At 46.7% G+C, this 143,108-nt stretch overlaps 4 protein-coding genes and 3 long non-coding RNA genes across 14 annotated transcripts in view; 5 read left to right on the plus strand and 2 right to left on the minus strand.

The window, feature by feature from the left end:
* Positions 1 to 25,692: 25,692 nt before the first annotated feature.
* On the plus strand, positions 25,693 to 48,084 carry ADRB3 (adrenoceptor beta 3). Its single transcript, XM_081171702.1, has 3 exons — positions 25,693 to 27,650; positions 39,421 to 39,487; positions 43,662 to 48,084. Exons 1-2 carry the CDS (start codon positions 26,020 to 26,022, stop codon positions 39,458 to 39,460), a joined length of 1,671 nt encoding a protein of 556 aa, XP_081027828.1. The 5' UTR covers positions 25,693 to 26,019; the 3' UTR covers positions 39,461 to 39,487; positions 43,662 to 48,084.
* Positions 48,085 to 50,746: 2,662 nt separating this feature from the next.
* LOC308574248 lies at positions 50,747 to 59,540 on the plus strand. The gene is made up of 2 exons (XR_014002381.1): positions 50,747 to 51,955; positions 59,383 to 59,540. It is a non-coding gene; the product is annotated as an uncharacterized lncRNA (long non-coding RNA).
* Positions 59,541 to 61,903: 2,363 nt separating this feature from the next.
* GOT1L1 (glutamic-oxaloacetic transaminase 1 like 1) lies at positions 61,904 to 74,280 on the plus strand. Of its 2 annotated transcripts, none has more exons than XM_081171751.1 (9): positions 61,904 to 62,119; positions 64,401 to 64,582; positions 64,854 to 64,980; positions 66,009 to 66,121; positions 67,272 to 67,364; positions 68,829 to 68,979; positions 70,820 to 70,985; positions 72,082 to 72,224; positions 74,035 to 74,280. In XM_081171751.1, the coding sequence occupies exons 1-9, from the start codon at positions 62,008 to 62,010 to the stop codon at positions 74,238 to 74,240; spliced, it is 1,293 nt and encodes a 430-aa protein (XP_081027877.1). In that variant the 5' UTR covers positions 61,904 to 62,007; the 3' UTR covers positions 74,241 to 74,280. The 2 variants fall into 2 exon arrangements, with proteins under 2 accessions (XP_081027877.1, XP_081027878.1); XM_081171752.1 differs by having other exon boundaries at positions 62,077 to 62,207.
* A 9,459-nt stretch (positions 74,281 to 83,739) lies between these two features.
* LOC308574286 lies at positions 83,740 to 91,985 on the minus strand. Of its 2 annotated transcripts, none has more exons than XR_014002442.1 (3): positions 91,666 to 91,985; positions 91,005 to 91,139; positions 83,740 to 84,206 (listed from the first exon to the last, which is right to left on the minus strand). It is a non-coding gene; the product is annotated as an uncharacterized lncRNA (long non-coding RNA). The 2 variants fall into 2 exon arrangements; XR_014002443.1 differs by lacking the exon at positions 83,740 to 84,206 and adding an exon at positions 85,071 to 85,347.
* A 20,205-nt stretch (positions 91,986 to 112,190) lies between these two features.
* LOC308574201 (prolactin-releasing peptide receptor-like) lies at positions 112,191 to 124,849 on the plus strand. Its single transcript, XM_081171814.1, has 3 exons — positions 112,191 to 112,301; positions 116,641 to 117,530; positions 123,414 to 124,849. The coding sequence occupies exons 2-3, from the start codon at positions 117,112 to 117,114 to the stop codon at positions 124,045 to 124,047; spliced, it is 1,053 nt and encodes a 350-aa protein (XP_081027940.1). The 5' UTR covers positions 112,191 to 112,301; positions 116,641 to 117,111; the 3' UTR covers positions 124,048 to 124,849.
* Positions 117,213 to 142,029, minus strand: LOC308574292. Its single transcript, XR_014002450.1, has 3 exons — positions 141,948 to 142,029; positions 140,010 to 140,492; positions 117,213 to 117,316 (listed from the first exon to the last, which is right to left on the minus strand). It is a non-coding gene; the product is annotated as an uncharacterized lncRNA (long non-coding RNA).
* LOC308574128 (rab11 family-interacting protein 1-like) overlaps positions 141,916 to 143,108 on the plus strand; it is a 190,536-nt gene continuing 189,343 nt past the window's right edge. For 2 of the 6 annotated variants that reach the window (XM_081171605.1, XM_081171608.1), the window contains exon 1: positions 141,916 to 142,430. In XM_081171605.1, the coding sequence (XP_081027731.1) occupies positions 142,015 to 142,430 (416 nt within the window). In that variant the 5' untranslated portion in view covers positions 141,916 to 142,014. Of the gene's footprint in view, positions 142,431 to 142,635; positions 142,663 to 143,108 lie in introns of those variants that run through there. The other 4 variants (XM_081171603.1, XM_081171604.1, XM_081171610.1 and 1 more) reach the window with 3 other exon arrangements.

Below are 143,108 nucleotides of genomic sequence, written 5' to 3' on the forward strand. Positions count from 1 at the left end.
TCCCTCATCCAGGTAAGCCACACCTGGGCCCTATCTTCAGGGCTGGGGTGGCAGCAGCAGCAGCTCCTTCTCCTTAGGGCTGCCCTTGGGCCAGCCGAGAGGGATCGGGAGGGCACAGCCGCCAGCCAGCAGATGCTCCACTCCCGAGTCGGGCCATGCACCTCCCAAAAGAACTGCTGCCCACCATTTAATACCCTGCAGGTGCTGAAGCTTATCTTGACTGCTTGATAAGCTAGCAATTGTGTCTGGGACCTTCTGCATGCAAAGCAGGCATGCACCTGCTCTCACTGAGCTACTGTCTTTTTCAAAGAACAGAGCTGCTGCAACTACCTCTTCTGCAAAGCCCACCTCCGTCCCATCTCAGTCTACTTCTTGCATCCCATTGCCTTCCAAATGTGACATCTCCAGTAATAGCTGATGATGACAGGATGATGCAGCAGGTGATTGTGGAAAAGCCTGGATTTTTAGTTTTATTTGATTATTTAATTTCCATATCTCTTCATAGATTTTAAAATATCTCTAAGCGGTATGCAACTCCCCCCCCCCCCCGAAGCAACAACAGACAACTTAAACGAAAAATTTTCAGAAATGCACAGTTACATATAGAAATGTTACATTAATGCAATTTAAATAATACATATCAATCAATATCCATTTGTTTTCCTTCTGATACATGCTCCCTCTGAGTTCTCACTCTGGGCCCAAACAAACTCTCAGCTCACCCACGAAAGTTTCACAATGTTCCCGGAAACAGCAGACATCACCCTAGTCTCTCACTCCAGACTTCCTTTTTCATGGGCAGGCCCAAGGCAGATGGCGCTTCCTCAGGCTGCCTGCTGCTGTGCCCCATTCAGCTGCATGCTCCACACTCAGTTCCAGGTTTGTTGCATTTCCAAGCAGGTCCAGAGGATGGGAAAGGGGCAGAGCCACCCACCCACCCACTGCTCTTTTTTTACCCTCTGTCCTCTCCTCCTGCTCCAGCTGCCCAAGGTGTTGGGAGCCCATGTTCCAACACGCCAGGGACTCCTCAGATCACACAGCAAGGCCCCTCAGAATAGCATTCAGTTTCTCTTTATGACGTCAGCCTGATGAGACACTTCTGATCTGTGCCAAACTTACATTCCTCTCTGTTTGCCAGCCACAACAGCACCCAGTTTGCCTGCTTGCCAGCCCGTTTGGCACACAGATAAATGGTGCCCCAGTAAACAACCTCATCCTGCTCTCAGGAAGCTCCCACCCACTCGGCCAGCCTCCACCTGCGCTGCCAAGAAGCTAAAGGAAGTGAAGCATCCTTACCAGAGATGCGAGTTGCCAGCAGATGTCACTGGGTCTCAGCCTGGCAAAGAATTATCTGCTCCAAGGTTGAATTGTAGCAGGAGTTGTAAACCGCCCCCACCAGGCAATCTGCTGTGCAACAAGTGGAGAATACAGTGATACCTTGGGTTAAGAACTTAATTCGTTCTGGAGGTCCGTTCTTAACCTGAAACTGTTCTTAACCTGAGGTACCACTTTAGCTAATGGGGCCTCCCGCTGCCGCTGCGCTGCTGCAGTGTGATTTCTGTTCTCATCCTGAAGCAAAGTTCTTAAACCAAGGTGCTATTTCTGGGTTAGCGGAGTCCATAACCTGAAGCGTACGTAACCTGAAGCATCTATAACCCGAGGCACCACTATATCTGACTGCTGCATCTCAAGGTAATGGGGGAACGGTATCCATTGAACAGCTGCATGTCGGACTACTTAAATACATCTAGCTTAGAAACTCAAAACTCTTTAAGGATACAGATGGAATCATCTCCATCATTTTTAAAAATTGGAGAGGGCTGTTACAGAACATCTGCTTTGCATGCAAATGCTCCCAAATTCAGTCCTTTACATATCCAGGGAAAGCCCAGGAATGTTCCCTGCCTGAAACCATGGAGAACCAGACAAAACTTGCCTACATGAGCCAAGGAACCAGCTACACATATTGCAGCTTCCATCCTATAATCCTAGTAGTATCCCACCTTTTCTCCAACACGTTCAGAGTGGCACACGTGGTTTGACTCCACCGCTGTCATCCTCATAAAAAACTCCTTAAGGGAGTCTCACAGAGTGTCATTGGACCATGATCAACCAACCAACTCCATGACTGAGTGGGGATTTGAACACAGTACAGTGGTACCTCAGGTTAAGTACTTAATTCATTCTGGAGGTCCGTTCTTAACCTGAAACTGTTCTTAACCTGAAGCACCACTTTAGCTAATGGGGCCTCCCGCTGCTGCCACGCTGCCAGAGCACGATTTCTGTTCTCATCCTGAAGCAAAGTTCTTAACCTGAGGTAATATTTCTGGGTTAGCGGAGTCTGTAACCTGAAGCGTATGTACCGTATTTTTCGCCCCATAAGACGCACCGGCCCATAAGACGCACCTAGATTTTTGGGGGGGAAATAAAGGAAAAAAAATTTATTTCCCCCCCAGGTGCGCTGCGCTACACCAGGAGCTTGGGGCGTGCGGAGCTCAGCGCGCCCCAAGCTTCTGCGTGCCGGCAAGGTCTCCGCTAGCGTGGGAGAGCCGGGCACCTCTCCCAGGGCTAGCGGACCCCTGCGCTAATCCAGAAGCTTGGGGCAAGCTGAGGTCAGCGCGCCCCAAGCTTCTGCGTGCCGGCAAGCAGTCCGCTAGCCCTGGGAGAGCCGCGGGGCTCTCCCAGGGCTAGCGGATCGCTGCGCTACACCAGGAGCTTGGGGCGTGCTGAGCTCAGCGCGCCCCAAGCTTCTGCGTGCGCGCAAGCAGTCCGCTAGCCTTGGGAGAGCCGCGGGGCTCTGCCAGGGCTAGCGGATCACTGCGCTACACCAGGAGCTTGGAGCCTGCTGAGCTCAGCGCGCCCCAAGCTTCTAGGTGCGCGCAAGCAGTCCGCTAGCCTTGGGAGAGCCGCAGGGCTCTCCCAGGGCTAGCGGATCGCTGCGCTATACCAGGAGCTTGGGGCGTGCTGAGCTCAGCGCGCCCCAAGCTTCTAGGTGCGCGCAAGCAGTCCGCTGCCGCCCCAAGCCTCGCGCACCCGGTGGGACCTCCTGCCGGGTGTGCGAGGCTTGCAGACACTCGCCCGAAGCAGGGGGAGCCCTCCCGAGGGCTCCCCGTGCTTCGGGCGACAGGCTGCCGCCCCAAGCCTCGCGCACCCGGTGGGACCTCCTGCCGGGCGCGCGAGGCTTGCAGGCATTCGCCTCATAAGACGCACCCCGATTTCCCCTTCATTTTTGGAGGGGAAAAAGTGCGTCGTATGGGGCGAAAAATACGGTAACCTGAAGCGTATGTAACCCGAGGTACCATTGTACTAATATCTAGCCATTACATGGCTGCTCTGAATCCACCTAAACATCTCCCTGAATGTTGGTGTTCCTGATAATCTGCAAATATACCATTCTTCCAGATCCTTCTTTTGGAAAATTGCACAGTGTATATATGCTGCTTTTTCCCTTCCAATTTTAATGTGTGTATCTAGCTATGTCTCCAGTTGATAACCTGGAATGCATCAAGAAGCAGGGGTGTAGTTAGGACAGGGGTCAGCAAACTTTTTCAGCAGGGGGCCGGTCCACTGTCCCTCAGACTGTGGGGGGGGGCAGCGGACTATATTGGGGGAGAAATGAACAAATTCCTATGCCCCACAAAAAACTCAGAGATGCATTTTAAATAAAAGGACACATTCTACTCATGTAAAAACACGCTGATTCCTGGACCATCCGTGGGCTGGATTGTGAAGGCGATTGGGTCGCATCCGGCCCCCGGGCCTTAGGTTGCCTACCCCTGAGTTAGGAGATAGCCCTAGGTCTTTTGCACTGAGACTTCCTGAATCTCCTGCTCCCCCCCTTCTTTTTAAGTTTAAAAAGAAAAACAACAACACATTTACTTAAAGGGTGGTTTTTTCCTCTGAAAATCACTTCAATATGCAATTATATATCTATAAATTAGCATATGGAAATTTTATGCACACTTGTGTCCTGCGCATGTGACCTGAGTCCTTAATGATCTAGCAGCAAGTCATAGAATACTGGATAGCGCTTTATGAAGCCCACTGATTGGAGAACTGCAGCAGATTAGTGAGGAAATTGCAAATGGTGTTCAAGTTGACTAACAGCAACACAAATAACAATAACACATATTATAATACTTTTATAAAAGTCCAAATGGAAATAAAATGCAAAGTAATAGAGAAACATAAAACAAATGCAAGTTAACCAATTAAAAACCCCCAGTTAAAATCCACTGCATCCTGTTTTCTAAGTCAGCTCATGGACCAGAGGCCTGTCTGAATTAAAAAAAAAGGATCATAAGAGCCCTGCTAGATCAGGCCAAGAACCCATCTAGTCTAATATCCTGTTCTCACAGTGACAAACCAAGTGCCTTGGAGAATTCCATGAGCAAGGCCTAAATGCAACAGCACTCTTCCCCACTTGTGAGTCCCAGCAACTAGTATTCAGCATCATGCCACCTCCAACAGTGGAAAATGTATTTGTCCGCTGTCAGAAGGTCAACAAAGACAGGACTAGAAGGGCCTTCCTTGAGAAGGAATTCCAGAGCCTAGGAGCAGCCACCAAGAAGGCCCTCTCTGACGTTCCTGCCAAATAATAGAACGGAGCTGGGGAAATCAATTCGTTCCATATGCCACCATTCTACTGCAGACCAGCTGAGGTATAATCCTAAGGCTGGTTGAGATGATGCCACTCCACTCCAGGCTTTTGAAAAATGTCTGTTTATTCCCCATCCTTTCCTCCATGCAAGAGAACAAGCACAAATTGACACACACACACACACACACACACACACACACACACGTTCTTAGAGTTAATCTCCATATGTGCAAGAACAACAAAATCATGAGGCATGTGGACAGGTTAAAAATAGACTCCTGGCATGGGAGGGCAATGGCCAATGGACAAGGAGTTTCACAACTGCTGGCCAAGCAGGAAGAGATATCATAGATGTATTTCCCCCCCATTTCATAAACAAAGCTTTGAGCCCAGGATAAACAGTTGAAGCCCTGTTGTTCTCTCTTTCCTAACATGGGGGCTTTAATGATGAGAAGAAGCAGAAAACACCCCTCCCCTTCCCATTCTATAGCATGGAAGCATTTATTGCTTTTTTTCTCTGTCTCTAGCATCCAGAACATTCTGTGACGGAGGAATGTCACTTGCAGGAACAATTGCTCTGCCCCTGTTTGACTTAGTTCCAGCTGGAATGACCAGGCCAGTCTGAAAGACAATTGACAGGGTTGAAGGGGTTTCTGCTGAAATTCCAATTTAGGCCTGAGGCACGCTTGGACTGGCCCAATTATTAGGTAGGGTAGGGTGGCTTCATACACATCACCAAAAAGAGGAAATATATCACCAGAAGACAAAAGATGAGAATGACATATAACATTTGCATGCACTGATGACTATGAAGATTTGCACATTTGGAAAGAATTAGTATAATTTAAACAGAAATAGACTTATTAGAAATAATTTAAATAGAAATAGAAATGTGGGACGCGGGTGCCACTGTGGGTTAAACCACAGAGCCTAGGACTTGCTGATCAGAAGGTCTGTGGTTCGAATCCCCGTGACGGGGTGAGCTCCTGTTGCTCGGTCCCAGCTCCTGCCCACCTAGCAGTTCGAAAGCACGTCAAAGTGCAAGTAGATAAATAGGTACCACTCTGGTGGGAAGGTAAACAGCATTTCCGTGCACTGCTCTGGTTTGCCAGAAGTGGCTTAGTCATGCTGGCCACATGACCTGGAAGCTGTACGCCGGCTCCCTTGGCCAATAAAGCGAGATGAGCCCCGCAACCCCACAGTTGGTCACGACTGGACCTAATGGTCAGGGGTCCCTTTACCTTTACCTAAACAGAAATACATATCCTAGTGTGTAAGACCTGTGTGCCTGTTTGGGTCGGCTGTGCATGTCCTCATTGTTGATGGATAACTTCAAGGGCCATGCTGGTTTTCTTTTTCTGAACCAATTGGACTTGGACGAAACAGAGGGATAAGGACTCCTTTCAAAGCAACCAAAACCTGGCTTGGCACTCCAAGCTGCAGCTAAGCCTAGCCACCATTTTAATTCCCCACTGCACTCCCAGCATAATGTAGTTGTGGTAGAGCGTCTGCTTTGCCTGAAGAAAGGCCCAGATCCAATCCCTGGTGTAGGAATGCTTCTCAGTGCTAGAATTTAGAGACCCAGATCTATGGGTTCACCCCTGAGAAAGAAGACACACATGATTTCAGCTTGGGATGCCAGGGCTGCCACACACCTGCCAGGTAAAGATTTTCTTCCCCTACCAGAGAAAGGAAAAACAACCAGCCCAAGGTCATCCAAAATAAATAACTGTTGGCATGCCCTCAATTCTGATTCCAGCATTTCTGGATATCAGCTTAGTGCTTACACTAAAGATGGCCTCTGCAGTTTGTCTTGTCCCCACCCCCACGCATTCTCTACATAGCATTTTGGATGTACAAAATATATGACAACCTTTATTTGGGGGTTACCACTAGTCTTTCTCACAAGATGGGGATGCCACATTTCCAGATGTGCATATAATGGCAGCACAGCACATGTGGATGGCTGTGAGAAATATGGTTGCCATATTTCTTATGACTTCTACTTTGAGCCTGGAAGGATAAATACCAACTGCCCATTATACAGTGATATAAGGTTATCACTGCCCTTGCTACACTTGAATGTGTTTTTTTATGTAAACACCAACTTCACATGGATATCTGTACGGACACCTGGTGGGCTTATATTGACTTATATGTCTAATTTAGATGGAAGTACTGATAGCTACTGTATTCTCAATGTGCGTTGACAGTGTACATTGCTGCCTGTTTCTCTGTTCTTTTAAAAATAGTCCTTTGTTGTGCTTTCCTCTTTGTTAAATTTGAAAGGTTTTCACCTGGAATTCCGCCGAAGGAGCAGGATTTAAACCCCACGCATCAGCCAATGAGTGGGGATTAAGTCCCACACAATTTGTCTCTGTGCCCTTGTTATTTACTGCTAAGAGGTATGCACAACCAACACAGGATAATCTGCACATCATTAGATAATGTCATGAAGCATATCAGCTGTTAGGCATGGCTTAGGGGGGAATGGCATTATGGGCCAACTTGGACTCAAGGAGGTTCGCTACCCTGGTCTAGGTATTCATTTTTAGACTGCATAAAAACCAATATGAGTTGCTTATGTGTAATACAGTGAAATAACTTTTTAAGACAATTAAATAAATGTAAACATGCCAGGCTACCTCTGCTTATGTCCAGGCTTGTGCAATGTTTTCTGCTCTGCACAATTTTTGGCTTCAGACTATTAGTCTGATCATGATTAATTTACCCCACTTTGGGGACTCTGGTACATACATTTTGCAGCTGTGTCTGGGAATTTCCTCTGCTCAGAAGGGTAATGCAGTGCTATTCGTTTCAGCCATTCCCATAGACGCCTTCGGGATTTCCCAATTCCTTGCATACAAAGCTCTGTGGGAACAGCCTACTAAACAGCAATAACATCAGGGCTCTGACCCTGAGCCAACAGTGCACTGAGCATGTGCCCTGATGCTGGCATCCCCAGTGCAAGGCAATGCACCCTCATTTAGGGTTACGAATTATAAAGTCTTCTCATGCAAGTCTGTGGAAAACAGGAAGTGTGTGTGAACTATGGAGGGAATGCCAGAGGCATTTATAGATTGTTATAGAGTGATGGCTGGGACTGAAAGAAGCTTCAAAAGGCCGAGGTGACACCCTGGGTGAAGGCATCTGGAGGGAACCGCATAGCCCCCCCAATCCCCCCGGATGTCCTTTTTATTGCACATTCATGATGATTTGTGCTTATGGTGCTACTGGAAGTTTATGCGTGAACCCACTTTCAATAATGTTTGTGCCTGCAAAAGTTTCAGGACAGACCTACTGCTTCATTTACAGTCAATGTGCGTCTCAAAGCTTCCTGCTAAAATCTTGTATACCACACTGACTATGTTCGACCTCTGTTGCCAGAGGCTTTATGCCGCTGAATACCAGTTGCTAACAATCCCAGGTGGGTCAGAGTGCTGATGCTCTCAAATCCAGTTTGCGGGCTGTCCACAGGCATCCGGTCAGCCATTATGTGACCAGGATCCTGGACCAGTTAGGTCACTGAGCTGATCCAGCAGGCTTATCTTATGTTTTTAAATGTTCCAGGGTTGAGCTTAGGAAAATGCTTCATAGCAACATGGGCTCAGTCAGAATTACAGCAGGGACGGGGAGATTTAACCAGCTGAGGAAAGGTTAAGAAAAGAAAAGCGAAGAAAAGAGAGCTGGGAGAGAAAAAGACTGAAGTGCCTTTTGCTGGCTTCTGTACAGCCAGAGGGACACGGGTGGCACTGTGGGTTAAACCACAGAGCCTAGGGCTTGCCGATCAGAAGGTCGGCGGTTCGAATCCCCGCGACAGGGTGAGCTCCCGTTGCTCGGTCCCTGCTCCTGCCAACCTAACAGTTTGAAAGCATGTCAAAGTGCAGGTAGATAAATAGTTACCACTCCGGCGGGAAGGTAAATGGCTTTTCTGTGTGCTGCTCTGGTTCGCCAGAAGCGGCTTAGTCATGCTGGCCACATGACCCGGAAGCTGTACGCCAGCTCCCTCGGCCAAGAAAGCGAGATGAGCACCGCAACCCCAGAGTCGGCCACGACTGGACCTAATGGTCAGGGGTCCCAGAAGCCAGAAGCCTGGAGGCAAGAGAAAGAAAAGGCAGGAATAGGGGAACAGGTTCCCCATACATGTCAGTGTTGGCTGGTAACATTTTGACCTGGCAAGGCTGCAATTTTAACATTTCTGTTTTCACTGAAATAGGACTTGTACAGCACTTATTAGGAAAACATGCCATTGTACACACGTCATTATCTCCTCAGTAAAAAAACCAAAAACCTTAATTATTCTCTGCAAAGGTATAGACAAGGGAAGGACTTTCATGTAAGTACAATTTTCAGACACAATTGACTTCATACATCTTATTTAGAAATAAAGCCATGCTACATGAACAGTGGTGTGGTGTGTGTGCAGTTGCCCCAGGGGCAAAATAGTTTTTTTTAAATTCATGTATTGTTTACACCTACACATCCATTGCCAAAGAACTAAACAAAATCTGAGGAAAACTTGCTTCAGTTCCATGAAGTCTCCCCAAAATCAATTAAACTCCTCCCATATCTGCTATAGTGTCTGTGCTGATGGAGTAAGAGCCATCCTAGTAGGACTGAATCTCCATCAGTCACGTGTGTTTTTTCTGCTTAGCTGTACTTTTGTATTAGGATTGGCTGAGTGGTGCAGATAGCTGATTGGCCAGAGAACAGGAGATTAACAAATACAGTACTTCTGTAAACTGAAGGAAGTATAAAATGTGTGCAGAAAGAGATTTGAGATTATGAGGAGGAAGTGGTTAAAAACTCCTTGACCTTTTCAGTGGGAGGGCCATGCCCCAGTAGCCCCAGTGGACCAGCCTTCACTCATCCATGTCTTAAGATGTTGCCTTCTGTAGAGCAACCTTCAGTTGGTGGGTTACAGAAGGGCCAGTTGTTGTGGAGCCTGCAAGGAAAGTTGCATGGACAGGTTGTGGATGTTGGATGGTGGAAAGTGCTTCTTCACACCATACATGGTTAAATTGTGGGATTTGCTCCCAAAAGCGGCAGTGATGGCCACCAAGTTGGGTGGCTTAAAAAGTGGAGTAGGCAAATTGATGGAGGACAAAACTATAAATGACTACTAACACTGATGGCTATGTGCTGCCTACATTGTCAGAACTAATATCAGTGTACTGGAAGAAGCAAAGATCACCAGTGTTGAAGCAATGATTCTTTAACATCAACTTTGTTGGACTGGTCATGTTGTGTGGATGCCTGATGATCGTTTTCCAAAGCAACTACTCTATTCCGAACTTAAAAATGGAAAGCGTAATGCTGGTGGTCAACAAAAGAGGTTTAAAGACTGTCTCAAGGCAAATCTTAAAAAATGTAGTATAAACACCGACAACTGGGAAACACTGGCCTGTGAGCGCTCCAGTTGGAGAACAGCGTTTACCAAAGGCGTCATGGGCTTTGAAGACACTCGAACTCAGGACGAAAGGGAGAAATGTGCTAAGAGGAAGGCATGCTTGGCAAATCCACACCGTGGTCAACTCCGGCCCGGAAACCAATATCCCCACTGTGGAAGGACATTTGGATCCAGAATTGGCCTCCACAGTCACTTATGGACTCATTGTTAAAACCGTGTTTGTGGAAGACAATCTTACTCGGCTACAAGTGATCGCCAAAGAAGAAGAAGGAGAAGACATTGTCAGAGGCAGTACATCTCTAAATACCAGTTGCTGGAAACTTCAGGAGGGAGAGTGCTGTTGCCCCCAGGTCCTGCTTGCGGACTTCCCATGGGCGTCTGGTTGGCAACTGTGAGAACAGGATGCTGGACTAAAGGGACCACTGGTTTGATCCAGCCAGCTCTCTTTATATTTTTATGTTGAGATATATTGGATTTTTTCACTTTAATTGCAGTAATTATTTCTAAATAAACATATAAACTACCACATGCAAACCCTCTTTTATCCCTTTCCTCTGGCAATGTATAAGCAGTTGCCCTACCCACAGAATTGCTCCCATCTACGCAGTTGGGCTGCTGAAACATCCTCCCAGCCATGCAAGACTTCCCTAGGATAAACAGCACCAGTATCACTGGGGAACCAGTATCACATGTGCAGAGCATCTTGTGGAGGTTTACTGGCTACAGCCTTCCTGGGAGAGACAGTACCTAGTGGGTTAAAGCTGCACGCAGTGTTTTTTATGTGCTGATGGGGAAATATGATGACAGATCATTCTAAACAACTTCAAAGCTAAATGCAGTAGGCTAACATGGAAACTATTCCTAAGGGTCCAGCAGACGAAACCAGACTAATTAGCGCGAGCGCGCGCGCGCGCGCGCACACACACACACACACACACACACACACCTATTAAAGGAGGAAAGCTCAAGCCAATGCCAAAGGCCCAGGGTTTTGATTGGCCCAGAGCCCATCCACATCAAACCACATAGCTCAGCTTTTCTCTCACCATCCATTTAACGTATCAAGCAGCCAAAGGGGATTTGGGGCTAAGTTTGTAAATTAGCATTTCTCTCCTTTTCTATTCCCCTCCACAAAAAAGGAACACAAATTGCTTTCTCTTCAGAGACCTCAAAGACCTACATCAGGCCTTGAACTGACGTGAACTTTATAAGCTTCCATGTTGACTTTTGCTTGCCAGATCAAAGAAGCTACAATGACACAAGTGGTGGCTGGTTCATTTCTCAGGCTGACCTCATGACCAGGCGTATGAGTCAGATGGATTTTTAGATCTGGACCTGAAGTCAATGTTGCAGGGCATTCAGAAGGAATCTTCTTGGGCCCAGTCTTGCAAAAACAGGGCAATGGCCCAGAATAAGCTGCCAGCCAAACATTCTGACAAGCTCACAAGGAGGGGCTTGCCACTTGTCATTCATATGTCACTCGTATGCCACTCACATGGTGTCAAGTCTACCTTCCGTTCCCACTAGAAATGTTTTCCGTTGCTTGTTCTGGCTCACAAGCAGCTGTGAACAGATTTGCAGGAAAGCTATGAAGGCAATCCTTTTATAATCTATTACTCACAGCATCAGTGGCACTGGCTTAAAGGTAAACGTAAAGGGACCCCTGACCATTAGGTCCAGTCGTGGCCAACTCTGGGGTTGCGGCGCTCATCTCGCTTTATTGGCCGAGGGAGCCGGCATACAGCTTCCAGGTCATGTGGCCAGCATGACTAAGCCACTTCTGGCGAACCAAAGCAGCGCACGGAAACGCCATTTACCTTCCCGCCGGAGCGGTACCTATTTATCTACTTGCACTTTAAAGTGCTTTCAAACTGCTAGGTTGGCTGGAGCTGGGACCAAACAATGGGAGCTCACCCCGTCGCAGGGATTCGAACTGCCGACCTTCTGATCGGCAAGCCCTAGGCTCTGTGGTTTAACCCACAGCACCACCTGCGTCCCAGCGGCACTGGCTTAGCATTTGGCATTTAAGAGTCCAAATGGACCTATTTGATCTTTACTGGCTCAACAGCCAGTGCGGTCTGGTGGACAGGAACATGGAAAGCTACCAAGTCCGATCACTGGTCCATCTAGCTCAGTCTTGTCTACAATGATTGGCAGGACCTTTGAAGGGTTTCTGAAAGGGAATACTCCCAGCCCTATCTGGAGATGTCAGGAATAGTATCTGAGACCCTCTGCATGCAAAGCAGATGCCAGACCCTCCAAGTGTCCCCATCTTCCAGGGATGTCCCTGATTTAGAGAAGCCGTCCCCATTTCTGATTTGATCCCAGAATGCCTCACTTTTCCTTAGGACGTCCCTATTTTCACTGGAGAAACGTTGGAGGGTATGGAGTTATCCGACCCCCAAGTCGTCTGAAGGCAATCCTGTATAGGGAAGTCTTTTTAAATGTTTAATGTTTTATTATGTTTCTATATATGTTGAAAGCTGCCCAAAGTGGCTGGGACAACCCAGTAAGATGTGTGGGGTATAAATAGTAAAATTATTTTCATCGGAGAAATGTTGGAGGGCTCTACCACTGAGCTATGGCACTTCCCAAAGTGTCAAGTCAAACTTTCCCTGTCAATGAATATTGCTGTCAATGAATATTGACGCCATTCATTTATTCAGAATGCACACAATTCCCCCTGCCCCCAGACTGCAACATTCCTTACATTTTCCAAGGAATCTTCTGTTGCTGGAGAGGAGGACACCATATAGTGCAACAGCAAAGGGGGTTGCAGTGATTATTCACAGAACTGTATTTGGTAGTACAGTGGTACCCCACATACGCTTCAGGTTACAGACTCTGCTAACCCAGAAATAGTGCTTCAGGTTAAGAACTTTGCTTCAGGATGAGAACAGAAATTGTGCTTCGGCGGTGCAGCGGCAGCAGGAGGCCCCATTAGCTAAAGTGGTGCTTCAGGTTAAGAACAGTTTCAGGTTAAATATGGACCTCCGGAACGAATTAAGTACTTAACCTGAGGTACCACTGTAATGTGGTAAGTGACATGTCTTATAAGCAGAGATTGGATCTGACCACGTGAGCAGGTGAGGAGAGAGTTAACACCCCCCCTTGGTGATCAGCATTCCGTCCACCCACATCTGTTGCTATTTGCATTTTTAACTTAATGATCAGAGATATGGAACCTATGCATCTTCAGATGTGGTTGGACTACACCTCCCATCATCCCTGATCATTGACCATGCTGGCTGGGGTTGTTGGGAAATTTAGTCCAATTGCATCTGTTGAAGCACAGCTTCCACATCCCTGGGTTTGACCCTAAGCCAAAAAGAGGTCAGCTCCTGCCAGCTTCATCGCCTCTCCAATGCATTAAAATATTCTCATGAATTGTTCTTGTAACTGCAGGTTTGTTTTTTTTTAAAAAAAAAATCAATAATAATTACCAAACCAAGCATAATTTTTATTTGTTAGCCAAGGCCTGTTGATACTATGTAAAAATCACTCAAAATGTGATAAAAAACCAAAACATAAAATCTAGTCTTCTACACTACAGCAATACCAATAAACAGTAGCACATTACAAAAAGGAAAGGAAATGCAACATATATTTGTAATTTAACTTGGCACTTTTAACTCAGATTTAGCACCCATGTCTCCTCCCTCTCCTTTTCTTCCCTCTCCACATTCACTGTTTTAAAAATCATAGCTGAGTCAGAAATGAAGATTAATCTGCATCCTGCAGGAGCCTTATTACTCAGGCTTGCTTCCATTCCTGAGATATCACAAACAAAATCCAGCACTTGGCAGCCCAGAATTCATCTTCTTACTATTTACTTTAGTCTTATGAAAACAATGGCCAAGTTGCAGACAGTAAGGTGTCAATAGCCAACATAACATCAAGATGACATCACCACGAGATTCACTCCAATCAGATAGGCTTGCGGCAGCCTATCCCCCCCCCCGCCCCCCGCCCCGTTACTAAAAGTCTCCAGTTCATGCCCTGCTGGACTTCAGAGTTCTTGGCAACCCTACAGAGTTCTCCGGTCCCAGGCTCACCAGAGGTATCTGAACCACCATGAACGCAGTTAGGGACTGAGATCTACAGTAATGGTTGGAGCTCTTTAGCTCTATGGAAGAATACAGCTGTGTGTTCTGCACCTCCTAAGCTGGGGCCCCTCTAGATGGGTGTTATGTACTAAGCTTGGATCCTAGAACAATAGGCAGGTAGGATCCTAGAATGCAAAAACTGATTGGCTTGCAGGAAAAGACCAATCAGGCTCCAGGAGGAAGTTAATCAGCCTATTAGGCTGGTAGGATCCTAGAATGCAACAACTGATTGGCCTGCAGGAAAAGACCAATCAGGCTCCAGGAGGGAAGCAGAATCAGCCAATCAGATGGGACTCATTGTGTAAATAATGTATATAAAAGCCTGAGGTTTGGGGGGGCAATTCAGTCACTGTTTTACAAGCTGCAATAAAGAGCATGAAATCACTACAGGACTCTGAGTATATTTCAGTGGGTGTTTTATTGAAACCAGACAGGCACCTACAGTTCTGACACGTTGTCATCTCTTCTGTTCTGTATTTCATAATTGTTATGATTTTAAAAGTGTTTTTATTGAACACCACCATGAGTTGGCAGTTTATAAATATTCTTAAAAGGAAGAATGAAATAGATAATGCTTAACGTAGCAGAGAATTTGGCTATTACAAACCTGGTGAAGTTCCTTTGTATAACCTGTCAGCACCTCTTGCTAAGCAAACATAAAAAAATAATTATGAATTAACCTTGATCACAATCATCTTTGTTTAAGGGCTATTGTCATCTCTGGTCGAAGCTGTGTAAATAGAGGCCTGGAATAGGAAAAGTCCCCTCCCATTCTTTTCCACAGCAAGCTTTTTTGCATAGCCAGTGGTGGTCAACATCTCCAAAGGGCTGTGTTAGGGTTAGGTCTACCCCTCAGCCACAGAATATTCTGCCAATGTTTGCCTAAGAGGAAACAGCCAAAAGTTTACTAAAATTTAAGACATATAATAAAAGAGACAGTGATGACTATCAACTTTAAAAAGATGGTCAGAGAAATTCATAGAGGATAAAGGCTATGTTCTGCCTCCAGTGATTGAGGCAATACACCCATGTAAGTTGTTGAGAATCACAAGCGGAGAGAGAGCAACTGAGATCAGGTTCTACTGGATATTCCCATAGGCTTCAGCTTGGCCTCGTCCAGGGTCCTTCTTAGGTAAATGCTTACTTTGGAGCATGTATTATTGCACCCCATAGGACGCTCCGGCCCATAGGACGCACCTAGTTTTTTTTTTGGGGGGGGGAAATAAAGATATTTTTTTTTATTCCCCCCCCCCAGGTGTGGGGCTGGAAGAACCAGGTCGGGGAACCAACGGGAAGGCGCGCTCTGCCTCCCCGCTGTCCCCTGAGCTTGTGGGGCTGGCTATGGGGAGAAGTGCGCTGATCCCGGGACTGCAGGCAGCTCTGCGCGGCCATCGGGAGCGGGGCGGGACTTTGCACCCGGCTCCCGGTGGCCAAGCAGAGCTGCGCTGATCCCGGGACTGCAGGCAGCTCTGCGCAACCCTCGGAGCCGGTCTCCTGAGGGTTGCGGATAGCTTCCTGAAGCCTGGAGAGCGAGAGGGGTCGGTGCGCACCGACCCCTCTCGCTCTCCAGGCTTCAGCGAAAGCCTGCATCCGCCCCATAGGACGCAGGCACATTTCCCCTTCATTTTTGGAGGGGAAAAAAGTGCGTCCTATAGGGCGAAAAATACGGTATTAGTAGTATTACTATTAAAGAAATTTATATACCACTCTTCATGAAAGGCCACAGGGTCATTTACAACATAGTAATATAAATGTCATAATCCAAATGCATATCATAATATTCATGAAATAATAACAATGATATAAGCTCCACCCTGCATAATCGATCGCAAGATGCGGTGCACACACACCATTTGAATGGCAATGCCCATCAACTTCAGGGGGAAGCCCTCTCAAATATTTTATTGCAGGGGCCAAAGGGACCTCAGCCCCTGGGAGTTGGCTCCTATGGTTCCCAGGATTCTTTGTGGGAAGTTTTGAATGTGTGTTAAGCGTGCTTTGAATACATGATGTGGATGTGACCTTAGAGAGCACGGGCGGCTACAGAACCCTTATCACCACCTTTGTGACATCATTGGATACAACTCACTGCATATTAAACAGAATCTTGCTGATAAATTCTAAAAATACATTTAGGACTGACCCCCACACTTCAACTGTAGTGCGCAATGTGCAATGTCCTCTGAAGCCAAATGAAACATGAATGTTTCATACTTTGGGTAATGTACCAGATTGCTTCCTCCTGCCCACGCTGGAACAGTCCTATGAATAAAGAGGACTTGGAGACTCCAGTCCACCCCTCGGACATTTGCAAAAAGCCCACGTTCTACTTACAAGCAACCTACTAATTTCTTTTCCAACTGAAATGCCTCTCCTTTCTTCCAGTGACAATTCCCAGAGCTGTTGGCCAAGGAATGTATGAATAACAAGTGACATTACCGCTTCTCACTGGGATTCCATAGCAACACTCTGCAGTATGTTCTCAATGTTCCAGGATAGAGAGATCACAGGAGAGCAATCTTGCAACATCTTGTACTAGATATACATATAAGGTTCCAAGGATTTTCACATCTAGTGCTTCTTCTTTTTTCACATTTAGCAAGAGAAGAAAAGACATCTGCACTAAGCCCAGCTGTGTGAAACAAGGCAGGGTTCCTCCTATGTGAAAAAGTAAAAAGAGTGCTGTGTTGCTCTCTTCTTCTTTCCAAACAGAAAACAGGAAATGGGTCACTTGTGCTGCACTAAGAATGGACATTGGTTAGATAGGGTGATACTTCTAACTGAACCAGCTGCAAAAATTGTTTGGCTGCATAGAACTGTTCATCTGCCACTTAGACCACTGAAAAATAGCCACAACTAGATACTGAACAGAAGAATGTGAATCCATCATAAAAAGAAAAATGCATCATCAGGTGTGTAAAAGGCGAAATAGAGCAATAAAGGATTGGGAGCAGGGCAGGGGCAGGAGAGTGCTAGAGTCCTGTCTAGTCAAGTTGCGTGGGATCAATTCCAATCTGTTACCTCCGAGGATGTGGACAGGCTGCTTGGACGAGTGAAACCAACCACCTGTCTCCTTGATCCTTGCCCATCCTGGCTTATAAAAGCTAGCCGGGAAGGACTGGGCGATGGGCTCTGCGGGGTGGTGAATGCTTCCCTCTGTGAGGGAACATTCCCAGACCCGCTGAAAGAGGCGGTCATTAAGCAGCTTCTTAAAAAATCATCTTTAGATGTGGCCAATATGGCCAACTATCGCCCAGTCTCAAATCTTCCATTCTTGGGCAAGGTGATTGAGTGAGTGTTTGCTGAACAACTCCAGGCACGCCTGGAAGAAGCGGACCATTTGGATCCCTTCCAGTCGGGATTCAGGCCTCATCATGGGACTGAAATTGCCTTGGTTGCACAGGTTTATGATCTCCGGCGGGCTAGGGACAAAGGTGAGAGCTGTTTCCTAGTTCTGCTGGATCTCTCAGCGGCTTTTGATACCATCGACCATAGCATCCTTCTGGACCGTCTTGAGGGGCTGGGAGCTGGGGGCACTGTTATACAGTGGTTCCACTCCTTCCTCCTGGGCTGTGTTCAGAAAGTGGTGTGGGGGTTGAGTGTTCAGACCCCTGGGTTCTCACTTGTAGGGTGCCTCAGGGTTCTGTCCTCTCCCCCATACTTTTCAACATCTACATGCAGCCGCTGGGAGAGATCATCAGGGGGTTTGGGCTGGGTGTTCATCAATATGAGGATGATACCCAGCTCTACCTCTCTTTCAAATCAGAACCAGTGAAGGCAGTGAAGGTCCTGTGTGAGTGTCTGGAGGTAGTTGGAGGATGGATGGTGGCTAACAGATTGAGGAAGAATCCTGACAAGACAGAAGTACTGTTTTTGGGAGACAGGAGGCAGGCAGGTGTGGAGGACTCCCCGGTCCTGAATGGGGTAACTGTGCCCCTAAAGGACCAGGTGTGCAGCCTGGGACTCATTTTGGACTCGCAGCTGTCCATGGAAGCGCAGGTCAATTCTGCTGTTTACCAGCTCCATCTGGTATGCAGGCTGAGACCCCATCTGCCCATGGACTGTCTTGCCAGAGTGGTGCATGCTCTGGTTATGTCTCACTTGGACTACTGCAATGCACTCTATGTGGAGCTACCTTTGAAGGTGACCCAGAAACTGCAACTAATCCAGAATACGGCAGCTAGACTGGTGACTGGGAGCGGCCGCCAAGACCATATAACACCGGTCTTGAAAGACCTACATTGGCTCCCAGTATGTTTCCAAGCACAATTCAAAGTGTTGGTGCTGACCTTTAAAGCCCTAAACGGCCTCGGTCCAGTATACCTGAAGGAGCGTCTCCACCCCCATTGTCCTACCTGGACACTGAGGTCCATCGCCAAGGGCCTTCTGGTGGTTCCCTCACTGCGAGAAGCCAAGTTACAGGGAACCAGGCAGAGGACCTTCTAGGTAGTGGCACCCGTCCTGTGGAACACCCTCCCACCAGATATCAAAGAGAACAACAACAACCAGACTATTAGAAGACATCTGAAAGCAGCCCTGTTTAGGGAAGCTTTTAATGTTTGATGGATTACTGTATTTTAATGTTTTGTTGGAAGCCACCCAGAGTGGCTGGGGAAGCCCAGCCAGATGGGCGGGGTATAAATAATAAATTTTGTTGTTGTTGTTGTTGTTGTTGTTGTTGTTGTTGTTGTTGTTGTTGTTGTTATAAAGGAAATGAGAAAAGTATGCTTGGTGAAATTATGTATAAAACACGATGTCTATTATCCCCAAATATATTTTCCCAGATTTCCTCTCCCCTTTTTGTCTTTGCTAAAAACCCAGTTCTAGAGTATTGTGTTCTGGGCACTGTGGTTTAAGATGGATCTTACTAAATGGGATCATATCCAGAGAAGACAAAACTGGTGAGGAAACTGGAGAAAAAGGGCACCATTGCTATTTTGGGGTAAGATTCAATCACATACTGGCAAATTCAGGTTACACAATTATACTTTGAGGTTTCCTTAATAAGCTATTTAGTTTCCTACATTGTTTCTCCCCCCTCTTTTCCTCTTTGATGGTCTTTGGGCAAGGCTAATTCAGTCCTCACATAAACATTATGGGAAAATATTCACAACATTCCCTGTTTATTAATATTTATAAACAGAGTTTCGTCAGGCCCCCAAATATTACTATGGCTCAAATCCTAAGCACTTTCGCGTGTGAGGAAGTCCCACTAACTTAGTGAAGTTTGCTTCCAAATAGATGTACACAGAATCAGGCCACACAAGTGTGGTGGCCATATTCCTGTCTAACATTTGCCCATTGTCAATCTGAATGGCTGTCAGAGGACAGTCCTCTATTTGAAGGGCTATCAGATCCAAGACTGAGGGCTTAACCACATCATCTTCCCTCCTCAGGGAAACATAATCTTTAGTGCTGAATTGGAACAAATGGCCATTAGGTTTTCCATGGATTGCCATTTGTTCCGATTTAGCACTAAAGAGCAGGTTTTCTGGGAGAAAGCAGCAGGTCAAGTGGAAAACCATGTGGGAATATTAATAATATCCTTCCTAACTTGCACTAGCAAGTTCCTTTACTTAGCAGAGTTTACATTCCCCTTCTCAAACACAGCAAAAAAACTAGTTGCAAACTCATGTGAGTTTCTTAAGACAATACACAATTCAATCTGGCTTGTCCGGATTGAAATGTGTTGTAATATTTTTCTGGCAAGACCCCTTGAATCCCTCCTAAATGAATAAAGACACCACAGTCTTATTCATAAGCAATAAAAAGAAAGTTTACTCGCAATCAGTCAGAGCACAGTGTGATCCCTGAAGGCAGGCTTAAGGCTTAAAGTTACAAGCATATACAAACAGGTTTACCCCATATGCGGGTTGACCTCATGACTGCAGTTAGCAGTACGGGAAGTTCGCAGGGCGAAAGGGAGATGGAAAAGAGAAAGAGTGGCAGCATGCCTTGTCCTTTACCACGTCTAGAAAGGTCATGCCGACCCACTAGTCACATGCAAGGAAGGATGCTCCAGGCCAGGAGGAAGAGGAAGTTTCAACTGGCTGGACCATACATTCCCTTGCATGTCCACTCTAGGAAAACAAGGAATGTTGCACTTGACTGCTCCCAGTGGATTACATCCCACAAACCACTTCCTAGGCACAGGAAAAGTGAAAGTGTGAATGATCCCTAAGGAGCATAAAATGGGCCATGAAGATGTCCATCAGCACTAAGCACTTGGGCAGCAAATGGAGCAGATGCAAAGGTCACCTGGCCACAGTCTTGTTCTCACTGTAGAGAGATGTATTTTAGTAGATATGTGTTACTTGAGAAACTGCCTTATTCATACCCAGTAGGTCCAGGGGTTTTGCAGGAGAGTTTTTCATTCAAGTCTCCAAAATAACTGACGCCCACTCCACAGTAACTCAGAGCAGGGCTTCAATCAATCAATAGACTTTATTTGCGTAGCCGACAGGCCATAGCATCAAAGGACAAACACCGACAAAAATACATTACAAATATAGTTACCATAAAATCCAGGGCTTTCTTTTTGGCAGCCCCTCTTCTGTTGAACAGCATCCCTGTTGAGCTACGACAGGTGCCCAGTACCTGTACTTTCCAGAAACAATTGAAGACATTTCTCCCCAAGTTTTTTACAGTTGGATGTAGAAGTCTCTGCCTTAGGTATGCATTTTGTATTATCTTCAGCTATACTTTATACTGTTTAAACCTTGTGTTAGCAAGGTTTAAAATAACTTTTATTTTTTAAAAAAAACCACCAGAGGCTTTTCTATTAAGCATTGTAGGAGCTGAAATTCCATGGGAGCAGAAAATACTTTTTTGTATGTGACGACAGCTGCACAGATGTTGTTAGCCCAGAGATGGAAAGAAGATAAAGTCCCTAGCAGAGAGGAATGGCAGATGAAGTTGTTGGACTATGACAAAATGGAAAAACTGACCAGAAAGCTCAGGAACCAGGAAGACCAAAACTTTAATAAGGAATGGGAAAAATCTATATGTTGCCTTAAAGACCACTGTAAGCAGTTGAAAACACTAGCAGGACTGTAATAATGCTTGTAATGTAATGAGAACTTTGGATATAATGGAGTTATAAAAAAACTTGGTTTTGTGAAAAAGATGCAGTAGAAAAGGTTTAACGATGGAACCCATTGGAGGGGAAGGTGGGAAGTCCAGAGATTCAGAGGACTCTTAACAGTGGCTATTTCATGGAATGATTGTAATTTTGAATATGTAAAACCAAATAAAACTTGTTATAAAAAATAAACTTTGTGTTAGCTGTTTATATGTGAAAGGTGATTTGTGAAGATGTGGATGGTGATAATTTCTAAATTTGAATCTATACCAAAAAATAGCAGATGCAAATGTTATGAAAATAGGTGTCCTCTTTGGTAATTCATTTCCTCTCTCGAACAACGGGCTTTCTCTTTCTTGAGGCTTAACATCCATGGCAATACCCGCCTGCAGTCCAGCAATACTGAAGTCCATCTAGGTCCACAGGCATGGCCAAACTCGCCCCTCCAGATGTTTTGGGACTACAATTCCCATCATCCCTGACCACTGGCCCTGTTAGCTAGGGATGGTGGGAGTTGTAGTCCCAAAACATCTAGAGGGCCAAGTTTGGCCATGGCTGATCCAGGAAGAGACTTTGACTTGAACCTTACACACATTTACCTAGTAAGCTGCATTGAACACAATGGGATCTGCTTCTGAATGAACACACCTAAGATTGCACCACACAGCTGCATCTGCATTAGACAGTGACACAACTTGGCATAATGCACAGAGACTGCAGAGGCACGGTACCTTTAAAGCACATTCTTTCCTCCAATAAATCTGGGCAGTGTAGCTCACTCAACACAGAGTTGCAATTTTCAGCAACCTTTTACAAACCTAAAATTGATAAAATAGGGTTTTAAGGGTTGTGCCTGGCAAGGCTCACTTGGGGTTGGGGCTGTATGTATTTGCTGCAAGGAGATTCACCCAGGGCTCCTGTCTGAGACTGCTTTGTTTCCCCTGCATATTTAAGACAGAGATGGGCAACCTTGTGGCTGGGAGCTGAATGTGGCCCTCTACTTTCTCTGTCTTGGTTTTCTTTCCAGCCAGACCCCTTGCACATTTCCAGAGTGTTTTTGGCTGGCTGGAATGTTTCCTTGAACCCGTAATGCCTTTTGCGTGCCTGGGAGGATAGAGGAGTGTGTGTGTGTGTGTGTGTGTGTGTGTGTGTGTGAAGGAGCCTACTGTAAAAGGGCAAAATTTGCATTTGTTGCTCTGCCCATTTTTGCATCTGATCTTGCCCAGCAGTGACATGCAGCCCTCAGAAGGTTGCTCCAAAGGGAATGTAGTCCTCAGGCTGAAAAAAGTTCCCATCCTCTAACCTGCAGATTCACTGGCAGTTTTGCACAGAGCTCTGTGTTCTAATCCTGCCAGCTCCAAGAAGAGGCAATGAATCTACTCCAGTGTAAGAAACTTGCAAGACCTTGCTTTGAAAACAAACTTGCTCACCTATGTTCAGAGAAATGTCTGTTTAAAAATAACCTTTAAAGTATCCCTTTAAGGTGAAACTTTGCTACTTTGCTATCAGGAAAAAATAATAATACAGAGCTTCCTCAGAGTTCAGCTGTTCTCCAGGATCTTGACACTTTGGGTCACACCCAAACTATAAATTTCAGAGCCAGTGTGGTGCAGTGGTTAGTGTCAAGCCAGGACCTAAAGGACCAGGGTTCAAAAAAACCCTTCAACCAGGAAGTTTCTTGGGGCCAGCCACTACCTCCCAACATCACTTACATCACACGATTGTTGCGGGGATTAAATGAGGAATGGGAAAACCATGTACACCAACTTTAACTCATTGGAGAAAAAGGTGGGATATCAATGCAATAAATAATAATAAGTCTTGTATTGCTTCAACAGTCACAGCTTCACCCAAAGAATCTTGTGAACTATAGTTCGCTATGGGAGCTGACCTCACAGACATACAATACCCAGTACCCTGTAAAAGCTGTAGTTTGCAGGATTCTCCATGACTGTTAAAGTGGTATACAAGTGCTTTAAATGTGTGGTGTAGATGGGACTTTGTTCTGTAATAATGGTGTCCAAAGAGACTGGAATTTTGTGTCTTTCTCCAGAAAGCGAGTGAGTCCCGCCAAATGAGCATATGCCTCTATTTTTGTCTTTTTATTTACACTGTATTCAATTTCAGGAGCCAGGCTCCCCCCCTTCCCCCCTCAGGATGGGATTTCATTGCTAGATGGACTCTTTCATTGCCCAGGAGCACTCATTAACTTGTAAAGTGAGCTGGGGCATTATTTGTGGCCACTGTTTCTAGCTGTTCTTGATGCCCCCTGCTCTTAACCCTGTCATGATGGAAATCAAAGAGGAAGGCAAATCTGTGTGGCAGAAGCAGCTCACCAGGTGGGGGAGGGCTGCTATGCTAGTTTGTCAGCAAGTGGGTTGCTGTTGCTTACCCAGCAAGTAAAGGGTGTTGTAGCAAGGGACATCATTGTGGTGCAAGCACATCAGCAGGAGAGGTAGATTGGTTCTGTTGGTGCATATTTTTATGCATATTGTATTATTTACATGATGTTAGGCGCTCCGAGCCCGGCTCTGGCTGGGGAGGGTGGGGTACAAATAAAAAATTGTTATTATTAATTTATTATGTGTACTGTGCTGCCTAGGGTGTCAGGTCAGGAGCATTCCAGACCCTGAGATTTCATGGAGTGGGCCCTGGAAACGGAAGTTACTGTATTTTTCGCTCCATAAGACACACTTTTTCCCTCCTAAAAAGTAAGGGGAAATGTGTGTGCATCTTATGGAGCAAATGCAGGCTGCGCAGCTATTGTTGAAGCCAGAAGAGCAAGAGCGAGAGCTGCTCAGTGCCTCTTGTTCTGCTGGCTTCAGCGATAGCTGTGCACCTTGCTCTGGCTTTTCAGGGAGGTGGGAGAAAGGACAGAGGGCAGCCCGTCTGTCCCTTCTCCCACCTCCCAGAAAAGCCAGCAAGAGCCGCTCTATCTTTAAAGAGCGAGTGTTTCTGCGGCTCTTGCTGGCTTTTCTTGTTTTCCTCCTCCAAAAAATAGGTGCTTCTTATGGTCAGGAGTGTCTTATAGAGCGAAAAATACGGTAATTGGAAGAGGGGAGCAGAGGTGGGCAGGCCAGTGGCGTAGCGTGGGGGGTGCCAGGGGTGCCGGCCACACCGGGCGCAACATCGGGGGGGGGGCGCTTGCTGCCTCCGGAGTCGCCGAAGAGCCTCGGGCGCAGGCTGTAGCAGAGCCCCATGTCTCGCGGAACCGACGAGCTGTGCGCGCATCCGGGCTGAAGGCTCTCAGCGCTCGCCGCGGTCCACGCGCGTCAGGCAGCCCCTCCTCACTGCCCCGCCCCCGCCCCCGCCGCTGCTGCTGCAGCTGCTGGGCCATGTTGCATTTTCCTCGCCTCTCTGCCCCCCTCCTCCTCCGGGCAAGCGGCGTGGTTTGGGCGGCAGCGCCAGCGGCATCTCGCCTCAGATCGGCAGGTTAGGGGTTGGGGGGGGGGCGCAAATTACTTGCCTTGCCCCGGGTGCTGACAACTCACGCTACGCCGCTGGGGCAGGCACAGCCACCCAGAGTATCTATGCAAGAGTTTTTCAACCTTGGGCCCCCAGATGTTGTTGGACTACAACTCCCATCATTGCCTGAAGCCAGCTCCCCAGCCTGGGGGGTCCTTGCATCTTCCATGCAGAGGACCCGATCAAGCCAGCACAGTCTGAGGTTGTTGAGACAGGAGTGTGTACATGCTGAGAATGTGGGCATGGGAGAGCACATCTTTGTTGAAGACTCTGCTCTGCCATGTGATGCCCAAAATCTTCCAGGCATGTGGATGTTGTGCACGGCTCACTTCCATAAAGTAGCATGCTCAACACGCAGCCTGGTAGACCTTCATTTTGGTAATGGATGCGCACAGATTACAACATTGGGAGGTGGGTTTGACTGGGAGAGAGACAGTCCCAAAATCGCAAACTGAGCGAGGATTTGAATTGCAGCACCCCCGACAGTAGCCTGGCATTGCTGCCTCTCCGTTACCTCACTCTACCACTGGGCTGAGGTGAATGCGCACTGTTCTCTTTTCTGTTTCCATTCGCGAGACATCCGTGAAATGCCGCAGTTCCACGCTCGGCCTCTGGGGACACACTTGGTTCGCTCCGCTACCCATCAGCGCCCACCAGCCTCGCCATCACTCCGACCGTCGGTGGTACCCGGGGGTCCATCCGTTTCTCTCCCACGGGGAGTCCCCACCCCTCTGCTTTTTGCTTTGTTTGCGCTAAAATGCGATGTGGTGCTGGGAAGGGCCGGAGGTGACAAAAGCGGACAGTGAAAAGTGGCTCTGCCCCGAAAGGGGAGATCCCGAGGGAGCGAACGAGAAACTGGGGGATCAATCCGTTTGCTTTAAAGTAGGAGGATGTGTAGGACTATGGCTGGCCGACACACAACCACCCGCCCCAGGGCCATCCTTCCAGCGGTCTGCAACGCGGGAGTCTTAGAAGGAACAGCCAAGATGGGAAATCTGCGGCCCTCCATTAGCGCCAGCTAGCACGTCCAGTGGTCAGGGATGATGGGAGCGTGTAGTCCAACAACTCAGAGAAAGCAAAAAATTTGCTTCTCCTCCCATTCCTGAATTCTAGAGGGTTTGTAAAGCACTATCGATGCCGAGAAGAGCCCTAGAGTAATGCGAGGGAAATGCAACTTCTTCGCACGTGGGGCAACGCTTTGCAGCTATTTCAGTGCAACTTAAATTTGAAAAGTACTGGGGTGCGGGTCGATCTCTGCAGTGGGAGAGGCGGCTTTGTAAAAGAAACACCACCCTGTTAGACGTCAGCGCCGCTCGCTCGCCTTCCCGCAGCAGGCTCGGGGTGGGGTAGGGCGGAGATGCAGGAGAGCTGTGCCCGGGGCGTGTCCCGTCTCTCCCTCCAGGCTCCCTGCGCCTTTAAGGACTCCTCCTCTCCGCAATCCCCACCGAAGGGGAGGGAGCCGTCCCTGCCGAGGCGCCTTCCGTCTCCCCAGGAGCATGGGCTGGGCTGCCGAGCCAGAAGCAGCGGGCCACCAGTGTCCGACGCGCGCGGAGCCCGCTCTCCCTGCGCGACAGTGGCGGAGCGCGGGCCCGTCGAACTAAAGCCGTCGAGGGGCTGCCTCCAGCTAGGCGCGCCGAGCTTGGCTCCCGTCGCCGTCTTAGCCGCGATGGCTCCTCCTTGGCCGCCCAACGGGACGTGGCTGGGGGCAGCGGGCGCGGCGCCGTCGGGCAACGGCAGCAACTGCTCCGGGGCGGCGGGCAGCCTGGGCCGGCAGGGGGCGTTGGGCGCCGCTCTCAGCCTGGCCGTGCTGGTGACGGTGGCGGGCAACCTGCTGGTGGTGGTGGCCATCGCCAAGACGCCGCGCCTGCAGACCATGACCAACGTGTTCATCACGTCGCTGGCGTGCGCCGACCTCATCATGGGCTTGCTGGTGGTGCCCCCGGGCGCCACGCTGGTGCTGAGCGGCCGCTGGCCCTTCGGCACCACGGGCTGCGAGCTGTGGACGTCCCTGGACGTGCTGTGCGTGACGGCCAGCATCGAGACCCTGTGCGCCATCGCCGTGGACCGCTACCTGGCCGTGACGGCGCCGCTGCAGTACGAGGCGCTGGTGACCAAGGGCCGCGCGCGCGGCGTGGTGTGCCTGGTGTGGGCCGTGGCCGCCTTCATCTCCTTCCTGCCCATCATGAACCACTGGTGGCGCGACGGCGCGGACGAGGAGGCGCTGCGCTGCTACGAGGACCCGCAGTGCTGCGACTTCGTCACCAACATGCCCTACGCCATCCTGTCGTCCATCATCTCCTTCTACGTGCCGCTGCTGGTCATGCTCTTCGTCTACGCGAGGGTCTTCGCCGTGGCCACCCGGCAGCTGCACGCCATCGAGAAGGACAAGGGCAGGTTCCTCCAAGACGCCGCCAAGGGCTCCCGTCGCCGGAGACCCTCCCGGCTCCTGTTGGCCATCAAGGAGCACAAGGCGCTCAAGACCTTGGGGCTCATCATGGGCATCTTCACCCTCTGCTGGCTGCCCTTCTTCGTGGCCAACATCCTCAAGGTCTTCGCCAGGACGCTCATCCCCGACCAGCTCTTCCGCTTCTTCAACTGGCTGGGCTACGCCAACTCGGCCTTCAACCCCATCATCTACTGCCGCAGCCCCGACTTCAGGTGCGCCTTCAAGAAGCTCCTGTGCTGCCCCAGGAGCGCCGACCGCCGCCTCCACGCGGTCTCCAAGGACCTGCGCCGCTGCCCCTGCGCCTTCAGCTCCCGGGCCCCGTCCGAGAAGGAGGGCGAGCCCATCGCCAAGGGAGCCAGAGAGGACGACGACGAGGAGGACGAGGACGTGGGCTCCAGCAGCGCCAGCAGCCGCTCCAGCAGCCGGACTGGCGAAACGAAGCTCTTGTACCTCGCCAGCAATGGGCACGGCTGCGCGCAGCGCCCCCTGCGGGAAGCCCAGCTTCAAGGCACGCAGATCACTTTGTGCCCGCAGCTGGAAGAGTAGGTGTCAGGAATGTGTCCGTGGGATGCTGAGGGAGGGGTGTCTTGAAGGTGTAGAGTAAGGTTCCTCCACCTAGTGTCCGCGGGACGTTTGTTGGACTACAACTCCCATCAGCCTAGCCCATTGGCCATACTGGCAGGGGCTGATGGGAGTTGTAGTCCATAACATTTGGTCTATAGCAGTGATTGCTATAGACCAGTGGTGGCGAAACTGTGCTCTCCAGCTGTTTTGGGACTACAACTCCCATCATCCCTAGCTAACAGCACCAGTGGTCAGGGATGATGGGAACTGTAGTCCCAAAACAGCTGGAGGGCAAAGTTTGGCCACCACTGGTCCATAGCAATTGGGGGAGGGGTAAATATTGTGCTCCTCTTGTTTTCCAGCGGTGTGCCACAGGGTGGTGTGGGAGGGGACTGAAAAGGGAAGGAATCGCATGTTTACTTGGAAGTAAGTCCTGGTATGTTCAATGAGGCTTGCTCCTTAATTAGCACATTTTGGATTGCACCCATCATACTGGGACTGGTGCCCAGAAGGCTACATCATGGACTGATTACCCAAAGCTTAGACTCTTAAGACTTACAGCAGGTGTAAAGAACCTTTGGACCTCCAGAGGTTGTTGGACTACAACTCCCATCGGCCCCAGCAAGCAGGACCAATGGCCAGGGGTGATGGGAGTTGCAGTGAAATCTGGTGGGCCAAAGGTTCCTCACCCTTGCCTCAGAGTTTATGCTTTCTTTGAAGAAGGTATCAAATTTAATCTAGCATTTCTTCCGGTTAAAGAAGTCAGGTGTCAGGTGATGGGGTAACTCTGCCAGAAAGCAGTCAGAGTAGACAGCCTGGAGCTATGGGGACAACTGATCTGAGTGGGTATAAGGAAGCTTCCTGTGGGATTTCTCTACTGCAGCATTTCAAAGAGCTGCACACTTGAAGGAAGGGCTGTGATTGTATGGTAAAACATGCTTTGCATGCAGAAGGTTTTCGGTTTAATCCCACAAAAGCCACTGTCAGTCCATGTAGACCATACTGATCTAAATGGACTCATGACATGATTTGGGATAAGGCAACTTCATCAAATCCTCTGCTGTGCTTTCTTTCATTGTCAGTTCCCCCAATTTTTCTTTTTGGTCCTGCAGTTTTCAAACATGATGGTGTGGGTGTGTGTAGGGCTCCTTCATTTGTTTCTCTTTCCACAGAGATAATTGAATGGTAGGAAGTTGCCCCACATTCAGAAATTGCAGGCTTTTCCTCCTGACCTTATGTTCAGAAAGATCAGGACCCAAATGCTCCCAGCCCATGAAGGTTGGGGGTCCCAAATTTGTCTAGCCAACAATGGGGATGCTGCCAGCCTGTCTGCATTTGCTATATGCGTGGTGTAGGAGAATGGATTACACAGGAGCAGGTGGGATTGGGGGCATCTGATCCTGCTTCCCATGTCGACTTAGCCTCCAACCTTGATATAAGTGAATACCTGGAAGCGTTATGAGTGTGATTGCCATGGTAGGTGCTGAGCACAGTGCAAATAGCCCCTGGATTCAGGGAGTTATAAGCGCAGCCAAGACTGTGAAAGGGAGCTAGTGCAAGAGTAGGAATGAGGGATGGGGAGGAACCATATCAGGTGTCACAGCTGAAGGCACAAGCTGTGTGCTCATTATCATTGCTCTGGCTCCAGTGTGCTCTCACCACTGGTGTTTGAAGCTGTGTACACATGACATCGGCCACAATCCACATCTATCCTGGACTTCCTTGAGAAATACTGGTGTTTGATGTGTTTTCCCTCAAACTAGGTCACTGTGCAGTTAAGCTGAGGTGTGTACATTTGAGATAGCTGGTTGACACGTGCAGATGACAGCCTCCTGAATAGGAATTGTTGGGAGGGGTTTGCAGCCAACAGGTAGTATGCACTGGGTGAAGACATCCCCCTCCCTCTCCGATGGTTGCAACATTTGCAACATGCAAATGCGACCTGAAATGCAGCCCCAGGTGGGTGGCTGGGTGGGGGTGGCAATCATGTTTCATTTTAAGTCTCTACTGTGTAGATAGCTGCAGTGAGTTTATGTAGTTGGGGGTCTCCTTGTTTTGATCTTGGCTTAACTTACTGAAACTTTCTAGTACATGGGTAGGCAAACTAAGGCACGGGGGCTTGATCCGGCCCAATCGCCTTCTAAATCCGGCCTGCGGGCGGTCCGGGAATCTGTGTGTTTTTACATGAGTAGAATGTGTCCTTTTATTTAAAATGCATCTCTGGGTTATTTGCGGGGCATAGGAATTTGTTCATCCCCCCTCCCCCCCAAAAAATTATAGTCTGGCCCCCCACAAGGTTTGAGGAACAGTGGACCGGCCCCCTGCTGAAAAGGTTTGCTGACCCCTGTTCTAGTACTTTCCATTCTTTGGCTGTTGTGCTGCAAGTTCCTGTATATTAGAAAAATGAAAACGTTCAGTGCATGTAAAATTCAGCCTCCAAAAGAAAATCTGGCTGGAGGTGAGGGATTATGACACAACCTTAGGAAAAAAAGCATACTCTATATGTTGCACAGAATGTATATATAGGAGCACCTACCATTTTTGTTAAATAAAGTACAGAAAGTTGGAGGGGGAGAATCTGGAGCAGAGACAGAGGCGGATTTAGGGGAGCAAGACTGGTTCACTCACACTAGGCGCCAGGCAGAGAGGTTGCTGCTGGGGACGCTGCAACAATGAGTTAGAATGGAAGGCAAGGGGGGGTGTGTGTGCCAAATTTTGGTGCTGCTCAGGATGCCACTGAAATTTGAAAGCCCAAAGTCTGCCACTGGCAGAGATGTGGTATGTGTCTATGCATGACTGTGTGCCCTCGATCCTTCTCCCACTCCTCTTTTTCTACTCCAAGTTGCACCCCCTATAGAATTCCCAATGCATGTCAATAGCCTTTCAAATGTAGTATCATTTCACTTTGGGTATAACCAGCCATCCGTTTACCCTACAACTTTCCCCCAGGAAAATCTGTGATTTAGCACTGATTCAGAACAAATGGCAATCAGGTTCTTCACAGATTGCCATTTGTTCTGATTTAGCACTAAAGAGTGGTGGTTTTTTTAAAGGATATCATCATCATCATCATCATTTAGATATATATACCACCCTATATCAAAATACCCTAGGGCGGTGTACAATATTAAGAATGTATTTTACAGAGCATAAGAAAAACAATACAGAGCATTATAATAGGCAGTGTACTAATAAAATCACCATAACAGGAAAGCAGCAGGGCAAAGGCGGAACCACTTGGATCCATGCCTAGAAAATGTGGGACAAACAGAAAACTGCTCGGACCCGTACTTTCTAAGCACGAGTCAAGCGGAAGTGTGGACGAGCCCCTCAGCAAGAGGTTGAGCATGTCAGCTTAATTAAGCAAATGATGAATGCAGGCGTGTGTCCCATTTCACTGCTGCGCATAAGCTCATCTCCCAGCTCACAGAGCCAACTTTACCAGTTTCTGGAAATCACAGGTGAGGAGAGTTTTGCTGTGCTCAGGTCTTGCTTGCTTGCAGCTTCCCACCATCATCTTGTTGGCCACTGTGAGTACAGGATGCTGAAGTAGATGGGCCTTTGGTGACGGTCCAGTAGGTCTCTTATTGTGTTGTGCTTGGCTTTGGATACTATACAGCAGGAGCCATGTAAGTCTTCCTCAACATGATGCGGTTGGCTGGTGTAGACTGAGTTGCTATGCAACTTATCTTGCAGCTGCTGTCATTTTCGAAGGCAAAAGTTCACACATCTGTGTTTTAAATACAGATGAGGTAGTTCCTCACCCCCTGCTGTGTTTGGGGAAACAAAGCCTCGTCTATGACAGCTTCCAGTCTTTGCTGTCACTCAGTTCCTCTTCTTTCACTGCCAGGGACAAATTAAGAGGATGAATGTGCAAAATCCAGCATCCATCTGAGCTTCCAGTGAGAACAAATCTCTTTGCATCTTGGTTGCTCGCTCCAGGCAACTTCTACTTGGCACACTCAAGTGGCAAATGGTATACTGTAGATGCCTTTGGCCCCTTGTCACCCAAGACACTAAAACAGACGTGGGGAGACAGTAGCCTCTAGATCAGCCATCCCCAAACTTGGCCCTCCAGATGTTTTGGGACAACTCCCATCATCCCTGACCACTGGTCCTGTTAGCTAGGGATGATGGGAGTTGTAGTCCCAAAACATCTGGAGGGCCGAGTTTGGGGATGCTGTTGGACTCCAGCTCCCATCAGTCCTAGCCAATGTAACCAATGGCCAGGGATGATGGGTACTGAAGTCCAACAATACCTGGGGGCGGGGCACAGTCTCCTCATTCCTGTGCTGAAGAGTGCCTCTGTCTCTTATTTGTGGCCTGTTCAATCTCGCTAATGTGCAATGAGGACACATTGTGTGGAAGACCAAGCAATTATACCACTTCAAACAGCCATAAGGTAAAGGGACCGCTGACCATTAGGTCCAGTTGTGGCCAACTCTGGGGTTGCGGTGCTCATCTCGTTTTACTGGCCGAGGGAGCTGGCGTACATGGCGAACCAGAGCAGCGCACGGAAATGCTGTTTACCTTCCCGCCAGAGTGGTACCTATTTATCTACTTGCACTTTGATGTGCTTTTGAACTGCTAGGTTGGCAGGAGCTGGGACTGAGCAATGGGAGCTCACCCCGTCGTGGGGATTCAAAGCGCCAAACTTCTGATTGGCAAGTCCTAGGCTCTGCGGTTTAACCCACAGTGGCACCCGTGTCCCTCAAATAGCCATAGATCCCCCCAAATACTGGGAGATGTAGTTTGTTATGGGTGCTGAGAGTTGCTAGGAGACTCCAATTTCTCCTGCAGAGCTTCTGTTCCCAGAGTTGCCAAGGAATAGGGAATGACTTTGAAACCACTCTGAGAACTGGACTAATTTATTAGGGCTTGTCTTCTGTTTCTAGGAAACTTCCCTCCCCCCAGATGTTGCTGGATACACCCCGACCATTAGACATTCACCCTTCACCCAGCAGATGCATCCCATCATGTGTTTCAGGGTGAACACTGACATGTGTAAAAGGGCATTCTAACTACGGTATATTTGTGAAGAGTCATGATGGAGCTGTAGCTCCCTGGCAACTCATATTCACAGGTTCATAGAAGGCGGCTTTATCTGTCCGTCCACTCCAAGTGTGACTAACTTTTGGCCCTCCAAATGTTGTTTGACTAAAACTCCCCATCAGCTCCAGCAAGCATGGCCAATAGCCAGGGGTGACTAGAGTTGTAGTTTTGCAACATCTGGAGAGCTACAGGTTCACCACACCTGATCTAACCCAACCTAGGACTAGCCAACGTGGTGCTCACCTGTTGTCACTGAGCTACAACATCCATCATCCCTGACCATAAGCCATGCTGGCTGGGGCTGATGGGAGTTGCAGTCCATGAGCATCTGCATGGATACCAGTTACTAGTCCAATATTCTCTAGTCTGACTGGCAGTAAGCTTTCTGGGGATTCAGACACAGAAAAGCCTTTCCCATTGCCTGCGACTGATCTACTTATAACTAGGGATACTTTCCAGAGATTAGGAACATTGGGAGCTGCCTTATACAGTGGTACCCCAGGTTAAGTACTTAATTCATTCTGGAGGTCTGTTCTTAACCTGAAACTGTTCTTAACCTGTAGCACCACTTTAGCTAATGGGGCCTCCTGCTGCCGCCGCGCTGCTGGAGCACGATTTCTGTTCTTATCCTGAAGCAAAGTTCTTAACCTGAAGCACTATTTCTGGGTTAGCAGAGTCTGTAACCTGAAGCGTCTGTAACCCAAGGTACCACTGTATTGAGTCAGTCAGTTTGCCCATCCAGCTCAGTATTTTCTAAATATCTACACAGTCTGGCAGTGCCTCTCTTTCAGGTTTTGGACAGGGCTCTTTTCCAGACCTACCTGGAGATGTTGGGATTTGAACCTGGGAGCTTCTACATGCAAAGCACATGCCCTAGTACTGACCTATAATCCTTTCCCAACGATTAAGAAATGGGAGAAGCTGCCTTATGCTGAGTCAGATCATTGATCCATCATCTAGTTCAGGATTCTCCACCCTGGCTGGAAGCGGCTCTCCAGATTTCCACACGGGTCTTTTACAGCACTATCAGTAGGTGTCAGGTATTGAACTTGGGACCTTCTACATGCAAAGCAGCTACTCTACCACTGAGCTATGCCTCTTCATCAGTTTAGCCATATAAGTTAACCAGACTTGGGACTTCCCTATCAAGATTCTAAGACATTTAACTGGTAGGATTATTTAGATGGCATAGTACTATCTCAGGACTGTAAAGACACAAACAGGATGGATTGGTTTTTTGGTTCTTAAAGTTGGTGCTGGATTCTTAAAGTGAGGGCTGCTGTAAGTCTGAGCTCTTAATCTGATGTCCCATGACTTTTTGCACATGCTCTTCCATTGAGCCATGGCCCTTCCTACATCTCAGAGTGTGACTCAGCCCCAATATATCTCAGCGGGCAAAGCGTCCTTTGGTCCAAACTATACATTTCACACAAATGTCAGCAGGAGAAGCCAGCTCATGTTGGGGTGGGGTGAACTGGTGGGAGGAGGCCCCTGAGGAACATAGGAAGCTGCCTTATACTGAGTGAGACCCTTGGTCCATTGAGCCCACCATTGTCTACCCTAGCAGGCAGCCGCATCTCTAGGGATCTCTCCCATCCCTACGTGAGACTTGCTGGAGATTGAACCAGAGTCCTTCCAGATGCAAAGCAGATGCTCTACCATGGAGCTACAACCCTTCCCCATCTCCACCCTCCACCCCCAGGGCTTCAAATGTGTGTTTGCCCTGGTCAGCCCTCTCAAAGGGCACATACACATAGCATGACAATGTGCATTTAGTGCTGGATGCGAGTGCTTTTTGGGGGTGCTGTACACATGACATCGTCCCCAAGTCATCCCTGGCCCACGCTACTTGCCAATATAAAGTGCATTCTTCTGGGCTGGGTATAATTCATTTTGTTCCAGTAATGTACTTCTTGAGCACTTGCTTCCTGGCTGAGTACTATACAGAGAGAACTTTCTTGGGTTTCTAATACTTACCGGTCCCCTTCAAAATAGGACGCAGTACAGTAACTCTGTATACCAATATAGTATACCAACACACCAAATTCCAGCTCCTCTCTTTTGAAAGGTTGGGGGAAATGATTTTTTTTTTTTTTAAAAAAAGGACTGTGGAAACACTAATTGAGAGGTGGAAATTAGTGAAAATGTGCTCATCTCTGTGTACAGATGACACAGAAGTAGCTGCTGCTTTAGATTAGTTACAGGTAGGTAGCCATGTTGGTCTGCTGTAGTCGAAACAAAAGAAGTGTGCATGCACACGAAAGCTCATACCAATAACAAACTTAGTTGGTCTCTAAGGTGCTACTGGAAGGATTTTTTATTATTATTATTTTGTTTCACTTTAGATTAGGTTATTGTGCAAAGGTGGGTTTACTTGCTAGCCACTATATGCAAGGGCAGCCTGTGAAAAAATGTCCTTTGTGCGTTTCAAAGGCTAGACATGTGCACAGCCTAAGTGGTTTCTTCAGCAAAAGGAGAATCTTGGCATACATTGCTGAACTGAGAACTTATTTATTGCTATTTGATTTGATTTTTATCCTGGCATTTTTAAAAAAGTGAACAGCTGTATTTTTTATCACAAGCTTTCCTGCTTCTACCCCCCCCCCCCTGCTTACCTTCCCCCTCCCTATCTGTGCACATTTACAGATTGGGCATAAATTACAGAATAGCTTCGCTTACATCCAGTGTCCATATAAAATGTCAAAAATAGGCCTATAGGACATCTCAGCATACTAAAGTCTGCAAATAAGATATTAAGAATAGCATTACTAATAAAGAAAGAAACAAAAGCACATTCCGTTCTTAACACTGCACTGAGCTTGCTTCTTAGACTCTTTTAGAATATCTTGAAATGTATCTTCTTCCTGGAGTCTGAAATATCAGCCCCATTTGCAAGCAGAAAGTTCCAAAAGGTCTCAAAACCAGGGTTCAACAGTGGGGACAGTCAGCGTCTTTCAGTTTTATAGGAGGATAGGCTTGGCCACCAATATGTGTCTGGACTGTGTCCTCATCTCTTCAACGGACAGCTCCGGTTTGAGGCAAACATGCCCCCACAAAAGGGTGCATGTCCTTAATTTCCAATGATTCCTCTCATACCATGTTGCATGCTGCTTTGAAAGCTGGAAAAACAAGATGTAAATAATGGGGTTTCCCCCCCCCCCCCCAGTGCTAGCCCTACTCAGAGTAGACCCATTGCAGTTAATGGACAAAGCTAAGATAGGCTCATTAATTTCAGTGGGTCTGTTCTGAGTAGAACTTAGTTGGCTACATTGCACTGTCACAAGCGCTTGCATTTATTCCTTTATTTCATTTTACATCCTTCCTTTCTTCAGTGCAACTGAAGACGTTCCCAGAAGGTCTTCTGTCTAGATCAGGGGATGGAGAACCTCACGCCCTGAGACCAGCTATGGCCCTCCAAGCCTCTCTTATCTGGCCCTCATTGCTCCCCCTACACCACACAACCATCCTTGGCCAAAATCCTCAGAGGCCCTGCTTTGCACCCGAAGTGTTTTTGCCTGACTGGAGCATGTCTTTGATCTCCAATAATGACTCTGGATGGAGACTAGAGACGGCCGTGTAGGAACTAACCTATCATTACAAAGGTACAATGGCACATCTGTCGCTCCATCCACTTTTGCCTCTGGCCTTGCCCACTGTCAGTGTGGCCCCCAGAAGGCTAGGTGGCCCTTGGGCTGGAAGATCTCCCCACCTCAAACCATTTAGCTTTAGCTGTTAGCCTATATAGAGCGAGTTGGAAGAGATCACGAGGGTCATATGGTCCAGCTCCCTCCAAAAGGAGGAATCTTTTGCCCAACGTGGGGCTTGAACCCACAATCTTGAGATTAAGTCTCATGCTCTACTGCCTGAGCTATCCCCCCCCCCACCCCAACACACACACTTCAAGTGAATCAGACCATTGACCTCTGGAGTTTAATACTGTCCTTTCTGAATGGCAGAGCTGACATACTCTGTCTGGAAATGTCAAGGTTTAAACCCTAGGCATGCAAAGTATGTACTCTGCCTCTGAACTAGGGGTCTCCACAGCAACATCTTCAACCCATTACACTATTTCCCAGTACTTACAGTTACATTCTTTCCCTCACCTCCTCATGCCTCCGTACAGATGGCCATATGCATTTCGTTCTTGTGGTTCGGTATTTTTGCATCAATCTCATGCTGTCTTCTTGCCCGTACTTCTAAGTTTGATCTTATTTTCTGGGGAAAACAGGGTTGAGGGGGTTGATTTGCAGGTGAGATCATGAAGCAATCCAGGCGTAGCTTTTTCTAAAAGGAGTCAGACACTGAAAGAGGGTACCTACATGAATGGATGCATGCATCCCGGTGCAGTGGTACCCAAACTGAAAAAGTGGGCTGGGCTAGAGCCACTGATAACAAATCTAATGTAATAGGAGTCTTCTGGATCATGTTAATGGGGATAGCTCAGTCAGAAGAGCGTGAGACTATTAATTTCAGGGTTGTGGGTTCAAGCCCCACATTGGGCAAAATATTCCTGAACTGGAGGGGGTTGGACTAGATGACACTCGGGGTCCCTTCCAACTCTGTAGCTCTATGATTCTATATACTTCTTGAATGCAATCAACCCTAAGTGGTCCAGCACCGAGGGCCTTCTGGCGGTTCCCTCACTGCGAGAGCCAAGTTACTGGGAACCAGGCAGAGGGCCTTCTCAGTAGTGGCACCTGTCCTGTGGAACGCCCTCTCACCAGATGTCAAAGAGAACAACAACTACCAGACTTTTAGAAGACATCTGAAGGCAGCCCTGTTTAGGGAAACTTTTAATGTTTGTTGCATTATTGTATTTTAATATTTTGTTGGAAGCTGCCCAGAGTGGCTGGGGAAGCCCAACCAGATGGGCGGGGTATAAATAAATTATTATTATTATTATTATTATTATTATTATTATTATTATTATTATTATTATTAGAACTGAGTGCAACAGTATTCTCCCCACCTATGTGATCTCCAGAAGCTGGTATTCAGAGGCATAAAAGGTAAAGGTAAAGGGACCCCTGACCATTAGGTCCAGTTGTGACCGACTCTGGAGCTGCAGTGCTCATCTCGTTTTATTGGCCGAGGGAGCCGGTGTACAGCTTCCGGGTCATGTGGCCAGCATGACAAAGCCACTTCTGTCAAACCAGGGCAGCACATGGAAACGCCGTTTACCTTCCCGCCAGAGCGGTGCCTATTTATCTACTTGCACTTTGACGTGCTTTCAAACTGCTAGGTTGGCAGGAGCAGGGACCAAGCAGCAGGGACCAAGCAACGGGAGCTCACCCCATCACGGGGATTCGAACCGCCAACCTTCTGATCGGCAAGTCCTAGGCTCTGTGGTTTAACCCACAGCGCCACCCACGTCCCTATTCAGAGGCATACTGCCTCCCAACTGTGGGTGGGGAACATAGCTGTCCTGGCTAGTAGCCATTGTTAGCTTAATCTTCCATGAATTTGTCTAAGCCTCCATGTTCCTGGAAGGAAAATCTGTAGTTTAACTATGAGCTTTGTGAAGAGGTGCTTTCTTTTGTGTATCCTGAATCTTTCAGCATTCAGCTCCACTGGATGTTCCCAAGTTCTAATCTGCTCATCTTCTGCATGACATCTCTTCAGACATGCCTCTTCCTCACATGAATACCAGTAACACATTGAATAAAACTTGCCAGTTTTTGGACACACCCCTCAGAGGGGCCCATTACAGCTTATCTTAATTAATTTCTGAAGACTTTTTATGGGTAGCAATGTGGAGCAGTGGTTAGAACTCTGGACCAGGACTTGGGAGGACAGGATCCCAGTCCTTACTCAGCTCATAGCTGTCAAGCGTCCCTTATTTGGCGGGACAGTCCCTTATTCCAGCGCCATGTCCCGCTGCTGTCCCTTATTGATGATGTCTCTTAAATAAGCTACTGAAGGTAATGGGGCCCTTTCTGTGTCCAGCTGTGCTTTGTCAACAACATATTGTTGGTGTTTTTTGTGTTGAATATATGCTATATGGTAATTTATGGACCTAATAGGTATCTAAAGCCATTTGCACGCAACAAAATAGGTATTTTATAAAAGTACCGTATTTTTCGCTCTATAACACGCACTCGACCATAACACGCACGTAGTTTTTAGAGGAGGAAAATCCGTAGGCATGCCACCCGTAGGCATTTCCTCCATAACACGCACAGACATTTCCCCTTACTTTCTAGGAGGAAAAAAGTGAGTGTTAGGGTGCAAAAAATACGGTAATTGTTGATCCCTTATTTTGGTTGCTGGTCCCTTATTTTCAAATCTGTAAGTTGACAGCTATGACTCAGCTATGAAGCTCACTAGGTGACCCTGGGAGAGTCAAGACTGAGACAGCCAAAACTACCTCACAGGGTTGTTGTGATGATAAAATGGGGAGGGCCACCTTCACCTGCATGGGGGAAAGGTGGGATACTGTGTATATGTATAATAAAAGAAATACAATACGAAATGTGCCAATGACAGACTAACCAGAGGAGGAGAGAGAGAACACTTTGAGGATTTGCTCCATGGGCAAATCTGCTCTGATCAGATGCAACCTGTGCTTTAAAACACCTGCATCCAACAAGACCCAGTTCTCAATGCTGTAAAAGATTGGCTAAGAAAATAACCTGACTGGTAAATTAAACTGTTTTTATTCTTGTTGCCTTTTTCTTTTCAAAAAAAAAAAAAAAGATTTCCCACCAAAGAAGTGACAGATTGTCCTAGAATGTGAGAAAAGGAAGAAGCCAAAGAAAATACAGTGAGTATCCCTTTGAAACTCTGAGCCAAATATGCAGGTTGTTTGATAGATTCTGCCTTTGAACGCAGACTCAGTTGCCCTTGCTTTGGATGGATTATTACAATCTGCTATATGCGGTACTGCCTTAGAAGATTGATCAGGATGACATGTTCTGTTTGCTGATGCTCCAAGGATGCAGTGGTGGCAGAAAAATTACAGTCCATTTTGCATAGTACTGTCTACATCAGGGCTGGGGGCTGAATGCAGCCCTCTGGACTCTGTCTGGACCTCCCCAGGTAGCATCCTTCACAGGATCTGCTTTGCACCACCCATGAGTGCTTTTGCCTCATTGGGATGTGCCCTTGAGCCCAGAGCTTTTTTTAAAAAAATAGACAAAAATGCAACACTTTTAACATTTGGGTGGGTGGTGGGTGGCAAGGTGCTGGTACTGTGTACCTTGGAGTACCCCCAGAAAAGAAGCCCTGCTTGAGCCCTAGATGGAGGTTAGAGAAGTGTGTGTGTTTGTGTGTGTGTATGTGTGTAGAACCTAGGCTACTGTTCAAAGGTAGTATCTGCATTCATGACCCCGCCCACTTTTGCCTCCGGCTCCACCCACCACTGGCATGCAGTGCTGAGATCACTGCCCAGAAGGAACTGTGGTCCTTGGGCTGAAAAAAAGAATAGAAGCATAGAATGGCAGAACTGTCATCTAGATTCTAGTCCATCCCCCTGCAATGCAATAACCTCTTGCCCAATGTGGGGCTTGAAGCCACAAACCTGAGATTAAGAGTCTCATGCTCTACCAACTGGAAGAGATCCTCATGCCTGCTTGGAGTAGCAGCAGCCCTCTGGGCGTTTTTTCCACCTATAACTACCTGGAGAAGATGGAGATGGAAGCTGGGACCTCCTGCATATAAGAGCTAATACTCTCCCTCTCAGCTCCAGCCCCTCAGCTGAGGAAGCAGGATTCCAAATCCCTCTCTAGGTGATCTGATACCGTGTACACTTAACACTCTGAGTTGGAGGGCAGCTGCACAAAATGGGGAGCCTCCTGTACTCATGGGGGCTCCCTGTGCTTTTCAGAACCCAATCCACCCCCAGGTTCTGAATCATGCCCCTATTCATTTGAAGAGGCTCAATGGCTTCTTGGCAAGCTCTTTTATTCATGCTGTACGATGCAGATATTGCACAGGAATGGAGAAAGCTGTCTTAGTTAGACTATTAGCTCGGTATTGGCAGCACATCTCCAGTGTTGAGTAAAGGGTCTCCCACAGTCCTACTGGAGGTTGAACCAGGGTTCTTCTGCATGCAAAGCAAATGTTCTGGCCCCAGGCTATGTCCTTTTCCAATCCTTGGTTTAAGCATGCAAATTAATCAGGCCGGGGGCTTTTCTACCAAGAATTCAAGAAATCCAACCAGTCGTATTCTTTAGACAGCAGGAGAAACAACCACAGCACAACCACAGAACCTTCAAGAGAGACAAACAGGCTGGACAGTTTTTGTTTTTTAAAGTTGCAGCTGGATGGATGTTTGGGCTGCTGCTGCAAGCCTGAGTTCTTAATCTAAAGCTTTGGTGACTGCATGTGGATGTTGGACTGGACGAGAAGGCAGTCCAGAGGCAGGGATCGTAAGTGCAGGGAAAACATCAGAAGCGTTTTCTGTCGCCAAGCTTACCCAGAGAATTTTATCTTTCCTGCTTACACTCGTAATCTTCTTAGCGCTCCCAGGATCTAAATGCCATATTTGGAATTTGGAAGGCATATCTGATTTTGTTCTATGCCTGAGGCTTTTAATTTAAGATGCTTTGGTGCTTTGTTTGTAGTGAGTGACTAATAAGTATTATTATTAGTTGTTATTACTATTTCAATTGATATCCTGCTGTTCCTCCCAAAGGAACCCAGGGTGACAAAAACATTAACACCAACAACAGCAATCTAAAAGCATTCTAAAAATAGTGATCTCCTGGTTGACAGGAAGAGTGTTTCTTAGCTGTCAAATGCCTGGAAGGTTTTCAAATTCCTCCTGAGACAGATGAACCTCACCTGGGAGGGTTTTCCACAAGCAGGGAACTGCCACTGATAAGGCCCTGTCAAAGGTCCTTGGGGACCAAGAAACCCCTGCTGGTGGTGGTGGCAGCAGCACCACCACCATTTCACCAGCTGGTTGTGGAGATGGTTGTTATTGGGGAAGCCACTGTTTTAGGTACTCTGCTCCCGAGTCATTTGTATGCCCATACTAACACCTTGAATTGAGCCCAGTACATTAAAAGTAACAGGGCTTCCCTCAAAGCATCCTGGTAACTGTAGTTTGTTAAGGGTGCTGGGAATGGTAGCTCTGTGTGTGTGTGTGTGGGGGGGTGAACTACAGTTCCCAAGATTCTTTGGGGAAAGTAATGTGCTTTAAATGTATTTAAAGTATTACTGACTTTCAGGATTTTGGCTGAAAGACACTGTTACTGGCAACCCTGAGATCACCGTTCGTTTGTTTTTCAAAAAATGTTTTATCATTGATGTGTTTTCTGCTCTGGGCTCCTTCAAAAGCAAGGGTGGGATATAAATTAAAATAATAATATGAATAATCCAGTGTTGTGGTTATAGTTTCGGGCCCAGACCTGGGAGAGCAAGGTTTGAGTCCCCATTCTTCCATGAAGATTACTGGGTGATCTCAGGCCAGTCACTGCCTCTCAGCCTAACCTACCTCTCAGAGTTGTTGTGGGGATTAAATTGGGGGGGGGGGGTTGGAGAATCACAGATGCCCCCTTGAGCTCCTTGGAGAAAATGATGGGGTATTAATGCAAGGAATAAAATAATAACTAAATGATAATGTTGTGAATGTGCCCCGTTCCCTTGTTGGGCTGGGGATTCTGAAGGGCATGTTCAGCTGAAAAATGAATGGGAGGGAAACCCTTCAGACCTTCCCACTGAGTGGAAGGAGGATAGGAGTCAGGGTAGAGCAGTCGTGGGTAGGAATTTTGTGGTTGTGGACAGTGGCTCCCATTCTCGTTGTGTGACTGCCTGCATCCACACAACACATTTATTTAGAAGCCTCTTCGTCAAAGAGCTCTCTAAGCGATGTCCAGCTAAAACTGCAGATCAAAGACAGCTAAAATCCACAGAATCATTAAAAAGGCAAATCTTCATAGCATATTTTCCTTTAAAGTGCAGATAAAAATAAGCCAGACCTTTTAAACCAACTTTGACACTTGGGTGAGACAAGCCACTTGTCAGTTGCTTGGCAGCCTTATGATCCAGCAACTTCTCTACCTTCCCCACACCTGATACCATATATAATAACATCCTGATGTTGGCCTGGGGGGAGTGGGTTTGGTTTCAGGGAGAAACGGCGTTGTGAGTCAAATCCTCATCAAGTTATTTATATACTGCTGTTTGCCCAAGGCCCCCAAAGAGGTGAATAGATTAATACCCCCCAAAATACAATAAAAGTGCATCAACCAGAAACACAAAAATACAAAACATAAATCTGGTAAACCAATGAATAAAGATATAGAACAGGAAAAACCCAGGCGTACCATGAATCACACCTCATGCATTTGTGAGTCGCATTCCTGCTCTCACCGCAAATGCCAACTGCCCATCACAAACCCTGTCCTCAACAATAGGGTTCTCCCTGGAAACAGCTGCAGCTGTGGCAAAGTTCTTACGGTTGCTGCCTGGGAGCAGTCTTGCCTGGCTCAGGTTCCCCAGTCCCTGGTCTAAAAGGAAGTAGTGAATTCCAAAGCACAAGACTGGCTCCTTACCCCAATGGCACTCATGTATGCTGAGAAGCACACAATCTCTTGTCTTCTTGGTTTACTCATTTTCATAGCTCTGCAGGTACAGAGGCAAGGGGCCAGCATTTTGATGGAGTAAAATGTGTGTCACCTTAGAATTGCTTTTGCTTTCGTTGGCTTTATGCCTTAGCTTGGGACGGAAATGGTTTACGGTTTATTTCCCCCAGAGAAATCCACCAGGAGCTCTGAAGAACCAGTTATGCAATCAATTCACACACACTCGCTTATTGATTCCAGCTCTGTGTGTTTGTTTGCCTTAATGAAACCTAAGCCTGGCTTGATTTGTCAATGACAGGCTAAATTGCTGTGTTGGATTGGGGTCTGTTGTTGTCTTTGATGGGAATTGACGTGCACCAGCGAACTGTTATTTCCCTTTTCAAACTCCTTTTTCTTCTTTCTTTTCAGGACAGCAACGCAAGCTTGGCTGGGAGGGGTCTGGATCTCCTGATCGCCAAATAATTAAAATTGACTCTACATCAGTGTTCAGAAAAGGAGGAGGAGGAAAAACTCCCCTTTTAAAATAACCAGTTTGTTCCTTTTGTGTTCAGTTTGGGGAATGGCTATCATGTGTTCCCTAGAGACAGTGAAGTTGCCGTCATCTGATAGGGATACTCCAGGGGGGGTATTTTGGTTGAGAAAGGACAGGAGTAGTTACTCTGGATCCCAGAATCATCAGCTATAATTTAACTTGCTTGTTAAATTACAAATCCTAGAAGCAGTTCTGTCCCTTTAATACTGTTTCTCCACCCAAGATGCTCACTGCTGGTTTAACATGGAACTTACACTGAGGGAATACAAGTCCTTCATCCATAGTCCGGCTATAAGCTGCTTCTATGGGTGCCTACTTGACATGTATAGATGTCTGTCTTTTTGATGCTGACTCAGGTATTTTGAAATGCACACGTCATAATTCCCCTTTCCTCCAGCAGCCAGTCATTGTGAAGAAGGAACAACAACACTTTAAGCAAGTCATGATGGCTGGATGAAGCCATTCCTTGATGCAGTTTCATTACTTACAACAGAGGCAGCGAAGGTGTGTCCCTCCTGACGTTGATGTAGTCCAACTTTCAGCAGCCATAGCAAGCATGGCCAATGGTTAGGGATGTTAGGAGTATTTGGAGAGCTCTAGGTTTTCTGCTGCTAATCTACCAATAGGCAAACGTAGCAAAGGTGGGGGTAGGGATATGGATTTTGTCATGATTGGTTTTGATAGTGATGGTCAAGGATCAAACAAGGGTGAATATGGAATCATGCTTCAAGACAGCCATCTCCAACCCAATGCTTTCTAGATATTTTGGACTACAAGTCCCATCAATCCCAGTCAATGGACAGAAATGATGGGATCTGTAAAATAAAATATATGGAGGGCACCAGGTTAGGGAAGACTGTTTTAGGCACTGCTGTTCTGCAGTGATGGCAGAGAATTAACAGGGGTCTTATCACCACATTTCAGGGTTTCCAGCATTTCAGCTGGTCGTTTGATTTGCAGGTGCTAATTTGCAGGTGCTAATGTTTATAGCAGTGTGCCGTCAAAAGCTTCCCCTGCTGATTTTTAGGGGCTGAAACCTGTAAAGCAGGTGTAGGGAACCAGTGGTGAACTACAACTCCCATCAGTCTTAACCATTGCCTATGCTTGCTGGGGCTGATGGAAGTTGCAGTTCAGCAACATTGAAGCTGTTTCCCACCTGCCTGACTAGGCAGCAACCCTGCTATAGCTCAATGGTAGAACACATGCTTTACACACAGAGTGTCCTAAGGTTCTCCCGTTCAGCCACCAGGTGGCAGCTGACAGCTGACCTCTGCCAGAGACCCTGGAGAGGCACTGCCGGTCAGAGTAGACAGCACTGGGCTAGATGGATCAATAGCCTTTGCTGATAGAAGGCAGCTTATTAGGTTCATAATAATTTCCAGAAACATTGCATCTGTTGGATTTCTCTCTCATGCAGTTTCAAAATCCCAGGGTGGGACTGAGGAATGACAGTCTAGCTGCTGTGAATTTTTTTGCCCTATACTGCTGATTGATCCATCTATTTGTTTGGTCCAACTTTGACTGCAAACTTTCACCATATAGCTGCAACTTCCAAGGGGCCAGATGCAATTCATCCAAGCCTTTTCCAATCTAACAGATTTGCCTTCAAGAATCTATCCCATAAGGACATATTCTCTCTCTCTGTTGAACGGCCAGTTTCAGAGGAGAACAAGGACCCTCTTAGCAGAGCTTTGGCAGAGGCCCTTTTAGCTTTTTAGAAGAGCAGGAAATATTGGCACACATCGCTTGCCAGTCAGGAGCGTGTGAAGCTGCTTCTGTTGACATTTCCTGATCTACACAACTGTTAGAGTCCCGTGAGTTCTGATGTCTCAAAGCAGTTGGCGGCATTTTAGAATGAGCTACAAAAGCTGCAGCAGCTGCCAGTCAGTATAAATAAGGGACCAACAGGGCCGGCCCACCCAAGAGGCAGACTGATGTGGCCACCATGGGTGGTGGAATGCCGTGGGGCAGTGCCTGCATGGGCAACCCCACCCATCCCTGGAGAAGGAAGGAGAAGTGGTGGCATCGTCCGGCAGGATTTTGCCAGGAGCTACTGCAGCTGGGACGTGGGTAGCGCTGTGGGTTAAACCACTGAGCCTAGGACTTGCTGATCAGAAGGTCGGCGGTTTGAATCCCCGCGACGGGGTGAGCTCCCGTTGCTCCGTCCTTGCTCCTGCCAACTTATCAGTTTGAAAGCACTTCAAAGTGCAAGTAGATAAATAGGTACCGCTTCGGCGGGAAGGTAAATGGCATTTCCATGCACTGCTCTGGTTCACCAGAAGCGGCTTAGTCATGCTGGCCACATGACCTGGAAGCTGTATGCCGGCTCCCTTGGCAAATAAAGCGAGATGAGCACCGCAACCCCAGAGTCGGCCACGACTGGACCTAATGGTCAGGGTCCCTTTACCATTACCTTACTGCAGCTGTGCAACCCCAGTATGCGAGATGACAGGGGCAAGGCGCCTTCCCTCTTTGCCTCAGGCAGTGAAACAAGATAGGCAGCCCTGGGGACAAAGATGAACCAGTTGCTAGAAAATGCAAGACAGGAGAGGGGTCTTGTGCTTTGGGCCTGTTTCTAGGTTTCCCACAGGCATTGGGCTGGCCACTGTGAGAACAGGATGCTGGCCATTGGCCTCATCCAGCAGCCTCTTCTTATGTTGCCTCTGAAACAATCTATAGACTCTGATGCTTTGCACTAGTTCAGAAGTCACCAATTCAAATTAGAACTGCAGACTCAAAATGCTTTTCTTCCCTAATGTACTTACATGCAAATTCTATAACTCATCTGAAAGTGTAAAATGCCTGTGAAATAGGATTAGTCCAGTGCCAGTTTGTTTGAGATTGTAATTATTTTATCATTGTCATTTATTTCATGCGAGTTTTGACAAATCTGGAACGTAGTGTTAATTCAGTTGAAAGGTGCAGAGATTGCAGCGAATGTCTTCCTTGGAAATTCATTTCCAGTTCTATTTATTAAAATGAATAAAAAGCCCACAGCCTAATCGAAATGGAGTTGGAATGGATCCTGTCTGAAATGTATGCCAATTTGCATTTCAATTTAAATATCTGTCCAAGTCCATGAATATTTATATTTGATCCATGAAGATAATCACCTTTTTTTTACTGTCAGTCCTTCCTGGGCCAGAGAACAGCTCTGTAAAATCCCCAAAGGCAACCACAGAGGGAATGCCTCTTGTATTGAATTATCTACCTCAGAAGCCAAAGCTTTGGAGTTCTGCCAAAGTATTAGCTTCACATGCACTCTTCCTCCCTTCTTTTGGTTTTCATATTTTATAATATATTTGGGGAAAATTCACTAGAGCACTCTGTTAAGCTTAGTGGAAGAAAGGGTTAACTATGACGCTGTTTCTCTAGGTGGTGTCAAGGGTCAGCACGGTCAGGCCCACTGACAAACCTCCTGATCTGCTTCTCCTCTTCACCATTGCTTGTTCACCTGCCTCTCCTTCTGGCCCAAACAATGCTGGGCAATAAGTGATGGAAATAAGGGTGGGGAACTTGCGGCTCTTCAGATGCTGCTGGACTCCAGCTCCCATCCTCCCTGACCATTGTCCATGCTGGCTGGGGCCTGATGGGTCCTTGGAGTCCAATAGGGTCAGGTTCTTTCCATTCTTGCTGTGGAGTACACAGACACCCCATGGAAAGTCCTATCTTGGGGGGTACCTTTGCATGCAGGTCCTCAGTGCTTACTACATACAGTCGCAATAGAAAAAAAGGGACTCCCTGCACTTGTCATGCTTAGGAAGCAAGGAGGATTTGGGCAACTCCAGCTTAATTCTCACTCCTGCAGTTCTGTGCCACTAGAATCAGGGCTTGCTGAAATTCCCTGGTCCTCTCCAACTAATAAGAACCGAAGGAGCAATGGCGGCTGGTGTCTGTTGGGGTGGAAGGCAGGGAGATCAACATTAGGTGGCACCATAGCCAATGACAGGCACAGCCAACTCATTCTACTTTAGTCCCCAGCCTCCTCCCTGCTGACGTCTACAAGGGGAGCACTGGGGCAGAAATGCCCAGCCAGTGACACCCACCAAATTGGTTGTATGTAAGAACACAGGTGGGTGGGAGGTGGATGAGGGCAGTCTCAGACGGATGGTGAGATGTCCTTGGCTGTTCCAGTCTTATACCAATGGCATTTTGGATGGTGAATATAAATGTGTTTTAGCTACTGTACTTCTCTTTCACCTATCCTCCCCTTACCAGCGAAATACCCATCAAAGAACTCTTTAACCATCAATGTATGTAAATTTTGTAAAAAAAAATAAAAATAAAAACTTGAAAACATTGCGAGTGTTGAGAAGTCTTATTTACAATCAGAAGCAGTCATGCTCACATTTCAAATCCTGACTTTGAGGTTCATTGGCACTTTTGATAAGTCTTTTATAAGGGGCCCTTGGGATTAGAGCAGGGGTGGAGAGGATGTGTGGGCCCTTGTGTTTGGCACCACTTTGGAGTAAATCGGACAACGTCGGTTTATCAGAGAAGGGGTCAAGGGGTGATATTGTGGGGTGCCCTAAAACATTGGGTTTTGACCGTCAAACATTGTAGGGGGACTTCTGCCAGCGTTTGGTTCTGCTTTGGAGTGAATCGGATGACACAGGGTTTCCAGCAAAATATTGACCCCGTGGGTTAGGGCGCTGTGGGCTTTTCACTGCCAAACATTAAAGGGGGCCTTTCCCTGGTGTTTGGCACTGGTCTGAAGTGAACTGGATGATGTTGGATTTTTGGCGAAATCTTGACCCTGAGATTAATAGCCTCATGCTCTACTTTATGAGCCTTCTGAGCCTTGTCAAATGCTGACAGCTTCTAGGAGCCACAGGTGAGAGCTGGGTGCAGGGTGGGGGTCAATGTGCCCCCCACCAGAGGCATTACCCCTCCTCTAACACCCTATACACTCAGGGGTGGAGCTTCAAGCTCTGGTGGGGGCGCGGGGCAGAGAGCAGGCCAGGGCATGGCTGGTGCGCGTTCTGGGGGCGTGGCACTCCCCTCGCACCCCTGTTCCTCCGCCAGTGCATACATTCACTGTACACTTGTGTTTTGGTCACCTTATGAAGAACAAAGGTCTGCTGCCATCTGCTGGATACAGGTTTCTCTTCATGAAACACAGGCTAACAAGATGACTTAAAATGGACACGCATCCTTCCATTCTGTGCCCTTGAGTACTTTCATGTGTCATAAAATCAGCTGCAGTCCAGTTGGGACAGCACAGTTAATGTATAAAAGCCACAAGCATGAGCTAAAGCTGAATCTACATTTATTTCCCCTTCCTGCAAATGGGTAATAGGCGATAAAGTCATAAGAAATTTACACCGTGTCAGCTCATCAGTCGCATCTCTAGCTAAAGGTTGCCAACTTTTTAATTGGTCCCTGTAACCATTTATTTAACTGCCGTTTAATATGCAGCAGTTAAGACAGGAACTCGGGAACTGTGATGTTCCAGATGTTGTACTCCCAACTCCCATCAGCCCCAGCCAGTAGAGCCAGGAATGATGGCAGTTGGGAGCCTAGCAACATCTGGAGGGCAAAACGTTCTCACCTGTAATATTTACTGTGGTAGAGGGCAAGCTCTGATATGCCTTGGTATGACTAGAAAGAAACTCTGCACATGCTCAGAAGTGCTGGCATTCTTGAGTGTTCAAAACAGGTTCAAGTGGCATGCTGCACGTTCACGGACTAAGGACTCCCTGAAATCTGATGGTGGGACCAGCGAAGACTCTTTGCCAGATACTCTAGAGAAGCCATTGCCAGTTGAGAGTAGATGACTGAACAAATAGCCTGAAGTGGTATAACACAACTTTTTCTCTCCGCTGTTCCTTATTTTCCAAAAGGAAACACAAATTCTAGGTAAAGCACACCTGGAACCCATGGAATCTTGTGGTGGCGTGTATGAGTATTTGGGGGAAAGAGACAAAGTTTGTGTGTCTCCTACATCAGGCTTAATTTTAGCCCTTCAGAGGCTTTTAGCTTTTGTTTCACTTGTTGGGCATGCCATTCTATAAGCTGCTTTTGTGAAAAGAATTAAGAATAGATGCACTGGAAATTTGAGTTTATAGCAATAATTATAGTAACAAAATGCATAATTAGAAAGACTTTAGAAAACCATCAGTCGAGGTTGAAGGAAGATTAGGCTGTGATAGCCAAAAATTTCAAAAGGGTGTTATGCTGGAAAATATGTGTAAAAACTAATAAAAAAATATTTTTTAAAAATAATAATTTTAGCCCTTCAGAGGCTTTTAGCTTTTGTTTCACTTGTTGGGCATGCCATTCCATAAGCTGCATTTTTCTAACCTTACATATACAAAACTGACATACAGCTCATTGAAGAACCAGCTACCACTAAACACGATGGCCCTCACCATTAAATACAGAGGCATTAGTAATGATTTCAAGCTGGCAATAGTAAATTCTCAAAAAGGCGCCTTCAATCCCACCCACGACCACCTGTTCTATAGGGGAAGTCCTTGCCTGAACCTTGCCAAACCTTGGCCACCGGAGGCATCTAGCAATGGCAATGCTTATCACAGGGATGGGGAACCACCAGCCAACCTGTGAACCAGATGCAACCCCTCTGGGGTCTCCCCATCAGGCCCTTGCACAGCCCCTTCCCTGCTGCAATTATGCCTGTAAAATGTAGGGCAGCATGTTTGCCTGCTTTATCTGATTTGGGGCTTGGTCCAGCACTTCCAAGTGGATCTGATTTGGTTCTGAGCCCCAAACCAATTGGGAGAGTCATGCAGTCGGGGTGGCAGGAGAAGGAGCTGCACGAAGCTGCCTGTACACCTGTCTCTTCCTGCTCCCTGGTCCTCCCCCTCAGACTGCCCCCCCATTTTGACAATCCCAGATCATTTTTTTAAAAATACATTTTCATTAAATAAATGTTATTAACATATAAAACACATACATATACATTTACACAATTACACAATACATGTACATAACACACTACCTTATATTCATAACATAAAACATGCCTACATTGCTCTATATAATACCTGCCTATACTGTACATATCAACATAGCTACACACCTACCTCACACGGACACCCACCAAGGGACTTGACTTCCAGCCGTTCTTGTTGCGCTACTTTATTTTTCCAACTAGCGTAAACACATTTAATTACTTCTTTAATCTGTTCTTTTATCTTAACTTTACTCTCCTTTCACTCTAATCATTTTCTGGATTCACTCAATATCTGTCAAAAATTCTACTTCTTCCACATAAATTTTGATATATTCCTTAAAGATAGCCCACTCTTTATTCACTTTTTGTACCATATCTCCTCTTATCCTCCCTGCTAGTTCGGCAATATGGAAGTATTCCATCATTTTAGATAACCAGTCTGTTTTAGTTGGGATGCTGTGCTTTTCCAATTTTTGGCAATCAATAACCTGGCCGCCGTAGTTGCATACATAAATATTGGTCTGACCGTTCTTTTTATTTCCTCTGACATGATGCCTAGGAGAAAGGATTCTGCCCTCCCCAAATGAAAATCTAAACATCTTTTTCAATTCATTATAGATATTTTCTCAGAATCCGTTGACAGTCCCAGATCAATCTGTGTGGACCCAGTGTGATTGGGGGATACCTCAACTCAATACAGCCAGCGCCTGGATCCACTGGGCAGCCCTAGAAGAAACTCTTTTATTGTAGCCAACTTTTAAAATAAAAGGAGCCAGTGTGCCAGTTTCCAGCATCAGGTTCTTCTTACAAACGCCAGCCTTTGCTGTCATTGTGACGTCACTTCCTGCTCTTGCTTCTATTCTCTCCACCAACATCCAACTTAACTGGCACAGAACTCTTTGTGCTGTTGAGACCATTGGCTGCGCTCCCCTATTAAAGGAAGGCTCTCTGCGCAACCCAGGACATTTCTTTCTTCATTCTCCTCCTCACCAGTTTGCCCAGAGCACTTTTTGTTAAGGGAAGGAGGCGATGCCTTTCAAAGGAGCACAATTGTGCTGCTGTTGGTTTTTCTACTTCGTCCTGCCTTGCAACTCTCTTTTCCAAGGCTATGGACCTGGGGACTACGGGGCGCCAGAAGTGGATTATTCAAATGAGGCAGACTTCGGGGAGAGCAATTATGGTCAGGACGTGGAGCAGTATGGTCCTGAAGCTGCAGGAGAAACTGCAGCTGAAGCACAAACACAAGCACAAGCAGTAAGTTGTGTTCATTTATTTCATGTGTAGTAAGTTAAATTCAGGACCCTCTAAGTAGCACATGATAAATAACATGGGAACATAGCAACCTGCCTGGCACTGAATCAGACCGCTGGTGCATTTAGTCTACGGTATTATCTACCATGGAGATGCGGGTGGCACTGTGGGTTAAACCACAGAGCCTAGGACTTGCCAATCAGAAGGTCAGCGGTTCGAATTCCTGCGACAGGGTGAGCTCCCGTTGCTCGGTCCCTGCTTCTGCCAACCTAGCAGTTCGAAAGCACGTCAAAGTGCAAGTAGATAAATAGGTACCACTCTGGCGGGAAGGTAAACAGCGTTTCTGTGCGCTGCTCTGGTTCACCAGAAGAAGCTTAGTCATGCTGGCCACATGACCCAGAAGCTGTATGCCGGCTCCCTCGGCCAATAAAGCGAGATGAGTGCCGCAACCCCAGAGTCAGTCATGACTGGACCTAATGGTCAGGGGTCCCTTTACCTTTACCTTTTATTATCTGCCATGACTGGCAGCAGTTCTCCATGGTTTCAGACAGTTTCTCCTGCCCTACCGGGATATATTCTGGGGGTTGAACTTTGGATCTACGTACAAGGCAAATGCTCTGCCACCAAGCTATGTCCCTTCCCCGAAGTTCCAATATCTGGGAATACCTCTTGAAAGGTGGCATATAGGTTAATTGAACCAGTAATCCTCAACCTTTTCTAGCTCAGGACTAACGTTTAACCCAAACGTGCCTGTGGGAGCCCCCTTCTTAATTATTATTTTTATCATATATCTGTATAGTTGGTAGCACTGCTGTTGCAACCCACCTTAGATCAGGTCATGGCTGAGTAGTGGGTCCCAACCCCTCAGTTGCGGACCAATGCAGTAAAACAAATAGTTGGTTTTAGTATTTTGTAATTTGGTTAAAGGGGGGAATACTTTAGGTAAATTAAAGAGAATTCCTTGCATGTCTATATCCAGGTTTGGGGCAAGTACTCTTTGTTGAAAGAGGCCCAGCAGAGATTTAAAATCACAAAATATGCCATAAAAGAAAGCATGGAGAATATTTCTTGCTTTAAAATATTCCTTTCTAAGTTGCTTCCAAAGCCCCCCACTTCCCTCATCATAGAAAGAAACCACATGTAAGTTAAAATGATTTACTTACAAACTTTTCAAAGGTCAGATTCATGTGCTTTTCCATATAGCAGCAAGGAAAGTCAGGCAGTAAAACTTAGGTTAGTTCCAAAATGGTAAAGGTTTCTAAATTATTTGTATAGAAACACAAAGATGGTTTGCGTAAGCTTGGAGCATCCAGCTTAGACCTCCTTACTGGAAGGGTTCTCATGGTGGAAGAGAGAAAGAACAGAATTGGGTAGCCCTTCCTCCCAAGCTAAGGGGGTCTGACTTAGCTAAGCAAGGCAGGACAGCTTACTCTATGGTCTTAACCCCTTCATGTATTAATTAAAGTTAAGTATGTTGGTTATATGAGGCTGATTTATCCCACACCAGTAACCTGGACCAAGTTGTCTTACCTACCAAGGACTCCAAGTGGAGCTCAGCCTTTGTTATGGCACACGTAGGCCCAGCTTAGTGCTTTCCAGATGTTTTGGATTAAAACTCGCCTCAGCTGGAAGGCACCTGGCTGGGGAAGGCTGTTGCAGCATTTGAAAATGGCATGTGAAAGACTGTGCCACCTATTTTTTAAGCACACCTCACTGTTTCATCATTGAGTTTTCAAGGTGGCTGTTCCCTCATGGGCAGCCTTCTGTGAGCTATATGTTAGTGGTGGGTGGGGCTAAAGGCAAGAAGTGGGTGGAATAACAGATGGTGACTCTTACTGGTTTAGCTACAATGCTCACAGTTTAAGGACACATTCCAGGCAGGCAAAAGCACTTGTGAGGGGCACACAGCAGTCTGGTGAGGTATATGGCCCTGGGGAAAGAAAGACAGGGCTGGGTGGGGATTCACTTAGCCCCTGGTCCTGAGGTTTTCACTCCTGTTCTAATTTAGATGCTCATTTAGTTTGTCTGGGGACCTTGGGAGGAAGTGATCATGTCCTCCTGGGTTTCATGATACAGAGGCAAGGGAAAGTTTAGTGTAGTTGGACATGCACTCTGAACGGATTTCAAAAAGCTTAAGGAACTACTGGGTGAGATTCCGTGACCAGAAATATGCCAAGAGAAGGTAGTCTAAGAAGAACTGGAGTTTTGTAAGGGTGAAATATTGAAGGCACATATGCAGACAATTCCAAACAAGAGAGAAAAGAGGGAGGAACCTAAAGAAACCAGTGTGACTGCATAAGTTGCTGCCAGGTGAGCTGTAATGTCAGGGCATGTAAGAGAAATTGAAGAAATTTAAAGCTCAGTGTCTGAGCTCCCTTCTTTTTGCTCTGGAGCTTTCCCCACAGAAACCCGCTATTTAAAGCCCAATCTTAGCCAACATAAATCCATTGAAAGCTTGAATTGATGTTTGCTCCAATTCAGCTTTAAAGAGCTGGTTTTCATAGGGACAGCTCAGCCCCGGCCATGCACCCCACCCCAAAAATTGGCCAAGAGGAAGTGTGGACCTCCAGCTGGAAAATAGTCTTGAATTATATATAATGAATTGATATATAATGAATTGAAAAAAGGTATTTAAATATACCCTCTTGAAGAAACCAGAGGCCTTTCTCCTGGGCATAGTCGGCCAATCGGTGTTAAAGAAGGACAGAACTTTCTTTATGTATGCTACAACAGCAGCAAGAATACTTATTGCAAAGTACTGGAAGACACAAGACTTACCCGCTTTGGAAGAATGGCAGATGAAAATGATGGACTATATGGAGATGGCGGAAATGACTGGCAGAATCCGAGACCAGGGAGAAGAGTCGGTGGAATAAGATTGGAAGAAATTTAAAGACTATTTACAGAAATATTGCAAAATTAATGAATGTTAGAATGATGTTTGATTGAAGTTAAGTGGTTTCTAGCTGTAATGGTTTAAAAGAATATGGAAAAACTGGATTTTTAATAGGTAAAAATTTGATGTTACAATATATTAAGATTAAAGATCAGGATAATAAGGAGGGAAAGGAATTGCTGAACTAATAAATTGAACTGGAATACAAAAAAGGGAGGTATGAGGAGGTCCGGGAAACAAGTAAATGAAAGATAAGTGACGAAAAGATGGAATTATTTTTAACTGTTTTTTATTTTGGATTTTTTCTTTTTTCTTTTTTATTATGTAATACTGTGAAAACTTTAATAAACATTTATATATATATATAAAGAAAATAGTCTTGAATTGGGTCAGTGGCATAGGAGCAAAGCACTGCGAGTCCTCCCTCACCATCTCTCAATTTATCAAGACTCAGGGGAAGATGGCTGCCTCCACTGTCACAGTGAGCACCCACAGTGCTGGGCACGCACAGTGTGGCGCCCAAGTCAGCGCCCTTGCACCTGGGAAGGCTGAAAGTGTGACCTGAATACACCAGTGCCCTTCCCTCTGGTGCTTCACAGCAACTGGTGTTGACAGGTGTACTTCCAACGCTATGCAAGTCTTCTCAGATGTAATCTGCCCTGGGTTTGATGGGGCCTTTCTCAAGGATATGGAGCAGGCATCTCCACACTCGGCCCTCCAGATGTTTTGGGACTACAGTTCCCATCATCCCTGACCACTAGTCCTGTTAGCTAGGGATGATGGGAGTTGTAGTGCCAAAACATCTGGAGGGTCGAGTTTGGGGATGCCTGATATAGAGGATTTTGTTGTTGTACAGCTATTGCTCTTGTCAGTCAGGTGTGGCCTTCCAGATGTTACTGAGCCACAACTCTCATCATCCCTGGCCATTGGCCATGCTTACCATGGCTGGTGGGAATTGTAGTTCCACAACATCCGGAGGGACAGTCTTGCTGCAAAGCAAGAAGTAATTCATTTCTGATGTTAGTGTGCTGGGTGAGCGCGTGGCTATATATAGGACTTTTTTCAGCTGGAACTCACTGGAACTCATTTCCAGCACCTCTCAGGTGAGTTCTGGCACCTCTCTGTTGCTATTATAAGAGAACAAGGGAGGTGTTCATGGTGAGTTCCAATACCTCTTTTTCTGGAAAAATAGCACTGGATATGTTATAATGGGCTTTTGTTGGCAAAGCTAAGTATTATGTTCATGCAGAAGATGTGATTAATTTGATTTTGTTTTTATTGAAATATAGCAACTCTTTCCCATGGTTGTCTTCCTCGTAATTACCACTGACCACCCTCAGGGTTGGTAGTTGGCATGCTTGGTCTCCCACCAATGGCTCCTTCCCATTGCTGCTGCCATCAGCATGGCTTTGCTGCTGTTAACTGCCATCAGTCACTCGCCTCTGCCCATCCCTCCTCCCCACAGGTATTCTGTTTACCTGGTGGCACTGACTATGGTCAGTTCCATGTTAGGGATGGGTGACTCCATCTCTTCCTCTCAATTTCTCAATTTCTCTAATCTTAAACTCGGTTTTCTACAATAGTTTGGGATTGCTTTTTTAAAAAACAAAAGTCCTCATGAAAATTCAGCAGCATTTTAGTGCTAATTTATCCTAATGTACTCATTTTTGTAGGCTGTTTTGCCTAATGTACTCATTTTTGCAAGCCTTGTTTCCATAATAATTATTTTTCCACTAATGTAATGCATGTTGATGTTATTTTCAGTAATATATGCATTCATCTGTCCATTTCACCCTACAATTTGCATTTTGGATACAATACTTGGCTGGAAAACTGCATTGCAAAATTCAGACAAGTGTGGATTTCAAATGACAGTTGTGTTTTGATTTGCATATTGTTCCAAAAACTATGATTACGTAGATTTGCCTTTACATGCAAACTAATTTGCATTTCTCTCCCTGTCCCTCCTTCTGACAGCCCTTCCCTGTATCTGAATGATACTGCTTTGGCCGCATAAGCAACAGCCCAAACACTGGACGAGAGAGAACTAGCTTAATAAATCCTATAGTAACTTGGCTGTTGGATATGGCAAGACATTAACTGTTGTAAAATGGTTGGATGCCAAAATGCTGATACCAAATATCACCTGGCCAAATATTTGTGCAGCTAACAAATTTTCAGAGTTTTTGAAGTCTCAAGAGTTCATACAAGACAATTTTAAGTGGTGATGATTTCAGTCCTATTCAAAACACATGGGTTTTAGATAATAGAATCATAGAATTGTAGGGTTGGAAGGGACCACGAGGATCGTCTAGTCCAACCCCCTGCAATGCCACCAATTTTTTTTTGCCCAAAGATTAAGAGTCTCATGTTCTACTGACTGAGCTGGTATACTGCAGGTATAGCAGTGTGAAAGGGTCATTGGACACAGGCACTAGCATTCTAATCAGGCATCATAATCACGTCTGAACACACCCTTTGTGAATCAATGGTTAGGGCTGACCCTATCAGCCAATCAGCCAATCCCCTCTGCTGGAGAACAGAACTCTGCATGCCTCGTGACCTGCCCTTGTCCCATCACTAAGATGCAGTGAAGGATGCTAACCCATTACTAGTGTTGAAGCAAGATTCAGCTGCCATTCTGGTTGGCTTCTGTATGTGGAATGGGGAGAGGGTACCACTTTGTCCTTGCCTCTCAGGCAGCAAAATGTCTTGAGCCAGCTCTGCCAATGGAGCTGTACAGTTCACCTGCATGTCTGGGGTTAAAAATACAGTGGTGCCTCGCAAGACGAAAAGAATCCGTTCTGTGATTCTCTTCGTCTAGCGGTTTTTTCGTCTTGCGAAGCAAGCCCATTGACGGATTAGCGGATTAGCGCTATTAGTGGCTTTTAGCGGCTTTTAGCAGCTTATCTGCTGATCGGATCAGCTGATAAGTGGCTTTGCGGCTTAGAAAAGGGGGGGAAGGAAAAAAAAACCAGCAGGAACTCGCAAGACATTGTCGTCTTGCGAAGCAAGCCCATAGGAAATTCGTTTTGCGAAGCACCTCCAAAACGGAAAACTCTTTTGTCTAGCGAGTTTTCCGTCTTGCGAGGCATTCGTCTTGCGGGGCACCACTGTAATAATCCCAGAAGTTGCTGTTTTGCATTGAGGTTTGACTTATACTGTGACCAATGAATTCTGATTCCCTCTGCTGGCTTCTTTGGAAGAGTGGGATATTTTGAACTGATTTCTGTAGCAGCATTTCAAGACAGGCTCCAGTGGATTGAGCAGAAGAGACCGAGAGTGAGTCCAAGGGTCAAGGAAGTGGCTTCTACACGTGCTGTAGAATGAAGTGAGAGGCAGATGGGGCTCATCCACTAGCTCATCTAGTAGAAGGAAAACTCTGACCCTGAACCTCCACTGCCTTGTGGGACGTATTTGGGAAAAGAAAAGGCTATAAGGAATGTTGTTGTTGTTGTTTAGTCGTTTATTCGTGTCCGACTCTTCGTGACCCCATGAACCAGAGCACGCCAGGCACTTCTGTCTTCCACTGCCTCCCGCAGTTTGGTCAAACTCATGCTGGTAGCTTCAAGAACACTGTCCAACCATCTCGCCCTCTGTCATTGTGCCCTCCATCTTTCCCAACATCAGGGTCTTTTCCAGGGAGTCTTCTCATGAGGTGGCCAAAGTATTGGAGTCTCAGCTTCAGGATCTGTCCTTCTGGTGAGCACTTGGGGCTGATTTCCTTAAGAATGGATAGGTTTGATCTTCTTGCAGTCCATGGGACTCTCAAGAGTCTCCTCCAGCACCATAATTCAAAAGCATCAATTCTTCGGCGATCAGCCTTCTTTATGGTCCAGCTCTCACTTCCATACATCACTACTGGGAAAACCATGGCTTTACAAATCCAGAATGGAGTCCCTAAGACGGTTCAATGGTGTTTTGTACACCTCTGCCTGGCATCTCCTTCAACCAAGCTGCTGCCAGATATATTGCTCTGCTTTTGTTTGGACCACATCAGCAAGTCCGAGAGGGGTGGTGGCCTTGTTGTCTGGGCAACCAAGGATCTCCATACACACCATCATGGCTTGCGCTCCAGCACTTCAGTGCTGCTAACGAAGTGGTTTGACTTCACCCCCAGAGGTGCACTCACTCCATTGACCCTTGAGATGGACAGATGCCAACAACAATATATTTCAAGCTAGCTGTTGAAGATTAATGTGGTTTTAAAAGAAGAAGCAGCAAGGATAGTCATTGTGGTGCCGTCCACATGTTGAAGAACTGCAGCTCCCACCACTTCTGGCTATTGCCCATGCTAGCTGGGGCTGATGTGGGCTGCAGTTCAACAACACCTGGAAGGCCACAGGTCCCACAGCTCTGTATGAAAGCATTTTTGCCCTCTCTTCAGCTCACAAAGCTCCCAGATGGGCTGAATAAGGAAAAAAATAGAAATGAAAAGGTGGCAACAGCAGTTAGCACCTTCAAACTGGGAATCTTAAGTTTGTACCAACTTGAGCTCTCAAAACTGATCTTTTGCTGTATCCCCCATCCTTAGGAAGAAGAAGCTAATCAACGATGATGTCCCATTTCCTCGTTGTGGCAAGCATCGTCTGGAGGAAGTCTGTCAAACGAACAGCTTCAGATGGTTCCAAATGCTACCAACAGATTATATTATGGAACGGTTATTAAATATTTGTTAGAGGAGGAAAAAAAGCTTCTTCTCTTCCAGTCTGTGCCATGAGGTCCTCTTGGTTTGGCGGCATTCTGTGGTTAAAATATTACCAGCCCACTATATATTTTGGAAAATTATTTCTCCATATATACTTGATCTTGGCCAAAAGGCTGAGAAGCCTATGTTTTCTATGCATTCAGATGTCTCTCGAGATATCATCTCCAAATTCGCTGTGAGGATTCCCAATGTGTGTGTGTGTGTGTGTATCTCTGGCTGCCATTTTGTATCCAGATGGCAGACTGAAACATCACTTTGGCATAGGTTCAGCCACCTTTTGAGATATTGTAACCAAACTTAGTACAAGGGTTCCCGAGGTGGGAATGGTGGTTTTTGCCGATGTTTGGATGTTGGGTGCCATTTTGAATCAATATGATGGATCAAAATGTGACTTTGCACTGACTTAACCCTTTTTTGGCATAAGGGGTCCAAACTACACCAATCTGGACACCTCTGAATTTTACACACACACACACACACACACACACACACACACACACACACACACACCATTTGGTGGGTCTTTACCACATTTAGTGGGACAGTTCCAACCTGCACCAATTTGGATGCCTCCTAAGATATCATTGTGAAACTTGGCACAAGGGTTTCTGAGGTGGAAGTGATGGTCTTGGATGCCAGACACCATTTGGGGGGCTAACCACATTAACCCTAAACATTAGCTCTCCCTCCCAAAAAGTTGATTTGAGGACAGCATGTACTCCCTGGGTCAGGGTAGAGCCCTGGGTTGGTTTGTGCATGCATGCATGTGTGTGCACAGCCCCCAAACTCACAAATTACACTCTTATATTCTTCTTCTTCTTCTTCTTCTTCTTCTTCTTCTTCTTCTTCTTCTTCTTCTTCTTCTTCTTCTTCCTCCTCCTCCTCCTCCTCCTCCTCCTCCTCCTTCTTCTTCTTCTTCTTCTTCTTCTTCTTCTTCTTCTTCTTCTTCTTCTTCTTCTTCTTCTTCTTTGAATTTCTCTCCATTGGTAAGCTGTGTTTGGATGGTATACTCAAGCAAGTAAGCATTAGCAGCAAACATTCATAATACTAGAACTCGGAGACATTGGTGGAAACTGAATGTTGGAAGATTCAGAACTGACAAAAGTAAGTATTCCTGAATGCAGCACACAGTGGAATTCGCTCCTGCAAGAGGTAGTGTTAGTCACTATGACCCAAGGTCACTGGATGAACCAGTGATTGATTGATCCTAACTAGGCTCTAACAACTGCACCACACTCCTCCATGCAAAAAGACTTCTGAAATAATTACATAAGCTGCATTGGGACCCTTTAAAGGGTGTGTGTAAAAAAAATGGCACATTTTATGCAATGTGTTACTGGTATTCATGCAATGAAGAGGCCTGTCTGAAGGGCTGCTATGCAGAAGATGAGCAGATTAGAACCCAAGGACATCTGATGAATGCTGGAAGATTCAGGACAGAGAGAAGAAAGTACCTCTTCACACAGAGCTTAGCTAATTGATGGAATTCATTTCCACAGGAATTAATGACGGCCACCAACTTGGATGGCCTTAAAAGATGATAAGACAAATTCCTGGGGGGTAAGGCTGTGTTCTGCCTCTACTAATGGGGGCACTTGGGTCCTGCTTGTGAACTTTCCATAGGCATCTGGTTGGCTACTGTGGGAACAGAATGCTGGACTGGATGGGACTGATAAAGCAGGTTGGTCTTAGGCTGTTGAACGTAATGTTCACCAGGAGCAAATAAGGGTCATTCTCTGTGCCTGGGAGCAAAGAGAGCTACCCCCACTGACAATGGCCCTACCTGCACTATACATTTGAAAGAGCATCATACCACTTTAGTCAGTCATTACTTCCTCCCCCAAAAAATCTGGGAACTGTAGTTAAGGGTGCTGAGAGTTGTTAGAAGACCTCTATCCTGCCCCTGGGTCTACCTGTCTGGAATTTGGCAGGGTTAACCTTCTCTTTAGTCTGTTTGCTTTTGGACTATCCTTGGAGGCATGGCCATGAGTTACCACACGGAACTGCTGCACTTCAGAATTTACCACTGCCCTAAGCATCAAAAAGTCTGATCTGGGTCTGATCAGGCCCAAATCCAGGCCACCCAATTGGATCTGAACTGAATCGGGAAGCTGCGGCTTGCACAGCCCTAACTTTCACGCAATGGCAAATAACTTTATACGGGGTTTTTCTCCCCCCTCTCCCCTTTGGTAGAGGAGAAGAGAGGGAGCAGTCCCAGAGAATCATGCATGTTGGATTTTACTAAGTGGGCTATTTTCTATCCAGGTCCTTACTTTGGAATGTTTGAGTTTAAATGCACATGGTACCCCAGGAAACAATTGTCTTACAGTTCCATGAGATGGAGGGTCAATGTGGGTTCTTCTGGAGGACTTTAAGCAAGTATGTTGGCCCCACTGTTGGAGCAGAAGAAGGTGCAAGTGAAAGCTTCATTTGTCTTAGCCAGGCTGGGCCATGGCGACTCTTTCGGTTTTCCTTGATGTTCCATTAGCCAAAGCAGCAGACGTTCCCTTGGATGCGTACAGAGCAGATCCTTCACCCCAAAAGGTGTACCTTGGCCATGCAGGTAGATTTCCTAGCCAAGCCTAGCTCCTTCCAACAATATTCTGTTTCAATAGGGAAGGTTGCACAACTTAACTCCAATGTTGTCACAGGTGAGAAGAAACATTCAGTGACCATGGTGTTGTAGATGTGAGGCACATAAGGAATCAACCTTTTTCTGCTCTTCTGAGGTTAATGGCTTACTGTTTCTTAGCCACCCAGACGACTGTGATTTTGAGAGGCAAAAACATAAGACATATAGATACATTGACCTAAGTGTACAAAGTACTTTCCAAGAGGACAGTCCCCTGCTCCCAAGCGGCTTCCAGTCTAAAATTATAATGGAATGGATACTGTAGATGCAACCGAGGAAGGGGAGCAGAGGGAAGCAATATGTGGTTGTTAAAGTTGCATGGGTGTTTAGTTTGTTCCAGTAGTGCATGGGAAGTCAAGGGTTGAGCCAACAGAAAAGGTGGTGTCCGGGGAGGGCTTTGAGGAAAGCTAGCACCCACAGGATGGCAGTGACGCCACGGGACGCAGGTGGCGCTGTGGGTTAAACCACAGAGCCTAGGACTTGCAGATCAGAAGGTCGTGGTTCGAATCCCTACGACGGGGTGAGCTCCCATTGCTCAGTCCCTGCTCCTGCCCACCTAGCAGTTTGAAAGCACATCAAAGTGCATTAGATAAATAGAAACCGCTCCAGCGGGAAGGTAAAGGGCGTTTCCGTTTGCTGCTCTGGTTCGCCAGAAGCAACTTAGTCATGCTGGCCACATGACCTGGAAGCTGTACGCCGGCTCCCTCAGCCAATAAAGTGAGATGAGCACCGCAACCCCAGAGTCGGTCACGACTGGACCTAATGGTCAGGGGTCCCTTTACCTTTACCTTTAGCACCCACAGGAGTTCTGGGAGGGACTTCTGAGCATACAGACAGAAAGTGCAGAGCCTTTCTATATTTTGATTTTATATCTGAACACCCCCTTTCCAGCAGGGAAGTTAGCTGAAAGCAGCTCTGAGTGATTAACGAAGGATTAACCAATATAAAGAACACTTCCTAATTCAGAACACACACACCAAAGATTCAGTAAGCACAATGAATGAATCAGAAGTATAATTCATATGCTAAACAAATCAAAACAGTATCAGTTACATAAAAAATAAATCATATATGCCAGGAACATCAATCAGCCTGCAGCATAAAGCAAAACAAAAAAACTCCACTAAGCAGGCCATTGTCATGTCTCATCCAGGGGGAATACACACATCTCCCACCTCTCACCGGGGGGTGGAGGGCAGGTTTGACCAACAGATTCTCACCCTAAGGCAGAAACCAATTCTCTGAGTGCAGCCAACCAGCAGGCAGACTAACTCCACATAGTAACGGCTAAAGCCAGGGGCGGGCCAGGGGGGGGGGGCGGAGAGAGAAGGAGATATTTTTTAAAGTATGCAACACCCCACACCCCTCCTGTTTCCTACTCATAGATACAAGATCCACAACAGCAGGCTTTTGAGGGAACAGGAGAACTCTGGACCTGGGTTCAAATCCCCACTCAGCCATGAAGTTCGCCATGTGTCCTTGGGCCAGTCCTTGCCTCTCAGCCTAACCTACTTTGCAGGGTTGTCGTGGGGTAAAGTGGGGAGGGGGAGAGAACCATATATGCCACCCTGAGGTCCTTGGAGGAGAAGTGGGACCTAAATGAGTCAATAAACATAAGGGTGGTGGAGCTAGAGAAGTGAGGGGGTCATGGGTCGGGTTGCATTAGGATGTGAGATTGAAAGTGAGGGTGCGCGTTCATGGAGAGATTCGAAGATAATGACAAGGAGCTTTGTGCTAGATCCAGGAGCCAACCAGAATCCAGTAGCAGAGAACTGGAAAGTGATGCATGTCATCAGAAGGGCAAGCTGGGGCAGGTGAATCTATCAACATCAGTTTCTCATTTCCCCCGAACTTAAGTTCAGATTTCCACATTCTCGTTGAGATTTTTGTATTGTTTCAGAAAATATGAATTAGATAGGTTTGCCTTTAAATGCTAACTGGAGCAGATTTCATCCCCATCCCTAGTGATGAGAGAGGCACATAACTTTGGCAGCGGACGCAAGCTGCAAAGACACAAGGTGATTACCGAGAGAGAAAGAGAGGGCCATATTTTTTTCAACTGTCAACAAGATCAAATAATTTGGAACCTCCAAAGTCCCTTATGGATTCAGAACTGAAACACAGCATGACCAAACACATGGGTGTGCTCTCCTGTTTTTGTCTCTGAAATGTTGGTGGGTACAGCTTACATCAGCACTGCCTTTCTTTGCAGGCTGCCAGACAGATCAGGAGGAAGTTTGGATCCCACCAGTGGTAAAACGAATCCTGCTTCAAATTCCTGAGGACCCAACACTGAACCACGAATACCTCCCACAGCTCGGAATTTTGGAATTCACCCGAGCAGCCATGGAGCTAGCTATTGGCAAGGACAGCCACGCTCTCCTAGACAACAGGGTAACAGCTTTTATCAGCAACAGCAGCTAAATTAGAAGTCAGCTCCGTGCTAATTAAGCCATTCTGTACACAAATTAACCCTGTGCTTATCCTGTACCTTAGCTTCACTTATGTGGTCCTTCTGTCTAGAGATGTTGGAGAATTATGACAAAAACAGAACTGGGAGCTGCAGCGGAACATGGCAAATGCAGGGCAGAATGGAAGTTGATGCCTTCTTAAATCCCTACTCTTGCCCCGTCTTGACTTACCCAAAACCTTCCTTTGTAAATAGGCATGTGGTGTTCAGACAAATGGTGGAACCGGAGCCTTGTGGATTGGAGCTGAATTTCTCCACCAATGGTACAAGCCCAGCTACTGCACAGCTCCAGCAACTGTTTTGATCGCCGCACCCCACTTAGGTATATAAACTGTTGTTGTTTTCCCAGCACCACTTTGATGCGTAGCCCTACAGTTGAAGCTGCAAGTCCATGGGAAATGTTGCTGTGATTTAAAAAAGAATCCCAATCTGTAGCAGTGCCAGCAGTGCAGAAAACATAATCTAGAGGGCACACACACCATATGTTTAAAGTACTATGATACCACTTTTAAAACTTATTGCCTCCCCCGAAGAATTCTGAGAGCTGTTCCATACTACCCAACTATCCTGCTTTGAGCGAGACATCCCAGATTCACAGTAGCTGCCCCGGCTTCTGTTTGAAATCCTGGATTCCTCACCTCCTCATCCTCGTCTTCTGGGGCAGCCATGGCAGCCTCCACAACCTTCTCTGCCACTGCTGTACTCCCAGAAGTGGGCACAGCACATCTGGAAGTACACCTCTGAAAGTGAGCATACCAATTCTGGTGGCCAGGGAGAGACCAAGTAGGCTCAAAGATTGGAGCGAAGATCAGGTGGATGGGTGGGGGTGAGAAAGAACGTGGATTGGGCAGGGAATGGGCGAAAGAGTGGTGAGATCAGGCAGGGAGGACGTGGGAGGGGTGTTCTGCTTTGCCGCCCTGAAATGTTGGATGGTATGTAGTTCAATAAGGGTGCTGAGAACACGTAGGAGACCCCTGTTCAGAGCTTCAGAGTTTCGGACTGTATTGCGAGAGTCAATCTCTTTGCATTGCTTTTGCTGAAGCCATGGAGCCTGCATTCGCTCCATAAGATGCACACACATTTCCCCTTAATTTTTGGAGGGGGAAAAGTGTGTCTTAAGAGCGAAAAATAAATAGACTCAGGCAGAGGTCTTTCCCAGCCCTTCTCCCTGACATCATTTACGTAATTAGAGAATGAATCTTGGGCCCTCTGCATTCAAGCATGTGCTCTACCACTGAACTCTGCCCCATTCCTCATCTCTTACATGCGAGTGCATCCCTCATTTTCAACCAAAAAACAAAGCTGGCACAAAACAAAGCTCCCACAAGCTTCCCCCTTCTATCTTTTCAGACAATCTTGGTTGCATATTCCAAGTTGCTGGCTTTTCAGACATCCGTTCTTACCACTACTGGGATCCCATCAAATTGACTGTCGACACAGAAGGATTCCTGGAGGAGCTGCAGGTAATGTCCTGAGAATAAAAGACTACTGTACTTGATCAGCCAGAGCTAGAGATGGATTGCACTCACCCTTACAGATTCTTGCAGTGAGAATGCTGGGATGAAACCAAGCTTGCACTGGAAGCTGATGTGTCTGTGTGGGAAAGAATAGGGAGAGAAAGGAACCGCTAGACTATCCTTTCTTGCCTAGCCTGTGCTGACCTTCCTCCATGTACTATACTAACATCCTTAGGGTTGCTTGCCCCACCGACAAGTAACTGTGTCTTAGCCTGGCCTACTTCACAGGGATGGTGTGTGCACTCTGACCCCTGCAGCAGTGCCCACCCAGTTGTCAACAGAACACAGGAAGCTGTGTCATCTAGCCTAGTATTATCTACCCTGGCTGAGCCTCAGTCTGAAGTCTTCCTCATTGTCTGCCTCCTGATGCTGCTAAGAGATGCTTGGCCTTGAAAAAGGTCTATAGCTCAGTGAAGGAGGCAGCTGCCTTATATACACAAGGTCCCAAGTTCAATCCCCGGCATCTCCAAGCAAGGCTGGAAAAGACACTTGGCTGAAATCATGGAAATCAGTTTCAAGTAAGCATAGACCATACCAGTTATGGGCTCATCCACATGCCCTCTTCCCCTGCCGCCTTCCCCTGGGAAGACCCAATTGTTATCACTGAATCAGAGCAAACATCATTTTTCCCAGATGGAGGTTTGTTTGACCTTGTGCCAACGAGTGGGCTTTTTCCCCTGGGAAGAAACGATGGGGCAGGAGGAAAACCTCTCAGATCCACACTTTCTAACCTCAGGGCAAATGCAAGTCTAGATGAGCCCTGAGATGAGTATAAAGCAGCCTCCTTTGTTCCTTTGTAACACGGGACCTCTTGTAAGCAACACATGTATTCTGACACTGAGCTATAGTGTCGTGCCCCTCGCGCTCATGTGCCCGATACAAACCATCGCTCCTGTTCTGTGTCCCTAGCGTTTTGTAATCAGAAGTGCACTGCTTCTGAATGTGAAGGTTTTATACTTCAGAATAATAGCAACAGCCATTGATAAACCATAACATTTGCCTCAGGCAATCCCAGTTTTCTTCCCAGACTTCTCCCCCACCCAACCTCTGTGACCCCCAGTGTTTTAAATCAACATAAGGGTTGGTTTGGTTTCAGGATGCACCAGAAGGCTCCATCGTGTATCTGCATTCTCCTGAGGAAACTGGCTTGACACCCAAGCAGTGGGAAGAAGTTGCAGCAGTGATGGAGGTAAATATAGGAATCCACTAGAGAGGCCAATGACTGGACAGACCAGGAATATGGAAGCTGCAGCCCTCCTGATGTTCTAGGAGTCAAACCACTTTAAACAGGCATGGCTTCCCCCAGAGAATCCTGGGAAATGTAGCTTGTTGAGAGTGTTGAGAATTGTTAAGAGACCGCTGTTCTCCTCAAAGAGCTACCATTCTCACAGTTCTCTGGGAAGAGGGATCGATTGTTAAACCACTCTGGGAACAGTAGATCCATTAATGGAATAGAGGTCTCCTAATGACTCTCAGCAGCTTAACGAAGTAAAGTTAGCCGAATTCTTTGGTGGTGGAGATGGTGATGTGACTGTTCAAAGTGATATGATCAGGCACAGGCAAACTCGGCCCTCCAGATGTTTTGGGACTACAACTCCCATCATCCCTGAGCACTGGTCCTGTTAGCTAGGGATGATGGGAGTTGTAGTCCCAAAAAATCTGGAGGGCCGGAGTTTGCCTATGCCTGGGTATGATGCTGCTTTAAAAGCATAGGGGATATGGGGCCTGTCTGATAGTGGGGAAATGGAAATTTGTTGGGAAAAGGGGCATACTATGGAGTGGAGTGGTTAGAATCCTGGGGAGAAGCACTTGACACCCAGTTTGTTGCAGGTCCTACTTGGGAAAAAGGATAATGTGCAAGTATATCCCATGCTTCACTGCAAATAATTATGCCATCCCCACTTCCAAGAAGTGAGATGTTTTAGGGCACAACTTTAGGGTTTTTCTTGTTCTTTCGATGAGTGGACACTTAAGAGACTTCAGCTCTGTTTGTAACACTGGCTTGATTTACAAATTTACAAGCAAATCACAGCGGAGGCAAAACAGGCTGCACATTCACCAGAGACTACATCCCAAAATCTTTCCCTTTCTCTTCCATTAAAAAAAAAAACCTACTGCCTGCCTGTTTTCCCCATGCACATTCTGAGATCCCGCCTTGCAGGTGAATTGTGCATTCAGGAAATAACATCAAGCCATTAGGAAGAACATTAAGCTTCCTTAGTCAAATCCTAGACACCCATCAAGAGGCACTTTTAAGCAGCCTTGTAAATAAGACCATAAAAGTCACTAGCCTGCCTAAAAGAACAACACAAAACCTCTATTCTGCTGGAGCTCCAGTCCTCTTACAGCAGCCTGCTATATTTTTGTGCTAGGCATAGAGAAGGGGGCTTCCCTGCTCTGATAGCAAATTTGCTTTGTATGCTGGGCTACAGAGAAGGAACAGAGTGCTCCATCCATCCTCCTTTACCTCACTCACTCACTTCTATGGAATTCCGTTTACTGACCCACACACAATTTCTTGTCACGATTGCCAGGCTAGTGTTTCAATGCAAAGCTGTTTTTAGGTAAACCCATAGCTATCGTTCACAATAATGTCACCCAAATTCACAACGCATCTGTTTCTTCTCTCTTCCCACCTCTTTTGGGTCCTTAGAAAAAGCACCTCTTCCCCTTTTTCGACATCGCAGCTCAAGGACTGGCTTCAGGAAACTTGGACAAGGATGCCTGGACAGTGCGGCATTTTGTAGCAAAGGGATTTGAGCTTCTGTGCGCTCAGTCTTTTTCCAAAATGTTTGGCCTATACGGTAGGACTCTCATGGTCACACTAAGTGGGTCTTAGGCAGACCAAGCATCTTGGGGGAGGGCAGTGGAATCACAAGAAACCCCTTTCACGCTGAAGAGCAAAAGCATGCATAAGAGGATTGTGGGATCATCCCAGGTAACGTCGTCCCCTATCACCGTATCAGGAACCTGTGTTACATTGCTCCAAATCCATTGCTGCCGTGTGTCTTCATGGCGTGATGCAGGCCTAGGCAGCACAGCTCTGCACCCCCCTCGCATATGCTCTCAGTGCATGAGTCTGTTTGTTTGTCACTTGCATTTAAAATCTACCCGTCATCATGGGGACCCAGGAGCTGTAAGATAAAGTAGGTGTCACATAGTTGGGAAGGCTGCCTGGAAGTCCATGACTGCTCTGAAAAGATATCATACCTATATTTAAACGCTAGAGGTCCTCAAAGACAAGAGAAAGGAGTTCAGAAATTAGCGAGTAACAATGAGTGCACTCACTCCGAGTTATTCTCTTCTTTTTCTGGTAGAAATCCTAGACTTCAGCTTGCCACATCAATGCCCAGTTTATATCACATTTATGCTTGTGATGATTTTATGGAGTGGTTTAAAAATCCACTCCTATTGTGTGCCATCCAAAAGCGCTTCCAAAATTGGATTGAATGGGAGGGGTAAAAACTGACTGATCCTCTTCAGGAACTAATCACATAGAAGAAGAGCCGTAGCTCAGTGGGAGGGCATTTGCTTTGCATGCAGAAGGTTCCAGGTTCAATCCCCAGTATTTCTGATTTCGGCTAGGAATGTCCCCCACCCAGGGACGCGGACTTATAAAAAATATTGGGGGGGCCCGGGAAAGCTCATGAATAATAAATAAGCTCATGAATATGCAAATAAAGTGGCTCCGGCCCTAAATAGGGCAAGCCACGCCCCCCCAGCCAGCCGATTGGCTGGCTGGGAGGTGTGGCCAGTCGGGATTCCCCTGTTCTCGCGGGATTTCCGGCAGTGCCTTGGCGGTGGTGCTGCGAAGCAGCGAGGCAGGAGCCCCCGCCATTAGGGCGCGCGGCTGGCTGGCTGGCTGGCGAAGGAGCAGGTGGGGAGGAGGCGGGGGACGGCGGCGGCGCTCTGCTGGAAGGGCGCCCGAGATTATTGGGGGGGCTGAGCCCCCCCCAAAAAATTTTTGAGGGGGCTCGAGCCCCCTCAAGCCCCATGGAGTCGGCGCCTATGCCCCCACCTGAAGCACTGGGGAGTCACTGACAGTGTAGATTTCGGTTTATTAAATCCCACCACAAAAAGCCCCAAAGTGATTTTACAACCAGTATTAAAATCCAATGATAAAGATGCACAAGCATATTAAAAAATAATAATCATAAAGCAGACTTCCAATCACTGGTACTGCCCAGTACCCAGTAAATCAAAACCCTGCGGAAAGCCTTTCATATATATCGAGCTATTATAGAAAAGGTATGTTCTCTCACGGCCAGCCTCTGAATGTCCTTCAGAGCTGGCATACAGAGAAGGAGCTCAGGTGACGATCTCAGGGCAGGTTCATATGGTGAAAGTGTAGACGACCGTATGGCTGATGGTCCTGAGTGGACTGACTCAGGACCAAGGCATGCTCCTATATTCCTTTGAAAGCTTGGGTGGGTTGTCCTCTGGACTGGCAGCCTCAGGGATACTCCCTGCAACTCCCACCAGCCCCAGCAATTTCTGAATTTGGTGGAGGAATAGGAAGTGTAGTCTGAAGCTGTTCTGTGTGGGGAGAGATGGCTGCGTACGCATGTAATTGATTGGTATACAATTGATTTGGCAACACCATCTTCAACATGCCCTGTTCCCTTTTGCTATTATTTCATGCAGAGGAGCGGGTTGGAAATCTCATTGTGGTGACGAAAAACAACCAGACACTGATCAGAATCCAATCCCAGCTGTCCAAGCAAATATGCATGGCGTGGTTTAGCCCCACCAGCTTGGGGGCAAGGGTCATCGCAATGGTGCTGACCAGCCCTGCACTGCTGTACGAGTGGTAAGAAGGAAGGCAGGTAACTCCGCGGTCGGGGCTTGTATTGGACAAAAAAAAGCAATCGTCCAATACAGACTGCTGCTGTTTTGTGAATATTTTGATGCACCTGTAATGAAGATATTTCCCAAAATAGTTTTGCACAATTGCAATTGTGAGTGGGAAAAGGCAAGAGAAAAGAGGGAGATGAGCAACCCAGGCAAGGGTTGAATAAATATTCTGCAGGCACCAGTGCTGTAATAGCATTCAGTGCAGGAGTGAGAAGCCTGCAGCCCTCTGGACTCCATTTCCCATCAGTCCCAGCTAGTGTGGCTGCAAGCGGTACCAACTATGATCACCCGTTTTATTTGCCTGGACATTTAAAATGTTGGCTACGCTGTTGGTTTGCTCTGTTGTGTTAACTGGTTCATGAACTGTTTTATTGATTGTTTTGTTTTTGTTGCATTTTTGTATTTTGTCTTGGTATGGTTGGCTTATTCATGCCTGTAATATTCTGCCCTGGTACCCTTAAGGATGAAGGGATGATCGGGAACATTTAAAAGCACTCAGAGATCTCATATACAGATTATATCATTAGTATAAAAAATTAGGGTTGTCCACTTGTCAAAAGAAATCAGGAATGGTTAATTTATGGGTGGTTGACTGGTTCATTCATCCACTCTTTAAATCTGCATAGATGCCTATACATAAGACCAGCTGCTAAAGCAAAAAAGCCTCTTTCTTTTTTAGAGGATTCGTGGACATGTCACAGCAGGTACTACTGTGAAAGGAGAAATGCCTCATTCTTAAAATCTATAGATGTCTAGATCCAGGGATTGGTTTGATTCTGGTTTGATATCGTAATTTGTATGGATTGCTCAAACCACAGTTTCTTGGTATGGATATCAAAAGGAAACTGTGGTTTAACTGAACATTGAATTAAAGCATGAAAGCGAAGGGAGGAAAGAAATAATGTGGGAGTATGTGGACGCATGACTCATTCCTAGTTCAACAAACTTTAGTTTGTTGGGCTGTAATCATTATGTCTGAACCAGACTTCACAGCCGTTTTGAGGAGAGAGCGGGGGGATCTCATGCCATATCTTTTCTATCCCTGTCCTCAGGAAACAGAGTCTGCTGAAACTAGTAAAGAGAATTATGCTGATTAGAGAAAAACTGAAGGAAAAGCTGCGTATCCTGGGGACCCCGGGTTCCTGGGAACATATCACAGCCCAATCAGGAGTCAAAAGCTTTATCGGGCTCCTCCGTATGTATCCAATAAGCCTATTCTCTTGCCAGTGGAAGTCGGTCCATTAGGGCAAATGGGACACTGCTCCACCACTTTGGTCTGCCTTAAGTCAGCCCCCACCTGGCTGCCTTCTTACTTAAAACCAGTCCAGAGGCTGGAGGGAGTGGCTATCTGCTTCCTCCTCCTTTGACTCAGTGTTTGCCTTGTAGAACTCAGCAGAGAGGAGGATTTGTGTGGACAAATCTAGAATTAGTTGGCTCTGCCTGCCATTGGCTCTTGCTCTGTCTACTGTTCACCTCCCTGCCTTCCTCCCTACAAGGCCCAACAGGCACCAGCCACCATTGTCTGTTGCTGAGCCCAAGACAGGTCTGCATCTGGACTGTGCCCTTCCTAAGCACTAGGCTCAAACCTTACCAGGGGTATGTATCTCTCTTTGCTCCCTGCTTCGCCATGGTGAGTTGCCATTGATCTGGATGCATGGTAGAGGAACCACAGGACTGCTTCACTGTGTGTTTGGCGTGGTCTGTTCACCTGGAAGTAACTTCCATCTCACATCTCTAAACTGCCCTTAAGAGATAGAACTCAAATAACATGTGTTGAGGAGGGGAAATCACAGCCTCTGCACTGTTTTCTATATGCTTTTTAAAAGGTGGAAGTTGGAGGTGCAACAAACCATTGCAGCATGAAGTGCTTTTGTTCAGGGTTCCAGTCTCTCCCATTTGTTCCCCTTCCCGTGGTTTTCTGTTTTGTTCCCCAGCAGTGAGTCATAATTCTGTAGCCACTGAGCACACTCATTGAGCTGTTTCCCAGTCCCAGTCCCATCCACTGCCCCACCTGTCTCCCAGATCATTCCCTATTCCTCCTACTCTCTTGGTCACTCCCCTTTCTGTTCAGCTGCTCAGATGCCAACCCTGAGTGCACCAGATTCCTACTGAGATTGAGAGTCTATACACATGCAACTTCCTGGCTCACATACCACTCACAGGGCAGAGCCACCAGAAGGTGGAGGTGAAGACTCCACACCTGCCTATAAGAGATCTTGGGATGGGGGCCCATGATCTCACTTCCCTCTCTAACTTTTGTTTATGTTCAAGGGATGGAATCAGAGGTTACAAGTAATTTGCGGGGGGGGGGGATCATCCCCCAGACCTGCAGATTTCACCCCAAAAACATGTATTGAGGTGTGCAGGTCCCCAAATCTTTGTTGGATTGAGGTGGATGCTTTTAATATGTGAGTCATGCTTTGAAATGTTTTCATTCTAAACAAAATGTTTCTCCACAAAGTCACAATTCATGAATAATTACAAAAGCTTTGGATTCTGCACTAATTAAATTTCCCAATTAGCTAGCTGTATTAGAGTTAAATAAGAAATTGAAACGTCCACTTCATTCAGACTGGGCATGGAAATGAAGCAAGTTCTCCAGTTCAGAGATTATCTGAGTGAACAGGCAGAATCAGGAGAATGGCAGGACCATTTTTTGAAAAATAAAATAAGTTAGATTAATGGTTTTATTTTTTCTGTGTCTGCTGCCTGGAATCCTTTGGGAGAAAGGGTGAGATATAACTTTTTAATCATCATCATCATCATCCATTACACTGGGGATGGGAAATTCTCGAAGCTGCAGATTTGCATCATGTCAGCCCTAAACTCTGTAGCCATTCAAGCTAAGTAAACACATTGTGCATTATTTGTATGCATTATTTGTATGCATGCTTCATTTGCATCCTGTGTGTTTCGTAATTCTTTTGAGGTTGTTTGCAGTGATGAGCCTTTTGATCATAGCTGGTTTTATGCCCAGGCCAATACTGTTACTTATTTCCTGCCAGCTTCCCAAGTGGACTTCCTGGCGCAGCACAAACATATCTACCTCCTCGCAAACAATCAGATCAACATCTGCAGCATTAATTCAAAGAACCTGGACTATGTCGCATGGAGCATCCATGAAGCAATTGTGACCACGATCCCTCAAGTCCAAAGTGAGCTCATGGAGTGGTCGAGTGAGAGCCATGAACCTTCAAGAGAGTCCACCTGAATGATTTTTTAATAGGTGCAATAAAACTTTGTTTTGCAAAGCCTCTGTATAAGATTAGATCAAAGGTATTTGTTTGGACTTCAAGCCATGAATAATTTCTAAAAACATAATCTCCTATTCTGGATGCAAAATGTCAAGTTTGCTACCCAGCCACCATTGATCATTAAAACAATCTGTTGTACTTTACTACAAAGCCATCAAAAGCCACCTTTTCAGTTATGTATTTGTTAGCTAATTTAAACAACAAAGCCCCTTTTCTTGATTTGATTGCTTTGCATCACTTCCAAACTACAAGTGATAATTGCTGCACATAGAAAACAACATGTCAGAATGAAGGCTCTCTTTAGATCTGTTTCCCCCTGCCATCTAGATTTTTAGGTGGAGGGTCAGAGGATGACCTAAAGGTCTCTGGTACAACCCCCTGTTGATGCAGGAGATCCACAGCTGCAGCATCCCTGCTAGGTGACCATCCAGGCTTTTATTGGAAACCTCTGCTGAAGAGGAGTAAACCACCTCCAAGGCAAACTGTCCCACACAGCTTGTACCGTCAAGAAGTTATTTGGAATGTTTATTTTAAAAACCCTGTTCTTGCCATTTGAACAATATATGTTCAAATCCTGACCTTTGGAGCAACAGCAATCGACTTTGCCCCACCTACCATGTCGCAGCACTTTAAATATTTGAAGATGGCTATCATATCACCAATTAAGACATCTATTATCCAGGTTGACCATAACCTGTGACTTCGACCTTTCCTAATAGGGCACAGTGTCCAGGCTCTTCATCATGTTTATCACCCTCCTGTGGACACATTCTAGCTCCTCTGTGTTCTTAAATATCTGCACAGAGAACTGAACACAGTACAGTGATTATCTGCACTTACCTTTCCTCTGCATTTTCCAGACATGGCTCACACTTTAAAGCTCTGTGTCCAAGTGCCACACTATTAATGGGGGGGAGGGGGAAGCTGGGACGGCATACCCTTTAGTACTCCCAGAAAAAAAGCACTGCTTGTAGTCCTAATCCCACTTACCTGGACGTAAGGATGGACAAATCTGCCATTTTATTCTCTAATGAAATTTAGAGATACAGTGGTACCTCGGGTTAAGTACTTAATTCGTTCCAGAGGTCCATACTTAACCTGAAACTGTTCTTAACCCCAAGCACCACTTTAGCTAATGGGGCCTCCTGCTGCTGCTGCGCCACCAGAGCATGATTTCTGTTCTCATCCTGAAGCAAAGTTCTTAACCCAAGGTGCTATTTCTGGGTTAGCGGAGTCTGTAACCTGAAGCGTATGTAACCTGAAGAGTATGTAACCCAAGGTTACAGTGATACCTCTGGTTGTGAATGGGATCCGTTCCAGAGGCCAGTTTGCAACATGAAAAGAGCGCAACCCACAGCGGCGCATCTGCGCACGCACAGGTTGCAATTTGCCGCTTCTGCGCATGCACGTGACATCATTTTGCGTGTCTGCGCATGTGCGAGCGGCAAAACCTGGAAGTAGCCCTTTCTGGTACTTCCAGGTCACTGTGGGACGTAACCTGAAAGAACGTAACATGAAGCAAACATAACATGAGGCATGACTGTACTTTGTTACCACAGAATCACAGAATTGTAGAGTTGGAAGGGACCTCAAGGGCAGCGGCGGAGCAAGCCGATTGGGCGCCTGGGATGGCGTGTGTGCCCTGCACCCAGGGACAGAGCCAGCCACCTGCCGGGCAGGGCCAGCCGGGGCAGGGGGGCCTCCGGAGTCTGCCTGCCTCTTCCCACTCAGCCGCCCGACAGCTGAGGGGGAGGTGGCAGGCAGACCGTTCTACTATTGAACAGCTTTTACCATCAGAAAGTTCTTCCTGATGTTTAGTTGGAATCTCCTTTCTCATATAACTTTCTCATAACTTGAAGCCGTTGGTTCAGGTCCTAGCTTCCAGAGCAGGAGAAAACAATCTTCATCTTCCACGTGACTGCCCTTTAGATATTTGAAGGTGGCTATAACATCTCCTCTTTCCTAGGCGAAACATACACAATTCCGTCAATTGTTACTCATAAATTCTCAGGAATATCCCACCTTGGCCTGCCTGAGCCACAGTAACGCCATCTTATGTGTGATGTCTGTCTGTTTATAGAAGGAATTGTCCTCCTTCTCCACACCAAAACGCCATCCCCTTAAAAGAGATGTTTCTTCTTAGTTCTGGGTCTCTCTTCCCTCCTTGCTAGGAGGGGAGGGAGCTCTGTTGCAACAGAAAAATAAAGATCTGCTTTGCTTTCACTGCATCCTACCGCCATCCTTTCATCTCCGACTGATCATGGACTTAGGGGACTCAGTCCCTTGGGGAGTTGGGCAGCAAAAGCCAACCACCCCTATTTTTCTATATCAGCGCAAATCATGGTGAATGCACCAAAAGAAAAGAGAAAGATGTACTGCGTAGGCGTTTTGGATTTATATCCCTCCTTTATGAAACTAAGTGATTTGGCTCATTTTGTTTGACAGTATCCGATAATCCTGGATGATTCTTTTCTAAGTCCTTCGCTTGCTGAGCTAGTCTGTGCAGGCCCATGTCCTGGTTTTCTGAATGTCTCTGTGTGGCTTCTGGATATAGCTGTGTGAAATTTCCCCTTTCCAAGCCTCTTTGCTCAAGTGCTTGATCATTTGCTCTGGCTGCCTGATTGGTTTTTGAGCAAGAGCAGCAGGAGTCCTTCCTGGGCTCTTGTTGTTGTTCTCCAGGATTAGCTTTGTCTCTCGTCTTGTGGGCTTATGTATTTGCCAGCCTATTTAAAATTCAGTAGTGCCAGAAATGCACACTGAGATTTGAGCAGAAACCATAAGAAGATGACCAAAATACTACAGCCCCCCCTTCCAGTTTGTTTGTTTATCTTCACTTTCTCCATTAAACTATATCGCTCTTTCTTCCATCCCAGCGACGGCACATGGCCCTTCGAGGGTCTTGATTAAACATGCGGGAGAGAATGATTTAGTGGACCAAAAAGGCATTTCCCTGGCCGTTGCTGCAGGGGCAGATATAAAAAGCCTGCATGTCTTGTACCCGACAATGACTATCGGCTGGTCCAATCTCCTACCCCATCTTCACTGGAGAGGAGCTTCCAATCCCTCTCGCATCAATTATGCTGTGGAAAAAATTAACAGGGCCATGTGCAATACCATGCGGCAAATTGGTGGGTTCTCTATCCCACATCCCACCATCACAGCAGATAGAGTTGACCCATTCCGGGAGGATGGAGTGCACCTGACCCCACTGGGTAATGACCTCTGGCTCCACGACTTGCGACGAGTCCTTGGGGACTGGATAGACTGCAGGGTTTGATTGGTCCTCAGTTGTGGGACTTGGCGGCGAGGCCCCTTACGGCCTCGGGTGGTGAATTTTAGGCCTTGGCAAGGTAGCCTTTAGTCTAACATCAAGTTTAGTCTAACATTCATGCTCCCTCCCCATGTGGCAGCACTTGCAGGGCCCATTAAAGGGCAAAAACCGAGAGTCCCTGGCCCTAGAGCAGCGGCATGTAGGTCAAACTCCCAGGACGAGGTCAGTGGAAGGGCATGCTGTGTAAGTTTGCGCTTTGCAGTCCCCTCTCACTGAACCTCATCTGCCTGTGTATCCTCAGCCAGGTGGGCTGAGAGGGTTACCTGTCAAGGCCTGTGCCAAGTTTCCCATTTCTGAAGTTCAATAAAGTTATGGCCAATTTGAACCCATACTCTGGTCTCTTGCCTCATCATTTGGGGTAAAGGGGTAGGCACCCCAGACAGGGTTTAGCGCGTGTGCCCGCAAACTATATGGCTCTTTCTTCCATCTCAGCAATAGAGTCATGTATAGAAGAGGACGGTTCGGCAAGTGTGGCTTTTCAAAGGGCCAAGCTAACAGTGGCATAGTCAAGGGGAGATGAAGAGGAGCACAGCTCTGGTCCTTTTTCAGAGCAGGAGTGCTGGTATAAACTGCCCAGTGATCTTCAGATGAAGGCTGGTATAGAAATTTAATAAAATGATGCAAAATAACCATCTGGACCTGCAAGGTAATTGGTATCTCAACTTGCTCTGGCAAATGAATGAGGCAATAATGAAACTTTCAAGTTTGCCTGTGGCTGATTGCCATAGGGTTGGGTTGCCAACATGGTACCCTCCAGATGTTCTGGGACTACAACTCCCATCAAGCCCACTGGGATAGTTGGTAGTCTAAAACGATTGCAGATATAGTCAAACAATCTCTGAAGGGCATTCCATTGGGTATCCCTGGCATAGAGGAAGTAAGAGGATTTATTTATGGGTGTTGATCAATGAATTTTCCCATGTTATGTTAGTCACGTTACCTTGGTCACAGTTTATTTGCCAGAAAACTTTTTTTGGGGGGCCACAGTTGGACCATAAGCTGGACACTTGCCCATGTTAGTTCTTTATGCATACTGCCATGGATTGGGGGGGGGGGGTTGATTCATACTTCAAAGGAAAACACTTCTCCAAGTTACAGATAGGTTTCTGAAGTTGCGAAACCTCACAGAGTGTTTGTTGTGGGGAAGGAAGGGAAAGGAGATTGTGAGCCACTTTGAGACTCCTTAGGGTAGTGATAAAGTGGGATATCAAGTCCAAACTCCTCCTCCTCCTCCATGCTAAGCCTCCTTAGATTCACCACCTGCCTCGTGCCTTCTTTCAAGGTCTATGGATGTGTGGGTGGGGAGGATCATCTGAACATCTACAACCGTCCAGCTCTACAGTTCAATCATGGATGCCTTAGCTGAGATTCCTGCATTGCAGGGGGCTGGACTTCCAACCCTACTGTTCTATAATTCTACGATGCTGTGATTCTGAAGGGCTCCTGTTTATCAGCTGTGAAGTGTTGAGATGCCATGTCATTATACAGCTAATCATCAAACTGTTGTTTTCCATTTAAAGCATTTTAGGGCTTATTTGGGCCTGGTGTGATGGCCTGGGATTCGGACTCGGAGGCTGAGCCTGAGGAATCCCAGCCTGCACAGGATTCCCCGCCTCCAGAATCAGCTGAGCTGGGGCTGGGGCCTGAGCCTGAAGGGTCCTCACCTGTGCTGGATCCTCAGGTGCAGGCACCAGCTGAGTCTGCTCTGGCTCCTGAGGTGATGGAGGACCCATTGCCTGCAGGTGCTCCACTCTCAGCCCTGTCAGGGGAAGGTGAGGTTGCCTCTGGGTCCAGTAACCCTCCAGCCTCTCCTGAGCTGCAGAGGCTCAGGGCAGAGAGGAGGAGGGAACTAAGTTCCCGCAGGAGGAGTGCTCACCTCCAGGCCAGGAGAGGCGAGTCACCTGTGGACCGGGGCCGCCCTATTCCTCGGAGCAGATAAAAGCCAGCCAGCCCCAGTCCCAGGTTGCGGGATCAACATTGTTGGTAGCCTGTTCCTGCCTGCACCCTGTCCTGCTCTTCTGCCAGAGTTCCTGGCCTCACCCGACTCCCTGCCTTGGACCCAGCTTCAGCTTTGATGGACAGCCTCCATACCGCACCCTCGACCTCGGACTGGACTCAGACCTTGCCGCACGGTTAACCCTCAGGACCAGCACACCTAGTTTGTATTTTGTGTGTGTGTGTGTGTGTGTGTGTGTGTGTGTGTGTGTGTGTGTGAAATCCTGTGGCAAGGCTAGTTAACTGAGTGGTTTCTATGGCAACCTCATGGGCCGTGCCTGAAGCAGAGACCGAGAAGATCAAACAATGGGAGGCAAGCAAATTGCAGAGGACCAGAGTGTGCTAAGTCTGGAAAAATGAGATGTCCAAGAGAGAAGCGTCCAAAGTGATACTAATGAAGAGAAAGGACTCAACAGCCTCTGCCCTCAAAAAAATGAGGGTGCGGATATTTTAACAACAAGGCAGGAAATGAGGAAAGCCGATAAAGTAGCTTTAAAAAAAAGTGTTCAGGGAAAATAACTAACAACGTGTTACCAAACTCACAACCTGTGTTGTTTCACTGAACAGTCTCCCCGTGAAGTTGCAAGTACTGAATGTTCTCAAGGGCACAGAGAACCATACACGTCATTTTGACACCTCGCAAAGGACATTTATGTATGTTCTGTATTCTAACAATGCAGAAAAGGACAAGAATAAGCAGAGGAGGAGGAGAAGAGTTTGGATTTGATATTCTGCTTCATCACTACCCTAAGGAGTCTCAAAGCAGCTAACAATCTCCTTTCCCTTCCTCCCCCACAACAAACACTCTGTGAGGTGAGTGAGGCTGAGAGATTTCAGAGAAGTGTGACTGGTCCAAGGTCACCCAGCAGCTGCATGTGGAGGAGTGGGGACGCGAACCCAGTTCACCAGATTATGAGTCTACCGCTCTTAACCACTACACCACACCGGCTCTCTGATGGATGAATCTGTCAATTCCGTCTTCTCTCTTTCTCCTTTTCTCCAGTCTGCTTCCACATCAGGCATTTAAAGCACTTTATCAGTAAAAACAGAAGAAGATGCCTTGTTGGATCAGGCAAATGGCTCATCTACTGCAATGCGCTCTACGTGGGGCTACCTTTGAAGGTGACCCAGAAACTGCAATTAATCCAGAATGCAGCAGCTAGACTGGTGACTGGGAGTGGCCACTGGGACCACATAACACTGGTCCTGAGAGATCTGTATTGGCTCCCAGTACGTTTATGAGCACAATTCAAAGTGTTGGTGCTGACCTTTAAAGCCCTAAACAGCCTCAGTCCAGTATACCTGAAGGAGCATCTCCACCCCCATTGTTCATCCCGGACACTGAGGTCCAGTGCCAAGGGCCTTCTAGCGGTTCCCTCCCTGTGGGAAGCCAAGTTACAGGGAACCAGGCAGAGGGCCTTCTCGGTAGTGGCACCCGCCCTGTGGAACGCCTTCCCACCAGATGTGAAGGAAATAAGCAGCTATCTTATCTTTAAAAGACACCTGAAGACAGCCCTGTTTAGGCAAGTTTAATGCTGTATTGTTTTTAACACTCGATTGGGAGCCACCCAGAGTGGCTGGGGAAACTCAGCCAGATGGTAAAAGGTAAAGGTAAACGGACCCCTGACCATTAGGTCCAGTTGTGGACAACTCTGGGGTTGCAGCGCTCATCTCGCTTTATTGGCCGAGGGAGCCAGCTTACAGCTTCCGGGTCATGTGGCCAGCATGACTAAGCTGCTTCTGGCGAACCAGAGCAGCGCATGGAAATGCCGTTTACCTTCCTGCCAGAGCGGTACCTATTTATCTACTTGCACTTTGAGGTGCTTTCGAACTGCTAGGTTGGCAGGAGCAGGGACCGAGTAACAGGAGCTCACCCCATTGCGGGGATTCGAACCGCCAACCTTCTGATCGACAAGTCCTAGGCTCTGTGGTTTAAGCCCACAGTGCCACCCGCGTCCCAGATGGGTGGGGTATAAATTATTATTATTATTATTATTATTATTATTATTATTATTATTATTATTATTGTCTAGCATCTGGTTCTTGTGCATGCCAACTCCATGCCTATGGGAAACCTGCAAGCAGTAATGCCAGACACACTCTCCCCTCCAGTTTCAAGCAGCTGGTATTTTGAAGCAAACTTGCCTCTGACCATCACAACAGTGATGGTTCCCCCACCCAAAGAATCCTGGGAAGTGTAGTTTTTTAAGGGTGCTAAGAGTTGCTACAGCTACAATTCATAAAGCATGTTACCAGTCAATCCCTCTTGCCAGGGAGCTCTGCTGCACACCCTAACTCACTGAGTTTTCCTGACAGTGGTGTATCCTGAAACTAGGATCTTGGAACTCTTACTTGGCTGGTTGCAGAAATGGAGAGAGGTATGTGTGCATATATAACCCCCTGACTTTTGTGGGGTTGAAATGTAATCTATTGTGGCACATTCTGGGAGATGTTATATAATGAACTGAAAAAAATGTTGAAAATAACTTTTTTCTTTTAAAAAAACCAAAGCTTTCCTTCTAGGAATTCTAGGTGCTGAAATACCAACAGATCATAAAATACTATTTATGTACGCAACCACTGTTGCTGGGATGTTACTAGCCTAAAGATGGAAAGAAGACAGAGTCCCTACCAGAGAAGAATGGCAGGTTAAGTTGATGGACTATGCCAAAATGGCAAAAATGACCGGAAGAATCAGAAATCAGAAAGACCAAAACTTTAATAAGGAATGGGGAAAATATATAATTTCCCTTAAAAATCATTGTAAACAATGAAAATTATTAGTAGGATTGGAATAATACCTGTAGGTTAACGTTGAATTATTGTTGTAATGGAGACTTAATAGATTTGGATTAATAGAGAAGACGCAGGAGGAAAAAGTTAACTAAGGACCCACAAAGGGGAGGAGGGAAGTCCAGAGGAATCTACGGAATTCTCTTTTTATTTTGGTCGTTTGACAGTTGTTTGTAAATTTCAAAATTTGAATATATTTATTTATTTAATGAAAGAAGAGATGAAATCTAATGTACAAAAGGAAGACACACATCTGGTAAAATGCGGTCTTGACTATGCTACCACTCAGTGGATTTGTAACTGGCTGACTGACTGAACCCAAAGGGTGCTCATCAATGGTTCCTCTTCATCCTGGAGAAGAGTGACTAGTGGGGTGCCACAGCGTTCTGTCTTGGGCCCAGTCTTATTCAACATCTTTATCAACGACTTGGATGATGGACTCAAGGGCATCCTGATCAAATTTGCAGATGACACCAAATTGGGAGGGGTGGCTAACACCCCAGAGGACAGGATCACACTTCAAAACGACCTTGACAGATTAGAGAACTGGGCAAAAACAAACAAGATGAATTTTAACAGGGAGAAATGTAAAGTATTGCACTTGGGCAAAAAAAATGAGAGGCACAAATACAAGATGGGTGACACCTGGCTTGAGAGCAGTACATGTGAAAAGGATCTAGGAGACTTGGTTGACCACAAACTTGACATGAGCCAACGGTGTGACGCGGCAGCTAAAAAAGCCAATGCAATTCTGGGCTGTATAGCATCTAGATCAAGGGAAGTAATAGTGCCACTGTATTCTGCTCTGGTCAGACCTCACCTGGAGTACTGTGTCCAGTTCTGGGCACCACATTTCAAGAAGGACACTGACAAACTGGAACGTGTCCAGAGGAGGGCAACCAAAATGGTCAAAGGCCTGGAAACGATGCCTTATGAGGAACGGCTAAGGGAGCTGGGCATGTTTAGCCTGGAGAAGAGGAGGTTAAGGGGTGATATGATAGCCATGTTCAAATATATAAAAGGATGTCACATAGAGGAGGGAGAAAAGTTGTTTTCTGCTGCTCCAGAGAAGCGGACACGGAGCAATGGATCCAAACTACAAGAAAGAAGATTCCACCTAAACATTAGGAAGAACTTCCTGACAGTAAGAGCTGTTCGACAGTGGAATTTGCTGCCAAGGAGTGTGGTGGAGTCTCCTACTTTGGAGGTCTTTAAGCAGAGGCTTGACAACCATATGTCAGGAGTGCTCTGATGGTGTTTCCTGCTTGGCAGGGGGTTGGACTCAATGGCCCTTGTGGTCTCTTCCAACTCTATGATTCTATGATTCTATGATCTATTGCTCCACTCACTTCTGCCTCCGCCTTGCCCAGTGCTGGAATGTGCCCCTGGAGAAGCTATCTACATTGGAAGGTAGCCTTTGGGCTGAACAAAGTTTCCCACCCCTGCTGAACAGGAAGCAATTGGAGGCAGAAATCATGAAAATAAAGTGTTGCTGGGGTCCCTTGCAGAACAGGACTCAAGTCTGAGTATATGTTATAGAAAGAGCTTGACAGCGTGGCCAAGCATTGTAGGATAATATTGATGTTTTATGTGCCCATGTGCAGAGCCACCATTTTAGTTGAGCTTCCATCTGATTGTAGATTTTCTTGTTTTCCAGTAGTTACTTCATTAGCTCTCCCTAGATACATCTCTCTTGCTTTATTATGTTCATCTTACGGCACACGTTTCTCTCCCCTGTTGCCTTTGTATTTCATTCCTAGCAAACGTCATCGTTGGCATTTTGCTTCTCTTCAAAAGACAGACGCTATCAACGTGACAGTAAATTAGATAAGATGTCTAATTAGCATACTTTATTCATACTTATCCCAATTGCAATTATACATAATTTGCAATTATTCACAGAATTGGATTTTTATAAAGTGCAAGAATATATAGTGTCCTCAAGTGGGTAGTATTATCAGTGGCAAATGTATAAAGATTTGTTTTCCTTCGTTTGTATTTATATTCCCCCATGAGGGAAGGTTGCAGAGTCTGGGACTTCTTAGTTTAGAGAAAAGGCAAATAAGAAGTGAAATGATAGAAGTTTATAAATTGATCCCTGGCATACAGAAAGTGGATAGGTCACAAAAACTCATAAAGGTAAAGGGACCCCTGACCATTAGGTCCAGTCGTGGCCGACTCTGGGTTGTGGCGCTCATCTCTCTTTACTGGCCAAGGGAGCCGGCGTACAGCTTCCGGGTCATGTGGCCAGCATGACTAAGCCGCTTCTGACGAACTAGAGCAGCGCACGGAAACACCATTTACCTTCCCGCCAGAGCGGTACCTATTTATCTACTTGTACTTGAAGTGCTTTCAAACTGCTAAGTTGGCAGGAGCAGGGACTGAGCAATGGGAGCTCACCCCATCATGGGGATTCAAACCACCAACCTTCTGATCGGCAAGTCCTAGGCTCTGTGGTTTAACCCACAGTGCCACCCGTGTAAAGCTGGATGTTGGAAGATTCAGGACAGATAAAAGAAATAGTTAAACTATGGAACTCATTCCCACAAGAGACAATGATGGGCCCCAGTGATGGTACTATTAAGTGTTGCTGGGGATGGTAACTCTGTGCTCAGAGGGAAATAATATGTTTCAATGAGGGTTTTGGGGATTTTTTGGTGTTAAAATCAAGCAGTGTATACATTCTATGAAATACAGTGGTACCTCTGGTTACGAACGGGATCCGTCCTGGAGCCCCGTTCACATCCAGAAGTGAACGTAACCTGCGTCTCCGTGTCTGTGTATGTCGCTATTTGCTGCATCCGCGCATGCGCGTGACGTCATTTTGATCATCTGCGCATGCACGAGCAGCGAAACCTGGAAGTAATGTGCTCCGTTACTTCCGGGTCGCCGCAGCACGCAACCCGAAAATCCTCATCCCGAAGCTACTTCAACCCGAGGTATGACTGTAAAACAAATAAATGTGCTTTAAAGGTATAGTGTGTGTGCATCTGCAAAGCACCTGACTTCCCCCAAAGAATGCTGGGAACTGTAGTTTCTCCATCACAGAGCTACAATTCACAGAACCCTTTAAAGAACTACTGTTCCCAGGATTCTTTGGGGGATGTTGTATGCTTTGTTGTATGTGCATAGGATGTGCTTTAAATGTATGGTGTAGATCTGCCCACAGTTTGCACATTCATAGCTTTTTTTCAGACATTCTGCCAAATGCTCTTTTAGTGAGGCTACCTGCCAGGAATGTGAACAGACCTGCTCACCCTTCTGTGGTCATTTAGATGAGCACCTGAATTTTGGAGGGCTCATGTTACCTCCAGGGTTTCCTTGGCATGTGCCAAAATCCAATTGTTGTCCCCATGTGCCATAATAATATTGGGATGGTGCTTCCATAGAGAGCTGATGGGTTTGGATGTGGGATACTCAGATTCAAATCCCTGCTCAGATGCAGTAATTTGAAGTACAAAAGCTCCAGCTGGGGTCAACCCTCAGGAAGTGGCCCTTTTGCAGTGAGTGCCCACACGTGGAGAAGACCATCACAGTACAAACCGTGACTAGTATGACCCACACTGTGTTTGGGGAAAAACACTAACAAGAACCTTTGTGTAGTGTTCCCGTCATGGTGCACTTACCAGAGTTCATCAAAATCCATTAACAGCAGAGGTTATTGTAAGAAGAAAGGGGAGAAAGTCTTTGAATGTCAATCTGGGGATTCATTAATGCAGCGAAAATTAGTCACATAATGCACATCCGGCTCACAATGGGAGCAATTAATCGTTAGAACCACAGCTGCGCCATACATACCCAGAAGCACACATCAGGCGTGGGAAGCTGCCTTATAGCACACCAGAGTGTTGGTTCATCTAGCCCAGTATGGTATGCTCGGACTGGCAGCAACCAACCAAGTCAAGATCTTTCCCATCACTCACTTGCTGGCCCTTGCTTCTGCATGTGTCTGGGGCTCCCTGGCTGTCTTCTGCTTTTGGACAGTGGCGTAGCGTGGGGGGTGCGGGGGGGCAGCCGCACCGGGCGCAACATCTGGGGGTTAGGGGGTGCAAATCCACGGGTTAGGGGGTGCAAATCCACGGGTTAGGGGGCGCAAATTACTTGCCTTGCCCCGGGTGCTGACAACCCACGCTACGCCACTGCTTTTGGATGCAGTTGTGGATATCCATAGCTAAACAAATAGAAACAGCTCTGCCTCTTTGCTTTCTCTCTCTAGCAACCTTATATCTTCCACTGGATTGACTACCTCGTTCACCCTAGATTTTGTATGGGATGACCATCTTTTCACAATGGTGACAGATGGGTATAAATCGTTTTGATGCAGATCTGCCATATTTATCTCCCTCTCCTGGGATGGGGGCTGGATGCACTGGCAGTCGCCTCGTTCCTTGAGGTTAATGCTGGGTTTTTCCAGGTTGGAGTCCAGAGGGTGAAGTTTCAACTTCAGTGTCCAGGGCTGGAGTTGGTCCCAAAAGTTGGCCTGAATCCTGTGTTATAGGCATCTGTTTCTCAGTGGCGGAGCTAGCCACCAGGGCGCCCGGTGCAGCGCACATGCCTTGCGCCCAGGGGTTGGGGCGAGCCGGGGATGGAGGTGGGGTGAGCAAGGCACAGTGCGCTGCACAGAGCCTCGCACGTCGTGGAGGATCTCGCTCAGGCAGAGCAGCTCCTGGCACGCGCGGGGGCGGCGCGAGCGAATCCTGCGCGGAAGAGCACGAAGAGCAGCGCGCACGGCACCTCCGCTGCCTACGCACACACGGACCCTGCGCGCCCCGGGAGGAACCGGCTGCGCCCTCGCTACCTCCTCCTCCTTGCGCGGCTCCAGCTCGGTCGAAGAGGTCGCGGGCAAAGGTCTCCAGCAGCGCCGGATCACCCTCTCGCGCGCTGCCCTCGCGCGATCCATCAGCGGCTGGAACTCGTGCAGCAGCACCGGAGCCTCAATGAGAGGGAGGCAGCTGAGGGGAAGGCGGCGGGTAGCCACAAACCCCACGCTGCCATTTTGGGCAGCGCGGAGCCTGCGCCCAAGCCACCGACCGGCGTTTTGCCACCCCCCTCAATGGTGATACCCGGGGCAGCCCGCACCCTCCTTCCTACGCCACTGGGGAGACTTGCTCAGAGGAGATCAAGTTCTGGTGTTCTGCACTGATTATGGCATTGGGTTCCTCTCGTTGGTTGTAGGCTAAAAGTAATTTGATCTTATCTTGAAGATTTTTATGAGACTGCTCTGATTTGTCTATTTCATCTGTTTCCATCCTCTTGGCCCTGATATTCCTCCCGAAACTGTAGGGTAGGTGCATTTCGGTTGGCAGCTGGTATACTGAAGGCCAGAGGCTGAGCAATCTCATATAGAAAAATCCTTGTGTCTTTCTTTTAACCTTCAGCCGATCAAACCAGCAGCACTGAATTCCTGTTGCGGCCCCAAAATGATTTTTTCTACCATTTCCCTGAGAACCACAACTGACTGTACTGCTAACACAAGAGATGAATTTCAAGAACAGCTTCCCCTCTGGCCCCCCACCGATCCTGAGGACATCCGTGATTTGATCGTTAAACTCAAAACAGGGAAAGCGCCTGGGCCAGACCTGATCCCGGCAGAAGCTATAAAATACCATGCGGACTGGTGGGTTAAAGTCCTGGCAACCATTTTCGATGCCGTTAACAACTCTGGAATGATCCCGGAAGTATGGAAGGACGCTATTATCATTCCAATCCACAAAAAGGGCTCACCAGACGACCCAGGAAATTATAGAAATATCAGTCTGCTCTCAATAGTGGGGAAACTGTATGCCTGCTTCCTGTTGAACAGACTTAACCAATGGGCCGAAGAGAAAAAATTAATTGGGCCCGAACAAGCTGGATTTCGCCCAAAACAGTCAACAATTAATCATATTCTAATTTTACAGCATCTTGCCTGGAAATATTCCACCCCAAAGGGTGGCCAACTCTGTGTGGCATTCATTGACCTAAAGGCAGCATTTGATAGTATCCCCAGGAACATCCTCTGGGAAAAACTCACCCGCTGGGGCATCGACAGAAGGCTTCTCTGGCTAATAATCAAACTCCATGAGAACTCAGTGGCCAGAGTGAGACTCACCCCGGAGGGCGATCTCACCAATTCAATTCCCATTAACAGAGGTGTCCGACAGGGCTGTATACTGGCTCCATTCCTGTTCAATTTGTTCATAAGCGACATGAGGACTCCCCTAATAGAGGCTCAAGAAAGGATTCATGCACCCCGCCTAGCACTTTATCGTTGCTCTCTGTTACTATGTGCGGATGACGCAGTCATCCTTTCCTTTTCTAGAGTAGGTCTCAGGAGGGCCTTAAAAATTTTCGGATCATATTGTAACACAAATTCCCTTACAATTAACTATGGAAAATCTAAGATCCTAGTTTTCTCAAAGAGCCGGAAACTCCACAATTGGAGAATTGATGGGAGAGTCATCGAACAAGTTTATAGATTCCAATACTTGGGAGTTTGGTTACAACATAACCTTAGATGCAAGGCCCATATAGCTTATGTTACAAACAGAGCCAAAGCTATCTCCTTGGCGATCTTGCGATTCTTCTTCACCAATGGAGCCCTCCACATCCCATCGGCGTTGAAAGTGTTCAAGGCCAAGGTGATCCCGACAATTGCTTATGCCATCTCAACTTGGGGGACTTTTGTCAATCTATCTCACCTAGAGGTTATTCAAAATCAGTTTTTAAGAGGGATATTGAAACTGCCCAACTGTGTAAGTAATACAGCATTACGCATGGAACTTAATATTGTATCCCTGGAAAACGCCCTGTGGAAGCACATACTCTGTCACTGGTTATCTCTATGGCACAATCTCCCAAACTTGTATTTGATACAATGTATGTGGAGAGATGATTTCCAGAGCCCATGGGCAAAAAATTTACAACTGAAAATTACGGCAATGGGAATCTCCCCATCTAAATTACTAGAGCAGGACATAGTTCCAGCTAAAAGAACAGTAACCTGTAAACTAGAGGAGATGGACTTGCAGCAGAAAATGGTGTTGGGCAATGGTACCTGCTCACCTCAAAACCTTGGTTTATTACCCCTCTTAAGGCTCCCAAATTATTTGAATTCCTTAACTTCTTCGGCTCATAGATATGCCTTTATAAAGGCAAGATTCAACGCCTTCCCATCGAACGTGCTGAGAAATAGATTTTCCAATGGACAGATATCGCTCTTATGTGATTGTAATTGTGGGGCACCGGAATCGTTGCACCACATAATCTTTGATTGTGCTTCTCACTCATCGGCCAGGAGCAAGTTTCTTGATCCATATCTAAAGGGAATCGCCGATGATTCGAATGAAGCCAAACTGAGATATCTACTAAATGATGAAGATCCCCTAAGATCACTCACGGTTGCCAGATTCTTGATCAGCGTCCTATCCCTAAAGAAGAAAAACGGTCTCCTGTGCGGCTCGGATAACCCTTTTAAACCATGATATATGTTTTAGGATGTAACTAGGTGATATCACTACTGATGTCTTTTATTAATTTATGAGCAGAGGGTGATGTTTATGTTGCAAATTTATTGTAATGTATGTTGTTGGTCTTTTGCTTATTTTGCTTTGGTTCTTGTCTGTTTTTGTAAGTTTTTAGCTGTTTTAAATTTGGAGGTTTAAGTATATATATGTTGGTGGGAAACTGTCGTGTGACGGGCCAATGGTCGTAATAAATATCAATCAATCAATCAATCCCTGAGAACCTTCTCAGCACATTTGGTTTCTAGTCTTCTGGGTTGTTTTTGGTTTTGAAACTTGACCACCCCACCCCCAATTACCTTCCCCTCTAAAAGCAGGGCTGGGTTCAGCAGCACTCTCAACCTCCTCAACTGATCAGAAAAAAGCACAACAACATCTTGGTTTATATTATCATTGTATTTCTAGGGTCTCCAAACATTGCAACAATTGCAGAAGTGGCATCATTAGATCAGAACAACAAGCAGCATTCATCTAAGATGCCCAGGAAAGCTCTGCAGGAAGAGGCCCCTGGTCTGGCAACTACTCCCTATAGAAGCGGCTCAGTGATACTCTAAACTTCTTTCTAATTAGCTGGGTGTGTGGATGCGGGTGCACATTAAATACATATAAATACATTTAGGTTTCACGGGATGTCATCCAGCTGCACAGAAGGATGTGCTCTTTCTGATACGGTGGTGGTGGTGGTGGAGGAGGAGGAGGAAAAAAAGCTTGCCAAGGAAAAACTTGCTTTGCCATCTCTCTTGCTACTTCCTGAAAGTGACCAGATGGTCAAATAATTAGCTGGCTACCAGGGCAATATGGCCACCTGCTAACAAGATTGTGTGCTGCCAGTGTACATTTGCTATGACCATCAGAGCAAAAGAAGCTCTGTGTTTCAATTGCTACAGGAGCCCTTTGGAAACATTCTAGAGATGCAACTTTCCCAGGAGGGCAGCAGTTGTGTGGGCTTTGCTGTTCTCTGTTGTGCTCCCTTGCCAGTTTTGTGTCTTTGCTGTTGAAAGGCTGTCATGCAAATCACTCCCTCTCCATGACCACATTTAACAAGATCTCTATCAAAAGAGAGCTAAGTGGTTTCCTTGGGAATTAATTATGGAACTTACCTGAAGTGCTATACTCCCTGCAATATGGCACCAGTAAAACGTTCCAGTCCATGCTGGGCTTCCAGGAGCCTTCAAAGCTGACGTACCAGCACCAACAGCTTCACAGCTCCATGAACTGTTTTCACATATGTCCCACTAGGTTTTGGAAACAGACATTATGCAATCATTATGTTTCTTTAAAATGGGTTTTGATCTAGCACAGACAGCCCCCCCCAAGTTTTCTGAACAAATATGCTAAATACAACCCCAAATACAAACAAGGAAGAATGCAAATCAGATGTATGTTTACAAGGTTCATGAAATCCAATGGAATTGGGGCTTCTGGAATTCATTTCCAGGTTTTAAGTCGGCTATGTATGTTGTGGGTCAGGGGTTGGGAAGTTTTGGCTTTAGAAATGTTTCCTTTCATGATATAATAGTTCTTCCCCTTGATGCACCCTTTTTCTTTTTCCTTCCTTTCCTCTTTAATTATAAATATGATGGGTTATATGTTACAGATGCCCTGTTGGCAGCGTAGCTAAATTGCAGCTAGGAAGCCAAATCATGTGCAATACTGACTCTCTTCTTGAAATTAGAACAATGCCCAAACACTCGTTAAAATATTCAAAAGCTTTTGCTCACAAAACATATAGCTAAAGAAGAATATATGCAAAGTATTTACATTCACGTGCTAATGTAAGCATGGGCTTAGTTTTACTTAGTTGAAGAGTGCAGCTTCTTCCTGTCTCTCTCTCTATCCAGGACTTGCACTCAGCCTTCTGTCCATGAACCATCTTGGCCATGCAGTTCCTTCTGAGATGTTTCCACTTTCTCCTTCCAGCTCACTTCTCCTTCCTGTTTCTTTGGGAAAACATCAACTTCTGTGCTTCTTTGTGTCACATACTTTCACACAGAAACATTAGCCCTCCTCTCCTCTATCACGTTTAGAGAGAGACTTATCTAATACTGTCTCTCCTTCTGTGTTCATGTAGATGCAGCCAGTACAGTGGTGCCTCGCAAGACGAAATTAATTCGTTCCCCAAGTTTTTTCTTCTTGCGAGTTTTTCGTCTTGCGAAGCACGGTTTCCCATAGGAATGCATTGAAAATCAATCAATGCGTTCCTATGGAGACCGTCCGGGGACAGAGGGGAAGCGCCGCGCGCCTTCCCCTCTGTCCCCGGACCTGTTTAAAGCAAGGGGCGGCAGGGAGAAGATTGCTTCTCCCCGTTGCCTGCCCCGCAATCTCCGGGGACAGAGGGGAAGGCGTGCGCACCTTCCCCTCTGTCCCCGGACCTGTTTTAAAGCAAGGGAAGGGGCAGCGGGGAGAATCGCTTCTCCCCATTGCTGCCCCTTGGTTCAAAAGGGGTCCGGGGACAGAGGGGAAGGCGTGCGCCTTCCCCTCTGTCCCCTCTTTTGAAGCAAGGGGTGGAGGGGAGAAGATCGCTTCTCCCCGTTGCCGCCCCTTGGTTCAAAAGGGGTGGGGAGAGAGGGGAAGGCGCGCGCGCCTTCCCTTCTGTCCCTGGAGATTGCGGGGCTGGCAACGGGGAGAAGCGATCTTCTCCCCGCCGCCCCTTGCTTCAAAAGAGGTCCGGGGACAGCGGGGAAGACGCGCTGCACTTCCCCGCTATCCCCGGAGCTTGCGGGGCAAGCTTCGTTTTGCGAAGCAAGCCCATAGGGAAATGCGTCTTGCGAAGCGGCTAAGAAAACCAAAAACTCCTTCGTCTAGCGAGTTTTTCGTCTTCCGAGGCGTTCGTCTTGCGGGGCACCACTGTACAGTCAAATCACTCACACCCAAAACAAAACGGAGAATGTTAAAAAAAAAAGACCCACCCACATTTCTTCACAAAAACACTGGAAAATTGAGCTCAAAATAGGTCATTTTTCTCTGCCTGCTTCCTAGCTGGTGCTGGTGAGAAGATACTGTCCTCAGAAAGGGACACCTGCTTCCATTTGTAAGACAGTGACAAGAGCTCCCTGGTAGCCAACATCCAGATGTTGTTGGATTCCAACTCCCATCATCACCGGACAACCTGGCCAATCGTCAGGGACGATTGCAGTTGGGCAGGGCCAGCCCAAGACATTTTGCCGCTTGAGGCAAAACAGAAAATGGCATCTCTTCGGCCTGTGCCCCTGCTGCCACCACCTCAGTAGACCACAGGTGGTCTGGGGAAGCCTTGGTGCACTGAAGGTGGCGGCGGGGGGGGGGGGAGGCCAGAGCGGAGCAGACAGCAGTGTGCAGGGGACAAATGCAGGAGGCAGCACGTGGAACACACCTGGGTCCCCCGGATCTGCTGGATCTCCCAGCTGTCTCCATCCTGCCACCTGAGGCAACTGCCTCACTGAGACTCATGGTTGGGCTGGTTCTGGAGCTGGGAGTCCACTGACATCTGGAGGGTGGCAGTGAACCCTCCTGAGTGTCCTGGAAGAAGCAAAGATCACCAGTGTCAAAGCAATTATTCTTCAACATCAACTTCGTTGGACTGGTCATGTTCAGATGTCTTGATTATCGTCTTCCAAAGCAACTACTCTATTCCAAACTTAAAAATGGAAAGCGTAATGCTGGTGGTCAACAAAAGAGGTTTAAAGACCCTCTCAGGGCAAATCTACAAAAATGTAATTTAAACACCAACAATGAGGAAACACTGACTTGCGAGCGCTCCAACTGAAGAACAGCCTTTACCAAAGGTGTCATGGGCTTTGAAGACGCTTGAACTCAGGTCAAAAGGGAGAAACGTGCTATGAGGAAGGCACGCTTGGCAAACCCTCACCATGATCAATTCCCGCCCGGAAACCTGTGTCCCCACTGTGGAAGGACGTGTGGATCCAGAATAAGCCTCTACAGTGACTTACAGACTCACTGTTAAGACCATGTTCATGGAAGACAATCTTGGCTACGAGGGATCGGCAGAGAGCCATGTTAGCTTCCCCCGATAGTTTTAACATGTCTCTGATGTGTCAGTGGGATGTGTTTAAAGTAAGAAATAAGAGCTTCTCAGGGATGGTGGGTTTTCTTGCCTCTTGGCTTGGTGCACCAGCTTTAATATGGAGCTGATCAATTTACAGATAGTGACCAAATACTATTTTTGAGCTCCTGGTTCAGGCTTTTCCTCCCCGTTTTGTTTCTTCCTTATTTCCTGATGAGCTCCCTCCTTGTCTTGTACCTGCAACGGGGAGCCAGGAATAGCTAAGGTTTTCCGTGAGTGTCTATACTTAACAGTGAAGGTGACTCAGCTGTTGTGCGATGTGTGAAATACTCTCCTGGCATACTGCTAAAGTTCAGAGAATAGACAGAAAATCCCTTTCCAGGTTACATCCAATCGTCCTACATTACTTAGTTACACCTTTAGATCCTGCCATTACCCTATGCATTTTTCATCTTGTCCTTGGCTAAAATCAATTAAGGGGTGTAAATTTGTTCTGCCACCTCACACAAGGAGGAGGAAGAGGAAAAGCAGGGGGAACTTGATAATGCCAGACAAATTCACAGTCATTACTGTCCCCAGCAGCAGGATGTCCGGGAATCATTATAACTTGTGACTGACCCTCCCTGCTGGTAGCATTCCAAAGGAACAAAATTAATGTTGGTTTTAGGGGCTCATTGGTCCTGCTTCCCACCTTTAATATTTTTGCCAGGCACGAAAGCGTCCTTGAATCACTGGTGTCAACTCAGGGGGCCCTGGGGGCCCAGGCACCCACAATTTTTTGTGCTGTGGGTGCCTAGGTTCCGGCCACTGCCACACACCATCGCCTTAGGTCTGGTGCTCCAGCACTGAGGCGGCAACTGGACTGGGGCCTGCACCTCTGCTGTGGGGCCTCTGGAGCACATCTGTGGCTGCAGCAGGCCTCAAAAGAGGCCTTGAGGTAGAGGCCCTGGCCCAATCGTCACCACGGTACTGGTCATGGCATCACATAGCACCAACATCATGACATGTGGTGTGGAGTGCACAAGCTGGTCACACAAGATGTGGGTGTGCTTGCCTTGAATTCTGCTAATGCCTTTTCCTTGTCTAAATGATGTGTGTGCATGTGTGCAGAAAGTGGCTTACTGTCCAAGGTTATATATATATATATATATATATATATATATATATATATATATATACTTTCGTAGATTTTCACGGGTACAGGAATGCAGGTTTTGGTGTCTTCGGGTGTCTTCCCGTGTAAGAGTTGGGGTGTCTAGGCGACGTTTCGACGAGGTCTCACTCGAAGATGACGAGTGAGACCTCGTCGAAACGTCGCCTAGACACCCCAACTCTTACACGGGAAGACACCCGAAGACACCAAAACCTGCATTCCTGTACCCGTGAAAATCTACGAAAGCAAATATCTCTCCTCTACGGGGAGGAAACCTTCCAGCTTGAAGATGACGAGTGAGACCTCGTCGAAACGTCGCCTAGACACCCCAACTCTTACACGGGAAGACACCCGAAGACACCAAAACCTGCATATATATATATATATATATATATATATATATATATATATATATATGAATGAGGGACGCAGGTGGCGCTGTGGGTTAAACCACAGAGCCTAGGACTTGCCGATTAGAAGGTCGGCGGTTCGAATCCCCGCGACGGGGTGAGCTCCCGTTGCTCGGTCCCTGCTCCTGCCAACCTAGCAGTTCGAAAGCACTTCAAAGTGCAAGTAGATAAATAGGTACCGCTCCAGCGGGAAGGTAAACGGCATTTCCATGCGCTGCACTGGTTTGCCAGAAGTGGCTTAGTCATGCTGGCCACATGACCCGGAAGCTGTACGCCGGCTCCCTCGGCCAATAAAGCGAGATGAGCGCTGCAACCCCAGAGTCGGTCATGACTGGACCTAATGGTCAGGGGTCCCTTTACCTTTTTTATACACACACACACACACACACACACACACACACACACACACCTCCTGGCAAATAGAAGGGGAAGAAATGGAGGAAGTGAGAGATTTTACTTTCTTGGGCTCCATTATAACTGCAGGTGGTGACAGCAGCCATGAAATTAAAAGACGCCTGCTTCTTGGGAGAAAAGCAATGACAAACCAAGACAGCATCTTAAAAAGCAGAGACATGACCTTGCCAACAAAGGTCCGTATAGTAAAAGCTATGGTTTTCCCAGTAGTGATGTATGGAAGTGAGAGCTGGACCATAAAGAAGGCTGATCGCCGAAGAATTGATGCTTTTGAATTCTGGTGCTGGAAGAGACTCTTGAGAGTCCCATGGACTGCAAGAAGATCAAACCTATCATTCTGAAGGAAATCAGCCCTGAGTGCTCACCAGAAGGACAGATCCTGAAGCTGAGGCTCCAAGACTTTGGCCACCTCATGAGAAGAGAAGACTCCCTGGAAAACACCCTGATGTTGGGAAAGATGGAGGGCACAAGGAGAAGGGGACGACAGAGGACGAGATGGTTGGACAGTCTTCTCGAAGCTACCAGCATGAGTTTGACCAAACTGCGGGAGGCAGTGGAAGACAGAAGTGCCTGGCGTGCTCTGGTCCGTGGGGTCACGAAGAGTCAGACACGACTAAACATCATCAACAACAACAAATATATATATATGTTGCTCTACCTGCTTTTCCTTCTGGGCCTGTCCATCACTGGACCTTGAAAGGTTGTTCAGAAGCGAATGTGGCCCCCAGGCTGAAAAGAGTTCCCCACCCCTGTTTTAGCGGCTTCTGGAGGCCAAACTACATGATACACATAAGTGCATTTTATCTCTTCAACACTGGAAAAGAAATGTTTGACAGGTTTACAGGACAGTGTGGGCAAGGGCTGTGTAATCCCTTTTTTCTGACATTTCTGCTCAGCATTATCCTCACAAGCAGGCTTTTTTCTCCAACGGAAATAATGAAAAACTGCTCATGATGTTGACTCTGAGCAGGGAAAAGGCTGGAAGGAAAAAGATGAAGCAGCTCCTCCTTCCTGTTTGACACACAGAGAGAAGTTCATAATCTCAGAGGTGGTTTTCAGTTGCAAGGAACAAAAGCACTGGGTACGTACGCATCAGCAGCTATTTTCAAGTCTCATTCTTTATTTTGCTGGACAGACCAGAGAGAGGGCAGGGATGTCTCTACCTGATGCACATCATCACCTGATTCGTTTCTCCACGCCAAAATCCAGTTCACAGCATCCATCATCTGTGCATGCACAACCGCTGCCTGAAATGCATTGCCCATGCCTCAGCTTAACCACTAATCAGATGAAAGCCGCTTTGAGGAACAGCACATCAAACAGCAGCATTTCTCAAGAAGCTAAAGGATACCTAGGGAGGGCAGCTAATGTCCTTTGTACTTAGCTTCAAGCACCAGCAATGGGAGCGAGCCAGAAAAGCCGTAATGTGCACACAATGGGGGGGGGGCTCGTATGTGTCTGGTTTTAGTGTTATGTCCCTTTCCATATTCTATGTTTGCATACCACAAAGAGACTTTTAAATATTAAGCAAAGCTACCATTCAATGAATCAAATGGCTGTTGGCTTAAATATGCCACAACTCCACACTGCTCCACACACAAAAACACTTTGTTGCTCCTCTCCTGATGGGTCTATATGCGGAAATATTTATTAGATATTAAACATCTAATTAAGAGGACCGGGAAGCAGTCACTGTCAAAGGTCTCAGTCCATGGGCATCGCCAAGGGGTTGCAAGGCAGGGAAGCTGCCCCCCCATCAAGAAAAATCAATAAAAATACATAGCTGAGTTTCTACCCCCCCTCCCACAACAAAAGGCCTGCCCCTCCCCAATAAAAATCCTGGCTATGCTCATGTCTCTGCCTGACATCCTAGCTGTGTGCACACAACATTCAACAATGTGTTCAGTGCACTCTGGTCTCTTGTCTTTTCTTTTTTTTTTTGCACAGTCCACACGTTATCCTCAATCTGCACTGTTGTAAACAAAAATCTACCCTTTTCCCCTTATGGGGTATCCAAGAGCCCATATAGAGTCCTTACGTAGGTTCCCTATTTGTAGGAGAAAATAACAGAGGCCAGCCAGAGAATATTGAGAAGCAAAGCAGCTAGTAAGCCTGATCTTTATTGATCTGTTGCAACAGAGTGCTCTCCTCACACGCAGGAAAGGAGGAGGACCCAGAAAGATGGTGTGCAAGGCCTTATAAAGACTTTTGAAATTGCCACCCTGTAGATCAAGCCCACCCCCAGAAACATCATACATACATCACAGAAGGGGTGTAGCTCAAGACCACCACCCCTGATAAATCATACCTACATCACAGAAAGGGTGGTCTATAGCAGAAATCTGAGTGCTTTGTTTACCTCCTGTCTGCCAGGTTACCTGTTTAATGGTCACTTGACTGGATTGCCTGGGGAGCCTGGCCAGTCTCTTAATTTTCTCCAGTTTAGGGCGCTTCAGCTCAGTCCTGTTTCACTGCGAAAAAGAAGGAAATGCAGGGTGGTTGGCATTGCCTCCCCCTGGTGTGGCCGACTGAAAGCGCAAGGGGGCCGTAACCTGCATTGGGTTTGGATCTGTACTTGCTGATTGTTAGTTTCTCAGCTCATAGTCAGAGGTAACTGGCCTCCCCCAGGCAATTGAGCTGGATACTTGATGACCTCTCCGCTGCGTCTCCCGGCAGGCAAGGTCATAAACCCGGCGATTCTCCTCATTAGACATGAGGAAAACACACCCTCTGCTTCTCTGTTTCTCTCCCTCCCTGCATTCTCCCCAGGGAGGGGAAATGAGACAGACAGGAGTCCTATTTACATGTTTTATTCCTGTCATTCAGCAGTACATAGAAAACGTGACTGCACCCTTCAGACTCCATCAGAAGAGTCACAACTCCTCCCCTGTACTTCCAGCACAGGTCACATGACACTCTGAGCTAACATCCGGTGCTCAGTACAGAGAATAAACTCCTCCTTTTCTCCAACAGTACATCTGCAAACCACAACATCCTGTTTTGCATTCCAGCCATCTGGAGCTGGCTTTTGCCTTGCTGCTTTTTCCCAACAACCTCCCCCAAAAGCATCAATAGGCAAAACATGATCCAGAGAAGAAAACAAACAGTTGTTATACATATAACAGTCCCCTGTTGTTTCAGTTCCACTCTTGGAACTCCCCACCACTGGTTTCACCAATGTACCTCTCTGGTTGTCTGGCTTCCAAGGAATGAGTGCTTCTGCATTACCTTGGCTTGCTATTCTCTGTTGTGTCTTTGTCTCTGACTTAGACACTGCTTTAACCTGCTTTGAGTTGTTAACAATAGCAACACATGCAACAGCTAAGTTAGCAAACTCTTTTGAGTACCTCTTTGGTGGTACACCCTTTGTAACTCTCTCAGACCTGCGTATGAGGTTCTGATCCTCTGTGCTCACTGGTTCAACCTCTGGACTTTGTTGAGAACCAGTAGCAATCAGTGGTTCTTCCTTCACCTGTGAAGGTCTATCCATTGTGTGAGATTTCATCTCAATGACTGTTACAACTGAACTCTCTGAGCTATCAGTGTCATCATCAGTACCACTGTAATCTGTGACATCAGAATAATCATCATCATCATCAGAATCGCCACCTGTGGGAAATGTGTGTACAACTCGCTCTTGTTCCGGAGCACTTTCTAGAAACTTTGTGAGAATCACCTGACCAGATTCAGACAAAATTACTCTGTAGAGACCCTTTTCATATCCCACAAAAATGCCTTTGGCATTCTTTACTCCACCTGGAGCTTCTGTTCTCACATGAGACCCGAAAACCTTGAAATAGGCAACAGAAGGTTTTCTATGGAACAGCTTCTCAAAAGGAGAACATCCCAACTCTGTTGAGACCTTTCTCACCCACACATGAAGATAGGACGCTAGAGACTCCGCCCAATATTCATGTGGCAAATGTGAACTCAGCAATTGCGCATGCATCCCCTTTTGCAATTCTTTGTTCACCCTCACACAGACCCCCCTGTTCCACGCTTCGGTTGAAACAGCAACTTTGTGGTCTATTCCTTTTCCATCCAGGAACTTCTGAAACTTCTGTAACAGAAAAAATTGCTTCTCATCTGTGAAGAGACAATCAATGTTAGTATCATGCATATTTTTAACCTTGTCACAAAACTCCTGAAACTTTTCTAAAGTTTCTTGCGGTTTCTCCATCACAAAAACCCAAGAATAATTAGTGAAACAATCAACACACAAAAGGTAAAATTTTGCACCGCCCCTAGATGGTTCTAGAGGACCAATCACATCAGCATACACCCGCTGAAAAGCTCTGTCGACCTTCTTAGTCACCTTCCTGGTGCTCACACTGGTCACACCTGCAAGAGAGATTTCGTTAGAATCAGAAGAATTACATTTCATGTAATCACTTTGATCAAAAGTCAACAAATACAGTCCATCTTTCTCTCTGGCAGTCAGATACAGTTCTCCATCTTTGTAGATCTTGCAGCTTTTAGCATCATAGGTCAGTTTCAGTCCTTTCTTTGCAATCTGCGACACACTCAGCAGATTAAATCTCAGTTCTGGAACCAGGTAAACATTGCTTATAGTCAAGTTCAGACTCTCAAGATACACTGTCCCAATTCCGGTCGCTTCCAACTCTTGACCGTTGGCCTGTTTCACAGCGAAGCTTTGCTTCTTCAACGTCGAAAACAGTTCTCTGTGTGGGCACATGTGTTTTGTACAACCAGTATCGATTATAAATGCGTTCCCAACATCTGGCGTGGTTCCTTTCGCCATCATAGCCTTTGCAGGTTTCACCTGGTACTTGGTACGGCTTTTGCCTGACGCCTCAGGCTTCGTAGAGCTGCTCTTTGCTCCTTTTGACTGGCGCGGCTTCCTACAGTTTCGCTGTAGATGCCCAGTCTGTCCACAATTGTAGCATCGGACAGCACTCAATGCTGTAGCATGCTCTCCAGTAGCACCAGCAGTGGGGAGATTTGAACTCTGTTCTTCCCTCCCCCTGTCCTTCACTTCCAGTGCAGCAAGTCGATCGTGTTCATTCAGGACGACGGCACACACTCTCTCCGCAGTCAGGTCCGCCGCAGGTAGGGAACCAAGCTGACTGGCAACAACCTTGTAGGTCCGGTTCAGGCTGTTTATCATCATGAAGCAAAACACTTCCTCCTGTAGATTGAAATTGCGTTCCACCATCTGTTGACGCAGAAACTTCATTTCTGTCAGGTGCGCTTGAACATCTCCATCAGGCGCTAGTCTCAGATTGGTCAATTTCTCAAAATACAGCAACGCAGAAGAACCAGCATCTCTCTGATGCGTTGTACGCAGCGTGTCCCAAACCTCTTTCGCATGTTGTAAATGCTGAATATGCACCAACTGCTCATCTGAGACACACAGAATTATAGCAGTCCTGGCCCTCATGTCTTGCGATTCCCAACCTCTGGTTGGTGCTGCAGGGATGGGGTTTTCAATTACATCAAAAAGCCTCTGATTCTGCAGCAGGGCCTTCATCTTTACAGACCAAGATGAATAATTGTCATTATTTAAGGGAGGTGGGTAAGGCAAACCCCCCCCTTCTTGGCATCCATCTTGAAGCCAAGCCTTCAGCTCACACTCTCAAGCAAGCTGTAAAATCCAACAGTTGTTTCCTGCCTTCTCTAGCAGGCAAACTGCAAGTTGTTTACGCTCTTTGGCACCTGGCAGCTAAACACTGGCTGCTATGGAAAGTCCCTTCCAAGAGCTCGTAAACTTGTAGCCAAAACACTCCGTGGTTTTGTTTCGCTTTCCCAGCCTCACAATCCGGCTTCCCTGCCAGTAACTTTCCACAATCGTTACTTAGCAAGAGTGCATACAGGACTTCTTATCTCAACCACAAGAATCCGTGGAATGCAGGCTAAGCTTCCAAGCTGCAGGCCTCTTCTCCCGGAGCTGTATTTTTCCAATACGCAGCTCCCCCATGAACCAGAGAATTAATCAATCTGCGTTCACTCCTTTTAGCCCGAAATGCAGCATACCTTGAGCGCCGTTGCTTTGAAAACAGCTTCCTCTGGATCCAGCCGTCTGTTCAGCGTCTGGCTGCTCTCAGATGCTTTACTTTCTCCCTTGGAGCAGAGGAGGACAATTCACCAGCCTCTCATGCAGATGTTCGTTGAATCGCAACCACCGAATGCTGCCATATGTTAGTTTCTCAGCTCACAGTCAGAGGTAACTGGCCTCCCCCAGGCAATTGAGCTGGATACTTGATGACCTCTCCGCTGCGTCTCCCGGCAGGCAAGGTCATAAACCCGGCGATTCTCCTCATTAGACGTGAGGAAAACACACCCTCTGCTTCTCTGTTTCTCTCCCTCCCTGCATTCTCCCCAGGGAGGGGAAATGAGACAGACAGGAGTCCTATTTACATGTTTTATTCCTGTCATTCAGCAGTACATAGAAAACGTGACTGCACCCTTCAGACTCCATCAGAAGAGTCACAACTCCTCCCCTGTACCTCCAGCACAGGTCACATGACACTCTGAGCTAACATCCGGTGCTCAGTACAGAGAATAAACTCCTCCTTTTCTCCAACAGTACATCTGCAAACCACAACATCCTGTTTTGCATTCCAGCCATCTGGAGCTGGCTTTTGCCTTGCTGCTTTCCCCCAACACTGATGTCATCAGTGGACACACTTACATAGGCAATACCACTTCCTCTTTTCATTCTTGCAGCTACATGTTGTTGTTGTTGTTATATTCATCAACTTCAGTTTTATACATTTCAGTAATTTTACAACCATTTTAACATATCAAAACTCGACTTCCTTCCTTCCCCCTCTTTCTGCGGTTCCTTAAATTTATTTTTAACATTTTCTGCATATCCAAATTAACTTAATCTGCTCATTTATTCATCTACTATAAATATATACTCTTATAAAACTGCAGGTTACTACAATAATCCTGCCCATGTTCTTATCCATTTACAATTTATTTGTAAATATTCAATAAACCATTTCCATTCTTTTATAAATTAAAGTTTGTTATCTTGATTTCTTTTTTTCTTCTTCCGGTAAATGCAGCTACATTTTGATTTCCAGTGCCCTTAGGTAGCGGTCATGATAACTGCTTAGAAACGGCTGGTGCTCCAGTTAACATTGGCATTGCCCACTGCACCTGTGGACCTTCCAGTCCCAAGTAGGGTCAGGGAAGGGTGTTGTGATGGACAGGTGAGCTAGACCAGAGTCTGATGATGCAGGGCCTCAGAATTCCACCAGAGAGCTGGAGCCTCTCTCTGATTGGCTACCCAGGCAGAAGGAGAAGAGAAGCATTTGGGGAAGGAGAATAAAAGGAGCAATTTCTGGAGAAGAGAATTAGATAGGTCTTGATTTGAGATGGGAGATAAGGATTAGAATGGAGTTTGAGGGAGAATGGGTTCTGATTGGAACTGGAACATCCGCTCTGGGCAGGCTGTCTAGTCTTTGTTCCATTCTTTGTCTGATCATTCTCTTGTTTATTCTATTTCCATACCAACAGGCAGGCTAATGTATTAAGGGAAGCCTGTGGTGCTGAGAAAGCAGCTGTCCTTGGTGGCATTTGATAACCACTGTCATTTCCTAGATCTGCACAATGGCAGCAGGAACAATTAAAGAGCCAACACAGGTTGTTCATGATTTCTCTATGTGCATCACAAAATGCGTAGCGCAGGAAGCTTGGAAGTGGCCCTCTCATTCTTCCCACCGGAGGGAGGAAAATAATTTATTTCTCCTTTTATCAAAGGGAGGGAATTAGTTCCTCTTGCGCTGAATGCAATCCCTTACAATGCAATCCCTGTGGCTTAAGCATTGTCCAAGCTCCCTAACATTCCTTCTTCCTCACGTGGTCATAATCGATTCTGGAATGTAACAAAAGCTTTCCAATTTTCTAAAGGGCCTTGACTAGTTTTAAGTCCACCCCACAGTCATTTATAACTAGGGGAATTGGGAGGTACTTAAAAGTCTCAAGTCACAGGGGATGGTTTTGCGTAAAATGTGCTTATGCTAGTGTAAAGGTACAGATTTAGGCCTCTGGGCAAGTTAGGAGGGTGGGCTCCTGGGCTCTCACCACATACAGAGCTTCGCAACATGCTTGGAAGCCTTTAAGCAAAGATTTTTTTAAAAAAATAGTTTTTATTAAAGATTTTTTTGTGATACAAAACAAACAAATAAGCAAGGGAAAGTACATAGAGTTTCTCCAATTTGAATTCATAGTGTCTTTTTTCACAGTTTGTTTACATTTGGTATGAGACACTAATAAATGTTTTGTGAGTTAAGGGAAAGGGGGTAGGAGATGTGGGGGCAGCAGATGTGGGGTCCAGGAGATGTGGGGTCCAGTTCAAAAGACCTTGGGCTCAGGCCCTTTGGGCCATACCCAGTGGTTGTTGTTGCTGTTTAGTCATGTCCGACTCTTCGTGATCCCATGGACCAGAGCATGCCAGGCACTCCTGTCTTCCACTGCCTTCCTGAGTTTCGTCAAATTCATGTTGGTCACTTCTATAACATTGTCCAACCATCTCGTCCTCTGTCGTCTCCTTGTGCCCTCAGTCTTTCCCAACATCAGGGTCTTTTCCAGGGAGTCTTCTCTTCTCATGAGGTGGCCAAAGTATTGGAGCCTCAGCTTCAGGATCTGCCCTTCCAGTGAGCACTCAGGGCTGATTTCCTTCAGAGTGGATAGGTTTGATCTTCTTGCCGTCCATGGGACTCTCAAGAGTCTCCTCCAGCACCATAATTCAAAAGCATCAATTCATACCCAGGGGTAGCTGGAGGATATTGGGACTGGTGGAGCAGAAAGTATGGAGACCAAGAGTGGGTGGCACCAGAACCCATGACAAGCACAGCCAAGAGCCAATGACAGAAAAAGCCAATTAATTCTAGTATTGCCCCCCTTCCTGCTGACTTATAAAAGAACAACACACTGAGTCTGAGGAAGAAGATTGCCCAGCGGGGAATGCAGCCCATGAGCAGAAAAACATTCCCTGCCTGTGGTCCCGCAATAATGTTCCTCTCCAAAGAAATACAGCCCCACCTGTACCTCCCATGGAGTGTTTGTGCCAATCCTCCAAGTGGCGAGATGTTCCGTGGGTGCAGCACCTACCAGGGTTTGGTTGTCTTTGAAAGGAGGCAACTGGATGCTTGCTGGCATTTGGTAACATTTGCATTTATACTGATTGAGCACAAGGGGAGGGACAAAGCTCACCGTATTTTTTGCTCTACAAGACTCACTTTTTCCCTCCTAAAAAGTAAGGGGAAATGTGTGTGCGTCTTATGGAGCGAATGCAGGCTGCACAGCGATCCCTCTTGCTGTTCTGGCTTCTGAGATTCAGAATATTTTTTTTTCTTGTTTTCCTCCTCCAAAAACTAGGTGCGTCTTATGGTCTGGTGCGTCTTATAGAGCGAAAAATACGGTAAATACTCCAGCAAACAGTCCGCTGCTCCCACATGAAATCTCAAGGAACCTTCAGACACTCACAGAGGTCACAACCACACCTTGAATGTGAAGCACATGGCTCCCTCCTGGAAGCAGTAGTTTAACTATTCATGGAACTATAATTCTCACCACCCTTAACAAACTACAGTTCCCCAAGATTCTTTGGGGAGAGCAATGTGCTTTAAATGTATGGTGTGAGGGAGACTAGGGTGAAACTCAGGTATCTGTGTTGTTCTCAGGCTGCCTAAAATTGCCGTCTTCTCTCCAGAAGCCTGGTCTATCTCATCCTTTGATGGGAGAGGATGGGGAAACCCTGATCCCTTCACTGATTGGTTATTGTCATTCAAAATTTCCAAAAAATGTTCCAATTTATTTTTCCAGTGTCTTATGATATGACTTTCTGGTATCTGTATTGAACCATTTCTCTTCAATATCATCTAAAAACATTAATAGGTCCAAATTGCAGATCATTCCTCTATTTCCAAAGTTCAGGAGTGAATGCCTATCCTTAGGCAGCCAAAATTGCACACCCACCTGCAGAGGGAGATATCAGGAGGTGTGGATGGACCTAGGGTTTGCGGAAGCAGAAGAAAAAGATTTAGGGGTGAAAACCCCAAAGAGGTAAATAGCAGCAGCCCCAAAGTGGTTCAGTGAGGACCAAGCATGCTGAGTTGCCGCTGAATGCTGGCTCATTGTTGGCTAGGGGGAGACGAGAAAGAAAACTGTGGGGATGGAATGGAGTATTCTGTAAAAGGGCACAGATGATTGTTGACTAAAAACCCTGAACCTTCCAACATCCAGGCCCTGCTTGTAGTATCCCTTTCGCCTTGGATAACTGAGCAGCACCATAGAGCTATACTGTATATGACAACATGATACTTGCTGTTTCCTTGTTGATCCCTTTCTTAGTAATTTTTTTCAGTGTACTTTCCCTTTTTTATAATAATAATAATAATAATAATTTTTTATTTATACCCCGCCCTCCCCAGCCAAGGCCGGGCTCAGAGCGGCTTACAAGCAATAATAAAAACAAGATGAGTGATTACAACTTAAAAACAAAAATAAAATACAACATTAAAATAATGGAACATTAAAATATTAAAATGGAGCCTCATTGCAGGAGAAGGAAAAGAAAAAAGAAAAAGGGGGCGGAGGGAATCAAATTGGCTCCAATCCAAAGGCCAGGCGGAACAACTCTGTCTTACAGGCCCTGCGGAAAGAGATCAGATCCTGCAGGGCCCTGGTCTCATGAGACAGAGCGTTCCACCAAGTTGGGGCCAGTGCAGAAAAGGCCCTGGCTCTGGTTGAAGCCAATCTAACTTCCTTAGGGCCTGGGACCACTAGGGTGTTGTTATTTATGGACCTTGAGGCTCTCCGTGGGGCATACCAGGCGAGGCGGTCCCGTAGGTACGAGGGTCCTAGGCCGTGAAGGGCTTTAAAGGTCAAAAGCAGCACCTTAAATCTGACCCTGTACTCCACCGGGAGCCAGTGCAGCTTGAAAAGCACTGGATGAATATGCTCCCATGGCAGAGACCCTGTGAGGAGCCTCGCTGCAGCATTCTGTACCCGCTGGAGTTTCTGGGACAGCTTCAAGGGCAGCCCCGCGTAGAGCGAGTTACAGTAGTCAAGCCTGGAGATGACTGTCGCATGGATCACTGTGGCCAGGTCGGGGCGGGAAAGGTAAGGGACCAACTGCTTGATGCGGCGAAGGTGGAAAAATGTCGCCTTGGCTGTTGCTGTGACTTGCGCCTCCATGGAAAGGAGCGCAACTTATAGCTTTTTAACTTTTTATAGCTGCAACTCCCTGAAATAGCTATCCCCCCCCACACACACACCAGAGGGAGCTTTTTGTTGTGGCCCTCGCTCCCCACCCCCTCACCCCCAGGTAGTCATGACCACTTCAGGTGCAAACGCCAGAAACTTCCCAATCAATGAAACCTATTTTGAGATAAAAACCCTAAATGCACAGACCTAGCAGATCTCTGGCTGGTTCTGTGAACTCTGCATGAATTTGCTGATGGGCTGACAGCCTACTGTGTCGCCAGGGATAATAGCATCCCTCGCGGTGATTTTGCGAGTTCTTCTTCAACTAAATTGCACATTGAGGTCTCCCAGTCCATTATGCAGCTGCTACTGCCTTGTGGCTCTAAAACAGACCACTTTCCTAAAAGCAGCTCGTCAGGACTGATAAGAGAAACATGGCAGAGCAAGGCCAATGCTGAGAAGAGGAGACTGAGCAGAGTTGTAACGGCCATACCCAGAGCCCTCCTAAACTATCCTACTACCCTCAAATGCAGCAGAGGACTCTGTCCTGTTATGTACTGAAGTTCTCACCCTGGGCCAGCAGGGGGATACTGTAGATAGTTTTCACTCCGCATATGCAAATAAGGAATTGAAAGTGACGTTCAGTGATTGGATAGTTACAGAAAGATGTTACTGTTGCTTTGTAGTTGAGCTCTATATAAGCAGGTTGGCTGAACCCTTCTGTTCAGTTCTGTTCTGGCCTGTGAATAAACAAGAGCTGTCGGAAGAATCACTGTGTCGTCTGATATGTTCACCCACAACTTAACATGTCCCATCACCAGGCTTAAAGTAAAGGCCTCTCCAGACCGGTGTTTCATTGCGGCTGTATTCTGCCACGAGTTCTTGATGCAGACACAGTATTAGGCCACATTTCCACTGCACACTTTAAACACAATGGTACTTACTTCTCATCCACACTGAGTTTCCTCTATGCTTTCTAGGCATTGAGAAAAATCTGTGTTCTGGGTTCGAGTGCCCCCCTTTTTTGCTTCACAGTTTACCCCATGGAAACTCATTCTTTACAGACCCTCCAAGTGTCCCTATTTTCCAGGAACGTCCCTGATTTAGAGAAGCCGTTGCTGTTTCTGATTTGATCCTGGAATGTCCCACTTTTTCTTAGGATGTCCCTATTTTCATCGGAGAAATGTTAGAGGGTATGGAGTTATCCAACTCCCTAAGCTGTCTGAAGGGCAATCCTGCATAGGGAGGGTTTTTAAAAAATGTTTTATTGTGTTTTTATATGTTGGAAGCTGCCCAGAGTGGCTGGGGCAAGCCAGTAAGATGGGTGGGGTATAAATATTAAAATTATCATTATGGAATGGGACATTCCTATTTTCATCGGAGAAATGTTGGACGGTATGTCTTTAATGCTCTCAGCATTACACAGGAAACTCAGTTTGTTCTGACTGAGTGGGTTTCCTGGGGAAGGCAGCGGGGGTTGGGGGGGTTGGACACCAACTAGGAAAATGTGGACCTTTGCCTGGAAAGAATGGAGCAAAAGTTTAGTGTGGATCGCCCCAACTTTAATAATCATGGCTTCCCCCAAACAGGTGCTTTGTTCAGGGTGCTGAGAGTTGCTAGGAGACCCCCCTATTCTCCTCATAGTGCTACAAATCTCATCATGATTTAACAGCCAGTCCATCTTCCCAGGGAATTATTGTTTAAATTAATAAACACTGTGCTTCCTTGAAACTCAAAAATAATTATTCCCTATGAGATTTTCCCAAAATGACACCCTCACAATCAAAGCTCGTGAATAGGCAATGAACTAGCGGTGGGAGGGGGGGCGGGTTACACTTATGTGACTGGGGCCCTTTTGTGACAAAAGCGGTTCCTTCTGCTAGCTGCTGCCAGCCCCACGCAAAGTAGTACATTTCAGCTGTACCTAAAATGGGAGCTTCTCTGTATACGGGCTCCTATTAGAAAACAAAGAGATACCTGCATCGCCGTTCTCGTTTTTACATTACATGTCATTTTTGTCTCATGAATATTCCTTGCTGGAAATGGCCATGCAGTCATTTGAGATGAGTGCCGCTACAGAAATATAAATATAAATTCTTTGTTGCAAATGCCACCCTGCAGAACACTTTTATGCGGGGGGGGGGGGGGGGCTTGGAGAGAGAGATTAGCATGGGATGCAGAATTAACAAAGTGCGCCCTTTTGCTGGTTATGGTCTCCTGAGTGAGAAACAGCCTTCAAGCACTTTGCATACGTAATGCAAGATGGCAAGAGGTACATGTAGCACAAATTAACACCATTGGAGCGTTTGATGAACATTTTAATGTGGAAGAAAACACTAATGCCTTTGCCCCGTTGGGCGCTGGTGATAATGAAGAAGCCATAAGCTAAAAGTAGATTTTGGAATTTCTCCCGGGCTAATTCTGTCCCTCTGCAGCGACTGCTGTTGTAAAAGCTCACTCCTAATCTCTCTCTGCAACTCCTCATAAGGAACAAAGTCTGAAGAAAGCCAATGTGCTTGGCTGTGGTGGAGTTGTTGGCACAGCTTTTGTTCTGCTCCCGTTCACATAAGGATAAGCGTTCTTTTTAAAAGGGAAATACTTGTCCTGGGTATGAGAGGCAAGAAAAACAGCAGATGCCCTGAGGATGTGATATTAAATTCACTCTAAAAAGAGGGCTGTGGAATTTCATTATTACTAATGCTGCTGCAATTAAATTGGTGGTCCAGGAAGAGAAGGTAATACCCCACTCCTATGAAACCCTCTTCTTCCAGGGAGAGTGGAAGTAGCTTTTTTTTTTGCTCACATAAAGACCCCTCTATTTCAGATGTAAAACTTCTTGCACTTCTATAGATATTTAATTGACTATAAAGTTTCACATGTTTTAAATGGTATTACAGTGGTACCTCGGGTTAAATACGCTTCAGGTTACATACGCTTCAGGTTACATACGCTTCAGGTTACAGACTCCGCTAACCCAGAAATAGTACCTTGGGTTAAGAACTTTGCTTCAGGATGAGAACAGAAATTGTGCTCCGGCGGCGTGGCAGCAGCAGGAGGCCCCATTAGTTAAAGTGGTGCTTCAGGTTAAGAACAGTTTCAGGTTAAGAACAGTTTCAGGTTAAGAACGGACCTCCGGAAGGAATTAAGTTCTTAAACCGAGGTACCACTGTATTATGTTGGTTTGATTAGAGGTTCTTGTGGACGACCTGTTTACTGCATTTACATGGATGTCATATGGTGTTTTACTATGCATTTGTTCTTATTTGCTTGTGGGAAAATTATATGATAATGAGCTTTCATCTTGATCTGCTTTCACAGATATACCATGCCATCTCATCAATCGGTTGCTTATCTCACATATTTTAGGGCATTTCCCAGTCACTTCCCTAGGGGACAGCATAGATTTGTTCCACCAAGCACATTAATCTGTTTTAATTGTGCAAACCTACATTTCTGGTATATGGTAAAATCCCTGTCACAAAACACTAACAATCCAGAGGTGGCAGAATTTCTTATTATGGCTGCTTTTATAGGGGGGTGGGGTGGGGGTGGGGTTGGAAAATAGTACATAGAAGCCACCTAGAGGGCAACTATCCTAAAAGGCAGGTTATATTTTAATGAACAAATAAATACTACAAATAAAGTGCTTTGCAAGAAAGGTTGCAGTCAGGATCCTCAATTTGGACAAGATCTTTTATTGTGCAGATCTACTAAGGGAAAACAGCATTTCCGTGCGCTGCTCTGGTTCGCCAGAAGCGGCTTAGTCATGCTGGCCACATGACCCGGAAGCTGTACGCCGGCTCCCTCGGCCAATAAAGCGAGATGAGCGGCACAACCCCAGAGTCGGCCAGGACTGGACCTAATGGTCAGGGGTCCCTTTACCTTTACTAAGGGAAAGCATGCAAGCAAATCTATACCTGATCATTCCAGCTGGAGCGCTCCAACTGGAGAATAGCCTCTTCTAAAGCAACTACTCTATTCCGAACTTAAAAATGGAAAGCATAATGCTGGTGGTCAACAAAAGAGTCTGAAAGGGCAAATCCAAAAAAATGTAGTATAAACACAGACAATGGGGAAACACTGGCCTACAAGCGCTCCAATTGAAGAACAGCCTTTACCAAAGGTGCCATGGACTTTGAAGACTCTCAAACTCGGGATGAAAGGGAGAAATGTGCTAAGAGGAAGGCACGGGATCAACTCCCTCCCGGAAACCTATGTCCCCACTGTGGAAGGACATGTGGATCCAGAACTGGCCTCCACAGTCACTTACGGACACATGCACCATTAAGACCATATTCACAGAAGACAATCTTACTCGGCTACGAGTGATCGCCAAAGAAGAAGATGGTCGGATTGCTGAATAAAGAGGACTGCAATCAAATATGGTTAAAGTCCTTAGACCTCCTGATTTGATGACCTGCTAAACACCTGCCTGGCATCATCCTTGGAACCTTAGAAAAGGAAGGATATTTTTCTAATTAAATGAAATAAAAACAGTAATTTCTTTTCTAATTAAAAGAAATTAACAGTAGTTCAGCACACACACACAAACGACACAGGCAGTGATTCTGCTGCCAGTTATTGCCTGCATTTTAACTTAGTGGGAGACCAGGAACAAGTGAAAATAGGACAGGCTTGGGTGACAGGTAAGCACCTGATAGCCATCCATTCTCCACCTGTGCATCATCTTGATTTAGAGATGATAGACATCTTCAAACATCTAAAGGGCTGTCACAAGAAAGATGGAGCAAGCTTGTTTTCTCCTGCTCTGGAGGGCAGGACCTCAACCAATGGCTTCAAGTTACAAGATAGAAGATTCCGACTAAACAGCAGGGAGAACCTTCTTGGAGGCTTTGAAGCAGAAGTTGGATGAACATCTGCCATGGATGCTTTGGTTGAGATTCCGCTGCATTGCTGGTGGTTGGACTAGATGACCCTCAAAATCCCTTTGAGCTCCACTGGTCTATGATTTTCTGAGATTAGAATGCCATTACGTATTAGAAAAACTGTAGAGAGAAAGAAGAGAGAGGAACCAGCAGAGGGGGCTGGTGAACCGAAAGCTTGCTTAGACCTGAATCCACCAAGCGAAGAGAGTACAGTACACATTTGGAACATAGGAGGGATAAAGCCTGAACGTTTTCTCTCTCTTGCTTGCACACACTTTCTCTTGCACAGACCCTGTGTGCTAGGAATCCTTAGCTTGTCTTCTTATCCTCACTTGGCTCTGCTTGTTCAGGTCAGTAGAAAGAAAGAAAAAACTGCATGGTTTCCTATTTGCAACATATGCATGCCAAATTGATCCCAGGCAATAAGAGCATCCCCTCTTTATTTTCATTTTCTCTCCTCGTTTCAAGTTTGGGAGTCAATTAATAATATTTTTTTAAAAGGAACTTGCTTAAAATGATGTCAAAGCTTTGTGGTGAGGTGTTGCAGGGTTATAGTGTCCATTTTGTTTTTAGAAACCTTGTTGGTAAAAAGTCTTCCAAAAGTTCAGAAAGTAAAGAATGCAGTTCAGAAGTAGTGTTTCTGGCAAGTAGAAGCACAAGCTTCTGTAGGGGAGGAGGGGCTGAAAATGAGAGTTTGCTTCCTTCCATTCATAGTACTCTGCTTTTGTCTTTTGGTGTTCCTTCTTAAGGTGGTGTGTGTGTATGTTTGGACAGAGGTTCAAAGTATGTGTTTTGTCCTCAATGGACCATGGAAAACAAAGGTTCTGGGTCTTAATGCTGCAATCATAGGCATGCACCCTTACTAAGGACAAGTGTTGTCCCATTGAAACCGAAAGGACTTACTTCTGAGTAAAGAAGTCTGAGACGGCACTGTAAGCACACTAAACTCAACAAAGCTTGCTTCTGATAACCTTGTTCAGGATCAAGCTGGGAAAATATTTAATGTTCTTTCGGAAATGTTTTCTGAAGAACCTCCTGTAGCTCATAGTGCTTCCGTTCTGAAAAGATTTTCATGACATTTATTAGGGGAGAAAGCAACAACATTCAGTACCAACTCAGCATGAGGTGGAAGGAAGATGTATTTTTTTGAGCTGCCTTCCATAGGATTCTGTGCCCAGAGCAAAATTCTGTTTTCCATTTTATAAAATGAAGCCAAAATTAAGGATATACTACAATATCATATGTGGCTGCTCTCTATAACTGTATGCATATTGAATAATGTAAAGCATGCCCACCTAGTTACTGTTTCGGTTAAAGTTGTTGCTGGCATCCATCTGTCTCAAGAGACAATGGAGTGTGCCACCAGGGGTGAAGTCAAACCTCTGGAGAATCACAGCGCCTGCTGTGGCTGCAGAGGCAGGGAACCCGAAACTGCTGCCCCCATGTTGTTTTTGCTGCATTAGCAGCACCAAAGTGACCTCTCTGGGGTACAAGCCTGGGGAGTGTGTATGGAGGTCTTGGGTTGCCCAGACTAGAAGACCCCTCCTCTCAGCCTTGCTGATGTGGTCCAAAGGAAAGGAAAGCAATAGGTTTGGCACCAGCTTGGCTGCAGGAGCTGCTGGAAGGAGGCATACAAGATGCCATCCAATCATCTTTAGGGACTATGAATTTGTGTGGGGTTTCCTTCTTAGCATTTTCTTCACCCAAAGATGTGCTGCAAGGCAGCAGTGGTGGAGCTATTCCCATGAATGAGTATAGCCACAAGGCGGTAGAGGTTTAGGATCAGAATTTTCCTTCTCCTAGATGAGCTACCTTCCTAGGCTGATGGGCCCCATCTGCCCTTCACTTCCCTCTACAGCAGGGGTAGGCAACCTAAGGCCCAGGGGCCGGATGTGGCCCAATCGCCTTCTCAATCTGGCCCGTAGACGGTCTGGGAATCAGTGTGTTTTCACATGAGTAGAATGTGTCCTTTTATTTAAAATACATCTCTGGGTTATTTGTGGGGCATAGGAATTCATTCATATCTCCCCCAAAATATAGTCTGGCCCCCCACAAGGTCTGAGGGACGGTGGACTGGCCCATGGCTGAAAAAGGTTGCTGACCCCGGCTCTAAACCATGCGTAGTAAACGCCTTCTTGACCGTTGGACTTAATCTCAGTCACGTTTGCTCAGTCCGCCAGAGCCTTTCTTCACCTACAGGAGAAGTCCTTCACTCACTGAGGGTTTGAGACCCATCGGCCACCCTTAACTGGTTTAGCCGGCCAGTTGAAGCTGTTCCTGGAGCTTGGCCATTGTCACATGCTGGCAGCTTCTAGGAGCCACAGGTGAGAGCTGAGTGCAGGGTGGTGGTCACAGGTGGTCAAACTACTACCCCAGGAGGAACACGACATTCCCCACCCTTCCCTTAACATGCCATACAGCTCTAGTTAAAGTACTGTAGTAATAAAACAGCTAAAGGTTTTGTAAATGTGCCCATAAAAGGCAGATACTTTCCTGCTGGACACTAAGAGTTTTAAGTTCTACTCAAAGCAGACTCACTGAAATGAATGAACCTGTTGGGATCTCCTGGTTCACGCTTCCCCCAGATTGCATGCCTGGGGCAACAGCCCCCATGGCATCCCCCCCCCCCACCTGGTGCATGATGTTGTGCATATGATGTCACGCAATGCTGGGCCCCTTCAATGTGAGGGCAAGTCAGTGCCCCTGCTACAATTTTTGGAGTGGTTTAACAGTTGATTCCTCTTCCCAGCGAACTCCATAGTCTAACTGTGCACTATATGAAGAATTGCTTTCTTTGGTCTGTCCTGGATCTTCCAACATTCAGCTTCATTAAATGTCTGTCAGTCCTAGAGTTATGAGAGATGCAGAAAGGCTTTTCTCTATCTGTTTTATTTTATTCACAGGTGGAGTAGTAAAGTGCAGCGTGGTAAGAGGGAAAGCACTCTGTTTGCTACCCCTTACTTTCTGTCTGATTAATTGATCTGTGCTCCTTTCCCCAAAGTATTTGTGTATTTTACATGCATTCATTGCTATGCAATGCAGGGACCACTGTGCCTCCCATTCAATAGATAGGAGTTTGTTTAACCGTTTAAATGTTGGACAGATACACCCAGTGTAAAAGATAAAGGGACCCCTGACCATTAGGTCCAGTCCTGGGCGACTCTGGGGTTGCGGCGCTCATCTCGCTTTATTGGCTGAGCGAGCCAGCATACACTGGGTCTTGTGGCCAGGATGACTAAGCCACTTCTGGCGAACCAGAGCAACACACGGAAACGCCATTTACCTTCCTACCTCCCTGAAGACTTGTGGGCAATGGGCAGGGCTGGCTCAAAATGTTTTGCTGCCTGAGGCAAAGGCCACAATGGCGCCCTTCCCAAAGGCACATACAGATTGACAGTTGTATTTTACCCCAGTATTGGTGAAAGGAAAATACCTTTCATTGTGCTGGAGGGCAGCAGGCTAGCATAGTGGGTACAGGGCAGGCCACATGGCACTCATGGCTGTCTCCTCCCTGTCCCTCAGCGCCTGCTGTCCGAGGGAGCTGCCTCACTTTGCCTCATTATAGGGCTGGCACTGGCAATTTGTGCAGATAGTACTGAACTAGATGGGCAAATGGTCTCACTTTTGTGTAGGCAGCTTTTTATGTTCATATGCTCACCAGCAGTATCTCTGTCTTAGATTGAGCTTCACTTTATTGCCTCACATCTAGTCCCTTTATCTACTTACAGGCTCCTATCAAATTTTATCCTTAACGCTGGAAAACAGATCTGAAAGACAGCAACTCATAGAAAAGGCACCCCGTGTGCTTCATAGCTGAGCCTTTGGGTAATGTTCAACTAACCTGTGCCATTTGCGCAAGGATTTCTGCTTGCGCGGTGGGCTTCACCTCTCTCCTCCCATCACGTACACCTTATACCCTCCCCAACTCTGCTCCAAGTGGTTGGGGGAACCCTTAGAACAGATTTAGTGGGGTGCTGGGAAAGAACATTCCACTATACAAGCAGAAATCTTTGGGTTGACGGAACGTTCACCTAGCGCTACTTGACAAAATAAAAAAAGTTACACTGTAATAAAAGTTAATGGTTGTTTTCGCTGCTGTTTTGCCTTAAGAGCTCTCAGAGAGCTGCCTCCACTTTAGGGATGGGAGAGAAATTTAATTCCATTTGCATTTAAAGGAGAGCATACCTGATTAGCACTTTCCAAACAATAGCTGCAGTGCATTTCTCCAAGCAAGTAATGTGTGCATATACTAGGGTAACATGTGCATATAAATGTATACAGTATATCCATGAAAATAACATGCAAAATGCATTCTACTAGGGGGATATTGCTTTGCAAAAATGTGCATACTGGGATAAATTTGCAGTACAATGCTGTTGAATTTTCACCAGACTTTCTTTTAAAATCACAAACTGATGTCGAAATGTAGAGAACTGAACTTGTGGTTTGAAAAATGGTAAACTGAAATGGACAGATTTACACACCCCTACATCACAGTGGGATGTTTCCTACCAAACTGCAATTGCTTTGTGGCAAAATTCTGAAGCTCTCCATCTAACATCTCTCTGGGCTTGCCATGCCTTTTAGCATATTTTCCAGTTTGCTTGTCTTTAGGGGAAAGCTGTTTACCCGATTCCTTGTCATTCTAAACCTCCTTTCCCCCGCTTCCTTCCCTATCTTATCTCTCAGACACCAGTGGAACCAGTCATTCTCCTGAAAAGTAGTAGCAATGCTGCAATTTTGGAACACAAGAGCCAAATAATGAAGAAGCAACGGAGGCAACCCAGAAGAAAATGGAAAGGCATCAAAGTGGGGGAGGATATATTATAGCTTAATGGGTGTAAGTGAGTCAAACTTGAAAGCATTTCATCCTGCCCTGCAAGCTGTGATTGCTGCAGAAGTAAGCTCTTCAAAGGGTAGCCTGTGAATACAGATTTGCATGAGAAATAGAAGATGTCTTCTGGCACCAGGCAAGCTAAACCCAGTATTCCTTTTGTGCAATAGAGACATCAGCCTTTTATCCCTGAACAAAATAAAGGAGTCAGTCATCCAGGGCCCTGTGCACACAGGGCGGCCCCAAAGCCAACTTCAGAAGACTTGCTTCACTGCAGTTCCATCCTCCTTGTGTTTTTAAGTGCAGTCCCTGGTTGCTACCAACTGATGGAATCCGCTGGTCGCTGGGACCATGGCCCGTCCAATGGCAGCACCTATGAGGTTGAGCTCAGAAACGGCTCCAATTCCACTTCTCAGTTTACTGGCGTGCAGATGATCCAGTCTTTCAAGCCTCTGATCATCCCCTGCTACACTTTGGTTGTGCTGGTGGGCATTTTTGGGAACTATCTCCTCCTCCACGTTATCTGTAAGACTAAGAAGATGCACAATGTCACCAACTTCTTCATTGGAAACCTGGCCTTTTCTGACATGCTGATGTGTGCAACCTGTGTCCCTTTTACTCTAGCATATGCCTTCAACCCCCAGGGATGGGTCTTTGGGAAGTTCTTGTGCTATTTTGTGTTCCTGATGCAGCCCATGACGGTATATGTGTCCGTCTTCACCCTCACGGCTATCGCAGTAGACAGGTAACTGCTTCCTGAATGATTCATCCAGATTTGGATCCCCTATCCCCATTCCCATCCTTGCTGCCAGACCACTGCATCTTTTGATAGCTCCAGGTCAGGGGTCAGCAAACTTTTTCAGCAGGGGGCTGGTCCACTGTCCCCCAGACCTTGTGGGGGGCTGGACTATATTTTAGAAAAATAAATAAATGAACGAATTCCTATGCCCCACAAATAACCCAGAGATGCATTTTAAATACGGTGATACCTCAGGCTAAGTACTTAATTCGTTCCGGAGGTCTGTACTTAACCTGAAACTGTTCTTAAGCTGAAGCACCACTTTAGCTAATGGGGCCTCCTGCTGCCGCCACGCCGCCAGAGCACAATTTCTGTTCTCATCCTGAAGCAAAGTTCTTAACCTGAAGCACTATTTCTGGGTTAGCGGAGTCTGTAACCTGAAGCGTATGTAACCTGAGGTACCACTGTAAAAGCACACATTCTACTCATGTAAAAACACGCTGATTCCCGGACCGTCCACAGACCGGATTTAGAAGGCAATTGGGCCGGATCCGGACCCCAGGCCTTAGTTTGCCTACCCATGCAATAGTACTTTTCAGAAGGACTTGCATTCAGCCACTGCTTTGACAGAAGGCTGTTCGTCATCAATCACAAATGTTTTCCATCAACGTTCTGCACTTTTGTTGCAGCCCAGTGGGTTGCATCTTAAACTCATCTTTTCATTAAAGAGATGTAATTACCTTCGGGAGGAAATCCAGCTGAGCCTTTTCTCAACACGTTGGGGAAATGAGCTCTACACAAAGTGGCAGAGGCTCCCCAAGGTTTCAGGTGGGAGCTTTTCCTAGCCCTACTTGCAAATGTGGGACCAGGGCCATACCATCCCATTCTGCCACCTGAGGCGAAACAGGAAGGTGCTATCCCCCTGCTGCCCGCCTGCCAAAGCCTCACTTACCAGGGTCGCATGGCAGTGACTTTCGGTGAGATCTCCCTGTGTAACTCTCACGAAATCTCACATGAGCTCTGTGAGATCTCGCTGGAAGCCACCACTGCTGCTGCTTCTCCTCACTTCTCCTGCGGCGCTGCCAAGAGCAGCCACACAGGGTTGCATTGCCTGAAGCAGCTGTCTCAATCCACCTCATAGGTGGGCTTGCCCTGCCTGGGACCTTCTGCAACCGTGTGAAGCCTGCACTGCAACCCCTGAGCTGCAGCTCCTCACAGAAACTGGCCCTTATATCAAGATGATTGCAAACGAGCTCATCTCTTTCCTAGGTTTTGTGCTCCGCAGATGCCCTACTGATTTAACTTGACCAACCCAAGGGACGTTACAGGGCAGCAGACATTAAGTGGGTACTTTCTCCTGTCTTTCCAATTTGGGACCAAACCACAAAGACATCGCTGGCTGCTTGCCGTTCCCACTTTGTGAACCATCTTCCCTCAGTACCTCACAGTTGCCCTTTCCCACTGCAGGACCATCAGGCTCTCATCATGTTTCTAACTTGTGACGAGCCAAGTAGGTGAACAAGCTAATTTCGTCCCCCCTCTTCTCCCCAGGTGGGTCTAGTTGAGCCAACAGGGTAAGACCAGAGAATGGTGCCTATTTGAGCTGCCGCTGAGTTTTCTCAGCAATCAAAGAAGGAAGTCTTTGCCTGCTAGGGCTTTGGGGTATTTTTGCACTGCTGGGTATAATTTCCAACCTCTGGTTAATGTTATGATAGTTTATTTGCTGCAGAGAAACAAATTGTTCAGGTGGCTGAATGTAGCTTTTCTCTTTGAAAAGCAGGACAGTGATGTAAAAGCTAACGGGGGGACATGGATATCTTTCTGATAGGATGTTTCCATGGCAACATAAATCTAGTAGGCAATGGTAATATAGGAATCTGCCTTTTATGGACCACTGGTCCACCCGGCTCAGTGCTGTCTACACTGACTGGCAGTGACTCTTTGTGGCCTCGTCCAAACTGTACACTTAAAGCATTGTTGTTGTTGTTGTCTAGTCGTTTAGTCGTGTCCGACTCTTCGTGACCCCATGGACCAGAGCACGCCAGGCACTCCTGTCTTCCACTGCCTCCCGCAGTTTGGTCAAACTCATGCTGGTAACTTCGAGAACACTGTCCAACCATCTCATCCTCTGTCGTCCCCTTCTCCTTGTGCCCCCCATCTCTCTGTCCTCTGTTGGTCCTCTTTCCCAACATCAGGGTCTTTTCCAGGGAGTCTTCTCTTCTCATGAGGTGGCCAAAGTATTGGAGCCTCAGCTTCACGATCTGTCCTTCCAGTGAGCACTCAGGGCTGATTTCCTTCAGAATGGATCGGTTTGATCTTCTTGCAGTCCATGGGACTCTCAAGAGTCTCCTCCAGCACCAGAATTCAAAAGCATCACTTCTTCAGCAGCGATCAGCCTTCTTTATGGTTCAGCTCTCACTTCCATACATCACTACTGGGAAAACCATAGCTTTTACTATACAGACCTTTGTTGGCAAGGTGATGTCTCTGCTTTTTAAGATGCTGTCTAGGTGATGCCCCTTTAAGAGCCATGGCTCCCCCTAAGAATTCTGGGGACTGTAGTTTGCTAAAGCTGCCGAGAGTTCTTGGGAGATCCCTGTTCCCCACAAAGAACTACAATTCCCATGGTTCCCCAAGAAAAGGGATTGACAGTTCAAACACTCTGAGAATTGTAGGTTACAACAGCCCGAGATTATTTTAAAACATGATTAAAGAGCCTGTGTGAATAAAAGTGTCTTCGCCTGGCACTGAAAAAACCAGGCACCACAGGCAAGCATCTTTGGAGAAGCTATTCTATAGCCAGGGTGCCACTACTGAACACACATACGTGCAGGTGTGTGTGTTTGGGGAAGCTGGGTGCACTTGCTCTGGGCCTTAGAGGGCTAAGCCGGCCCTCCAGCATTGAGCTGCAGCCCCAGTCTCAGCATGGTGCATGCAAAGTCTGCGCCAGGGAACAGCTAAGCCCAATAGGCCTGGAGCGCATGGAGATTGCGCCCTCAATTGCACCAAGGAATGCTCTGCAACACATAAGTGTTCTGAGGCAGATGGGTGCATGTATGAAAAGGTTCCCTGAGGTCAAGAAGCCTGGGCTCCACCTGACACAGGCAGATACAGGGATGCTTTTCTTCTTCCCTCTCACTGAGCTCCTTGAAGTTGCAAAGGGCTTCAAGGAACATTTTGACTTTATCTCTCGAAGCCCAAGCTTTAGCACACTTCAGAGAGGGCGGGGGGAAACACATTTGGAAAAGTCAGATCTAAAGGAGTGTTCTGGCTGGTTGGTGAGTTTCTGGAGAGGCTGGTAGGAACCCTTCTGTGCAGCACCAGTCTTCCCGCTGAATGGAAATAAAAGTCTGTGTTAACTTCATTCCCCCACAATACCTACTTTCCCACGTGACCTAATTCAGCAACGTGGCTTCTGATGGAATAAATTGCTGTTCCTGAGGAGTAGTGCTTTTCTGGGGTGGAAGGCTGTAATTTCCATCACCAGCTTTGCCTTGTGACAGTCTTTTCTTGTTTAATTAACTTGCATAGAAATGGAATATTATTGAAATCAAAGCAAGGGGAACAGTATGTTTGACTAAATACATGGGCCTTGTGCTGCTTTTGTGTGCAGCCCTGGAATTTTCTGGGGCTGATCATTAGCCATTTGCTAGTACTCTTAGTGTTTCTGGTGGTTCTTGGGGAACTGCAATATTGCCAGCGTTGCTCTAAAACAGAAACTATTTATGGCCCGTGCCAGGGATGGGTGGGGGTGGGGAACTCAACCAGGATCTGAGTATAGCACATAGCTGTCAACCGTCCCTTATTTGGCGGGAAAGTCCCTTATCCCAGCGCTGTGTCCTGCTGCTGTCCCTTATTGATGATGTCCCTTAAATTTCCCGGGTTTCAAAGGAAGCAGCTCCTCTCCCTCCCTCCCTGCTGGCCAGGGAGGAGGGAGGCTCCAACTGTGTTGCTTGGCTGCGTTGCTCACCCAATAAGGAGTCTAAGAATGACTGGGGGGGTGGAGCTTGCATGCCTTGTGCCGATCAAATCGGCCGCGTTGCCTGGGGACTCACCTTTGCTCAGCGCTTCCCAGCGGAGAGGGGACGGTGGTTTCCCTTGCTGCATCCCTTTTGCTGGGTTGCTGTGCTGTGGGAACCACCGCTTGAGGCTTCGTTTGGCTAATGGCTGGGCTTTCTGCCTTTGGCTTGGAGGGGCTCAGAAGTTGAACATACCTGTGCTTGGAAAATCCCTTATTTTAGCTGCTGATCCCTTATTTTCGAGGCTGCTGGTCCCTTATTTTCAAATCTGTAAGTTGACAGCTATAGTATAGAAAGAGCTGTCAAATACGTCCAACATGGTGCAAGTGCTATTTGGAGAAGGCAGCCAGCAGCTATAGTTGTGCAACTGCATCCCTGAAAATAGGCCCCATTGAACTCAGTAGGATGGTTTCCCAAGTAGACATGTGTAAGACATGTAAAGGGTTTTGCTCCTCACAGCGAGCATGCTGCATGAACCAGGGAATGTACCCGAGATTACTGTTGCATTTGTCTCTGACCCTTCCTCTAAGTTGCTCAAGACATAGGACACAGAATTACAGAGTTGGAAGGGACCTTAGGGATCATTCATTGTGGCTGATGGTCTTATGAACTGTGTCAGCAGCATAGATTATGGTAGGATAGCAAGCTTTTGAGAATTCTTCGTCAGGAAGGGAGACCATGCTGCCCTACCTTTTTACAAAAAGGCATTATTATTATTATTATTATTAATTATGCCACTTAATTATTATCAGCATTATTTATTCAGTTTATTAGTGGCTTGACATATAAGGAGTCTCCAAGAAACTTACAAAATTTTAAGAGCAGAAAGCATACCTTAAAACCAGGAAAAAAGAATGCTACAATAAAAGCCATACAATAATCTATAAAACAGACCCAATAAATCAGTAATATATGCCAAAACAGGCTTCTAATCAGTTTACAAAATATAAAAACCAGTTACATAAATGTTAAATTGTAAGCATCAATCCCATTGAGATTTAAAAACATGCGTATGTATATATATATATATATATATATATATATATATATATATATTACAAAATTAAAACATTCCCATTACAGTGGTACCTCGGGTTACAGATGCTTCAGGTTACAGACTCCGCTAACCCAGAAATAGTACCTGGGGTTAAGAACTTTGCTTCAGGATGAGAACAGAAATCGTGCGGCGGCAGCGTGAGGCCCCATTAGCTGAAGTGGTGCCTCAGGTTAAGAACTGTTTCAGGTTAAGAACGGACCTCCAGAATGAATTAAGTTCTTAACCCGAGGTACCACTGTAAAAGAATTAAAACAGGAGACTTTGCAAGGAAAGCCAGGCTGCTCTCTTATAGACAGGCTCCCTCTGGTTTGAGGTTGCAGCTGTTGGCCACTGATCTTAAGTATCCTTAACCATAAGGAGCTATCCTCTCTCCCATTGCAGCTGGGTGGTGGGGGGCATAGTTCAGTGGCAGAGCATCTGCTTTGCAGGTAGAAGATTCCTGGTTCAGTCCCCAGGGGGTCCAGGTAGGAGTGGGAAAGACCCATGCCCCAAACCCTGGATACTTGCTGCCAGTAGACAGTACAGAACTAGATGGACCAATGAACTGACTCAGGATAAGGCAGTTTCATTCATATACAATCATACCTCAGGTTATGGACCGCTGAAACCCGGAAGTACTGGAACGGGTTACTTCCAGGTTTTGCCGGTTGCACATGCGCAGAAGCGCTAAATTGCTATACTCCAACTCCCATCCTTTCTGTCCTTTGGCTGTGCTTGGCTGAGGTTGATGGGAGTCCAGTGATATCCGGAGGGCTTTCGTAAGAGAAAGCAGCAGGAGGGATGTCACTGTCTTTGCTCTCGTCTCTTCCCTAGGTACTACACCACCGTGCACCTCCTTAAGAAGCGCATTTCCTTTACTACCTGCGTGTACATCATCGGTGGGATCTGGCTGCTCTCGGGTGCTTTGGTGGCCCCCGCTATTGCCCACACCTACCATGTGGAGTTCCAGAAGGAAGGCTTTGCCATCTGCGAGGAGTTCTGGATGGAAGAGGGGAAAGAGCGCCTGGTCTATGCCTACAGCACCTTGATCATCACCTACATCCTCCCCCTCTCGGCCGTCTCCCTCTCATACATCTGCATCACCATTAAGCTGAAGAACCGCGTTGTGCCTGGCCACCCGACGCAGAACCAAGCGGAGTTCGACCGCCTGCGGAAGAGGAAGATCTTCCGCCTGCTTGTGCTGGTGGTGGCCGCCTTTGCCATCTGCTGGCTCCCCATCCACGTCTTCAACGTCCTCCGTGACATTGACATCAACCTCATCAACAAGGACTACTTCCTTCTGATCCAGCTGCTCTGCCACTGGTTTGCCATGAGCTCCTCCTGCTGCAACCCCTTCCTCTATGCCTGGCTGCACGATCGCTTCCGAAGCGGATTGAAAGAGGTGTTCACCTTCAAGCAGAAGATCATGCCCACCAATAACTGTGTAGCGGTCAGTGTAATGCTCTGATATGCTGGACTTGGAGGAGGATCCATGGCACTTAGTTGGGGGGGGGATTAGTTGTTCTTAGCTCATAGGATTTGCACTCTCTAGCCCACCAAAGCTCAGTCTTACGAACTGGAAGAACGAAGCCTCTTGAGCAAAAAGTCCACCGCCTCTGTAGGAGAAAGGTTCTCCTAGAGAAGACCCTAAAAGCACCCAATTATTTTTCCATCTCTCCCTCTTTCATACAGATGTGTGCATGCACACACACAAACATACACACAGACAGAATCTGCAATGAGATGTTGCAATATGGAGTGGTTCTGTTCAGGCTGCCAGCCAGCCAGGCATACCATTTTCCAGAATATTCCATTTCATCCCTGCTTCTTCATTTTTGAGCATGTTCAGTCCTCATTGGACTGTTGTGAGGGAGGGGAGACCTTTTTGGGGGAGGGGATAATTCTTTAGGTGCTGTTTTGAGTCCATTATTAGTATATACAATGATCTATTAGTATATACACACATGATGGTGACGGCAGATGAGACACTGCAATGTGAAGTGCTCCCGTTTAGAGTCAGCCAGGCCCTCTTCCACCCAATTCCCTCTCCCCCATTTCCTTACCCTTCCCAAACAGTCACACGGCATTCTGTGGCAACTGAGAATGCTGAATTCCCCTCAGGCTACTGGACTAGGTGACCCCGGGGTCTCTTCCAACCCAAAAATCTGTGATTCTATTTTCTATAGGCCCTTGAACCCTTATATTTCCAAATAAATAAAAATTCCTTCCGGTAGCACCTTAGAGACCAACTAAGTTTGTTATTGATATGAGCTTTCATGTGCATGCACACTTTTTCAGATACCAATGCACACGAAAGCTCATACCAATAACATACTTAGTTGGTCTCTAAGATGCTATTGGAAGGAATTTTTTAAAATTTTGTTTCAATTACAGCAGACCAACACGGCTACCTACCTGTAACCTTATATTTCCAGTTCATTGCATGCTGTGCCGTTTGCACAAAAATGCTTTGGCTCATGTTTTAAGTAGAGTTTCTCTTGACAATTCCCAATATACTACCTGCTATAATCACATGGCTAATCTTAGGGCTTCACAAAATAATCCCATTTTCCTTTAGGCTTCAACAGCCGTGTGCCGCCTTTAATATTTCCAGCTCTTTCCCACATCCTGCAGATGCAACATAACTTGATTTTCATCCTCTCTGGGAATGTGTGATTGCTCTTACTACATTCTAATCAGATTACAGCCAACATAAACACCTCACTTCTGAAGCAGTCCAGCCGTAATGACGTACGTTCCACTGCTTTTGACTCATCCCTCCCTTTCCACGGAACACAATTTACAAAAGTGTTGATATCTTTGCTAGAGCAGGTACTGGATGTCAGAAGGACAAAGGCATGAAAGGATGGCTCTCTTTCAGCCCTCCCACAGGGCAACCGTTAAAACATGCTGGATGAATTCTGATTGCTTCAGGGGCATTCACAGAAAAGATAATTGTAGATGTTGCTGCTTAGATCCTTGTAAACGTAAGTAGAGCCCTGCTGGGTCAGAGCAAAGAGCCATCTAGTGCAGTTTCCTGTTCCCAAAGTGGCCAAACCACATGCCCATGAGCAAGACATAAGAATATCCTGCTCATGTTCCCCAGCCACTGGTTTTCAGAGGCATGCTGTGTCAGATGCTGGAGATGGTAAACAAGAGGGGGGTAGGTATTGAGAGCCTTATCTTTCATAAATTTGTCTAAGCGTTTCTTGTTGTTAAATTAGGGTAGAAACATGGAACTGCAGGAGAACCCATGGATTGGAAGACAAGAAGGGGCCTTACACCAAGCCAGACCACAGCTCCATCCAGCTCAGTACTGTTTACACCAGGAACAGGGAAGCTGTGACCCTCCAGATATGGCTGGAGTGCCACTCCTATGCTCCTTAATCAATGGGCATCCTGGCTGTAGCTGATGGGAGTTAGACTCCAATAACATCTGGAGGGTCACTACTAATTGGTAGCGGCTCTCCAGGGTTTCAGACAGGAAGTCTCTCCCAGCCCCTATCTGGAGATGCTGAGGACTGAACCATGTGCTCTACTATTGGGCTATCATAGGCACCAACTCTATGGGGCTAAGGACAGCTCCCCAGTATGCGGGGATAGGGCTGAGCCCCCCCAATCTTGAGGGGCTGGGCCCTGCCAGGTCTCCCTGCAGCAGCAGAGGGCCTTGTTGGGCCTCACAGGCTCATCCTGACGTGTGGGATGTCACACATCTGTGTCACACACGTGATGTCATGTGTATGCCCAGAGTGGTGGAGGAGCAGCCTGTGGGATTGGGTGGGTTCCTAGCCACTCCGAGCCAGAGGTGCGGTTTTTGTACCCCTCTGGGCCTGTAGTTCTTGGCAGGGGCCCAACCCCTAGGTACACGCCTGGTAACTAGAATCAAGTCAAGCTTTGTTTTCTGTGCTTCTGTGTGCCAGCTAGAAGGTAGATTTATTAAATGAGGGAGTACAATAGTACACACCAATCATTTAATGCATCCCCCAAAGAATCTTGGGAAGGGTAATTTGTTAAGAGTTCTGGGAACTGAAGTTGTGGAAGGAGTAAGCTGCCATTCCCAAGATTCTTGGGGAGGAATGTGCTTTAAATGTATGGTGTGTACACAGTGAAAGCTTTGACCTCTACGAGGTTAGCCCACCCAAATCTAAGATCTAATCCAGGAGGTATTTAGCTCTCTCTGCAGAGATGCTAAATACTCTCTGAGCAATTTTAACAGAAAGGGGGTTAATAAAAAGATAACCGTGTTTATTTATTTTAGATATTTATTGGTCACCTTTCCAGGTAATGGCCATTGGAAGTGACTTACAGCATATATATTACCCTCAATAAAACAACTAGAAAGCTATCAATTCCCTCCCAAAGCAGCTACCAAATCTCTGCTAGCCAACTCATTCTTTCTGTGATTCACGGTTCTTTGCATATTCAATACATAAAGAATACGCAGAGAAGAGGTTCTTATATATTAACCAAAGGTCTATTTTAAGCTAGTTTGAAAAGAACTGCCAGTGGGTCTGGATTTTGTCACTTCATACTGCTGCATGTGTCTCCGCTGTATGCAGCTAAGGTCTCCCACTCCAGGCAGCCTTCAGGCAGGGTCAGTGCATTATAAAGGAGCCACATGGAGGATAATTGCTTTGCGGTCTCTGATGATAATGAGATGGATGCCCTGAGCATGAAGCAGAAGGCATAAACATAGAGGATCTGCTAATTGCTTTGTTTTTGCAGTGTTTTTTTTCTTTTAAGCACCTTTGCGCAAGCAAGCTACCTTCTCCTCTTGAGTATCCTGCTCCAAGCGTCACAGGAACGGAGGCTTATATTTGCACATTTCAGAGATGAAAATGGAGAGGCTCTTATACACCTGTGTTCACAGCTTGAGGGCGCCTCTCTATTACATGTTGCTGAAGACTCTCTCTATTCTGCAAGAACCTGCCCTGTACTGGCTTCAGAAGAATTGTGGGTTAGTGGAGTGAACCGTACCTTAAGAATGTTTAATAGAACTTAATTTTTAACTGTTATCTGAATTTGGGTTGTTTGGCCAGAAAGTGAATGGCTCAGTCAGTACAGCATCCTAAATCTCAGGGTTGTGGGTTTGAGCCCCACATTGGACAAAAGATTCCTCTGTTGCAGGGGGTTGCACTGGGTGACCCTCGTGGTCCCTTCCAACTCTACAATTCTAGGACGCATAGTCCTATTTGTACACCAGCCCCCAGCCTGCTAAAGAATATTGCTAGGCTGACGAGTTATGAACACCTCCCAGCCACTCCCAGAAGAAATGCATCAAAAAACAAGGACGCAAATGGCATGAAATTTGCATGTGCTAATTTGTATCTATTGATGCTAATGCATATCTAATGATTTAGATCTATCTATGGTTCACAAATGATGACTGTAATTTAGAGAGAAATATAATGCATCTCATCATAGCGGGGAAGACTGACCAGGTGCCTGCTCACTGTGGATGGGCAGCTTTGAGGCCCCCATTCTCCCTTCTTGTGGTTTATCTCAAAACTGAGCTTATGATGGGCATTTCACTGCATATATACAGTGACCAACTTTTACTGAATCAGACAATTTGTCCACCTACCCCATTATTGCAAACGCCAGAGGTAGTCAATGGGGTGTTCTCCAGGTTTTGCCTCCTCAGCCCCAGCCAACAAGGCCAATGGTCAGGGATGATGAGAGTTGTAGTTGCACAAAATCTGGAAGGCACCACACTGCAAGATCTTAGGGACAGTGAGGTCCTTCCCAGTACCATTTCCCGGGTTCTTCTTAAGTGGGAATGCCAGGAACCGAAGAACCCAGGGCTACCTGAACACAAATCATGTACTCTATCACTGAGCTATAAACTGTAACTTGGACTGGTTCTCAATAGACCACTGGTTTCCTGGGTTAAAAGTCCAGTTGAGCTGGGCGTTAGGGAGGAATGTTCTATTTTGACTGCTACATCGCTTCCACAATGGAACGCATCAAGGAGTATCATTACGTAGCTTTTCAGAGATGAAATGGACAGAACGACTGAAGAAAAAACAAAGACTCCATTTTGCAGCACTTAAAATCTGGAGAAAACCTTGCAAATATAACCAAGCCTTATAAAAGTTTATGGCAAGTTAAGGGAATTTGTCTGTGTTCATAGGATAGGAAATGGGTGCAAGGAGAATAATGTGGATTTAAATGGCCTACGAGAAAAGCATGGTCCGTAGCAGAAAGGATGAGATGGTGGGGGGAACGTTCTGAGAAAGAAGCTCACCATTTCCTCTGAGTCATGAAATGATCTTGCCCAGTTCCCTTAACAATAGCATTTGATTACAAAAGATTAGCGTCCCTCAAAGCTTATTACCAGGCCTAGGAATTTTGGATGGTGGCTTTGAACAGTGCATCTGGACATTGCAACCTAAGGCAAGGAACCTGATTGCAAAAGGAGGTGATTGCTCAGTGGATTACAGTAGGATCAGGGTGGGGGCACTTTGGGAATAGTTTCATTTGGGGGCCAGTATCTCTGGTCTTCTCCTCCAGATGTTGAATTTTGTGTGCTATTTCCACGATTCCCTTTCAACAGTGCAATATGTTGTTGTTGGTGTGTCAAAGGTTAGGTCTCCTGCAATGATTTTCAGACAGATATTGAAGTGAGATTAGGGATTGATGAGCCGGCTGACCTCAAACTCAGAGCCCCTTTTAGCCCCATGATTCTTGGCTGTTAATGCCTGTTGACAGTCTGCCAAACTGGATGAACTGGTAGAACTGCCAGAAATTATCCTAGTGGCTCTGGTTGGGTAGTCAGTTTTTTTTTCTTGCAATGGAGAATGCTGGCTGGCTGGTCTTTTCTGGAAGAAGACAGCATTTTAGGAAGCCTATGACTTTGTTGAACTGTATTGATTGTTTTGATGAATTTGGTGGTGTTGTTTGCTTTATATGCTATTGCATTTGATATTACAGTGTTTGCAGTGTTTTGTTTTTTAATGCTATTGTGAGCAGCTCTGAGCGCATCATTTGTTGATAAAACAGTGGCATACAAATACATCATACAGATACATCATACAGATACGTTTCCCCAACCTGCTCCTACTGTGGAATTAATTAATTTGGTCTGTGTAAGGCAGGGGTAAGAAGGAATTTGGCCCCAAGGGTTGGTGATCAGGTACCATGTTCCAGCTGGTGGTGGGTGGGGCCTGGGCTCATTCAGACCCACACACTCCACCTGTTTTCTCTTGTGGATCAAGGTATGCTGGTGATGGCAAACAACACAGCATTTCCAGCAACTGTCGTTAAAATAAATGCCACAATATGCGCCTTTAGTTTTAAAACGTATAATTTTTAACTTAGTCTGACAATTTCATCTGCTTTATTGTCTTACATATGTATGTACTTTGCACACAAATTGCAATGGCTTGTTGCTGATGCAAATAAATATCTATCAGTGATCTCCCTCATCCTTTCCTCCACTGTTGGATCTGGCTAATAGTGCATGGTGCCCATTGTGGAAGGCAGGAAAGCCAACATTATGCAGAGGTAAAGACAACCAAGACTTATCATTTGCAAAGTGCTTTTCTCTCCTTGGAATTTTGCAAGAATGAATTTGGTGGCAGGGCTGGCATGGGCACTGCGTGGACCACACTGAAGGCCTCCAGGGAGGGCCATGTGAAGATCACCAGTAAGCTGCACATGTGGTAAGTGTGAACAAAGAAAGCAGGTGGGATGGTTGTAACTGGGGTAGATTGGGGCACAAAGGGCAAATCTACTTTCTCTAAAAAATCATGATAGGTCTGGTGGTTTCCCTAGAAATCTCTTGGGGAACAGTGAACTCATAAGGCATCTGTTGCAATGTTTAGTGCTGTGATGCTCCGCCTATGCTCCCCCTGTATATATGTGCAAATAAACCTTATTATCATACAATACCAAGACGTCTCACATGCTCTCATTTCCAAAGGAAACTTAGGTTCTCACCACCTGGAGAAAAGCAACATGAACAACAATATGTTACTGATGGGTCCCAAGCAAAAGACTAACCCACGCAGCCCTTATATTCATTGAAAGGTAATGGTAAAGAGACCCCTGACAATTAAGCCCAGTCATGAACGACTCGGTTGCTGTGCTCATCTTGCTTTACAGGCCGAGAGAGATGGTGTTTGTCTGCTCTGCAGACAGTTTTTCCAGGTCATGTAGCCAGCATGATTAAGCTGCTTTTGGTGCAACCAAACACCGAAACCAGAGCAGCGCACAGAAATGCTGATTACCTTCCCACCGAAGCAGTACCTACTTATCTACTTGCACTTTTTGGGGTGCTTTCAAACTGCTAGGTTGGCAGGAGCAGGGACCGAGCAATGGAAGCTCGCCCCACTGCGGGGATTTGAACCGCCGACCTCCTGATGGGCAAGGCCAAGAGGCTCAGTGGTTTAGACCACAGCACCACCTGTATCCCCTTCATTACTATTCCTTAGTTCAGAGCTTTCCAAACTTTTCAGGTTGGTGAAACACTTTTTAGACATGCATCATTTAGTGACACAGTAATTCAGTTTTACTAGCAAACCGGAGGTTATACTAACCCCTTTCCAGCCCCGGGAGGAGTGCAGGGAGTGTTCACGTGACATACCTACACACTGCAGCCGACACACTACTAATGTGTCCCGACACAGTTTGGAAAGCTCTGCTTTAGGGACTTGCTCTGCCCTACTATGGAGAACAATTTTCCATTATTTTAATGATGATGATTTACCGTATTTTGCGCCCCATAGGACGCTCCGGCCCATAGGACGCACCTAGTTTTTTGGGGGGGAAATAAAGAAAAAAAATTTATTTCCCCCCCAGGTGCAGGGCTGGAAGAACCAGGTCAGGGAACAGCGGGAAGGCGCACTCTGCCTCCCCGCTGTCCCCCGAGCTTGTGGGGCTGGCTATGGGGAGAAGTGCGCTGATCCCGGGACTGCAGGCAGCTCTGCACGGCCATCCGGAGCTGGGCGGGACTTCACGCCCGGCTCCCGGTGGCCGCACAGAGCTGCGCTGAGCCCGGGACTGCAGGCAGCTCTGCGTGGCCATCCAGAGCGGGGCGGGACTTCGCGCCCCGCTCCCGATGGCCGCACAGAGCTGCGCTGATCCCGGGACTGCAGGCAGCTCTGCGCGGCCATCGGGAACGGGGCGGGACTTCGCGCCCGGCTCCCGGTGGCCGCGCAGAGCTGCGCTGATCCCGGGACTGCAGGCAGCTCTGCGCGGCCATCGGGAGTGGGGCGGGACTTCGCGCCCGGCTCCCGGTGGCCGCGCAGAGCTGCGCTGAGCCCGGGACTGCAGGCAGCTCTGTGCGGCCATCCAGAGCGGGGCGGGACTTCGCGCCCCACTCCCGGTGGCCACGCAGAGCTGCGCTGATCCTGGGACTGCAGGCAGCTCTGCGCAAGCCTTGGAGCCGGTCTCCCAAGGGTTGCGCAGAGCTTCCTGAAGCCTGGAGAGCGAGAGGGGTCGGTGCGCACCGACCCCTCTCGCTCTCCAGCCTTCAGCGAAAGCCTGCATTCACCCCATAGGACGCACACACATTTCCCCTTCATTTTTGGAGGGGAAAAAGTGCGTCCTATAGGGCGAAAAATACGGTATATTTATTAATCACTTTACTCAAAGTGGTTTACATTACAGATTTGTTCAATCCATTGTCTGAATAAGGGAAGGCTGAATCAAACTTTGATGGTGCACAAAGAAAAATGAAGAATTGATCAAACCACTCTCAGTGCAGAAGTCAGTTCTGAGCACGATAGCCCCCAAAAGCTGTAAAAATAGATGAGAAGAATTTTTTGTCCCTTTTTTGTTAATGTGTGTGACATAGCAGAAATGTGCAGAACTGTGATTAGGTTTAACTGGAGTATTTCAGACAAATACTGGGCAAAACGTGTGATATGGCTGCTGCAAATGATGAGTGCATTTTAGGGTGCATTAACAAAACCACAGGCAATAGCTCTGCTTTCTCCTGAATTGGCCAGATCTCATGTGGAGTACTGCATTCAGCTCTGGGCAAATCTTGAACAAATCTGCACAAGGATATGGACAAATTGTAATATGGAAGTCTCTACTGCATACTGGCACATCCAAATGCATGATCCATGCCCTCCATTTTCTTTGAGTATGGATTGAACATGCAGTGCATACACTCATTAGCATGTGTATGTGCTGCCTCCTATAGTGGCAGGACCTCTGATTCATGGAAACTGGAAGCCATGACCTGGAGATCTCCAACCCACTGCCCAACTTTACATTGTACCCTCTGCATCAGGACTTTAGACATTTGCATTCTTGAAACAAGTTCCCAAAACAGGTCAACAGTCAGAAATCAGGCAATCCATTCAAGTCTGTGAAAGATTTCCTTTGTTGACACTCAGCCGTGTCATTTAGCACATGCTTAGGTAACAGGACACATCACACCAAAGGTAATACTACGTATCTCCAATGACCTATATCTACCTAAGGGGAACACAAGAACCTAAGAATCCTGCTGCATTGGATCCCGCCCAACATCCCGCCCAACATTCTGCTTCTCTCAGTGGCCAAGCAGGAAATCAAGGCAATAGTTTTCCCCAGTGTGGTGTAGTGGTTAAGAGCAGTAGTCTCCTAATCTGGTGAACCGGGTTCACTTCCTTGCTCCTCCACATGCAGCTGCTAGGTGACCTTGGGCTAGTCAACACTTCTCTGAAGTCTCTCAGCCCCACTCACTTCACAGAGTGTTTGTTGTGGGGGAGGAAGGGAAAGGAGTTAGCCACTTTGAGACTCCTTAGGGTAGTGATAAAGCGGGATATCAAATCCAAACTCTTCTTCTTTCTTCATCTTCTTCTTCTTCTTCTTCTTCTTCTTCTTCTGGGAAATGGTTATCAGAGGTATACTGCCTCTGATGCTGGGGGTGTCCTTAATCTGTACTTCTTACACCTGCTGAACACCTTTAATAGCTTTTGTTAAGTGAGGTGGATGCTGTTGCCGTTAGGTCCTGCTAGTGGGCTTGCGCTGGGCATCTGACTGGCCTCTGTGAGAAAAGGATGCTAGACTAGATGGGCCTTTGGTCTGATCCATCAGGGCTCCTCTTATGCTAACGTACAGTGACTTCCCGGGTATCATAAGTACCTTAGCAGAGCCCTGTTGAATCAGACCAAAGACCTATATATATTCCTGCATTGTGTTCTCCTCATGACCAGCTAGGTGCCAATAAGGAGCTCCCAAGCAGGGTCTGAGTGCAACAGCAGAAGCCACCAGCAAGCTAACAGGATTACTTCTTCCTCCCTCCCCTTTATATTTTTAAATTAGCTTTGCACCATCGCCACACCTGCTGAGCATCAGACGCCTGACTTGTACACCCTGACAGGCTTTCTTCGTGGTTCAGATGACTCTTTCTCGAAAGGCCACAGGCCCTCAAGGGAAGGCAAAATGACAAGGGACGCTTATTGATGTGGGCTGGGATTCTGAGTGATGCACAAGAGAAAATATGTTTGAGGGCATTGCCTCAGGTGTTCAGCTAAACATGATGATCAAGATAAAATAAAATAAATGAAAGGTGAATGGAAATTGCCAAGTAGACACCATTAAGCGAGCATTTATTCATAAATTTATTATATTTACAGGCCACCTTTCCTGCAAGGAGTCCCAAGTGGGGTGCATGGTTCTCACCCTCCCCATACTATCCTCACAAGAACCCTGTGTGGTGGAAGGAGTAAGAACTTGCCCATGTGAAGACCACCTGGTGGAAACCCTGACACATATGGTTCTCAATTGTAAATTATATGCTGATCTCCGTCAGCAATTTCTAGATCAACTCTGTATCCCTAAATGGAAACCAGAGTTGGAGGTCATATATTTTCTATTACTGGGGAATGATCAGGAGCTCACCAAGTTAGTGGCTAAATATCTCTATTTGTTTTTTTTTGTCGTCGAAATACACAGCAGACGTCTGATCTCCCTGGAGACCAAGAGATGTGACGACAGACTGCTCTGCCTCCTTTCTTTTAGCAAATGTTTTGTGCCACTGGGGAAGTGGCAATTCTGTATTGATTTGTTTTGGATGTTTGTATGTGATGCCAATAAAAGGTTTGATGATGAAGAACCCTGTGAGGTAGGTTAGGTAGACGTTGACTGGCCCCAAGGTCTTCAACCCATGAGAATTGTGGCTGAGAAGGGATTTGAACCATTTGCACCCCAGGTCCTAGACCCAGCACTCTAATCACTAGACAAATACTGACTCAAACCATTGGTGCATCTTGCCTTTGTTGGAGCCAAGTTAGCTACTCCATGGTGTGACGATACCTCACCTTGCTGCTTTGCTGCCCAGTCCCCTGCAAGACCAGAACAGGACTGTGAGGAATTTATGCGGTGGCAAATTTCAGTGATTCGGTTCTCCTCCAAATGCTGCTGCCCAACTCTATTGCAATGTAGACCTATATAGTAAAATGCATATACTAGTGAAATAGCAAACAGGAAGCAGTCAGCTTAGGCAAGAGGACTGGAAGGAGCAGAGGCTAAGCTCAGAACTTCCTTCAACAGATTTCAGCTCAGTCCTACCACCTTGGCTGCTATTCTAGTTCCATCATCAAACTGCTCTTACTGTCAATAAGTTTCTCCCTAGGCGACACAAAGCAGCTTCCTATGTTTGTCACCACTATTCCCCAGTGTTCAAGGCTCTGATCTGTTCTGTATTTATTTACCTGACTATCGCCTAGCCTGCACCAGCTTCCGAATCTGGGAGTGTTAGTAAAGTAAATAAACCCTAGCTGTTTGCTTTTCTTTTTTTAAGGCATGAAGAATGCTCAGAAGAATGTTTACTCCCACAGTAGATTTCTCTGTACTGATTCAACAATAGCTGAAGCAATTCAAAGGCATTCCATAACCTCTTGCCAGTCAAGTGGGTTAGCTACTGAGGAGAAGGTATTCACGGAAGGAAGAGGAGGAGGAGGAATTTGGATTTGATATCCCGCTTTATCACTATCCTAAGGAGTCTCAAAGCAGCTAACATTCTCCTTTCCCTTCCTCCCCCACAACAAACCCTCTGTGAGGTGAGTGGGGCTGAGAGACTTCAGAGAAGTATGACTGGCCCAAGGTCACCCAGCAGCTGCATGTGGAGGAGCGGAGACGCGAACCCGGTTCACCAGATTACGAGACTACCGCTCTGAACCACTACACCACACTGGCTCCCTGGCTTCCTCTCAGAAGGAAAGCTTGTGCAAGTACACACACACACAGTATATCAATCCGTCATGCTAATCTTTTGCAGTAAGCATAATGGAGTCACCACTCTGAAAACTAGCGAGTTTATTATGGTATGGGTTTTCGTGGACTAGAAAGTTTGTGCCAGGTTAAGCCAATATGGTGCCCTTCAGATGTTGTTGAACTCCCAACTTCCACCATCCTTGACCACTAGCCATCCTGGCAGGGGCTGACGGGAGTTGGTATCCATCAACATCTGGAGGACACCATTGGTTATCCTTGGCTTTTGCAGTAATGCATCTGTTTGTCCTTCAAGTGCCACAAGACTCTTTGCATTATGATGATGGTGATGTGATGATGGTGATGATTAAAAAGGCATTTCCAGATTTTCCAGTTTTAAAATAATGATTAAGAAGATTTTGGAATACAGCAGAATGATAGGTTAACAGACTATGCTTGAGAGAGGACAGACACCTTGTCATGTACTCTTTTTTTATGCCAACCACAGGCAACACCATTTAGCTTGTTTTATATATGATTGGGACAGGCAGGTGAATAAAAAGGTATGGTTGCCCCCTCGTAATCCAGTTTGCCCTCTGGGTTTTCTCATAAGGCAAACCCATTTGGAGGTGGGGGTGGAGGCACTGCAGGTGACTATTAGCAGGTTGAAGAATAACCTGTTCCTTTCCCCCACCTCTTGGTTCTCTCATAGAGTAGTTCCTTGTCGGGGGCATGGAATCTGTGGGCCTCCATATTTTGTTGGGTATAAACTCCCATTACACCTGCCACAGTGTCCTGCGGAGGCATGGGTTCCGCAACCCTGCCCTATGTCACTTAAAAATGTTTTCTCTCAGGCTGAGCTATGAAACCGACATTTCCTCGAAGCGGGGGAGAGTTGGCGGGAGCAAGAAGAGTTAAGCGCTCCCTCTGGCAATTCTTCCCTTCAAGTTCAAATACAATGAGAGTTGGCAGGTGCGGTAGGGGTTAAGCACATGCAATTAAGCAAGTACAAATTACATCTAAGGTGTATTTCAAATGAGCCTGGGCAGGTAGAGGAGTGGTTCCAGTACTCTGGTTGATCCTTGCCTTCAAATACAAATTACAGCAGAGAGGCATTTTTCAGAGGAAAAGTGGCAGGCATGGGAGGGCTAAAGCGCTCCTCCCTCCTGCTGATTCTCCCTTACAGGTGCCACGTGTGGGAACACAGGTTTGTAGCACAGTATATGGGCTTCCTAAGATGACATGCAGTTGCATCCTGAGAGTCATTGTCCAGGAAGTGAATACACCAGCTTAAGTCCAGTGACCTGTCCGTAATACAGTGTACCTCATTGGCTCCAGGCTCTCCCTGTTCAGCTCAAGTCTAATAATTTGTATGCAAGGAGCACAGGGCACAGAAGGCTTTCACTGGGCACCTGCCAGGAGGGATGTGAAACAGGTGAGATCACTGTTCACTAACCCATGTGCAAATGAGTAACTATCCTCATTCTTGAGTCAAGGAGCACCACACCCTTCAGAAGCGTATCAGAGCCATGAGCCAACAAACACCGAAACTCTGCGGCACACTTTCCACCTGCCTGCTCTTTCCCTGGTTTCTCTAGAAAGAACAGGACCGCCTGGTGCTAAATTATCAGCAACACAATGGGGGTGGGGGGGGGAAGAGAAGCTATTGATGCTCATTGTCCTTTACAACATATCCCGCCCATGTTCACTGTTTTCCTTTGGACAAAACTTGGAAATTTGACAACACATACACCGCCCACGGGAGAGTAGAGATTGTTGTTGGCAACTGATCTTGGGACAAGGCTGGAAGTTAAGCAGCACGTGCTCCAATAAACAAGTGCTCCTCTACATCCTTCCCAACACTGATCAAAGAAAAAGTCTTTTAGTTCAATTGTTATTTTAAGCAAACCAACCCCCCAAAATACTTGTGACACCTATGGTTGGGATGAGTGGGTCAGTGATTTGGTGGATGAGTGATTTGGAGCAGTTTGCATTTTGATGTGAACCGACCTAATTCACACTTCCTGAAACAGGATGTAAACTAGCACACAGGTGTCCTTAGAAAGTTGCTCTTTACTGAATTTTGTCACACACTTCTTTGTTTACAGAATTTCTGCCCCACCCTTTAGAAAGGAAAAAAAAGGCTCTCTGGAGGTCTTTAAGCAGAGGCTTGACAACCATATGTCAGGAGTGCTCTGATGGTGTTTCCTGCTTGGCAGGGGGTTGGACTCGATGGCCCTTGTGGTCTATTCCAACTCTATGATTCTATGATTCTAAGACGGACCCTACCCTCGGGCTGATAAGACATGACACACAAGGAAAATGAAATGAGAGGAAGGAGAGGAAAGCAAGCTCAAGCTCTTAAAGATGCAGTCCTTCAACCAAAAATATGTAATGTATATTAGGGGGAAGTGTGCATGAGAATCCATTTGTTAATGAAAATGACAATAAAATGTAAAGTGCTCTTCTAAGGCCATCATTACTTCCCGTGGAAATGCATTCCATAGTTTAACTATGCACAGTACTTTCTTTGGTCTGTCCTGAAACTCCCAGCATTCAGCTTCTTTGGATGTCAACAAGTGCTATGGGAGAGGGAGAAATAAACTTTCTCTATCCACTTTCTCCATAACATGCGTCTGTTATACAGTATCTTCTCTTAACATGCTTTTTTCTCTAAACTGAAAAAGCTCCAAAGGTTGCAGCCTTTTCCTCATAAGCGAACTCCTGCATCCTCTTGATAAAAGCATACAGGATAAGGCTTTCACTGTCTATCAGCCACAATGGGCTATGCTTTGCCTACACTGTTGGGAGGCAGTATGCCTTTGAATAGCAGTTGTTGGGAATCACAGAAAGGGAGAGCACTGTTGCGCTTGTGGGCTTCTCATAGGTACCTGGCTGGCCACTGCGAGAACAAGATGATGGAACAGATAGACCTTTTGCCTGATCGAGTAGGCCCCTTCTAAAATTCTTTCTGGAGGCTGCATGACATTAAAGCCACATGAAATCAGGATTGATAGACTCAGGATTGCATGCAGTTCACAGATGCCTTGCTTTAATGTTAAGGTAAAGGTAAAGGGACCCCTGACCATTAGGTCCAGTCGTGGCCGACTTTGGGGTTGCGGCGCTCATCTCGCTTTATTGGCTGAGGGAGCCGGCGTACAGCTTCTGGGTCATGTGGCCAGCATGACTAAGCCGCTTCTGGCGAACCAGAGCAGCACACGGAAACGCCGTTTACCTTCCCGCCGGAGCGGTACCTATTTATCTACTTGCACTTTGGCGTGCTTTCGAACTGCTAGGTTGGCAGGAGCAGGGACTGAGCAACAGGAGCTCACCCCGTTGCGGGGATTCGAACCGCCGACCTTCTGATCAGCAAGTCCTAGGCTCTGTGGTTTAACCCACAGCGCCACCTGCGTCCCTGCTTTAATGTTACTTTGTGAATAAATCACATCCAGGGAGCACCTTCTTCCAAAACCCTACATCTCCATCCTAGCAATCCAGAGAAGGAAATTCCACTCAGCTGAAGAATGTGCTGCGTTCAGCTTTGTGCTATGCTGTATCTGTCTTGCAACATAAGCAAGCAACAGAACAGTCCCATCTATAAATAACTAAGTATTCAACTGAAAAAGCTTCTCAGGCATGAAATATTGAGATAAGATTTTCACATGTAATACATTTTTATATAGAAGTTGGGCAGAGTGATATTATAACAGGTCTAATGTTAGTTTCAACAAGTATGGTTTAATTAATCAATATAGAGTGTGATTCTGCACACATAGCCCCCCCCCCCCGGAAATCCTACTAAATCCCTTGGATGGCAAAAATGCCTGCATTTCTACTACATAAAAAAGGTGAGAACTTCTGGTTCCCAAACTGGATTCCATCATGTCAGCCAAATAATCATAGCTGCCAGGTAAGCTTTAGTCTAAGGTTTAAATTTAGTACACAAACAAAGAATAAAAGCCTTGTCACCTGCTCAGTTGTGGAGCAGCCAAACAATATGCCAGCAGGACCTGTTTATTTATTTTAAAAGATTGTTGTGATGCAAAATAGAGTCTACTTTGTTTTTCGGGGGGGGGGGGAACAGAAGTTCAATACATTCAGAATTGTCTACAACTGGAAGCTACTCCCTTTGAGGTGGAACAACTATTATCTAATCCCAATGTGGGTCTGGGCAAGTTAATTCACTGGTATGTATAGAATGAACTCAGAACTAGCTCTTAATCTTAGTCTGAATGTTCTAATCTAGGAAATGATGTCACCCTTTCCCCTCTGATTTACCTGGAAAAGCACGGGCAGAAATTCAGCAGACACCATTTCCCAGCATCAAGGAGCAATCAGAACAGCTTCACCATCTGTATTTCAGCTTGACACTTAGGCTAGTTAAAATAAATATGTAGCCCTGCTCCTGCGCCTATCGATAGCAGCCTGACACACCACAGTTAAGCAGGCAAATTGTTCCCCATTACTTTATGACATCTCCAGGGAAAAGCTTCATGCTTGATTTCTGTGGGCTGCTGTTATAAGGTACTTTTTAAAATGAAGCAGTATGGATTTTCAGGCTTGGATGATATCATAATTCTTCAAGGGTTAACTGACAACAGTAATTCTCTCTTTCTCTCAAGTTTGTCTGTGTGTTAATAATACAAGGGTGTTCAGCAGGGATTCCTTGCAGTGGGGTTATCCCAGTCCTTAGGGCAGGGGTGGGGAGCTTTTCTAGCCTGAGGGCCTCATTCTGTCCTTTCTGGCAACCTTCCAAGGGTCCTATGGGAGGAGCAGCAAATGTAAAATTTGCCTTAGTCCTGTAGGCTAATTTCTACACACACCTCTCCATCTTCCAGTCAGGCAACCAAGGATTTATCAATGTTCAAGGACATATTCCAGCCAGGCAAAAGCACTCAAGTCAAGTTCAAGGCAGGTCCAAGTGAGGAGTGTGGCCTGCAGAGATTCCTTAGGGCCAGACAGAAAGGCTTTGAGGGCCACATTCTCCTCCACCCCCCTTGCCCTGAGGTGCCCGACTCCTGCTTTAGTGGTTCTGTATCTTGGGGGCATGAGTTTTGTTGTAGCAGTTGTTCCCCAGCTTTGAATTTGAGATGTATTTAGAACTCAAGTCCTAAGAAGGATCATTATTCTTTTTATAAACAGCTCTGAGGTTTTATTACTATCAAGTAAGATATAAATGCTGGGAAATAAAATAAATAACTAAATTCCCTAACAGTCTTTTTTTTTTTTCCAAGTTGCTGGGGCAGTGAAGTTTAAAAAGCAGATAAAGAGGTTAGGGCTTTTGCAGATTTAATAGTAAGAACCATTGGTTGTTTTTTTCTTGAAAAATAGGTGCCCAGTACTCACCATGAAGTTGTTTCAGTAAGTGAGACACCTTTTAGCAACAACGAAAAGACGTGCCGGTACTGCGTACACTTGAAGTGCCCCCTGGAAAGCACTGGTAGGAACTACCTCTTTTATACGAGAAGAGGTTAGGCATTCGATATCTCGGATCCAACGTCTGAAGTGTATCGGTTTAGAAGAGGGTTCTTATCCCCTTTGAACCTGTTGCTTTTTAAAAAGATGCCTTTGTTGAAAACTAGCCTCCTTTCTTTTCATATGCAAAGGAGGAATATAACAATGATCTCCCATCAGCTGCTTCCGTTTGTCTGTGGAGAGGCTACATTCACCATTCATGCCTTTTTAGGAATATGCTCGCAAAGACATTGCCTGCAGACACAGCACATAACTAGACTCGCGCCCAAGTATTATTGCCCACAGTTTATAATTGTTTCGGAAAATATATATATTTTTATTGGGGGGAAAACAACCCTGAAATGGGAAGGAAGACTCACGAGTCACCTTAGCATGAAAATATAGAGATCACTGAGTTTAAGGGAAAACTGGCAGCAGTTAGCTATACATATATATATATATACATATAGAATCAGTGGTTTTCCTTGTTAACCTAACTGCTGCCTTTTCATATATATCTCAAGGCTTTTACATGTTATTTTCTCTTTTATGGTTTTATTTGCATAATGCCTAATAAAGGTTTGATTTCATACAAGGGAAAACTGGACCTGCAATTTACCTGCAAGATTCCAGCCCCCGGTGCGCCCGGACCCAAAGGATTATGGGAGCTGTAGTCCAAAGCGCCGCGAACGGGGGGGAAAGAGGCGGGGCGGGGCGCCGAAGCTCTCGCGAGACTTGGGGTGGGGTTCCTCACCGCCTCACCTGAGGGAAGCCGCTCAGTCCTTCCCGGGCAGCGGCAGAGAGCGGGTGTCAGGCGGACGGCGAAGAAATGTCGGCCCCAGGCTCTCCGTCGTCTCTGGGGCCCCGCTGGGCCCCGACCCACGTCCAGGTGACGGTGCTCCAGGCGCGGGGGCTTCGCGCCAAGGCCAAGGCCAAGGGCGGCGGCGGCGGCGGCGGCGGGAGCGACGCGTACGCGGTGATGGCGCTGGGCAAGGAGAAGTTCGCCACGTCGGTGGCCGAGCGCTGCCTGGGCTCTCCCGTGTGGCGGGAGGAGGCCACCTTCGAGCTGCCGCCGCCGCCCCGGAGGAGCCTGTCGGCGGGGGGGCCTCCGCTCTCGGCCGGGCCCACGGCCGTGCTGCAGCTCACCGTCCTCCACCGCGCCCTGCTCGGCCTCGACAAGTTCCTGGGCCGCGCCGAAATCAGCCTGGCCGAGCTGCACTCCGAGGGCGGCCGCCGAAGCACACGGTGAGGGGGGAGGGGAGAGCGAGCGAGGGGCCTGCGTGGAGCTCCCGCTGCCAGGGGCAGTCTACCGGCTGAGGCGCGGGGCGCATGCGCGGGGGGAGGGAGGGAGGGAGGGAGGGGGCTGGTGCCAGGCGCTGCCCAGAGAGGCCTCCTAAATATGACCCGTTGCATCTGATTTTCGCTCCTTCTTCATTTAGGGAGTCATAGCAGGACTTCTGAAGGAATGCGGATAAGGGTATGCTTTAACTTCAAAGGGAGAGAGGAAATATGCCAGAGTGTTGTGGTCAGTGTAGGATTTGTCGGGTTCATTGGGCTTCCTCTTGATATGCGGCCAAATTAGGTATTTCTGAAGGTGTCACATCTCGTCGCGCACCCAACCCCCCCAAAGTTTGCTTCTGTTCTTGGCCGCACACCTTCCCAGCTAAGATGGGCAAAAATCTGGCTTTGCTGCCTTTCGACTCCTGTCGATCGGTTTTGTAAAAGGTAATGTGATCAATAGGAACACAAACCGGGAGGTTTGACAGGTGAAATCCGACTTAACTATGACGATTTCAAATTACTCATCTGTTGTTCAGTGTTGTTTTGTATATTAATGGATTGTAATTTTGGCAACATAAGTAGTATCACTATATTCACTCCTCAGTGGCACTCTTGAAAAAATTAATTTCAGTTCTATGCTTC

The sequence above is a fragment of the Podarcis bocagei genome, assembly GCF_964188305.1.
Source record: "Podarcis bocagei genome assembly, chromosome: 15".
NCBI lineage: Eukaryota > Metazoa > Chordata > Lepidosauria > Squamata > Lacertidae > Podarcis > Podarcis bocagei.

What these genes read in the sequence shown, in the direction of transcription:
- GOT1L1 (XM_081171751.1), top strand. Translation starts at nt 62,008, where the DNA reads ATGGCGACTCTTTCGGTTTTCCTTGATGTTCCATTAGCCAAAGCAGCA. An exon ending in GATCGCCGCACCCCACTTAG is followed by an intron (nt 64,981 to 66,008) that starts GTATATAAACTG and finishes CTATCTTTTCAG; the next exon opens with ACAATCTTGGTTGCATATTC. An exon ending in AAGTTGCAGCAGTGATGGAG is followed by an intron (nt 67,365 to 68,828) that starts GTAAATATAGGA and finishes TTGGGTCCTTAG; the next exon opens with AAAAAGCACCTCTTCCCCTT.
- ADRB3 (XM_081171702.1), top strand. Translation starts at nt 26,020, where the DNA reads ATGCAGGAGAGCTGTGCCCGGGGCGTGTCCCGTCTCTCCCTCCAGGCT. An exon ending in TTGTGCCCGCAGCTGGAAGA is followed by an intron (nt 27,651 to 39,420) that starts GTAGGTGTCAGG and finishes AAAAAAAAAAAG; the next exon opens with ATTTCCCACCAAAGAAGTGA.
- LOC308574201 (XM_081171814.1), top strand. Translation starts at nt 117,112, where the DNA reads ATGGAATCCGCTGGTCGCTGGGACCATGGCCCGTCCAATGGCAGCACC. An exon ending in ACGGCTATCGCAGTAGACAG is followed by an intron (nt 117,531 to 123,413) that starts GTAACTGCTTCC and finishes TCTCTTCCCTAG; the next exon opens with GTACTACACCACCGTGCACC.